The sequence below is a fragment of the Gorilla gorilla genome, chromosome 3 (assembly GCF_029281585.2).
Source record: "Gorilla gorilla gorilla isolate KB3781 chromosome 3, NHGRI_mGorGor1-v2.1_pri, whole genome shotgun sequence".
In the NCBI taxonomy this organism is placed as follows: Eukaryota; Metazoa; Chordata; class Mammalia; order Primates; family Hominidae; genus Gorilla; species Gorilla gorilla.
This window is the reverse complement of record NC_073227.2, coordinates 119,612,264-119,756,442: the sequence shown is the minus strand read 5'-3', so window position 1 is coordinate 119,756,442 and position 144,179 is coordinate 119,612,264. Positions and strand designations below refer to the sequence as shown.

At 37.6% G+C, this 144,179-nt stretch overlaps 3 protein-coding genes across 8 annotated transcripts; all 3 read left to right on the top strand.

Moving 5' to 3' along the window:
• The first annotated feature begins 8,598 nt into the window (after nt 1-8,598).
• On the top strand, nt 8,599-31,696 carry ADH7 (alcohol dehydrogenase 7 (class IV), mu or sigma polypeptide). The gene is made up of 9 exons (XM_004040176.4): nt 8,599-8,781; nt 14,368-14,469; nt 15,371-15,509; nt 15,827-15,914; nt 16,013-16,229; nt 23,144-23,404; nt 24,815-24,950; nt 28,319-28,457; nt 30,762-31,696. Exons 1-9 carry the CDS (start codon nt 8,728-8,730, stop codon nt 30,784-30,786), a joined length of 1,161 nt encoding a protein of 386 aa, XP_004040224.4. The 5' UTR covers nt 8,599-8,727; the 3' UTR covers nt 30,787-31,696.
• A 28,633-nt stretch (nt 31,697-60,329) lies between these two features.
• Nucleotides 60,330-106,890, top strand: LOC101136823 (alcohol dehydrogenase 1C). Of its 4 annotated transcripts, none has more exons than XM_031010303.3 (9): nt 60,331-60,540; nt 95,525-95,626; nt 96,237-96,375; nt 98,126-98,213; nt 98,311-98,530; nt 100,342-100,602; nt 102,704-102,839; nt 103,696-103,834; nt 106,607-106,890. In XM_031010303.3, the coding sequence occupies exons 3-9, from the start codon at nt 96,237-96,239 to the stop codon at nt 106,629-106,631; spliced, it is 1,008 nt and encodes a 335-aa protein (XP_030866163.1). In that variant the 5' UTR covers nt 60,331-60,540; nt 95,525-95,626; the 3' UTR covers nt 106,632-106,890. The 4 variants fall into 4 exon arrangements, with proteins under 4 accessions (XP_030866164.1, XP_030866163.1, XP_030866162.1 ...); XM_004040174.5 differs by lacking the exon at nt 60,331-60,540 and adding an exon at nt 90,285-90,714; XM_031010304.3 differs by lacking the exon at nt 95,525-95,626 and having other exon boundaries at nt 60,330-60,540.
• Nucleotides 106,891-115,479: 8,589 nt separating this feature from the next.
• ADH1B (alcohol dehydrogenase 1B (class I), beta polypeptide) lies at nt 115,480-136,950 on the top strand. 3 transcript variants are annotated; one of them, XM_055385612.2, is made up of 10 exons: nt 115,480-116,157; nt 121,854-122,050; nt 124,484-124,585; nt 125,183-125,321; nt 127,065-127,152; nt 127,250-127,469; nt 129,282-129,542; nt 131,833-131,968; nt 132,554-132,692; nt 135,587-136,950. In XM_055385612.2, exons 2-10 carry the CDS (start codon nt 122,033-122,035, stop codon nt 135,609-135,611), a joined length of 1,128 nt encoding a protein of 375 aa, XP_055241587.1. In that variant the 5' UTR covers nt 115,480-116,157; nt 121,854-122,032; the 3' UTR covers nt 135,612-136,950. The 3 variants fall into 3 exon arrangements, with proteins under 3 accessions (XP_055241587.1, XP_030866161.1, XP_063561516.1); XM_063705446.1 differs by lacking the exon at nt 115,480-116,157 and adding an exon at nt 122,955-123,043 and having other exon boundaries at nt 121,968-122,050; XM_031010301.3 differs by lacking the exon at nt 115,480-116,157 and having other exon boundaries at nt 121,439-122,050.
• The last annotated feature ends 7,229 nt before the right edge of the window (nt 136,951-144,179 follow it).

The window sequence follows — 144,179 nt, the reverse complement described above, 5'->3', positions numbered from 1 at the left end:
CTTCAACAATGTCCGGGGCTCTTTCCTCCAGAGGTGTATTTAGCTGAGGAACCTCAGATTTCATATCAGACAGGCACCTGCTCCTTAAGGTTCAATTGGGCTCTTCCTTTGCTTTTATAACTTAGAATAAATGCACATTTTACAATCACACATTTCCATTTTTTCCAGGCAAATTATAGAAGAAGTGAGAGAGCACACCTATGTTATCTGAGAGAAAACTGGCAAAGACAAGCCAACCCTTTGAGGATGCTATGCTTTACCTCGGTAATGACACAAAAAGTGATGAAGGATGCAGTGCCAGTCTTGGAAGGACAGAAAGTACAGGGGCATATTTCACAAAGCATAGTCTTTGGAATGAACTAGGGTGATCTAATACATGGTTTTGAGCTGTGTTTCTTAAACTATCTGTGGTGAAGACCCATTCTATTCCTTCTCCTTCTAGATTACTAGAAAACTAATGAGAAGCAAAATACTAACCCATATTTTTTTATTATATTTAACAGATATAAACTTAATTTGTCAAGTTTCTATAGAAGTTTCTAAACACTCTTAGTTTTGAGGTCCGTCTTCTCATGGACTGAGGAGGGTTGATGCTAATAATAATAATAATAATAATAATAATAATCAGAGGGTTGATGTTAGGCTAGGATCACGCTTTGGGTGGCACTGCTAGTATGGAAGAATAGTGGTCCCAGATAGGCTTCACACTGGGTCACTTGGGAAGATGTCCCCAAACTTGTGTTTATTGAAAGGGGAATCATGTGGATGTTGTTCTGGTATTGTGTTTTTTTTAACAGCTTCTCAATTCTTTCTAATGTGCAGTGAAGTTGAAAAACATTCCTCCAGAATAACAGGCCTTGTTATTTAAGCTTCATTTCTGTCAATTACTGACAAACAGCCAGATCTACATAAAGAGTAATAACCCTGAAGGTACAGACAGCTTAGACATTCTAGCCCTGACCAGCTTAATTACATAAATAAAATTCTAGCTTTTATGTTTTAGAGATAGCCCTGGCATTCATTAAAAAAAATAACTCTTAAGGAATTTCTTTAAGACAAAATGACATTCTTTGCTCTGATATCAGCATTAGTTGACCATTTGATCTAATTTTGTTTCTTGTGTGAATTTACCAGAAGGGGATACATTTTACAGTATGGTACACATGAACCTGTGTGTAAAACCAGACTTCATTTTACTACCTGTGGGAATATGGGCCAGTTATCTAAAATCTCTGAGTCCAGTTTCTTTTTTAAAAAACTTTTAAGTTCGGGGGTACATGTGCAGGTTACATAGGTAAACACGTGTCATGGGGTGTTGTTGTGCAGATTATTTCATCACTGAGTTATTAAGCCTAGTACCCATTAGTTATTTTTCCTGATACCCTCCCTCCTCCCACCCTGTACCCTCTTATAAGCCCCAATGTGTGTTCTTCCCCTCTACATGTCCACGTGTTCTCATCATTTAGCTCCTACTTATAAATGAGAACATGTGGCATTTGGTTTTCTGTTCCTGCATTAGTTTGCTAAGGATAACGGCCTCCAGATCTATCCATGTCAGAGCAAAGAATATAATCTCATTCATTATAATGGCTGCCTACTTTTCCGTGGTGAATATGTACCACATTTTCTTTATCCAGTCTACCATTGATGGGCATTTAGGTTGATTCCATGTCTGTGCTATTGTGAATGGTGCTACAATAAACATACATGTGCATGTGTCTTTATAATAGAACAATTTATATTCCTTTGGGTATATACTCAGTAATGGGATTGCTGGGTTGAATGGCAGTTCTGTCTTTAGGTCTTTGAGGAATCACTACACTGTTTTCTACAATGGCTGAACTAATTTACACTCCCACCAACAGTGTATAAGCATTCCTTTTTCTCCAGAACCTCGCCAGCATCTGTTATTTTTTGACTTTTTAAAATGGCTAGTCTGACTAGTGTGAGATGGTATCTCATTGTGGTTTTGATTTTCATTTCTCTAATGATCAGTGATGTTGAGCTTTTTTTCATATGATTGTTGGCCGCATGTATGTCTTCTTTTAACAAATGTCTGTTCATATTCTTTGCCCACCTTTTAATGTTTTTTCCTTGTAACTTTAAGTTTCTTATAATGCTGTATATTAGATTTTTTGTCAGATGCATAGTTTGCAAAACTTTTCTCCCATTCTATAGGTTGTCTGTGTACTCTGTTAGTAGTTTCTTTTGCTGTGCAGAAGCTCTTGAGTTTAATTAGATACCATTTGTCAATTTTTGCTTTTGTTGCAATTGCTTTTTGCGTCTTCCTCATGAAATCTTTGCCGGTGCCTATGTCCTGAATGATATGGCCTAGATTGTCTTCCAGAGCTTTTATAGTCTTGGGTTTTACATTTAAGTCTTTAATCCACCTTGAGTTAATTTTTGTACTTGGCTTAAGGAAGGGGCCTAGTTTTAATTTTCTGCATATGGCTAGCCTGTTATTCCAGAACCATTTATTGAATAGGGAATTCTTTCCCTATTGCTTGTTTTTGTCAGGTTTGTTGAAGATCAGATAATTGTAGGTGTGTAGTCTTATTTCTGGGTTCTCTGTTCTGTTCCAGTGGTCCATGTGTCTGTTTTTGTACCAATATCATGCTTTTTTGGTTACTGTGGCCCTGTAGTATAGTTTGAAATTGAGTAGCAGGATGCCTCTAGCTTTGTTCTTTTTGCTTAGAGTTGCCTTGGTTATTTGGGCTCTTTTTTGGTTCAATATGAATTTTAAAATAGTTTTCTCTAGTTCTGTGAAGAACGTCGTTGGTAGTTTAATGGGAATAACATTGAATGTATAAATTGCTTTGGGCACTATGGCAATTTTAATGATATGGATTTTTCCTATCCATGAACACGGAATATTTTTCCATTCATTTATGTCGTCTATGATTTCTTTGAGCAGCGGTTTTTAGTTCTTCTTAGAGAGATCTTTCATCTCCCTTGTTAGCTGTATTCCTAGGTATTTTTTTCTTTTTGTGGCAATTGTGAATGAGAGCTCATTTGTGACTTCGCTCTCATCTCATCTTGACTGCTGTTGGTGTACAGTTGCTAGCAATTTTTGTGCATTAATTTTGTATCTTAAGCCTTTACTGAAGTTGCTTATCAGCTTACAAAGTTTTTGGACTAAAGTGATGGGGTTTCCTAGATATAGGATCATTTCATCTGCAAGCAGGGAGAGTCCAGTTTATGAAATGCCTTCCTCAAACTACATTTTATTACCTGTGGGACCAAGAGGAAGTTATCTAAAATCTCTGAGCCCTTGTTTCTTAAATGCATTCCTCAAAGGATCATTGTGAGTTTTCAATAAAATAACCCACAAAAATTGATTATATATTAGTGTCTGGCAGGTAGTCGGATTACTCAAATATTAACCCTCACTCATTCCCAGGGCTGACATCTATCCGATATGCCTGGAAATGGCAAGTCAGCTGGCATCTATTAAATTAAGCTGTGGATGCACTGATTGATCAGTGCCATGTATTTTAGGTTGATAAATATTTTGAATATTTTGAATATTACATCTACTAATCGTGTTTCTTATGCAGAATCTGTTCAAAGTTATAGTGCCAGGCAGTATATATTAACAAATTGGTACCTTCTTTATCAATTTTTCATGTACATGATTAATGTGAATCAGATTCCAGAATCTAATCAACCTCAGAATCTAATCAAAATCAGGCTCTCAAACTTGCATAGCTGAGAGTTTTTTAGACCCAAGATAACCTCATCATGCTATAGGAATCCCAGGGAGATGGGATTCAATATCATCCTGGATCTGCCCTTAACCACCTTAAAAACAATCTAAAACTCATGGGGCACCTGGGTGGAGAACAAAAGCAGAAATACCTGGTTCACTGTAAGAGTAGTATTCCTTTTGTTCTCGGAAGGTCCAGACAGCAGTGAAGCTTTCACCAGTTCAATAAGATGAAAGAGAACAGTTAAGAAGTTAATGAGAGTTGTGGTTTTTATCACATTTATAATATTGTATTAGGTTGTTGCAAAAGTAATTGCAGTTTTTATATTAAAAGTAATGGATTACTTTTGCACCAACCTATTAGCAAATTGTTGTTTTTGCCTCCTCTTCCTCTCTTTCACCTTCCTCGCCCATCCTTGCAAATACTCCTACATTTCAAGGTTCATGTGATATAATTGTATTTGGAGACTTAGACCTCCAAGGACTTTCCAGTTCACCTCCTGGGACATGTTGATCCATGTTTGGGTCCATTCTGGCTTCTGATCTCTAGCAGCCAGAATGGATCTAGCAGCTCACTGGGGTGAATGAAGGAAGTCACAATGACCTCTGTTGGCTGCAGCCTAGATGAGTGCTCTTCACTATCCCTTGCATTTCCAATTATCAGTCCTTATGTTTCATGTCTTAGGTAATACTGAAGTTAGTCTAACCTCTCCCACAGTGCAGGAGTTTGGTCTGTATTGTTACTTGCAGATGGTTGTGACCTTTTCATGATAAGCAGCTCAAAACCTTCATAAGTTAACCTATTTAAGCTTGGAATTCTCTTCTCCATATAGATAACAAGTTAGTCTCAAGAGTTTCTCTCATGTTTCTACTTCCAGGCTTTAGAAAATACAAGGGGGTAAAACCATGAGGAACCTCTTTTCTCCAAATAAAGGCTTGCAAATGTGAAACAGGTTAAAGCAAAACTTCAAGAGTTGAGGTGCGGTGGGGAGTCACTGAGGTTTCTTCCAGGCTTGCCCCTGACCACACTGCTGCAGCGTAAGGTGAGGTACTAAGTATGTGCAAAGCTCTGTAATGAAGAATTGGTCCAAGGCCACTTCTGCTGCTACCATACCATTCCAGGAGCCTGCTCTATATTTTAGTGACATGAGTCCTGAGGGGACCTTCAGAAACAGATGCAAAGAGAGAAACTTTAACTTGACTTAATGAGATACTGAACACCTCCCAGAGCCATGTCTGTCTTCTTCGCAAGGTTGTGCCTCCCGTCTTCCAGTTTTTAGGCACGCTCCCTTTCTGATTGCTGTGTTTTGATGCCGGTCCTTCCCTGCCAGAAACAGCCTTTAGGCTCAGTCTCTGTAAAGAACTGCTAGGCCTTAGTGCCTTGGGGTCATTTTCAACAAATCCTTAGTTGCATACATCACAAAACTGATTCTCCTGTGCTTTTTTTTTTTTTTTTTGAGATAATGAGTAGGAAAAAGAAAAAAAACTTGGGTTTATTTTTTTCACAATCCTTGACCTCCTTGAAATGAAATTCCCATCAGCCAGCACACCGATTTCATGAGCTGAGTGAAATGGAGAGTTTATGTGAAGCAGATGTGAAGCCCTCATCTTGTGAAAAATCTGCTTTGGATTCTTTTCTTGAGTAGGGTGTGCATGCAGAAGCAAATTTTCTGAAACTACTAGGCACAATCTCCCATGGCAGTTCTGAAAGCTGGCACAGTGTGCCTGAAAAAGGATTAGCAAAAGCGTGACAAATCTGGGCAGAGCTGCAGAGGCCCGATCTCTGCCCTACTCCTGGCACAGCCTCATTCCCAGTTGGCTTGGCAGAGCTGATGGTATGAAAGGATGAGTTTCAGCTTGCATCTAGCCATAGGATTTACCACCTGAGTTTGCGGTGTTGGAGAAAGAGAATTTCAGAGACAATGGCAAGAATGAAACCCCACCCTCAAGGTTTGTAGTTTACTAAAGTGGAGTGTAAATGAGCAGCATTCACCCTAATACAGGGTGTCTAGTTATATCCCACTCAGTAAGTACAATTGCATAACTATTTATGCTATTAAGAATGATTTAGCAATAAACAGATCCTTTCTTCCCTTCTTAACCTTAGGGAAATACCTATTTAATTTTCAGTTACTGAGTGTTTGACAGTTTAATAAGACTTCCGCACTTGTGCTTTACAGCAAGTCCTGAAGTGGGTATTATTTTCTCCCTTTGTGAAGGTTGGAGCATTTAGTTTTCTTGCCATAAGTGCCTACCAGTCCCTATGGAGCAGATACCTAGCTGTTCTGACTGTAGTGACTCTTTCACTTCTCTGCTGTCATTATGAGACTGGAGTGAGAACACTTCTGGACAGGGTCCATAACAGAAAGTTGTTACCGAAGGGCGAAGGAGCAAGGCTGTAGGAGAGTAGTGCTGATAACATGACCCTGTAAGCCTCCCACACTTACAGACTCCCACACTCACAGGTGCTGCAGAGTATGGACAGGGTAACCGACTAGTCTCCATTTGCCTGGGACTCTCCTGGTTTGGGAACTGAAAATCTTGCATCCTAGGAACCCCCTCAATTCTGTGCACACCAATGGCTGGCCAACCCCTGTGTGGATCATGTTTTGCCTCTTAGGTTTCATCTAAATTTCTGGTAGCACTTCCAGGTTCAAAAGACTTAGTCCTCAAACTCTTAGGAAATTCTGGCGGCTTCCAGGACCTCACAGTCGATTGCTGCAAGACAGCTTTACTGAGTCAGGACTCTGGGACATTTGGTCTCATGTGGTTCCATATTTAAATATTTGAGCAACCAATCCATAATAATAATAATAATAATCCAAGCAGCCAACTGGAGTCAAGTTAATAATAATGACATCTGCTACTGATTATGAATCAGGCAGTATACTTCAGTGCTTTCTGACCCTCACTACCAGTCCTCAGGACACCCATGCAATGTGGTTATCATTAGTCTTATTTTATGAATATGGAAGCTGAAGTCGTACATATTCAAGCAAGGCTCCAGGCCCTGAACCAAGTAACTCTAATTCCAAAGCCCATATTCCTATAGTACACTTTTCAAAGTTCCTCTAAGTTCCCCTGTATCTTGACCTGAGGAAATTACAGTTGCATGGGTGCTTTGAGGTAATCATTAAAGGCTTTTGTAAACTTTGGGAGTAGGACCAGGCTCACAGTAACTAGGAGATTGAGTACCCTGAGGGTTCTGGCCCCAGAATTTCATGGAAATATGGTGTTTAGAAGAAAGAAGTCATCTGTTAAATTCTCTAAACCTAAAATTAAGACTTAGCTGCTATATATCCAAACTGACCCATTTTTTTTATTACCTTCCAAGATTCAGCTTTGGCACTTTATCATCCAATCAAGTTTCATGGAGACTGGATTAGGACCATAAGACTTATTCAGATATTAAGCCTCACATGATACATTATTTTTTGTAAAAAAATTTTTAGATTAATATGATACAAAGTTTTGCCAAGCCCTTAAGAGGGAGTTTATCAATTCAGCGCTTTTGCGTTTATGCTGTCACCACCCATGTTTGAACTCATTTTCTTTTGTTCATAAGTAAACAAGTTTTTGTTTGAAAGTCGAGACTAAGAATACCTGTCCTTGTCCACACCTGTTTAACTTTGTCTTACAGTGCCAGCAAACATACTGGAGTTCTTCAGCACTACTGCTAAAGCAATGGTGCTTACTCACAAGCCAAATCAACTGGCAATGGTTTTTCCTGGTGGATTTGATTCGGTTAATGAGTTATAGTAACAAATTCTAATTACAAATTCTGAATTTGACATAATATACATTAAATTGGATGTACATTTACTGTACTATATTGAAAGAGAGATGTGTGAAAAAATGTATACTTATTTTTGAAAAGAAAATTTTGTTTGTATCTGAAAAATAAACTCTTAGCAAATTTCATCTCTGGGTTGTTAAGAGTCCAGGTTCTGGATTTCATAGCTTGAACAGCTTTGTCTGAAGACTTAGAAAACCTGCTTCACTGGATCACTTAACAAAAGTAAAATATCCTTTGTGTAAAGTTTTCTTGGAGGTGATGGTGTACCAGTATGCTGACCATCTGGTGTACCAGTATGCTGACCATCTACTGTCAAAAATAACATCTATACTGGACATTCTCCTATCAAATAATAGATCCAGAAGCTTCTGGAGCCATTGCAACTTATATTAAGAAATAATGGTCTGTAATGGTTAAACAGCTACTCAAGAAGACCTAGGTACTTGCCCAAGTAGATGAAAACCCTGTGGCATTCGAGAGCCAGTATGCAGGCTGGATTTCAATTTCTCTTGAGCCCCTGCACTGTGTTACATTGGTGCCGTAAACAAACTGTACAACCATATGAGGCAACTCTGTGGTTAATGGGATTTGGAGTCAGATGATAATTTCTCTATGTGCAGACACAGAAAGTTTTACTTAACTTTCTACACCTAAAATACTTAGAAACCATAGTCATCCATATTGATATTTTATATCATCTCAACTTCTCTTGCCCAAACTTGACCTACTGTTGCAATTATTTTACATTTCCTTGGCTCTGTTTTCATTTATATTTAATTCCAGAAACCACATCAAGTCTTTGCAGAATGAAGTAGAGCATAAAGAAGTAGAGATGTACACACGCATCTCTAAAATCAGCCGTGCCTAGGCAAAGCAGCTTGCACTTAAACACCCAATACATTTTTCATGATTGTGATGAAGTGAAGTAACCTAACCCGTTTTTATATCCTTCAAAATAAGGTGGATAGGAATGCTTTCAGCCCTTTTCAATAGCTTTGATTATCTTGTTTTTGTTAGATCCCTCCTCTTGGTTTGATCATAGTAGTTACTGTATTTCTTTTTATAAGTTGGTCTGCAAAGGGTAGGGCTTGCAGACCATTGGAAAGTTGTGACGGCTGTGAGTCATATTGCTGAAGGTGGAACTCTGAAGCCAGACTATCTATGTGAAGGCACAAGCTGCTGTTATATACAACAGAGTGAACCGAGCATCAGTCAGAAAAGGTCTATGTTTGCAGAAATACAGATCCAAGACAAAGACAGGATGGGCACTGCTGGAAAAGTAAGTGGAACATTTCTGTCCCCTCCTCATCATGACCTAATGATGTGAGGCTGATACTTAGAACTTTGAATCCATTAAAGTAATTAAACACTTGGAGATATTCCTTGAGGAATGATGCTTGGTGAGCAGGCATACAGTGAGGGAAACACTGGATATGGTGTTTCAGAGAATGTCAGTGGAAGCAGGGGTAAGTTGGAAATAGCATATCCAATGTCAGCAAGACATTGGTGGAAAATAGAGAAATTGATTTATATTGGCATTATTCATAATTTGATTTCAGGATAGCTGGGCAATTGCTCCAGGAAGCCAAATGTTTCCACAAGGACACTTCAATCGTCTCAGTAGCATGTGCTGCACTCGCTGCAGTAGTTCAATGGGAGACCAGGGTCTCATGCCCAGATGTTGGAAGAAACGTTCCTGCCATTAAGAATGGAAAATGCTAATTCTGGGATGCAAAATGGCCAAGAAAGTGTCGTGAATTTTAGGTTTCTTACAAATGTAATTTTTATAAAAATATATATTTAAAAATTCTTTAAAATCAAGACTATATTATTGGTAAAGTATGTTTATTGTTCTAAAAACAACAGAGTTAGCAGAGTTGGTATTAACTTTAGAAACAGCTTTGCTTTGTTTTTTTTATTTGAAAATAGGTCAGTATATTTCCTTACTTTAAATGGGTACATAATTGCTTAAAGGACTAAATTTTTTTGTTTGTTTTGTTTTAACTTGAACAATTTTGCATTTAGCTTGCTTAAGGTTTTGGAAAAATAAAGATGACATGAGAAGTCTGGGTAATGTGACAAGTCAGGAGACTCTATGATGTTAGAATTTGAAATAAGTTTTACTAGAATTGGATAGAACTGGAATAAAACCATCCTAATTTGGGTCAGAAATCCAGCAAAACTAGATTACTTGGGAAGTTAATTTTGCACTACAGAAGCTAGCAACTCTACCCATGGATATTAATGAATCTTAGAACTGAAAGGAATCTTAAAAATTTGCAACTTTAAACACCCAACAGATGCTTCAGGTCTGGTTACACTATTTCTAGGAAGTCGATATTCATCCACTGTAAGAACATTTCTGATGATGGAGAAAGTAGCCTCAAGGCAGCACTTTCCAATTAATAATACAGTATATAATATATAAAGAGTATAAAAGCTATATGATTTTGATATATGGTCATGCAATAGTGTGGTTTGCCTAAGGATTATATATTTCCCAACTTTCTGTAGTGTTCCAGTGTAGCTCTTGAAAGGAGTTTCCCTTTACATTGGGATTGATTTTTTCTCTTTATAATAAATGTTTTCTTTTTCATTAAAAAAGTAAAAGATAACTGTATTAGTTTCCTAGGGCTTCCATAACAAAATATCACAGACTGGGTGGCTTAAACAGCAGAAATTTGTTTTCTTGTACATCTGAAGGCTGCAATTCTGAGATTAAGGTGTTATCAGGGTTGGTTTCTTCTGAGGCCTGTGTCCTTGGCTTGTGGATGACCCTCTTCTCACTGTCTTCACATGATCTTCCCTTTTCCTAATCTCCCCTTCTAATAAAGACACCAGCCATATTGGATCAGGTTCCACCCTGATTACCACATTTTAAATTAATTACTTCTTGAAAGACCCCATCTCCAAATACAGTCACCTTCTGAGGTACGGGGGCTTAGGACTTCAACATATGAATTTGGAGGGAGACACAATTCATCCCATACCAATGATTATTCTAGAAAATTTGGAAGGTCAGAAAATATGAAGGAAAAAACTCAATCATAATATCACATCCCCAAACTACCATTTTTGTGTGTGTGTTTCCTTCTACTTTTCCATCCATAGTTTATGTAGCTGTACTCATACAATATACAAATATTTTATCCTATTTTTCCATCTTAAACATTTTTCAATTTATAACAATTTATAAACATTTTTAAATGTCTAATTTCTGCATTTACCACAATTTATTTCATCATTCCTCTATTATTGTTTATGTATTTTCCTTTATAAATAGTGCTGTGATGACATCTGCTATATAGAGAGGTTTTTCTAAAATTAATATTTCTTCGACGTAGCCTTTAAAAATGGAATTACATGGGTAAACATGCCACAACATCCTTAAATATCTTGATGTACCATGCAAATTACTTTCTAAAGGGTTGACATAGGTAAGATGGCCCATTTTACCATTTATCTGACAATACTGTGTATTCTCATTAAGTTCTCATTAAGTAAAAAGTCATTATCAGAGCATGGTGGCTTGTGCCTGTAGTCCCAGCTAACTGGGGAGGCTGAGATGGGAAGATCACTTGAGCCCAGGAGCTAGAGTACAATCTGGGCAACAGAGTGTGATATTGTCTTAAAAAAATTTTTTTTTAAATTCATTACAGACTTGATAGGCAGAGAATTGTATCTCATTTTTATTTTTTTTAAAAGGCGTTTTTATGAGTGAGAACAAACATGTCACAATCTATTCATTAATCTGTTGCAGTTTTTTCCATAGGTCCTTTGCCTGCTATGTATCTCCCAGGATGTAAGTGTGGTATGTGGAAGTGGGAAGGAGTGTTAGGAGTGAAGTTGTTAACACTTCCTCTGTAAATTCGAGTAAGCATTGTATTTATCAAATGTGGTAACTTTTATCTATTTTGCTTTAATATTTTCCCTCAGTACTGTTTGATGTCAATGTGGAAAATTTACTATTTCTCAACACACAAAATTTTAATTCTTAGAAGCTGTTTCCTTTATGACTTTTTTTAACTTTTATTTTAGGTTCAGGGGTACATGTGCAGGTTTGCTACATAGGCAAATTGTGTATCATGGGGTTTGGTGTACAAATTATTTTGTCACCCAGATAATAAGCATGGTACCTAATTGGTGGTTTTTTCATCCTTACCCTCCCTCCACCTTCCACCCTCAAATGGGCCCTGGTGTCCATTGTTCTTTTCTTTGTGTCCATAGGTACTCAATATTTAGCTTCCACTTATAAGTGAGAACATGTAGTATTTAATTTTCTGTTTCTGCATTTGTTTGCTCAGGATAATGGCCTCCAGCTCCTTCCATGTCCCTGCAAAGAATATGATCTTATTTTTTTATGGCTGCATAGTATTCTGTGGCAAATATGTACCACATTTTCCTTATCTAGTCTAGCATTAATGGGTGCTTAGGTTGATTCCATGTCTTTGCTATTGTGAATAGTGCTTCCGTGAACATACGCATGCATGTGTCTTTATGGTAGGATGATTTATATTCCTTTGGGTATATACCCAATAATGGGATTGCTGGGTCAAATGTTAATCCTGTTTTAAGTTCTTTGAGAAATGGCCAGACTGCTTTCCACAGTGGCTGAACTAATTAACCTTCCCACCAGCAGTGCACAAGTATTCCCTTTTCGTTCCAACCTCACCAGTTTGTTTTTTGACTTTTTAGCAATAGTCATTCTGACTGGTATGAGATAGTACCTCATTGTGGTTTTGATTTGCATTTCTCTAATGATTAGTGATGTTGAGTATTTTTTCATATGCTTGTTGGCCATAGGTATGTTTTGTTTTGAAAAATGTCTGTTCATATCCTTTGCCCAGTTTTTTATGGCGTTGTTTGCTTTTTGCTTATTATTTTGTTTAAGTTCCTTATAGATGCCGGATATTAGACCTTTGTTAGATGCATAGTTTGCAAATATTTTCTCCACTTCTGTAGGTTGTCTGTGTACTCTGTTGATAGTTTCTCTTGCTGTGCAGAAGCCCTTTAGTTAAATTAGGCCCCTTTTGTCAATTTTTGTTTTTGTTGCCATTGCTTTTGGCATCTTTGTCATTAAGTCTTTACCAGGTCCTATGTTCAGAACGGTATTCCCTAGGTTATCTTCCAGGGTTTTTAGAGTTTTGGGTTTTAGATTTAAGTCACATCTTAAGTTAATTTTTATGTATGATATAAGGAAGGGGTCTAGCTTCAATCTTCTGCATATGGCTAGCCAGTTACTCAGCACCATTTATTAAGTAGAGCATTCTTTCCCCATGGCTTGTCCTTTGTTATTTTTTCTATCACTCTTAAGCATAAAAGTTACTCCATGCTCAGTATGATCAATATTTACATCTTCACTGATTGACAAAATAGTTTGACTTTAAAAATAAATCTTGGGCCAGGCACAGTGGCTCACACCTGTAATCCCAGCTCTCTGGGAGGCCAAGGAGGGCAGATAACAAGGTCAGGAGATCGAGACTATGCTGGCCAACATGGTGAAACCCTGTCTCTACTAAAATACAAAAGCACATTAGCTGGGCGTGGTGGCACACACCTGTAGTCTCAGCTACTCGGGTGGCTGAGGCAGGGGACTCGCTGAACCTGGGAGGCAGAGGTTGCAGTGAGCCCAGATTGCGCCACTACACTCCAGCCTAGCGACAGAGCAAGATTGCGTCAAAAAAAAAAAAATAATAAAAAAATAAAAATCTTAACAATGAATCCAGCTTGAATTTGTTTGGGAATATGGTGTGAGATTTCTAACTTCAACATTGGGCCATATTACACTGTAACCCATAACATTTTCATTAGTAAGGCAGAGGGTAAATATTAAATTGAGCTACTGATGGCTTTCAGCCGCCCATCTGTTACCAGTGTATCATTTTTCACATTTAACCTTTTTACAAAAGAGCCACTTAAGAATCCATAAGAGCTCTCTAGGACTGTTGTGTTAGTTGACAAGTTGAAGGTAACTTATTTTGCATCTGAACAAATTAATTAAAATATTTTATAGGAGTCCTAGACAGATTTGGAGGTAGGAAGGTGGAAACAATTTCTCTATGTGTGTCTGTCTCTGTCTCTCTCTCTCTCTGTCATAATTCAATAATCTTAGCAAAACCATTTAATTGAATAACTACAGCAAAACCAGTTGAACAACTGGATGCCAGTCACTGGTATCTCCACACCTAGTGTCCACTACTATAAGATGACAAGCTTTAACCTGCCTATCAAGCCCTACCAGGTGCAAGAACTGGGCTAGGTGCAAAAGGGATGCAGAGATGCAGACACAAATTCAATCATCCAGGAACTCACAGTCATAATCTGTATGCTTCATGATGTTCATGGTTCCCTTCATCCTTACCATGCTAATAATCTAATTTCTTCACCATTGCTATATGATTATATGCAGCTATTAAATACTGGTTTAAATTCTTACAGACAAGTCAGCAGCATTTTCTGTTTTATAAATTTGTCTCTTGTGAATAAGCGATACACAAAGGACAATTTTGTTAATCTATTAGATTTGAAATTGTAACAAAATAACCTATTTTTGGGTGGGGGTATTATGTGAACAGCAAACAAAAATCAATAAGTTGGGAAAAGTACCTCAGGTCTAGTCCAGCTCTGCATGTCATGTGCTAGGTGACCATGGATCCATCATTTAGTTACTCTGGGCTGCATTTCTCATACCTTAAGCAAAGGCACGCAAGATGATTTATAAGGCTTATAATACTAGTGTTTGATGAAAATCATTCTGGAAAACTTAGAATATTATATATGCTCTTCTGTTCATATTTATACTAGTCAGGGAGTCTGTAGTTAAAGGCATAATTGGGACCCATTATAACACTTGCCTATTTCTTAGGTTATTAAATGCAAAGCAGCTGTGCTTTGGGAGCAGAAGCAACCCTTCTCCATTGAGGAAATAGAAGTTGCCCCACCAAAGACTAAAGAAGTTCGCATTAAGGTAAGCGTGAGCCCTAGAGAACTTAAGCCAAAAGCGTTATCAAACTTATATTGAATATAGCACTGTTGTGAGGCTGGATTCTTAAATAAGGAGATGCTTCCCATGTTTGGAGTATTAATTCCTTTACTGGCCCTTGTATATTGTTAAGGATCTGGTTGTACTCGATGTGAAATTAATGAGTTCATTATCCTTTTAAAAAACAACAGTGCTAACATGCTTTATTATACCTTTGATTTGTTGAATTTTTATTCATATAGTGTCTAATTAAAAATGGTTAATAATCATAGCTAAAGACTTCTTTTAAAATCTTCTGGGAGTCAGATTGTTTTGAGGTTACTTTTTGCAAAGAATGAGGAACTCACTTGTGCCTGGAGAAATGACAACTTCGTGGAACGTTTTCCTCCCTTTCTTTGGACAGAGCTTAACCTTGGCTTTGGACACCAGTTGTTGAGTAGGCATTGCTACCAATCTTTCTTTGACCCTCTTACTGTTACCTGAGCGCAACAGTAGCAGGAAGATTTTGCTCTTTGCTTACCTTCTTGCATGCCATTTCCTCTGTTCTTTGTTAAGAGAGCCCAATAAGGGCCTAGCTATAAAAATCTACTTTGGGGCCATCACATGGTAACATCTGTATTCTGGTTCCCTCACAAGAGCACCAATTTACTACTGACAGGCACCAAGATTCAACCTAGGGTATAAGGGAGCAATATTATAAGTTCCATCAGAGAGGGATCTTGTCTGATGGTTGATTTTTGGCTCAGAATAGTCTAAGAATAAATGTTGTTATATTAGGCAAATATATTGATTAAACAATTATAATTTCTTCAAGAAGTTAAATATTCTCCCAACAGTGAAATGATCAGTTTGTTGATTGGTGCAATGTTTTTGTCTTTGAACACAGATTTTGGCCACAGGAATCTGTCGCACAGATGACCATGTGATAAAAGGAACAATGGTGTCCAAGTTTCCAGTGATTGTGGGACATGAGGCAACTGGGATTGTAGAGAGCATTGGAGAAGGAGTGACTACAGTGAAACCAGGTATACACAGGTGTCAAACCACAAGTTTGAAATAATTAGGCTTTGATTAGCCTATCAAAGGAAATAGCACACACTAGGAATTATTAGAGGGATCCTTAACACAATTCAGGGAATTAAAAGGATACAAGAATGGATTTTACTGAGTAATGTTTAATTTGGCAAAACCTCAACCTTTAGAAGGCAAACCTTACGGTGTTTATAAACCTTAGAATATCTTTTTAAAAGTTTTACCTATAGTATGGGCTCAATTCACATTTGTTAATTTCATATTTTACCATTAATGAACAGCATCTTATATCATGATTTTTTTCCTGTAGGTGACAAAGTCATCCCTCTCTTTCTGCCACAATGTAGAGAATGCAATGCTTGTCGCAACCCAGATGGCAACCTTTGCATTAGGAGCGAGTAGGTTTCAGTCATTTTTACTTTAATGTTATTTACATTTTTCCTATGCTAATTTTTGAATTGAATTAATTAACACGTGTATTTGATGTATCAAATAGTATTACTGGTCGTGGAGTACTGGCTGATGGCACCACCAGATTTACATGCAAGGGCAAACCAGTCCACCACTTCATGAACACCAGTACATTTACTGAGTACACAGTGGTGGATGAATCTTCTGTTGCTAAGATTGATGATGCAGCTCCTCCTGAGAAAGTCTGTTTAATTGGCTGTGGGTTTTCCACTGGATATGGGGCTGCTGTTAAAACTGGCAAGGTAAGAAACAGGGTAGGCTAGTTTATTTGTTCTTCTTTCCTTTTCTTAAATGATTTCCTTGGAATCTTGAAGGGTTTTGGAAAAAAAAACAAAACATTTAAAAGAATGTATTGCATATTCAGGCTGCCAAGCAACACGATGCCAAATCAACTAAAAGAAAAATAAAAAATTCAGATTAGAAATTTTATTTCTTTTTTTTACACTTGAGAATATTTATTGACTATATTTGCAAACTGCATCATTTCTCCATCTTTAAAATATACCCCTTCCCCATATGTTAAGTTTGTTAAGATAGAACGATCTCAGTATTTTAGTTACAGCAGAGGCTTTTTGTCAGAGCTTTTACTCCTAGTTTCTTGTCAGCTAAGTAAGATTTATTGTATAACTACAAAATAGAGTAGTAAGTACATTACCAACTTCTCAGAAAAAAGTACAATTTTGTCAGATCACCTGTTATAGATAATATAAAGAGCAATAAAGTCATTAGTCATTTTGATTACCACCTATAATGCATATCAGAAATAAAATACAGTAGTGTTTGTTGCCTATTATCAGTAATGCTGTTACTGTTCACCAAAACTGATTTCTCAGTATACATTTTTCCATCAACTGTGATGTTAGATAGGATCCCTGGAATTTTGAATTAATCACATGAAATTTCACAAGTAAATTGGAGTTCAAGGAATTAAGAATCTTTGACTTCTTATTATTTTGAGATACATCCCATCAATACCTAGTTTTTTGAGAGTTTTTAGCATGAAGGTCGTTGTTGAATTTTGTCAAAGGCCTTTTCTGCATCTATTGAGATAATCATGTGGTTTTTGTCTTTGGTTCTGTTTATATGCGGATTACATTTATTGATTTGCGTATATTGAACCAGCCTTGCATCCCAGGGATGAAGCCCATTTGATCATGGTGGATAAGCTTTTTGATGTGCTGTCGGATTTGGTTTGCCAGTATTTTATTGAGGATTTTTGCATCAATGTTCATCAAAGATATTGGTCTAAAATTCTCTTTTTTGGTTATGTCTCTGCCTGGCTTTGGTATCAGGATGATGCTGGCCTCATAAAATGAGTTAGGGAGGATTCCCTCTTTTTCTATTGATTGGAATAGTTTCAGAAGGAATGGTACCAGTTCCTCCTTGTACCTCTCATAGAATTCGGCTGTGAATCCATCTGGTCCTGGACTCTTTTTGGTCGGTAAGCTATTGATTATTGCCACATTTCAGCTCCTGTTATTGGTCTATTCAGAGATTCAACTTCTTCCTGGTTTAGTCTTGGGAGAGTGTATGTGTCGAGGAATTTATCCATTTCTTCTAGATTTTCTAGTTTATTTGCATAAAGGTGTTTGTAGTATTCTCTGATGGTAGTTTGTATTTCTGTGGGATCGGTGGTGATATCCCCTTTATCATTTTTTATTGCATCTATTTGATTCTCCTCTCTTTTTTTCTTTCTTAGTCTTGCTAGCAGTCTATCAATTTTGTTGATCCTTTCAAAAAACCAGCTCCAGGATTCATTAATTTTTTGAAGGGTTTTTTGTGTCTCTATTTCCTTCAGTTCTGCTCTGATTTTAGTTATTTCTTGACTTCTGCTAGCTTTTGAATATATTTGCTCTTGCTTTTCTAGTTCTTTTAGTTGTGATGTTAGGGTGTCAATTTTAGATCTTTCCTGCTTTCTCTTGTGGGCATTTAGTGCTATAAATTTCCCTCTACACACTGCTTTGAATGTGTCCCAGAGATGCTGGTATGTTGTGTCTTTGTTCTCATTGGTTTCAAAGAACATCTTTATTTCTGCCTTCATTTCGTTACGTACCCAGTAGTCATTCAGGAGCAGGTTGTTCAGTTTCCATGTAGTTGAGCAGTTTTGAGTGAGTTTCTTAATCCTGAGTTCTAGTTTGATTGCATTGTGGTCTGAGAGATAGTTTGTTATAATTTCTGTTCTTTTACATTTGTTGAGGAGAGCTTTACTTCCAACTATGTGGTCAATTTTGTAATAGGTGTGGTGTGGTGCTGAAAAAATGTATATTCTGTTGATTTGGGGTGGAGAGTTCTGTAGATGTCTATTAGGTCCACTTGGTGCAGAGCTGAGTTCAATTCCTGGATATCCTTGTTAACTTTCTGTCTCGTTGATCTGTCTAATGTTGACAGTGGGGTGTTAAAGTATCCCATTATTATTGTGTGAGAGTCTAAGTCTCTTTGTAGGTCACTCAGGACTTGCTTTATGAATCTGGGTGCTCCTGTATTGGGTGCATATGTATTTAGGCTAGTTAGATCTTCTTGTTGAATTGATCCCTTTACCATTATGTAATGGCCTTCTTTGTCTCTTTTAATCTTTGTTGGTTTAAAGTCTGTTTTATCAGAGACTAGGATTGCAAACCCTGCCTTTTTTTGTTTTCCATTTGCTTGGTAGATCTTCCTCCATCCTTTTATTTTGAGCCCATGTGTGTCTCTGCACGTGAGATGGGTTTCCTGAATACAGCACACTGATGGGTCTCGACTCTTTATCCAATTTGCCAGTCTGTGTCTTTTATTGGAGCATTTAATCCATTTACATTTAAGGTTAATATTGTTATGTGTGAATTTGATCCTGTCATGATGATGTTAGCTGGTTATTTTGGTCATTAGTTGATGCAGTTTCTTCCTAGTTTTGACGGTCTTTACATTTTGGCATGACTTTGCAGCAGCTGGTACCAGTTTTTCCTTTCCATGTTTAGTTCTTCCTTCAGGAGCTCTTTTAGGGCAGGCCTGGTGCTATCTATGAAAAATCCACAGCCAATGTCATACTGAATGGGCAAAAACTGGAAGCATTCCCTTTGAAAACTGGTACAAGACAGGGATGCCCTCTCTCACCACTCCTATTCAACATAGTGTTGGGAGTTCTGGCCAGGGAAATTAGGCAGGAGAAGGAAATAAAGGGTATTCAATTAGGAAAAGAGGAAGTCAAATTGTCCCTGTTTGCAGATGACATGATTGTATATCTAGAAAACCCCGTTGTCTCAGCCCAAAATCTCCTTAAGCTGATAAGCAACTTCAGCAAATCTCAGGATACAAAATCAATGTACAAAAATCACAAGCATTCTTACACACCAATAACAGACAGAGAGCCAAATCATGAGTGAGCTCCCATTCACAATTGCTTCAAAGAGAATGAAATACCTAGGAATCCAACTTACAAGGGATGTGAAGGACCTCTTCAAGGAGAACTACAAACCACTGCTCAAGGAAATAAAAGAGGATACAAAGAAATGGAAGAATATTCCATGCTCATGGGTAGGAAGAATCAATATCGTGAAAATGGCCATACTGCCCAAAGTAATTTATAGATTCAATGCCATCCTCATCAAGCTACCAATGACTTTCTTCACAGAATTGGAAAAAACTACTTTCAAGTTCATATGGAACCAAAAAAGAGCCCGCATCACCAAGTCAATCCTAAGCAAAAAGAACAAAACTGGAGGCATCACGCTACCTGACTTCAAACTATACTACAAGGCTACAGTAACCAAAACGGCATGGTACTGGTACTAAAACAGAGATATAGATCAATGGAACAGATCAGAGCCCTCAGAAATAACCCCACATATCTACAACTATCTGATCTTTGACAAACCTGAGAAAAACAAGAAATGGGGAAAGGATTCCCTATTTAATAAATGGTGCTGGGAAAACTGGCTAGCCATATGTAGAAAGTTGAAACTGGATCCCTTCCCTACACCTTATACAAAAATTAATTCAAGATGGATTAAAGACTTAAACATTAGACCTAAAACCATAAAAACTCTAGAAGAAAACCTAGGCATTACCATTCAGGACATAGGCATGGGCAAGGACTTCATGTCTGAAACACCAAAAGCAATGGCAACAAAAGCCAAAATTGACAAATGGGATCTAATTAAACTCAAGAGCTTCTGCACAGCAAAAGAAACTACCATCAGAGTGAACAGACAACCTACAAAATGGGAGAAAATTTTTGCAACCTACTCATCTGACAAAGGGCTAATATCCAGAATCTACAATGAACTCCAACAAATTTACAAGAAAAAAACAAACAACCCCATCAAAAAGTGGGCGAAGGACATGAACAGACACTTCTAAAAAGAAGACATTTATGCAGCCAAAAAACACGTGAAAAAATGCTCATCATCACTGGCCATCAGAGAAATGCAAATCAAAACCACAATAAGATACCATCTCACACCAGTTAGAATGGTGATCATCAAAAAGTCAGGAAACAACAGATGCTGGAGAGGATTTGGAGAAATAGGAACACTTTTACACTGTTGGTGGGACTGTAAACTAGTTCAACCATTGTGGAAGTCAGTGTGGTGATTCCTCAGGGATCTAGAATTAGAAATACCATTTGACCCAGCCATCCCATTACTGGATATATAAACAAAAAATTATAAATCATGCTGCTATAAAGACACATGCACTCGTATGTGTATTGTGGCACTATTCACAGTAGCAAAGACTTGGAACCAATCCAAATGTCCCACAATGATAGACTGGATTAAGAAAATGTGGCACATATACACCACGGAATACTATGCAGTCATAAAAAATGATGAGTTCATGTCCTTTGTAGGGACATGGATGAAGCTGGAAACCATCATTCTCAGCAAACTATCACAAGGACAAAAAACCAAACACCACATGTTCTCACTCATAGATAGGAATTGAACAATGAGAACACATGGACACAGGAAGGGGAACATCACACCACTCTGGGGACTGTTGTGGGGTGGGGGGAGGGGGGAGGGATAGCATTAGGAGATATACCTAATGCTAAATGACGAGTTAATGGGTGCAGCACAGCAGCATGGCACATGTATACATATGTAACTAACCTGCACATTGTGCACATGTACCCTAAAACAAAGTATAATAATAATAATAATAAATAAATAAAATAGATCTATTTTATTAGAAAAAAATAAAATAAAATAGGTCTATTTTATTAGAAAAAAAAGAATCTTTGACCTAATACATTATTAAAAGAAAAACCTTTATCAAGAAATACAATTGAAAATGAAATTTCTAGATTTAATTTTTGTTTCTTCCACATCTCCTTCAGATTCAAATTTCTAAAATTTATATTTGTATCTAAATTTATTCACAAATGACTCAGAGTTACGATTTTTTATTTCTTCTATTAAAAAATGGGATATATGTGCAGAACGTGCAGGTTTGTTACACAGGTATACGTGTGCCATGGTTGTTTGCTGCATCTATTGACTCATCCTCTAAGTTCCCTCCCCTCACCCCCCACCTCCTAACAGGCCCTGATGTGTGTTGTTCCCCTCTCTGTGTCCATGTGTTCTCATTGTTCAACTCCCACTTATGAGTGAGAACATGTGGTGTTTGGTTTTCTGTTCTCGCGTTAGTTTGCTGAGAACGATGGCTTCCAGCTTCTTCCACGTCCCTGCAAAGGACATGATCTCATTTCTTTTTATGGCTGCATAATATTCCATGGTGTATATGTACTACATTTCCTTTATCCAATATATCATTGAAGGCCATTTGGGTTAGTTCCAAGTCTTTGCTATTGTAAATAGTGCTGCAATAAACATACCTGTGCATGTGTCTTTACAGTGGAATGATTTATATTCCTTTGGGTGTATACCCAGTAATGGGATGGCTGGGTCAAATGATATTTCTGGTTCTAGATCCTTGAGGAATTGCCATACTGTCTTCCACAATGGTTGAACTAATTTATATTCTCACCAACAGTGTAAAAGTGTTCTTATTTCTCCATAGCCTCACCAGCATCGATTGTTTCCTGACTTTTTAATAATCACCATTCTGACTAGCATGAGATGGTATCTCATGGTGGTTTTGATTTGCATTTCTCTAATGATCAGTGATATTGAGCTTTTTTCATATGTTTATTTGCCACATAAATGTCTTCTTTTGAGAAGTGTCTGTTCATATCCTGTGACCACTTTTGGATGGGGTTCTTCATTTTTTTTCTTGTATATTTGTTTAAGCTCCTTGTAAATTCTGCATATTAGACCTTTGTCAGATGGGTAGATCACAAAAATCTCCTCCCATTCTGTAAGTTGCCTGTTCACTCTGATGATAGTTTCTTTTGCTGTGCAGAAGCTCTTTAGTTTAATTAGATCCCATTTGTCAAGTTTGGCTTTTGTTGCAATTGTTTTTGGTGTTTTTGTCATGAAGTCTTTGCCCATGTCTATGTTCTGAATGGTATTGCCTAGGTTTTCTTCTAGGGTTTTTATGGTTTGGGGTTTTACATTTAAGTGTTTAATCCATCTTGAGTTAATTTTTGTGTAAGATGTAAGGAAGGGGTCCAGTTTGAGTTTTCTGCATATGGCTAGCCAGTTTTCCTAGCATCATTTATTAAATAGGGAATCCTTTCCCCATTGTTTGTTTTTGTCAGATTTGTTGAAGAGCAAATGTTCTCTGTTGAAGAGCTGTTTTTGTTACTGTAGCCTTGTAGTATAGTTTGAAGGCAGGTAGCGTGATGCCTCCAGCTTTGTTCTTTTGGCTTAGGATTGTCTTGGCTATATGGGCTCTTTTTTGGTTCTAGATGAAATTTAAAGTAGTTTTTTTCTAATTCTGTGAAGAAAGTAAATGGTAGCTTGATAGGGATAACACTGAATCTATAAATTACTTTGGGCAGTATGGCCATTTTCACGATATTGATTCTTCCTATCCATGAGCATGGAATTTTTCCATTTGTTTGTGTCCTCTCTTATTTCCTTGAGCAGTGGTTTGTAATTCTCCTTGAAGAGGTCCTTCACATCCCTTGTAAGTTGTATTCCTAGATATTTTATTCTCTTTGAAGCAATTGTGAATGGGAGTTCACTCATGATTTGTGTTTTTAACTGGAGGCCCTTTTCAGGTTTCACTTTTTGACCCTAACACCTAACATGTTCAAGAACATTCCTCTCCACAGGTCAAACCTGGTTCCACTTGCGTCGTCTTTGGCCTGGGAGGAGTTGGCCTGTCAGTCATCATGGGCTGTAAGTCAGCTGGTGCATCTAGGATCATTGGGATTGACCTCAACAAAGACAAATTTGAGAAGGCCATGGCTGTAGGTGCCACTGAGTGTATCAGTCCCAAGGACTCTACCAAACCCATCAGTGAGGTGCTGTCAGAAATGACAGGCAACAACGTGGGATACACCTTTGAAGTTATTGGGCATCTTGAAACCATGGTAAGACCCAAAATTTGAGAAGCCACAAAATACCCAAGTTATTAGATATGTACAAGGTAAATTTAATTTTCTATAACTTTATTAATAGTCAATAATTGAAATATCTCTGCAATAGTCAGTTTTATTCAGGCAAAAACTGATAATCACATAGCAATTTTGCCTAAAATGTCAAACACTTAAGAGCAGGTTCACTGGACCAAAGTTAAATACCATATCATACCACTCTCAGCTGACTAGATGGCAAGGTAGTCAACCCTCTAGATAATTGTTTTAAGTATGATCTTCCTTGTATATGTAGATTTCTTGGCGAAAGCAATTCTGTCTCTTGGATGTCAGCAAAGTAAGCATCAGAAGGTGACTGAGGAGAGGTGAAAAGGGATTATTCCAAATGTTGTGGTCTCTTCCCCCAAATCTGTGATCCATCGACCTTCTCACTCTTTACATCTGAGCTTTGTTTGCCCTCATCTGAATTCCCTTAGAATATGAACCTTCAATTTTCTAACCATGCCTCCTGTATGGTAGCCCGCAGCACCAGACCTTCAGTTAGACCTGTAAAACAGATCCGAGATTCCTGGAACTAGAAAGCTCCAGCCTGGCATAGCGTAAGGAGACTTGGAAAAATGGAATAAAGCCACTTTTGCTCAAGATTGAGTGGCAGATTAACTCACCTTAATGCTTTTGGTAATTTAAGAATAAATAGTTCTTAATTTATCATTGCTGTCATATTTCTTTCCTAGTGAATCACTTAGATTTATTTCATATCAACAAATAGCATTCTAGGTCATAAGTTTATGAAGCCATATGTGATACTGGATATATTATTAGAGCCTATTGATTTCCAGTTGCTACTTGATGAAGGCTGGTCTCTAAAAACAATGCCATCTGTTGCTCCAATCTAGCAAGTATTAAATTATTGCTTAATAACTGGATGGGTCAATGACCAGAAAATGTGAGGTTAGTCTCAGAAATGCTCCCAAGAAAAGGGACTCTCTTGCCCCACATTTTAGTATTTTATTTAATTTTAAGACTAAACTTAAAAAAAAAACTACGCTAAATGATTTGGTATACTTAATTCAATTTAGTTTGGTTCAAATGGCTTTCTAAGGCTTATCTGAAGTGGTGATATTGGTATGAAAATATCACAAGAATTTCCCTTGTATTTTAGTCCATGGTACACTAAAAATGCCACAAACACTGACCACATTGATTGCTGTTTCTGCCTTAAAGGGCAAATGTGTATAGAAATTTAATTAAGGACTAAAGTTGCACAGAAATTTTTTTAAAGCAAGTAAAAAACAAGGTGGCTTAATTTAATTTCATGACTTTGTCATAGTACATAGGTCATTTCAGAGCTTATGTCACACTGTAAGAGACACAGGAAGCAAACGATCTCCTCCGTTTTAAACTCAGATTGATGCCCTGGCATCCTGCCACATGAACTATGGGACCAGCGTGGTAGTAGGAGTTCCTCCATCAGCCAAGATGCTCACCTATGACCCGATGTTGCTCTTCACTGGACGCACATGGAAGGGATGTGTCTTTGGAGGTCAGGAAAGCAAAGCCTCTGGATGGGGAGTGATGGCTTTCACTCTGGTGCTTGGCAAGTGGGAGAAGTCTGTTTCCTCAGGCCTTTCTTCCAAGAATGAGTTTGAAGTGATCTAAAATGGAACTGTGATCATAATAACACAAAAGATAATTCTCCACTCCTCACCTTGATGTAGGACTAATATTGGTGGACGCATTTTTAATATTAGCATCTGCAACTCAAGTTCCCCAAAGGCCTGAATGAGAGACACCAGTAGTGTTTCTATAGGGATGAATTATGTAACAGGAAGTTCCGATTTAATCCATTATTAATATACACAAGAATGTGTATTAAAGTGAATTTATTCGATTCATAATAGCACCAACAAAAATCCTGGACCCAAAGCCAAAACCAACAACAACAAAAAAAGGGATTGTCACATTTTATGGGAACAGTTCAGATTCACACTGGAAGGACTTAGATTATCACTCAACAATTAATATTGTTTTAGGAGAGATGGAGCCAGGGCCACTCTGCTCAAGGTAGGTGACACAGTGAGTCCTTTTATTTCCCTCCTTCACAAAGTCTCGTTTTCTAGTGACTTCATACAGAGTTGTACTGGGTGCTTTGAAGGTACTCCCAATATTAGAGTCTGCTTTATACAATATAAGAGAATAGTAACTATTCAAGTACTTGTTAAGAGTATAAAAAGGAGAAAATGATTGTTCTTCACTTAGAGAAGTACATAATGTAGCGAAGGACACAAAAACAAATATAAAAGAAAGAATATAAAAATAAGTGCAGCTATAGATATTATAAAACAAATTATGAGGAGTTTTTAGCATTTATTCTATGTTAAAAGTTTTACATTAATGTGTTTGAAGTTTATTTTATTTCTCAGTAACTCTCTGAGGAAGCTACTTAATGAATAATAAAACTGAGACTTGGAACTATTAAGTTTTTTGCCCCTATAGCTCTCAAGTTGAGAACTGAGATTTAAAGCTGGTCCATGGGAGAACAAAGTTTTTCCTCTTTCTGCAACATTACTTGGGGCATAAAAAAGCAAGAGGCTAGTTGGTATGGATGAGGTTTTATAGAGAAGGCTTTTTAGGGAAAATGAAACTTGAAGAACAAAACAATAAGAGATATAAGAAGTTGAACCTCCTTGCTTTGACTATTTGTGGGAAGTGGGAAGATTATAGATTATTCAGGAATATTAGAGGTAAAATTCAGTTATTCAGCAAATATTTGTTAAGTGTATACTGAGTACAGGTACCATTGTGTACATAGTGTACCATTCCAGGAGCTAGGAACGGAGAAGAGACAAAACATACCAAGTCCCTGATCTCAGGAAGTGTGAGAATCCTCTCACTTTGGTATAGAGACTGACAATAAATAAATGAATGCAGAATATACTATATGGTTACAAGTGCAAAGGATAATAATAAAGGATGGGTAACGGGCAGTGCCAGAAGACTGGGGTGGATGTGGAGGTGAATGCTATTTTATAAAGTTCAGGGAAGGCCTCCTTGATAAGGTAACATTGGAGCAAAAACATAAATAAGATATTCAGAAATCTTGGGAAAGAATATTCCAGGAAGGAGACGTAGTAAATACAAAAGGGTGTTGGCAAGAACCATAAGAACGGGGAAAAGGTCAGTATGGCTACAACAGAGTGAGGACAGAAGAACAGTCACAGCTGGGGTCAGAGGACCTTAAATTATATGGGGCCTTTGGGCCATTGCAAGGTTTTAGGAGTTTATTCTGAGAGAGAAATAAAACCATAGATGCTTCTGAGGGAGGTGTCACCTGGTCTGACTTCCATTTTAACACTCTCCTTCTGGCTGCTCTATGGGGAATACTCTAAATGGGGCAAAGGGCACAAGCAGGGAGACCATGGAAGAAGTTATTATAATGCTGGAAGGAAAGGATGCTGGCTTGGAGTGATGGGGCTGGTGAGAAGTAGTCAGCTCTTGGATACGTTTTGAAGATAGAGTCAACAAAATTTGCCGAAATAGTTATTGTATGGCAAAAAGAGTAGCATCCAAGATTTTGGGGCCTAAGCAACAGGAATCATGTCACCATCATCATTTATTGAGAAGGAAGACTATAGAAGGAATAGATTGGGGGCTAGGGTGGAAGTGGTAGAAACCAGGAATGGTTTGGGGCAGGTTACACTTGTGCAGGTACCTGTGAGATATCTGAATAAAGATGTCTATAAAATGTAGGCAATTGGGTATGAGTCTGTAGTACAGGTAGAGGTTTAGGATGGGTATAGAAACCTAAGTATTTTAAGAGGAGTATATCGAAAGCCACAAGACCAGAGGAGGTCACCCTAGAAGTAAATGTAGATAAAGAGGAGAAATGGACCAAGGACCAAGCCCTAGGAATCCTTGGAGTTAGAGGTCTGGGAGATGTAGAGGACCCAGCAAAGATCTGTGGAAGAAGTAACTAGTGAGCAAGGAAAGTGACAATGATGATGACGATGTAGTATCTAGAAGCTAAGGGAACAGAGTGTTTCAGAAAAGGGGAGCCACCAACAGTATCAATTATACCTAACAGTTCATATAAGAGGAGGACTGAGAAATGACCCCTGTCTGGGTCAAAATGGAGCTCAAAGATGACCTTGATGATAGCCATTGCAGGACAGTGCTGGGGGCAAGAGCGTAATCAGAGTGGGCTCAGAGAGGATGAGAGGAAAGGAACAGGATCCAGAAACAGTGAACTGAAGACAATTCTTTCTGTAAAGTAAAGAAGTTTCTCTGCAATAGAAGCAAAGATATGGGGTGACTGGAAGGAGATGTGGGTATCAGAAGAGTTTTTTTAACCTTTGTTTCTTTTTAATTTAATTTAATTTAATTTTTATTTTACTTTAAGTTCTGGGATACATGTGCAGAACGTGCAGGTTCGTTACATTGGAATACAAGTGCCATGGTGGTTTGCTGCACCCATCAACCCATCATCTAGGTTTTAAGCCCCGCATGCATTAGGTATTTGTCTTAATGCTCTCCCTCCCCTTGCCTGCCACCCACCGACAGGCCCTGGTATGTGTCATTCCCCTCCCTGTGTCCATGTGTTCTCATTGTTCAACTCCCACTTATGAGTGAGAGAACGTGCGGTGTTTGGTTTTTTGTTCCTGTGTTAGTTTGCTGAGAATGATGGTTTCCAGCTTCATCCATGTCCCTGCAAAGGACATGAACTCATTCTTTTTTATGGCTGCATAACTTTTGTTTCTTATGCTGGGACAAATACAGCTTATTTGTACACTGCTGGGAATGATCTAACACAGGGAAAGTCATAGTGCAGGAAAGAGAAGGAATGAATATAACATAATAAAAGATAAGGATTATTTAGTAATGTCTAAAGAGAAAATGTGTGCTTATTTACAGGTTTGAAAAGCAGAGATGATGTCCCAAAACTAGTGACTGAGTTCCTGGCAAAGAAATTTGACCTGGACCAGTTGATAACTCATGTTTTACCATTTAAAAAAATCAGTGAAGGATTTGAGCTGCTCAATTCAGGACAAAGGTAACTGTTTCTTATGATGATCTTGTCTCTTCTCCACAGGCTACTTTTAAAATTTAGTACTTATAAATGTGCCTGTTTTCTTCATATTTTATTTCTAATTATTTAATCTAGCCAGATTGATACAGCTAATTACTTCTCTTTACCCACTGCATTAGTGTATTTTCATACTGCTATAAAAAAAAAAATCTGCCCGAGACTGGGTCATTTATAAGGCAAACAGATTCAATTGACTCACAGTTCAGCGTGGCTGGGGGCTTCAGGAAACTTATAATCATGGTGGAAGGCAAAGAGGAAGCAAGGCACCTTTTTCACAGGCTGCAGGACGGAGAAGTGTCGAGCAAAGCGGGAAGAGCTCCTTACAAAACCATCAGATCTTGTGAAAACTCACTCACTATCATGAGAACAGCATGAGGGAAACTGCCCCATGATTCAATTACCTCCACCTGGTCTCTCCCTTGACATGTAGGGATTATAGGGATTATAATTCAAGATGAGATTTGGGCGGGGACACAAAGTCTAACCATATCACCAACTTAGTATGCCATTGTACTATATTAATCAATTTTTTAAAATCTTTTGGATTTTGTTTACCTAGTTGATTGCATTGTGGCTATTTTTATTTCATCATAAAGCTGCTAGTTATTTCAAGTAGGCCACAAAATTTCCTTATTTTACAGTTTTCAAAGTGCTTTCTCAGATGTGCATTATTCAGATCCCTGTAAGCCAGGTATTATTTTTACCATTTTTATATGAAGACCGAGGTTGTGAAAGCAAATAAATAACTGGTCAAACCTCCTGGGGTAGTGCCAGTATATAAACTAATTGCAAAACTTGTGCTCTTTTGACCATATAACAAACTTCTCTGACAGAGCTTGGCAAGCTTTTGGTAAACATGGGTGTGATGATTACTACTCTTGTTGCTTCTGAGGGTTGGGGAAGGATAGAGGTCAAGTATGAATTCATGCAAATTTTATCTACAACATCTACCTCATGGAGGTCTCAAAGAGCAATCAAAAAGCCTGTCTACAAGATGAAATGACTTTCACTCATTGGGCCTATAAATAATTATTGAGCTTCCACTATGTGCCAAGGACTTGGATTTCATTAGTAAAAGGAACTGTATATTGAGATCCAAATTTTTACTAATTTTTTTTTTTACCTGAGAGCTTTTTCAATGTTGTGTCTTGTCTCCACATTTGGTCTAGCCTACAGGATCATCATATTATGAACACACATTTTTTAAGCAAGTAAACAATGGGATTTTGTAAGAAAAACTGTCAGAACCACTCAGTACTACTTTACTCAGATAAGCAAAACTAACAGCTTAGTATGGCCTGCTTGGAAAATAATTACTATTTGTTTTCCAAAGAAACATAAATTCTGCTTTCAGGAATTTTGCTTCAAATATCACTTTAAAGCAGGGACATCCAAACTAACATTTGTAAACCTAAACTCTTCAATTTCCATCTACTTCCTGCACAGCTCTATTTGAATGTCCCACTTGGAAATATTTTTTCGCCAGTAATTTTTATCTCAGTCATTATATTATGCATTCCTCTTTTATAGATGAGAAGCCATAGCATCATGTCTGACTTCTTTTTCACTCTTGCCTACCACATACAAACCAATTCTAAGCCTTGATGATGCAACCCTTGGTTTCTCCTTCAGAATCCCTCATCTCATTGCCCATGCTCATTGCTTTAATTCAGTCTAATCATTTCTGACATGGACATGGTAGTGAGATAATAGGTTTTCCACCTTCTGTATTAAAATACATTCCAGTTAGTCTTTCACTAAGCTGCCAAGCTCAAGTTTTGCCAAAATGTCAATGTCTTAGCATGGTTTTGAAAGCCTTTATTATTGAACTAAAACCTATTTTGTTTCAACAGTTAAGAATTTGGCATTCATTCTATCACCCTCTGCAGCAGGCTTTTGGGATAAAGTGAGGGAAGTAGGTCTCATCTACTTGCAGGATCTCTTGGGCATCCAGAAATCTAAACATACTGGATTACCTTTCCTGTTCACATGTTCCTAGGCTTGTTCATGCTTTCTCCTCAGCCTGGAAACCACTTCCCTCTTGTTGGCATACTGAAATTATACTGATGCTTTCAGAATTAGCTCAGACACCCTTATCACAGTTGCGTAACAAAGAAAACTAATTGTTAAGGACTTTGAGCCCAGAGGATTTCCAATAACAGAATTTACTTGAAGTTTCTATGACAGATAGAAAGGACAATTGTTTAAACTATTCTTTCTTGAAAGATATGAAAACAAGTCATTAAAAACTCTCATTTTACATTTCAGCATTCGAACGGTCCTGACGTTTTGAGATCCAAAGTGGCAGGAGGTCTGTGTTGTCATGGTGAACTGGAGTTTCTCTTTTGAGAGTTCCCTCATCTAAAATCATGTATCTGTCTCACAAATACAAGCATAAGTAAAAGATTTGTTGAAGACATAGAACCCTTATAAAGAATTATTAACCTTTATAAACATTTAAAGTCTTGTGAGCACCTGGGAATTAGTATAATAACAATGTTAATATTTTTGATTTACATTTTGTAAGGCTATAATTGTATCTTTTAAGAAAACATACACTTGGATTTCTATGTTGAAATGGAGATTTTTAAGAGTTTTAACCAGCTGCTGCAGATATATATCTCAAAACAGATATAGCGTATAAAGATATAGTAAATGCATCTCCTAGAGTAATATTCACTTAACACATTGAAACTATTATTTTTTAGATTTGAATATAAATGTATTTTTTAAACACTTGTTATGAGTTAACTTGGATTACATTTTGAAATTAGTTCATTCCATGATGCATATTACTGGATTAGATTAAGAAAGACAGAAAAGATTAAGGGACGGGCACATTTTTCAACAATTAAGAATCATCATTACATAACTTGGTGAAACTGAAAAAGTGTATCATATGGGTACACAAGGCTATTTGCCAGCATATATTAATATTTTAGAAAATATTCCTTTTGTAATACTGAATATAAACATAGAGCTAGAATCATATTATCATATTTATCATAATGTTCAGTTTGATACAGTAGAATTGCAAGTCCCTAAGTCCCTATTCACTGTGCTTAGTAGTGACTCCATTTAATAAAAAGTGTTTTTAGTTTTTAACAACTACACTGATGTATCTATATATATCTAAAACATGTTAAAAATTCTTAAGAAAATTAAAAATTATATAAAATGTTTTGTGGTGATATATTTTTAAACAGGCATTTTTATGTTGTTATTGAGCTTTTATTTGTTATAAACAAAGTGTTGAAGCGCCTGAAAACATAAAAATACTTTATAAGACATATAAGAAGTTGGGTGGTCATAGCAGAAATTGAGGCTTCCAATGTTAGGGCATAATATAGATTGGACACTTCTACCATGGTAAATTGCAAAATGTCCAGGTATTTATGAACCACTTTTACATGATGAATATTTCCCAGTGAAAAGTGGCATGAACTCGAGGAGTAAAATTTCCTTTTTCTTTTACCAGTTTGTCAATCTAGGCTTAATCTAGGTTTAAAAAAAATAGCTGAAAAGTGTAAATAATTATTTTGAAGTATCTTCATCATCAGCTGAGTTTAGCTATGGCAATTCTCAAAACACTATGAATATTTACAGCTTATAAGAATTATATTTTATGTATACATATATATCTATATTTATGTCAATAAATAGATACATAGATAGATGATAGATAGATAGATAGATAGATAGATAGATAGATAGATAGATAGATGATAGATAGATGATAGATATAGATAAGTATAGAAAATCTCTATCCAAGAATCATTTGGAGACATTTCCTCTGTCCATTAACAATATCTGTAGCTAGGATCTCAGAATCTATTAAGGAAGGAAAACTGCCCCCCAAAAAAGCATTTTTAACAAGAAAAATATGTAGAATGGATTAATTCCTTTATGTCTCCTGCCTCAAATTTTGAAAAACATGTAAATAAGGATACTAAAAGTAATATGCAAATATAGGTACATCAAAAGAAATAAATCCAAGAAGGAATAAACACATTTATATTCTCAGATCACAGCTTTTTAAATGAAATCCACTTTATGCTTAGATAAAATTATATTTTGACAAATATGCTGCATATGTGACAATTTTATTTATTTAATATTTATTATGATATTTTGTGGAATCATTCCTCATGTCTGCGCTTGTCATGGCCAAATAATGAACAGAAAGACCTTCTACTATCTTTCTCAGGGTAACTTGCACATGAATAGCATTTTGAGTCATCAGAAAACACTGGTTCTAAGAAGAGATCAGGAAATCTGATTATTTTTGCATATTCCTTATTTCTGGTCAATGAAACCACAAAGCATTGTCAAACTGAGTTCTTGAATATAAATCAAAATATAAGTAAGCAATAAATAGCTAGAGGAATGCTAAAAGAAATATCCAGCTTCTTCTTTAAAGAATAGTCTAGACTTCTAATCATTTAACTGATATGTGGAGAACATTCATTGGGCAATTTTTTTTTTAATTTCAACCAGTATTAAGCACTGAGCTAGGTGTTTGGTATATAGTAATGAATAAAACAGAATAATGAATGCCCTTTGGAGCATATGGTCTAGTAGTGATGGCAGCTCCTCTCTGCTAGGAACTGAACACTCTTCGGGACACCCTGGCTGCAGAAAGGAGTGACCCACTGCAGGTCTCCTCTGAGCTCTTCTATCACTCAATAAAGCTCTTCTTCACCTTGCTCACTCTTCAGTTGTCTGCATACCTCATTCTTCCAGTTCGCAGGACAAGAACTTGGGGCCCACCAAATAGCTGGGCTAAAAGAGCTGTAACACCAACAGGGCTGAAACACGCCCCCTGCTCACCATGTTGTGTGTGACAAGGAGAGAAAAGAGATGGAGAGAAGAGCTGCGACCCTTTGGGGAGCCCAGACCTAGGAGCTCCCTAAGCCAGGGCTGTAACACCCTCTTTGGAACTCTATGGTTCCTGATGTCTCCAAGCTTCCAGGCACCACTGCATTCTTGGTGTCAGCTGTGGAAGCTGCTTATGGTATGCCTGGTCCAGCCACAGACTTGCAGGAAGCGGGTGCTCATGCCAGCACCTGGAGCTGCCCACCCTGCTGCAGCCAGCATGCCTGGCAGTGTGCCGTGGCCAGGCCCCATACTTCCTCACACACCCCTCATCACTCCATGATGGGTTCACCCTTGGCAGGTGTGGGACCCAGACCAGTAGCATGAGCTGAGCATAGCCTGCCAGGCCGAGTGGGCAGAATGAGCCCAGCAGGCCAGAGCAAAACATGAGCAAAGGCACCACTGGCCACAGAGGTTTCTGGCTGGCAAAGTGACACCCCAAGGATCCTGTAACAGTAGGAGATTTAATAAGTAAATAAACATATAAGTATATTACTTCAATTTTTGATAAATGATAAATAAGGCAATGATCAAGGTGCTGTGTTAGAGAGAAAAAAGAGGGGAAACAGGAAGGTATTTCCAGCTTTCCATAAGGTACTTGAAGGCCTCTCTAAGGAAGTAAATTTAAGCTTACACGGAAGGATAAGCTAGAGCCAGTTCTGTGAAGAGAAGAGAAAATTATCTCAGGCAAAGGAAAAACATGGCCAAAGGCCATTAATTTGGGAAAAGCATACCCATTTATTGTTGGGAACTATAAAAGGGCCAGTGTAGCTGGTATTTGCTGCAAAACATTAATGATATTGTTTAGGTTCACGAAGCTGAAAAAGATGCTAAAACCTTGTGGACATTTTTATACATTTACCTCAATAATCAGCTTCCTTATGTATATTTCCCAAAGATAATGTGATTTGATTAGTGCCAAAATTGATATGAAATTATTTTAATTTAGAGGAAGAAAAGGACTATATAGAAATAGCATTCCCAAGAGTACCCTCTTGCCCACGACTTCAACTCCAGTCTCTGCAAAGATTTCTTTCACCAGCAATTTCTTTTTTGTTTCTCATTTCTATTTACATCTAAAATTATTTTCATTTTTATGTAATAAGTAACTAACCAAGGCCTCATAAACTAGTTTGTAGTATTCATCTTCTTCATGCATAGGTATTTGTCCATTTTTTTATTCCTTACTCCCTCACAGAGTTAGATTCCCTTCATTAAGGAAAATCTTGATTACCTAGGCCACCAGCTTTAGGTTCCAGTAGTTCTTTCCACCATGTATCTGACTTTGTCTGTTACCCTATAGGGTACAGAAAAGTGACGGATGCCTTCACTGAAAGTCCATTCCGTTTTACATGTAAAGTGTCAGAAGATAAGAATTATGTTCTAAGTTCTTTCTCAAAACAGTACCTAGTATTAATAGAACGTTTTGTGCCCAATGGACACCATGCAAACATTCTTAGCTGATTTAACAATTGAATTGAGAAGATTATGTATTTCTGGCTGTGTCACGTGTCCAGCTCATTAAATGCATCTTCTTGTTAGCCAAAGAATTGAGTGAAATAATAAAGCATGTTTTTGGCAACAGCTCTTTCAGGTAGTCAAATTTTTAATTTTAAATTTGGATTTATTTTTCTGTTTGGTAAACGAATGAGACTTGCACTTCAGATTCAAGTCAACATTTTAATTAACGTTTACTAGCATTAGGACAAATACCTAATGCATGTGGGGCTTAAAACCTAGACGACGGGTTGATAGGTGCAGCTAACCACCATGGCACATGTATACCTATGTAACAAACCTGTACGTACTGCACATGTATCCCAGAACTTAAAGTAAAATTTAAAAAAATAATAAGGCTTACTTGAATTTGCAATGGTATATTTGAAAAAAAAATGGATATGTAGTTTTAATTTCACTAGCATTTTACAAATTTCAATGCAATTTTTGGCAAAGAACCACATAGTTACATAACTACCTGGCATGCATCATTTTAGTACTATTTATTCAGAAAGGCCTTTTATAAAACAAACTTTCCTGCCAAAAAAAGGAAGTACAAATATTGTACTCTGATTGTGTATTACAACTTGTCAAAAGTGTGATGTGGTGACCTAATTCAGGAGGCCTGGGTTTCATTACAACTCTACCTCCAATTAAAACTCACAGTAGCCGTTTTCTGAAGTCTGATATAGCATTCTCAAAGGTTCTAACTAGAATGAGGTTTCTTTTTTATTATTAATAACTTTTCTGTACCTACTATGGTTTTGAGAGGGTTTCTGAAATTGTCATAAAATTGGTTATTGGTTTTCCTTTACCTTCCAAAAGAAGACTGAGGAGTGTCTCCCTAACGAAGAAAAGGTGCTAAAGCACTTGCAATTTGCTGCTTCAAACTAGGGGACTTATCTAGTGCATTTGTTCTAGAAAATGAGAATCATAGACATAGTCTCTCCTGGAAGCCACTGAAAGTTCTAGGAAGCACTTGGCTACATATGAAAGAAACACTCAAAAGAGATAGCTTAATCGAAGATGAAATCCCTCAGAAGAAACAAGAGAGGACTCGGTTCTAGGACCTCAGTCCCAGCACCATCAGGAAGCCTTATTTTATCCCTATCTGCTTAGAGGATGCTTGGTATGGCAGAATTCTAATCCTACTTTGGGGTGTTGTCCCTTTGAAACTTAAAAATATTGAAACAATCAATTCTCTCTTCCTCTTCCCTGCTAGCTTGTTGCCCTAGTTCATTCCTTTATCTCTTGCCCATATTCCTGCAATAACCACCGAATGCATGTCCCTGCCTATTGTAGAATGGCCTTGGAATTAATTTGAATGGCTTATTCAAATCCCCCAATCCCACCCATGGGAATGCTAAATTGAGCACTCTCTTCCTCTGTGCTTTAAATACAAAAAGGATTTTTGAGAGCAAAGGAGAAAGCAGCATCACACTCATTCTCCACTGATATGGTTAGGCTTTGTGTCCCCACCCAAATCTCATCTTGAATTATAATTCCCATAATCCCCATAATCCCTATATGTCAAGGGACAGACCAGGTGGAGGTAATTGAATCATGGGGACAGTTTCCCCATGCTGTTCTCGTGATAGTGAGTGAGTTCTCATGAGATCTGATGGTTTTATAAAGGGCTCTTCCTTCTTTGCTCTTCTCCTTCCTGCTGCCTTGTGAAGAAGGTGCCTTGTTTCCACTCTGCCTTCTGCCATGATTGTAAGTTTCCAAAGCCGTGCTGAACTGTGAGTCAGTTGAATCTCTTTCCTTTATAAATTACCCATCCTTGGGCAGTTCTTTATAGCAGTGTGAGAATGAACTAATACATCCACATTCTCTCACTTCAAGCCTTAGAGCAGGATACCTCATGGTCCCAGCATGGACAGGATGTGTAGAAAGTAGAGGAGATGCTCTGTTCATTGTGACCAGCTCTGCTTGAGCCCCAGCAGATTCTTGTTCATGTAGGAGAGAGGGGAATAGACCACCACCTGAAAAGGATGGAGGTAATGCCAAACACCTAGGCGTAGGTTTTATCTCTGCCCTCCTTCTTTCCATCAGAGCAGGAACTCTTTCTTATTCCTCCGTTTTCTTTAAGAAGAAGGATACTTATCTTTCATTGGCTTGTTTCTCTCTTAAAATCAAGGCAGAGGATTCAGGTCTAATTACCATGGATTTACCTCCATTATCATTCATTGGAGACAAGCTCGGTTCTAAGCTTAGTTCTACTTTGGGAATTACGATATTCTTCTAGTGAGATTTACTGAGTTTCAAAATGTTTACTCAGTACTCACCAAAAACATGGTCTTCGTGACTTAATTTTTCATTTTTCTTTAGAAAATCACCAACACTTAAACAGAAATTTTGCTATCTTCTTGTCTTTCTTCAGGATAATTACAAAGAGAACTTCAAGAAATTTCACATACCTTGCCTCTTGTCTTATTCCCTTCAGATATAGCTTTCTCACTGTCCCCAGACTGTAATATCCAAAAGGCAAATCTGACCATGCCACTTCTGCTTAATAAATATTCAGGGGCTTTACTTTGCCTCCAAGATTATTAATAGGCATCAAGGGCCCCTTGAGATGGGTTCCCATTGCTCCCTGCACTACCCAACATTCTCAGACAACATTAAAATGCTGCGCACACCATGCAGGGTTTTATTTTCTTTCTTGCTTTCTGTCTTGCTACTCCTCCTCCTTGAATATTCTCTCATCCTTCCCCTTTGTCTTGGCAAACTCCTGCTCATTTTTTAGAGTTTAGTTTTATCTTCACTCCTCCAGAATATCTCCTCTGATCTCAACGTGTCTGTTGTCTCTTCATAACCTGGTATAAGTCTCTTTTCGTGTATCATGTTATCATTTAATTTTCTGTTTATGTGTTTGTTCTTTCACAGGTCTATTCATCTACCTCTAGCCGCTGGCAGAGAAGCTAACAAGAATAGAGATCCACCAGTGTTTCTTTTCTTTTCTTTCTTTTTTTTTTTTTTTTTGAGGTTCTCAATACTCGATTTTTAAAAAATAATTTTTCTCTTTCTTTTTCTTTTTCCTTTTTTTAATTTCAATAGATTTGTGGGAAACAGGTGGTGTTTGGTTACATGAATAAGTTCTTTAGTGGTGAGTTCTGAGATCTTGGAGCACCCATCACTTGAGCGGTGTACACTGTACCACCCTTCTCCCTCCCTTTCCCCTGAGTCCCCAAAGTTCACTGTACCATTGTTATGCTTTTGCGTCCTCATTTGCGTTCCCACTTATGAATGAGAACATACAGTGTTCGGTTTTCCATTCCTGAGTTACTTCACTTAGAATAATGGTCTCTAATTCCATCCAGTTTGGGCCTTTCAGGATTGGTTTCCTCTGCAGTACTTATGAGGGCAGGTGGCAGCATTTAGCTATCAGTGAATTCATGCTGACGCTAGGAAGAGAAACAGAAGTAACCACTCCTATCTTGGGACATTATTCCAACTGCCTTGATTGCTTCTCTTTTCCAGCAGAACTGAGAAAAATAAGGCCACAGTTGAGAATTTTGTGCTTGATGGAGACATCAAACCCAGAAATGCTGGACTGGCTGAGCAACTTGAGTAAAGCCCATCCTCCCACTTTTGTCATGCAGGCCCTGGGAACTGCTTTAGGAATGAGAAAAATGGACATAAAATGGTCTAATCAGTATGTAAATTATTATCTTGCTTACAGTTTCATAGACTAAGGGAATTATTGGGGGAGATTGCTTGTATCTTCAATGTGACTTCAAGTCTATCTTTTTATACTTTATTTGCATTTATTAGTGTTTAATCCCACAGAATGATCCCATTCTCCTATTTTAAGTGTTCTAATTCCCGCACACAATTCCTCTACCTATAGGTTCTGAATTTATAATTGTAGGTTGAAAGAATGGTTTTGTTCATTCAACCCTAAGCATTCAGTGGTTGCTACATTCTTCATGTTACATTTTCTCAGTTCCTTATGTCGGTTAACTTCTAACTGATTAGGCTGAGAACTAGAATTTCCATCACAGTAGTACTCATGCTGAGTAGTCACTGCTTATTGATTTGTCTGGTGGAAAACCTGAAGGTAGGACCTGTATCAGTCAGGGTCTTAGCAGGGAACCCCTGTTTAATCAAGTTAGGGCTTAATGGGAGATAATTTTCTTTCCAGAGGTACAGGCAGGGTTAATCACTCCAATAAGGGATGTTGAAGTATCCAGGGTTTTGCTACAGTGGGAAGCTATTATTGCCCCTAGGCCTGAAGGTCGATGACAAGGAAGTTATTAGAATCTGGCAAGTGATGGAGTGGAGCTATAGCCAAAGGGCTGCCTGAGAGGAGCAGTGGCCAAATGTGATTGAGAATTGCTGGTGAAATGATTCACCAACCACAGGAAGAGGCTGACCATCATAGACCACATTTCAATGACTTATGTTTCATTAATGAGTCATCATCAATTTCTCTTTCATTTTGATAGCCCCCTCTTAGGGTTCAGGTTTTGAGGTAACTCTTCTACTAGACAACATTTTAAAGTAGTAACTATTTTTCTTATTGCTATTAACCAAGCCACACATTAATGCCGAGCTTCTGTTAAGTAAAAAATAACTAGGGATACCAGACTGAGTTTTTCAGCCCAGTCAGAAGAAAAGCAATTTGACATACTGTTACCCTTTGCAGTCTTAGCAAGAGAAAGACAATGTGCTTGTTTATTGTCTAAATTAGCACTTTGCCCCTGATACTTCTCAAAGCTGAAAGACCCTCTAAGATCAAGAACTGATGAAGTAAGTCTTCAGATTTGATAAACTGGTGTTCTATAGGGAAATTAAAGCCAATGTGAAATTTGCAGTTGACTTTTGTGATGACTACCTTCCCCTTTTAAATTCTGAGTGTATTATGCATTTAAATATAAATTTGTCTTTTCAGGGCTATAGAAAAATGTGCTGCTCAAAAGGAGATTTCCATCTCGAAAAGGCAAATTACTGGGAAAAATGAATCTGTTTTCTCTACCAAGGTAACCTACTAATTTATGAAACACACTGGGGACTTTAAGCAGGATATTTGGCACCACACCTTCTAATCACACCCACTCTTTGTTGAGTAGCTGGATTCTGTTTTCCCATTTAACACATGGTTTCTTTCCCTAAAAATGAGAATGAAAAATCTTGTTCTTTGAGAAACAAAGTTGGAACTTTGTGTATTTTTTATGGCATTATTTTGAGTATGAGTTTTGAGGTAACTATTTTCAGATTCCAGGAAGCCATGAGGCCATATCTAGTTTCAGAGTTGCATTGCTGTTACAGGCTCAACATTAGGTAACATATTTTGTTTTCAGTCTGTTTCAGCTCCAGTATTGACTGGTTTCTCTCTCTTGAACTTTGCATCCACAATTCAGTTTAGGGAGAGTCAAGAACATAAGTGTTTTCATCATTAACCATTAACTTTTAAAGCACCATTAATCCCGTGTATGATTAGCTCAGCTTTCAGAAACAGAATTCAGAAATATGGTAAAAATCACCAGGACAAACTTTTAACAGTTTTCACAAGTATTCCCAAAGTGATGATCAAAGCCTACAGTAACAGATCTTTTAAAAGAAGGGGCTTCCTTATGGGCTGGGCCCCCCCAACAGGGGTAGTTGATTAAGAAAATCTTACCACTTTCTTACAACTTTATAGAAAATAAGTCATGTTAAAGCACAGGGGTAGTGAAAGGAGTGTTTAAGAAGTGGTCTCAACTGAGGTTTTGGGGTACCAGTGGAGCCCCTTTGCCTTGGTTCCAGCAGAAGAGTGATGCAGGCGAAGCATGTGGTTATGAGTGCCCCAGGTCCTTTTGGGCTTTAGCTGCTTACCACATGGTGAAAAGGAATGGTGATAGAAATCCAAAGTGAACTTTTTAATATTATTATTATGGCTTTATATATAGTCAAAAGAGCTCACCTTCTTCTCCTAGCTCAGACATGGGTTTGGCTAAGGAAGGAGAAATGGGGTTGGGGAGGTTGGGAGCAGGGCATGCAATGCTCTTCTGAAAAAATAGGAACATAAAGGAGATATGCCCGCAACTCTCCATCAGGTTGAAGGATTCTTTCTATTAGCCTTTCAGCATTTGGATCCTTATGATTTTGGTGCTTCTCTGTAGCATTGGAGACATAGAAGGAGACTGCCTCCTGCTGGGGTCAGTATATTCTGCATCCCATGAACGGAAGTGAGAACAGCCTTGGGAGCTAATGCCAAAGGTGGGAGAATCTGATGCCCTCAGTCTCCAGTGAACTAAAGTAAGAGTCTTACTACTTTCAGTGCTTGGGAACTGCTGCAATACATGGGCTGCTCCAACTTATTTCCTTAAACCTCCACTCACCAGATTTTCAGATGCTGCACAGGTGGAATGGTGGGCAAGTTCTAAATGTCACATGACTGTCTTGTTTAGTTATATGTTGGGTGTAGCCCATGGAGTACTCAGGCCCTAAAGAAACCCTTTTGGATGAATAAACATCCCAGAGTCCTTATGCTAGTTCTACCTGTGAGGTGTTTGCTACAGTCTGAAAGTTTATGTAACCCCAGCACTCATATGTTAAAATTCTAAAACCCCCAATCCCCTTGATAGTATTTGGAGGCAGAGCCTTTGGAAGGTAATTAGGTCATGGGGGAAAAGGCCTTATGAATGGGGTTAGTGCTCTTATAAAAGAAGCCAGAGGCCAGGTATGAAGGCTCATGCCTGTAATCCCAGCACTTTCACAGGCTGAAAGGTAGGATCGCTTGAGCCCAGGAGTTCAAGACCAGCCTGGGCAACATAGTGAGACCCTGTCTCTACAAATAATTTTAAAATTAGCCCAACATGGTGGTGTGTGCCTGTAATCCTAGCTACTCAGGAGGCTGAAATGGGAGGATCACATGAGCCCAAGAAGTCAAGGCTGCAGTGAGTAGGAAGGTACCTGCCTTCAAACCAGGAAGAGGGCCCTCACTAGACACCCAAACTGCCAGCACCTTGATCTTGGACTTGCCAGCCTCCAGGGCTGTGAGAAATAAATTCCTGTGATTTGTAAGCCACCCAGTCTATGGTATTTTGTTACAGCAGCCCAAATGGACTGAGGTAGTATTCCTAGTCCCATCTCACATCTTAGACTACAAGTCCTAGAGAATACATGCTGAGAGGAAAAAGCTTTTAGGTGTTTCAGGGCATCTCCTATTACCCCCATTACCCTCTTCTCCCTAAAGTCATGGAGTGAGGGGGTTCAGAATTACCTGAAGCACAGAAATTTATACTAGGAGACCACATAACACCCTTTTGTTGGCTGTCAGGCCCATGAGGTAACCTAGTGCCCAGAGCCCCCTCACTTGAGATCTTGGAGGTTCCCTGTCAAAGGCCTAGAAAAACTAGAGTTGAAGGCTGCCACTGCAGCTCAATGCAATTCCCATTTCACCTTCCAGTAAGAGCTTTCAACACCTCCCTGATCCTCCTAAAATCCTTTCATCGGTGATGGCCCAGAGGATAGTCTCTGCCTGAAGTCTCACCAGCTCAGAGTAGAGTTTCCATTATGAGAAACTCTGATGCTTCCATGCACATGGAGTGGGTAGATGGGTAGGGCAGGGCAATGGACATGTTTGGATGTACCAAGAAGGAAAGAGGAAAGGTCAGAGTCATCTTCTTCCTTATAGGCAATGCTCAATTTCCTATTTATAAAATGGGTAAAATCCCCTGCCCCATCCCCTTGCTGGAGTAATAGTGCAAAGCAGGTGAATCAGGAAGGATAATCAGGTCCTCAGTGGCATCAGTGGATTCTTACACTCTCTGAACCCTTAAGGTTAGAGGCAAGCAATATTTTTCCTAAGAGTCTGCAGAGAAGTCATGAGGAGTTTAAGTTTCTGTTATTCTACTAACTGTTTAACCTTTGGAACAGTTACTTCAAATCACTCAGCTTCAGTTTTTGCCTGTATAAAATATAATAGTAAATATCTTCTAGCATTTCCATGATAAACTATGGAGATGGTGAGGTCTGCCCAATTGCAGATGAGAGAAATTCACCCTCAAGCTTTGTTGAGCAGCTCTCCCTGTGTGGTTGCCATCCCCTCCTACTGCAATCTGCTTTCCTTGTGCAGTGGACAAATAGAATACAGATGGCTCAAGACTCAGGTCATCCCAGTATAGCAGATCCAGAAGAAAGAAAACTTCCCTCTCCTAGAATCTTTTCTTAAAAATCCCAAAGAAGAGCTCAAACAAGCATGGCTGGGGCCATGTGTTCATCCCAGAACCAATATCTTTGAATGGAACAATGTGATGCTGTGATTGAACAGAGGTGGGTCTTGTGCTTATCTCCATGGCTGGGTTGTTGCAGTGGCAGGTTCATTGGAAAAACATGGAGTAAGGGAAGGATAATTCCCAAATGAAGAGGATTTATTATAAAAAGAAGGAAGAATCGAATGCTCTGGATTCAGTAACAACAGACATCCATGACAAATTGAGAATGTGTTAAGTCATGGAATACAAGGAAGTGTGAACAACCAAACCAAGAACAGCATAGGAAGGCACTTAGGCCTCAGCAATGCCAGAACAAAACTTGGCTTCAGCACAGGGTTCCTCTTTACTGTTATATCTACTTCTTTGTGTAAGTTTGCTTCTTTTTACTTCACTATACACTGGCTTTCTCCACATGTCATGAAACATAGTGGGTATTAGTACCACTCCCACCAACGATTCATGTCCTCCATTCCCACCAATGACTCATGTTCTTTTCATAGAAGGGTTGATATGGAAGCAGGGTGTTTAGGCAACTCTGAGACACAGAAGGCCTTCACTTTGTGATCCCCCATGTTCATCTTCTGCCCCTTTTCTTCATCTCTGGAGTCATCCATCTCCTGTGTATTAGCCAACATTGGTAGATGGCTATATATCTCATTATCCGACCAATACAATTTTTTTAATTTTTATTTTTTGGCGGTATATAGTAGGTATATATATTTATGGGGTATGTGAAAATTTTTGATATAGGCATGCAATGTGGGCCTTGCCATCTTGCCCACATTGGTCTCAAACTCCTGGACTCAAGCAGTCCTCCTGCCTTTGCCTCCCAAAGTGCTAAGATAAAAGGCATGAGCCACCACACCCAGCCTCACATTTTCTTTATCCATTCGTTTGTTGATGGACACTTGGGTTGCTTCCAAATCTTGGCCACTGTGAAGAGTACCACAACAAACATGGGAATGCACATATCTCTTTGATATCCTGATTTCTTTTATTTTGGGTGTATACACAGCAGTGAGACTGCTGGATCATATGGCAACTCTATTTTTAGTTTGTTTAGGAACCAACAAACTGTTCTGCTTAGGAGTTGTACTAATTTACATCCCCACTAACAGTTTACAAGGGTTCCCTTTTCTCCACATCCTTGCTAGAATTTGTTATTTCCTGCCTTTGAATAAAGCCATTTTAACTGGAGTGAGAGGGCATCTCCTTGAGGTTTTGATTTGCATTTATCTCATGATGAATGATGTTAAGCACCTTTTCATATAGCTGATTGCCATCTGTATGTCTTCTCTTGAGATATGTCTACTCAGACCTTTTGCCCATGTTTTAATTGGATTATTAAATATTTTCCTATAGAATTGTTTGAGCTCCTCATTTATTCTGGTTATTAATCTCTTGTCAGATGGGTAGATTGCAAATATTTTCTCTCATTCTGTGGATTGACTCTTCATTTTGTTGATTGTTTCTTTTGCTGTGCAGAAGCTTTTTACCTTTTGTTCCCATTTGTCTGTTTTTGCTTTGGTTGCCTGTGCTTGTGGGGTATTACTCAAGAAATCTTTGCCCACTCCAATGTCTTGGAGACTTTCCTGAAAGTTTTCATTTAGTAATTTCATAATTTGAGGTGTTAGATTTAAGTATTTAATACATTTTGATTTTATTTTTGTGTATAGTCAGAGATAGGGGTCAAGCTTTATTCTTCTGCATATGGATATCCATTTTTCCCAGAACTATTTATTGAAGAAACTCTCCTTTCCCCAATGTATGATATTGGTGGCTTCATCAAAAATTAGTTCACTCTAGATGTATGAATTTGTTTCTGAGTTCTCTATGCTGTTCCATTGGTCTTTTTGTCTGTTTTTATGGCAGTACCATGCTGTTTTGCTTATTATAGCTCTGTGCTATAATTTAAAGTCAGGTAATGTGATTCCTTCACTTCTTTAGCTTAGGATAGCTTTGGCTATTGTGGGGCTTCTGTGGTTCAATATAAATTTCAGGATTGTTTTTTCCATTTCTGTGAAGAATGTCTGGTATTTTGATAGGGATTGCACTGAATCTGTAGATTGCTTTGGGTAGTATGAACATTTTAACAATATTGATTCTTCCAATCCATGAACATGAAATGTCTTTTCATTTTTGTAGCATCTTCAATTTCTTGCATCAGTGTTTTATACTTTTCATTGTAGCGATCTTTCACTTCTTTGGTTAATTCCCTGGTATTTTATTTTATTTTATTTTATTTTATTTTATTTGTTGCTTTTGTAAATAAGATTACTTTCTTGATTTCTGTTTCAGATTGTTTGCTGTTGGTGTATAGAAATGCTACTGATTTTGTATGTTTATTTTGTATCCTGAAACTTTACTGAATTTGTTTATCAGTTCTAATAGTTTCTTTGTTGGAGCCTTTAGGCTTTTCCAAATATAAGATCATATTATGGGCAAACAAGGATAAATTTGAATTCTTCCTTTCAATTTGATGCCCTTTCTTTCTTTCTTTTGTCTGATTACTCTAGCTAGGATTTCAGTACTATGTTGAATAATGGTAGTAAAAATGGGCGTCTTTATCATGTTCCTGACCTTAGAGGAAAGGCTTTCAGCTTTTCCCCATTCAGTAGGATACTAGCTATGGGTCTGTCGTATATAGCTTTTATTATGTTGAGGTACATTCCTTCTATGCCCAGTTTTTTCAGGATTTTCAACATCTCATGATGCAATATTGAATTTTATCAATGCTTTTTCAGCTTCCATGGAAATGATCATATGATTTTTGTCCTTCATTCTGTTGATATGATGTATCACGTTGATTGATTTGCATATGTTGAACCATCCTTGAAGCTATGGGACAAATCTCACTTGATCATGATGAATGACCTTGTTAATGTGTTTCTGAATTCTGTTTGCTAGTATTTTGGTGATAATTTTTGCATCAGTATTCATCAGAGATATTGGCCTGTAGTTTTCTTTTTTCAATGTGTCTTTGTCTGTTTTCGGTATAAAGTATTACTGGCCTTGTAGAATGAGTTTGGAGATATTCCTCCTCTATATTTAGAACAGTTTGAGTAGGATGGGTATTAGTTCTTCAAAAGTTTGATGGAATTCACCAGTGAAACCATAAGATCCTGGGCTTTTCTTTGCTGGGAAATCTTTTATTATGGCTTTGATCTCATTACTTCTTATTGGTCTGTTCAGGTTTTATATTTTTTCATAGTTCAATCTTGGTAAGTTGTATGTGTCTAGGAATTTATTCATTTCTTCTGGATTTTCCAGTTTTCGGCGTACACCTACTCATAGTAGCCACTAATGATCCTTTGAATTTCTGAAGTATCAGTTATAATGTCTCCTTTTTCATTTCTGATTTTATTTATCTGGATCTTCCCTGTTTTTTTCTTAGTGACTTGGATAAACATTTGTCAAATTTGTTTATCTTTTCAAAAGACCAACTTTAAGTTCTCTTATATTATTCTTTTCAATAAACTTTCTACTCCTATCACTTTCTCTGCCTCCTCTTTAAGGTCACTAACTCTAAGGTTTGTCCCTCTGAGGCTTTTTTCTAGATCTTGCAAGCATGCTTTTTCAGTTTTTTTCTTTTTTCTTTTTGTCTTCTCTGTGTATTTTCAAATAGTCTGTCTTCAGTCTCACTAATTCTTTCTTCTGCTTGATCAATTCTGCTATTAAGAGACTAAGATGCATTCTTCAGCATGTCAATTACATTTTTCAAATCAAGAATTTCTGCTTGATTCTAATTATTTCAATCTCTTTGTTAAATTTATCCGTTAAATTTCTGAATTCCTTCTCTGTGTTACCTTGAATTTCTTTGAATTTCCTCAAAACAGCTATTTTGAATTCTCTTCCTGAAAGATCACATAACTCTATTTCTCCAGGATTGGTTTCTAGTGTCTTAAGTAGTTCATTTGGTGGCACCATGTTTTCCCGGATGGCCTTCATGCTTGTGAATGTTCATAAGTGTCTGTGCATTAAAGAGTTAGCTATTTATTGTAGTCTTGAGTCTGAGCTTGTTTGCACTGTCCTTCTTGAGAATGCTTTCCAGATATGAAAGGGACTTGAGTGTTGTGATCTAAGCCACATCTGCTTTAGGGATCTCCAAGTTCAGTTATGCTGTGGTTCTTGCAGACTCACAGAGGGGGTTTTTGTTCTTGCAGACTCACCTTGGTGGTCTTGGATAAAATCGAGAATAATTCTCTGGATTACCAGGCAGAGACTTATGTTCTCTTCCTTTATTTTCTTCCAAACAAGTGGAATTTTTTTCTTTGTGCTGAGTCATCTGAATCTGAGGATAGGGTGACACAAGCACCCCTGTGGCCACAACCACTGTAACCACTACCTAGCTACTAACTATGTTCATTCAAGGCCGTAAAGCTCTAAGCCAGCAAGAATACTTCAGCCTGTGACATCAAGGCTTGCTGAAACTTAAGTTTAGTCAACTGGGATGGACAGTTCCTCTCTGGCTAGAGCTGGTCTAAATGCTCCCTCAGTGGGTGGGAATTAGCTGAGTTCAGCCCAATTTTGCTTTCTGCTATGACAGGGCAGCACTGAGTTCACTTCAAAGTCCCACTATCACTGCACTCTCCCTCCCCCAAGTGCACAGATTGTCTGCACCACAAAGCTGCTACCGGGGTATGATGGAGGGGTAGCATCAGTGACCCATGACTATCTTTTCTACCCTTTTCAGTGCCTCTTTCAGCTGTATGAAGCTAAAGCCTGGTACTGTGATTGCTCTCCTGATTTTTGGTTCTTACGAAGGTGCTTTTGCGTAAATAGTTGTTAAATTTGGTGCTCTTGGTGGGGGCAGGGGTGGTGATCAGTGGAGGCTTTTATTTGGCCATCTTGCTCTGCTCCTCCAACAAGTACAATTTTAAGAATGAATGGCTTCGTTATTGATAACTATGGTAAGACAGGGGACACAAGCCATCGGAGACCCAGAAAAATTAGGACATATAGTCACCCTCTGTTTAGTTTTCCGCTCCTTCACTCTCCTCCTTTGTTAAGAGTTGCTCTTAGAAAGGGAATATCAGTCACTGCATGAATCAGAGTTCTTTGCCTTCCAGAGAAATTTTTAATGTTAACTCACATGGAAAAATAAATAATTTACTTTCCCTTGTAAAGGAAGTAGTTTCTATCTTTGTTTAATGAAAATATTGTTTCAGTCCTGCAAGATAAAAAAGTTCCAGAGATCTATTTCACAATAATTTAAGTATGTTTAGTACTACTGAACATTACACTTAAAATGCTAGGGTGGTAAATTTTATGATAGGTGTTTGTTGCCACCATAAGAAAATAGATTCAAATTGAACTTTTGGACTTTTGGAATAGAAACTGGATAGAAACCATATGAATAGTTTCTATCGTTTTTTCTGTAACATATCAAACCATTTTGCCTTTTAAGTTTACAATGTTTTTAAAAGATAACTTTATGATTCATTGCCTTTAATCAAAGACTTTCCATAAGGGTTTTTTTTTTTGTTTTTTGTTTTTTTTTTGGTTTTTGAACACAGGAAGGTAAAGCCAGCCTGGTGCCTGTTAGAAGAGTAATAACGAAAAATTACCCTGATCAATCTCATAAGGTATATGTAGGCCTTTTAAAATCTTCTTTGGTTCTAGATGCTTGATGAATCACCACACTGTCTTCCACAATAATTGGACTAATTTACACTCCCACCAACATTATAAAAGCTTTCCTATTTCTCCACAGCCTCGCCAGCATCTATTGTTTTCTGACTTTTTAATAATCGCCACTCTGACTGACATGAGATGGTATCCCATTGTGGTTTTGATTTGCATTTCTCTAATGACCAGTGATGATGAGCTTTTCTTCATATGTTTGTTGGCTGCATAAATGTCTTCTTTTGAGAAGTGCCTGTTCATATCCTTCACCCACTTTTTGATGGGGTTGTTTGATTTTTTCTTGTAAATTTGTTTAAGTTCCTTGTAGACTCTGGATATTAGCCCTTTGTCAGATGGATAGATTGCAAAAATTTTCTCCCATTCTGTAGATTGCCTGTTCACTCTGATGGTAGTTTCTTTTGCTGTGCAGAAGCTCTTTAGTTTAATTAGATCCCATTTGTCAATTTTGGCTTTTGTTGCCATTGCTTTTGGCAAAGTATTATAAATCATTCTACTATAAAGACACATGAACACGTACGTTTATTGCAGCACTATTTACAGTAGCAGGCTTGGAACCAAACCAAATGCCCATCAATGATAGACTGGATAAAGAAGATGTGGCACATATACATCAGGGAATACTATGCAGCCATAAAAAAAGAATGAGTTCATGTCCTTTGCAGGGACATGGATGAAACTGGAAGCTATCATTCTCAGCAAACTAACACAGGAACAGAAAATAAAATATTGCATGTTCTCACTCATAAGTGGGAGCTGAACAATGAGAACACATGGACACAGGGAGGGGAATATCACACACCAAGGCCTGTCAGGGGTGTGGGGACAAGGGGAAGGAGAGCATTAGGACAAATACCTAATGCATGTAGGGCTTAAAACCTAGATGACGGGTTGATAGATGGAGCAAACCACCATGGTACATGTATACCTGTGTAAGAAACCTGCACGTTCTGTATATGCATCCTAGAAGTTAAAGTAAAATTTTTTTAAAAAGTAAAAAATAAGAAAAAAGCTTCTTTGAATCATAACTGGCATACAATATACTGCACAGATATAAAGTATACAATTTGATAACTGTTTATATATATTCACAATCAAGGTAATGAACATGTCCATTATGCCACAAAGATCTTTGTGCCACACTGTGATTCCTATTCCTGCCCCTCCCTGTCTTCCCCATCCCAACACAACTACTGATCTTATTGCTGCCACTGTCAATTTTCCTTCTGCCTGAAGGATTTTCTTTAGTATTTTTTGTACTGTGAATCTGACGGTGATTAATTCTTTCAGCCTTTACATGCTGAAAATAGTCTTTATTTCACCTTCATTTTGGAAAGATATTCACTGGGTATAGAATTTTAGATTGAAAGTTATTTTCTTTCAATGCTTTAAAAAGGTTGCTCTACTCTGTTCTCTCTTGTGCTATTTCCAGTAATAAATCTATTGTCTTGCTTACTTGTGTCTGCTAAGCATCACCAATATTTTAAAAATTTTTCTCATTAACATTGGTTATGACTATGATGTGCCTTGACATAGTTTTCTCCTTATTGTTTGTACCTGGGGCTTATTGAGCTTCCTGAAGTTGTAAGTTTATGATTTTCATGAAATATGAAAAATATTAACCATTATCTTCTAAAAATGTTTTCCTTTTCTTCCTAGGGCTACAATTACACATATATTAGGCCTCCTGAAGTTGTCTCACCTCGCACTGATGCTTTTTTCAGTTTTTTCCCTGTATTTAATTCTGAATGGCTTTTATCTTTTTTTCTGTAACATACAATTTGCTGTTAATCTCATCCACTGTATTTTTTATTCCAGATGTCTAAAAGTTCAACTTGAATCTATTATTGTCACAAAAAACGCCTGTCATAAAATTTACCATCTTAACAATTTTTAAGTATAATGTTTAGTAATGTTAAACATACTTAAATTATTGTGAAATAGATCTCTGAAACTTTTTTATCTTGCAGAACTGAAACAGTACTTCCATTAATCAATAACTCCTCTTTGTCTCCTCCTCCTACCCCACCAGAAACCACCATTCTACTTTTCATTTCTATGAATTTGACTACTTTAGATACCTCTTATAAGGGGAATCATACAGTATTTGTTCTTTTGTGATTATTTCGCTTAATATTATATTCCCAAGGTTCATCCATGTTGTAGCACGTGGTTAATTTTCATTTCATTTTATAGCTGTATAATATTCAACTCTATCACATTTTCTTTAACCATTCATCTGTCAGACATTTAGGTTGCTTTCACCTCTTGGCTAGTGTGAATAGTACAGCTATGAATATGGGTATGCAAATATCTCTTCAAGACCTTAATTTTAAATCTTTTTAATATATACCCAGAAGTGGAATTGCTGAATGATATAGTAATTTAATTGTTAAATTTTGGAGGAACCACCATATTGTTATACATACTGCCATAGTGGTTGCACTATTTAAAAACCCAACCAACAGTGCATGGTGTCCCAATTTAGCCATATCTTTGCCAATACTTGTTTTTTTTTTAATATAGTGGCCATCCTAATGGGTGTGAGGTGATGCTTCATTGTGGTTTTGGTTTGCATTTCTCTGATGATTAGTGAAGTTGAGAATTTTTTCATATCCTTGATGGCCATTTGTATAACATCTCTGGATAAATGTCTATTCGATTTCTTTGTTCATTTTTAAATTGGGTTATTTGTTTTTTTGATAATGAGTTGTAGTTCTTTATACATTCTAGATATACCGCTTACCAGATATATTATTTGCAAATATTTTCTTCCATTCTGTAGATTGCCCTTTCACTCTGTTGACAGTGTACTTCGATAAACAAAAGTTTTTAAGTTTGATGTCGTCCCATTTGTCTATTTTAGCTTTTGCTGCATGTGCTTTTGCTGTCATATTCAATAAGTAATTGCCAACTCTAATGTCATGAAGATTTTCTCCTACGTTTCCTTCTAGGAGTTTTATAGTTTTGAGTATTATATTTAAGTCTTTAACCCATTTTAAGTTAATTTTTGTATGTAGTGTAAGATAAGGGTCCAACTTCATTCTTTTGCCTGTGGATATCCGGTTTTCCCAATACCATTCATTGAAGAGACTCTTCTTTACCCATTGAGTGGTCTTAACACTCTTGTCAAAGATCATTTGGCCATATTTGTAAGGGTTTATTTCTGAGCTCTATATTTCATTGGTCTATATGTATGGCTTTAATGCCAATACCACACTGTTTTAATTATTATAGCTTTATGATATATTTTAAAATAGAGATGTGTGAGTTCTCCAACTTTGTTCTTTTTCAAAATTGTTTTGGCTATTCAGTTAGGACCTTTGTTATATTTGTATGTTTCTATGTAACATGTTCAGTCATTCCTCTAGCTTTTGGAACATATAGAATGATTATGGCTTAAATGTGTCCCCTCCAAAATTCACATGTTGTGAATGTGGTAGTAATAAGAGATAAAACCTGTAAGAGGTGCTTAGGTCATGAGGGTGCCTCTCTCATGTATGGAATTAACACCCTTACAAAAGACACTGCACACAGCATTTGCTTGCCCTTCCACCTTTTTCCATGTGAGTACACAGTCTTCCTCCCCTCCAAGGGATGTAGCCTTCACCAGACAACCAAACCTGCTGGTGCTTTGGTCTTGATAATTTTCTGTTCTTTATAAATTACCCATTATCAGATATTAGAACAGCACAGACAGGCTAAGACAGCAATTGGTACCAAGATGTGGGGTTGTTGCTATAAAAAAAATCTAAAAATGAGGCCAGGCATGGTGGCTTATGTCTATAATCCCAGAACTTTGGGATGCCGAGGTGGGCAGATCATGAGGTCAGGAGATCGAGACCATCCTGGCTAACACAGTGAAACCCCATCTCTATTAAAAATACAAAAAATTAGCTGGGAGTGGTGGCAGGTGACTGTAGTCCCAGCTACTCAGAAGGCTGAGGCAGGAGAATGGCGTGAACCCAGGAGGTGGAGCTTGCAGTGAGCCGAGATCACGCCACTGTACTCCAGCCTGGGCGACAGAGCAAGACTCTGCCTCAAAAAAAAAAAAAAATACTAAAAATGTGGAAGCAGCTTTGGAACTGGGTAATGGGCAAAGGCTGGAAGAGTTTGGAGGAGTAGGCCAGAAAAATCATATACTGCTGTGGCTGCAGCATTAAGGGTAATTCCGGTGAGAGCCCAGAAGAGGAGAGCTGTAGAGAGAGCCTTGGTATTCTTAAGAGATTACTTCAGTGGACAGGAAGAGAATATTGGTAGAAATATGGACAGAGTAGACAACTCTGATGAGATTTTAGACAGAAATAAGTAATATCTTACTGGAAACTGGAGGAAAGACCATCCTTGTTACTGAATTACATTCCTGTCCGATGACTTTATGGAAGACAGAACTTAAGAGCAATAAACTAGGATGTTTGGCAAAAGAAATCTCTAAGCAGAAAAGCTTTCAGGATGCTATGTGGCTTCTTTTAACTGCTTATAGTAAAATGTAAAAGGAAAAATAGTTTTAAGATAGAACTTATAATTAAAAAGGAAAGCAGAATGTGAAGATTTGGAAAATTTTTAGCCTGGCTATGTAAACAAAGAAAGAAAACCAAGGGTGCAGCCAAGTGACCCTTTTATAAGGAAATATGTATGGATAGTGTAAAGCCAGGTGCTACTCATCAAAAGAAGGGAAGAATGACCTCAAAGGCATTTTGGAGATCTTTGAGGCTCTTCCTCTCATCATAGACTCAGACTGCCAGGAATTTGAGGCCAGAACAATTTTGAGAGAGGTCCCAGGACTCTCATAAAGCCTTGGGATTCATGATTCAGGGCCACTCTATGTCTCTGCTCCCTTCATTCCAGGACAGCACTCCTCAGCCACCCCAGCTGTGGTTCAAGTGAGCCTAAGTGCAGTTCAGGCTGCTACTCCAAAAGGCAAAACCCACAAACCTTGACAATGTCCACATGGTGCTAACTCTGCAGGGATGCAGAGTGTGCAAGCTCTATGCAGGCTGTTAAAAATGCCATCAGAATTTTAATAAAAATTGCATTGAATCTGTAGGTCACTTTGTGTAATATGAAAATTTTAACAATATTAATTCTTCCAATCCATGAACATGGGATATCTTTCCATTTATTTGTCTTTCTCAATATGTTTCATGAGTTTTTTTGTAGTTTTCAGTGTACAGATCTTTCACTTCATTATTAAATTTATTTCTTAAGTATTTTATTCCTTTTGATGCTATTTTAATAGAATTGTTTCCTCAATTTCTTTTTGAATCAGTCATTGTTCTTGTATTGAAATATGACTTTTTTAATGTTGATGTTATATTCTATAACTTCACTGAATTCATTTAACAGTTTTCTGGTGGTGTCTTTAGGGTTTTCTATATATAGGATAATGTAATTTGAAATCACAGACAATGTTACTTTCTTTCCAATTCAGATGCTTTCTATTTCTTTCTCTTGTCTAATTGTTCTGGCTAGAATTTTCAGTACTAGTTGAATAGAAGTGGTGAAAGTGGGCACCCTTGAAATCCAAACTGTTCCAAATAACATTTGAAGTAATACATTAATTAGATTCTATTTGCTTTTTAAAATTACTTCCCCTACTGCCTCCACACACTATACATCCAGCCAAAATATGCCCCATACATTGTCCCTTCTATGAAGGTATTTCTCCAGTTGGAATTATTTTTCCCTCATATGCCCACTTGTCAAAATATATAAAGCCCAGTTTAAATTACTTTATTCATGGAGATTTCTCAGTCACTCTGGTCTGACCTATGTGATAAGTCTTTTTTAAGGTTGTAATAAAACATGTATCTAACTTTTCACTACATTAACTTTTAGAGTTTAAATTCCTTAAAAGCAGTAAGTGTCTCTAGTTCATCTTGGCATTTTTATTTCTTGCTTCAACTGAGTAATAAGAGTTGACTAAACAGAGTTAGCTAAGGAAAAGAAAGTACCCTCCTTTGTTTTGCTCTTTCCCACCCCAATCAGAATTTTTCACAAGCTTTGTTGAAACACACCTAACAACAATTCTCACCTACATTTTCTATATAGATCACTATCTCCCATAGAGACACTGCTCTCTGCTGAAGCCCAACAAGACTTGGCTTTTTCACTAGCTTTATTTATTTCAACCTTCTGGCACAACCGTATAATATTTTTTTATTTCCTTGTGGGAACATATGTGATTAATAGTTTTTATATTCTCTTATTCTTAAGCAAAGTATCCCAAGGTCTGGGCACCTGTTCTGACAAATATCAAACATCTACAGTAAGATAAGTGAACATATGATAAGCACACATTTATTTAAAATTCTCTCTTTGTTTAGAAAATCACACATATTTGCCTTTTATTTGTCCACACAAATTCACAAGAAATTTTTTCTTTGAATCCAAGTCAAGGCAGAAAAATATTGTGATTCTATGTCACTACAGACCCACATTATTTGCCCTCAGGAAGTAATACAAAGAATCAGACACTCTTCTCCTCCCTCATTTCTGGGAAGATCATCAGGTTGTCCCAGTGGAGGCTCATCTATAAGTACAAGTAAAACCCTTCTGCAGCCCTCTATTTAGTGAGTGGGCAATTCTAGCCTGAGCCTCAACTTTTCAGGTAATTGAAGATTTTAACCATCAAGGAGCAGCTGAACGCAGTGCAGCACTACCTGAGTAATAATTGGCTTCTAAACCAGTTTAAAGAACAATGACAATGCCATAGGTACTTGAAGAATATTATTTACAAGCTAAGTAAATAAAAACTCAGTTGAATCAGTTTTGCCACCACGCATGTATATCTTGGACTGTCTTTTTCCACAAAACTGTCATAGGTTTTCTACTTCCTTAAGTTAAAGATCTAGGCTATAATTTTTCTTATTAAATAACTTAAGCTTTTTCCTGTTAGTACAGATGAGAGCATATTATAAACTTCAGTATATGACTTTCCAAAAAGTCCACAATTTCATTTTTAATTTATTCTGTAAAGCAATAGCTAATGAAAGTTTGTGTTTTTTTACTGGTTGGTTGGTTAATTTCTTTGTTTAAATCTGTATAATTAAATTTTAATCTAGTTTTCAGACTATATAACTTTACAATTTCTGCTCTTTGGAGTTAATAAGACTTTGTTTCCTAGGCCATCATGTATTTTGTAAGTCTTGTATAAACTTTCAAAAAAAGATATTCTTTGTATGTAGAATGTACAGCAATATAATTTTACCTCATTTAATATTATTATTCTAAATACTCTTCACATGTCAAGTATATTAGTGGTCCACAACCTTTTTGGCACTCGGGGCTGGTTTTGTGGAAGACAATTTTTCTATGAACTGGGGTTGGAGGATAGTTTCGGGATAATTCATGCACATTGCATTTATTGTGCACTTTTTTTCTATTATTATTACATTGTAATATATAATGAAATAATTCTACAATTCACCGTAATGTAGAATGAGTGGGAGCCCTAAGCTTGATTTCCTGCAACTAGACAGTCCCATCTAGGGGTGATGGGAGACAGTGACAGATAATCAGGTATTCAACTGTCATAAGGAGTGCACATCCTGGATCTCTTGCATGTGCAGTCCACAATAGAGTTCTCACTCCTATGAGAATCTAATGCTCTGCTGATCTGTCAGAAAGCAGAACTCAAGCAGTAAAGCAAGCGCTAGGGAGCGGCTGTAAAAACTGATAACATTTTGTTAGCTCGCCCATCACTCACCTCCTGCTGTGTGGTCTGGTTCCTTAATAGTCCATGGACTGTTACTGATTGGTGGCCCGTGGGTAGGGGCCCCTGAAGTATACGACTGATTATGAATGAATAATGTGCACATGAATTACCTGGGGATCTTGTTAGAATGTAGATTGTGCTTCAGTAGGCACAGTGGGCCATGAGGTTCAACATCTCTAATAAACACCCCAGTGATGCCCATGTTGCTGGTCTGTGGACCTCACTTTGAGTAGCAAGGGTTTAAGCCACTGTTAGTTAGTATTCTGTAACTTGGAACCCAGGTATCACTATGGATGGTGCCCCAACCTTTATGCATTCCTCTCCCTTAGATTAGATTGGCACTTCCAAGTTCCTTGAAGTGATTGCTTCTCATTTTCTCTATGATTCTAACTTTTAAGATATTATATTATCTAATGCTAAGGTATTCCTTGACTATGCAATTTTCCTTCTAGCCATAAAAAATTATCCTCTCCGTCAGGTCTCAGGTTTCTTTGATGTTTATTAAGCCATCCTGATTTTTTGTGTTTAAATTTGCCCAATATATATGCTTAAAGACTAATGGGTACTCAAAAATATTAATTAAATGAAAAACTACTACCATCTATTTTTTATATCTTTGATTTTTATTATTTTGGTTCAAGAAGTATCTTTTTGTTTTGTTATCCTGTTCTAGGGTCTCTTGATAAGTATCTAGAGGTTGTCCAGATTGCTGATTTGACGTCAAGAGTGTCAATTCTGGTCTTTACTATTTCCATTTTGAGTTTTTATTTGTTGGCTTGTTTGCTTGCTTGTTTTTACTATTATATTCCTAGTTTATTGTGTAAGTTGTTCATTCACTGGGATTCCACTTGGAGCTCAGCCTTTACTTTAGCCGTAATGGGTCAAAGCATCCATTTCATGGAGGCTATTCTATTCATACACCTGGAGAAGACCAATGAACCAATTGCTTTCTAAAATTATGATTTGTTTCTTATAAAAAGTTATGTTCTTTTATGTTTTCGGGTGTTGTCTTCCCCCCCTTATATTGCAGTATTGTTTTATAGGCCCCATTTTAGTTTCTTCTTGTTTCCTTTTTCTTATATAAAATTGTTTCTGATACTGCATTTGTCAAAAGATAGGGTGAGTGGAACAGCCTTAAGCTTCCATTCTGTCTACTTGGGAGCTTGTTTGGTAGCTAAAGCTAAATTCTATTTTCATGCACAGCACCTAGCCATGCAATATGCAGTTCTTAATTAAGCAACATAACACATGGGACTAGACCTCCTCATTAACTGTTCCCACAGGCTAACTATCCACACTTGCAATACATTTCCTTTGTTCACACTAAGCATACCAGGATGCCCTGTGCTTTCTCCAGACCGCTTTTATACAATATGTTGCATTCATAAAGAAGCCTGGATAGAGAAAGAGCAGTAGTAATGGTGCAGGATGTGTCTAGGAGAAGTAGGATAATTCCAATGGGCAAAGACAATTCTACATGGTCTGTTCAGGAATGGCAACATTTCCTGATGGTCAGTAGAGCTCTTTAATCTGAAAAAGGCATAGAGAGGAGAGATAACAAAGTATTTTCATATTTCCTTTGGCATATGGTTCAACAAAAGCTAGAGTATGTGGTATGCCTCAAAAACTATGCTTCTCAATACAGATGAAAAATCTATTCTGACTATGGCCTTTGAATTTATATTGTGGATACTAGCTTTTGTAGTAATTGTTGGCTTCATTGGGTGGAGGCACAGGAGGCATGATTATTCATCTATCATGTTAACCCAGTAATTTAATCCAAATACGCAATAACCTAGAGAATTAAGGAACCTGTGATCAGACCCCCATATTACCAAGGGATATAAGAAAATACAGAATTCCCATTCTAGATATTTCACCAACTACATGTGACCTGAAAAAATTGCATAATCTCAGAGGGCCCTTAATTTTATCATGTGTGAAATAATTTAGACTAAATAATACCATCTAGCTGTAATTTTTTGTTTAAAAAATCCTCAAAGTACAATGAAAATGTTTTTATTTTTCCTACAGAGATTTAAAGTCCAAAAAGTCTTATAAAGCACAGGTTCTCATTTTCAAAAGACATAATGCTTAGAATTCATTATATTCTTTACAGAATATCATGTAATATTGATGTTACATTTAGAGTAACTAATTATGTAATTCTGAGATTATAGAATAAACATATGGAAGCAGATGTTTAAGTTTATGATAGAGAAAAAAATTATATTATTTTACTTCTGCTTCCTACTATTTTCTTGTTCTACATATTCTTTTTAATTATCTTTTTAGTTCTAGAAGACTTTTACAAATTGGCCTTACAATTAACTTTACTGAACTTTTCAGATTCTTGAGAATATTATTTGACATGAGGTGTCCAAACAGATATTAAACTTAGCTTGTATAACTTTGTTAACAAGCTATTAAATTGCTATTAAACTTCCTTGTTTAATTATTCTAATCATAACAATTCAGAAGAAAACAGGTAACTCTGACCCCATGGCTTATGCACTTGGCTTGGTCCTTTGGGTCTTTCCAATTACTGTGTGGTGTTCGAAGTAGATTTTAATCCCATAAGATTAAGAATAAACATTTCTTTCTTTATTTTCCTTTTAAGGGCAGAAGTTTTGAAATAAAGTTGAAATGTGTGGTGTCATTCTACCTGGAACATGTCCACACAGAACGAAAAGCATTTTTTTTCCTTTTCTTTTGGCCGCAGTGCAAACATGGTGCACATGCACAGGAAGCGTGACTGCGTGTTTTTACTAATGCATAACACATGTCTGGGAGTGCTTGACTCCTAAAAAACCATGAGTTTTTCACTCACTTTGCACGTGGTACCCTGAAGTTATAAGAGTGCTACAAATTATTCAGTAAACATGTAACAAAGTTCAGAAAGCCTGATGGTAGAAATGGGTGTCCAGAAAGAGAGTAAACAGATGTTTTCATTCAACAACCATGACCTTCAGCTTTGGCAATAAAAGTAAATATAAATGACATTGGAATTTTCCACCCAGATCCAAGGCTAGCCTTCTGGTTTAAACTTCTTTATATCTCTACGACATTATCTCCTTCTAAGACCTTCTTCTCAATTGACCCGAAACATTCATATGATTGGTGGCCAGAGAAATATCGATCAAGATTATTGCTATTTACTCCCCGATGTTTAAAATAGGACTTTGAAGCAAGACAATAAGCTTAAAAGCCAAGCTTTTTAGGGTAGAGAATTTTCTAAATTCCTTTTCTTTTTTTTCTTAAAGGCTGAAGAAGACTCAGATTTCTGACACAATGGTAACACCTATCCCTTCTGCCTGTGACTGCCAGGGCTTGCTGTATGATGATTAGAAGAGAATGTGACACAGAGGAAGGGGAAAAAGTCCATCCCTCTGGTAGTAGGGGGTTGTGCAATGGGAGGGAAAAAGGGAGAAGGAGAAGTAGAAAATATTCAGATCTAAATGTCTTGATTTCTTCTGCTTGACTTTAGCCAGGAATGAGTGTTAGGAAAGAGGGGATGCTCTAGAAGAGGAAGCTATGGAGTCTTATTTGGGTCTATGTAAATAGCCCAACCACAGGCCCTTCTACCCAATCTAGGGCAGACCCATACCAGAGTTTAACGTGGCAACAAAGTGTGGTTAGACAGAAGTTAGGCATGGAGTTTAGCTTTTCAAGGCAGCTTTCCATCACTACAAGGCCAAGGCAGAAAGTAAATATCTCATTTCCTTTTTGCAGGGTAGAGCAAGCAGGGCAAAGGGGAATGACTGAGCAATCAGGTGACTTGAGAGCCAAATAACATTCCCACTCACAGGGTCTGAATTGGTGAAATGTATCAAGATCTTCAGCTTGAGATGGACCATCAGAGCAGGAGGCCAGATGAGAGACACGGGGTTTGTTGTGATAACTAGAGCTAAAGTGAGCTAAGTGATCAGTAGAGCAACACTGGGCTCTGGCCAACCAAAATAAACCAGACCATGAGCTCCACCAGATAAGGCCCTCTGCTACAAGTACAGTAGGTGAGCAGCACCCAGGCAGAGAGAGGCATTGTCAGGAAGACTGAAGGAAAGAGGAGCATCACAAGTGATGAGGAGCTGATCTTCACCTAGGCAAGCAGGTGGGAAAGTCTTCCTTCCCCCAGATGCCCTGGGAGAGAATTGGGGAACAGGAAGACTCTGGGAAACTGAGCATTTCTTTTTATCAAAAGATAAAGAGCACAAGGATTATTTACATCATTGTAATAACCTACATTTTTTAGGCATAATTTTAGAAACATATCTTGGCTGCATATATGTGAGATTGCTTACATTTTTAAACATTACAATTGCTTATTAAATAAACGAAGGACCCAAATAAGAAAGAAGAGAAAAAATAAGCAAGATGCTGAAAATGACTTATCTCCTTCAACAGTAGAGTTCTCCAGCAAGAGAAATACTAAAACCTAAGCTGTTGCTTTAGCACTAAGATTAAGGTTCCTTCCCAAGTGTTAGTCCCAGTAAGAAGAGTATGAGAAAAAATAGTGAAGTGCATGCAATTTGTTGTTAATTCTTTCATGATTCAACATTCTACTAAGCTACCTGATTTACCCTGGTTTTGTTGTTGTTATTGTTGTTGTTAGCCATTACAAATACTTTGCTCTCAGGGAAGACTCAGATATTAATTATAAATCTCAGGGTGAGTTTATTAATGCTAAATGATGAACAGTGTTATATTGAAAGATATTTCAAAAACAACCAAATCTAGTTTCCATAGCAACTATTTTGTATATGGAAGAGACACAGAAATTAAAGAAAAAAGACCTACCACTTACTGTGTGACCTTGACCTCTTTGATAATGTTTCTTCATTTGTGAAATAATGAAAAACTAATCATTACTCTACCAACTCTGTTCCTTTTTATGAAGATTGAAACCACATTAGTGAAAGTGCTTTGTGGTCTTTGAAGAATATAGTTATAATTGTTATGTCAAAGACCAAAAGAGATATTCAGGGCTCAAGGCAGGCCTTCAGGGTTTCCCTGAGATAGCATTGTGGGCATTGTTTCATGATCTTTTACTATATGAGAAGTAGAGAAAGGAAGAGAGTTCTAAATGTTCATATACTGTGGTCATAAAATGCTTAAATTACTCCCTCCTAATCCACTTCTAAGATAAATATTGGTGAGGAGCCAGGATAGGCACTTTTTTTGTTGTTTACAATCGTGGGGAAGGAGTTGAGTTGAAATCAAAGCCTTTAGTAATTTAATATAATGGTGTATAGGATCTGAGTGCCCTACTGCCTCCTACCAATAAAAAGTTTGACTTCTAGAGTCAAGAACTTCTGTTTTTGCTAGTCTCCCCAAAATTGTCACTCTGTGAATATACACATTTTCTGTTCACAGTAGTAGGGATGTTGATTTTTTGCTTATCATGCTAGTTAGTCCCTTGAAAAACTGAGTGGTATTTATATGATTGATAAGCTTATATACCACATAAAACCCATGCTCCAGCTTGAACAGTTATGGATGGGTAATGATATGTCTTGGTTTGCTGAAAATATAATTACAAAGTAATTATTAATGACTTACCTTTCAGTCTCAAAAATGTTCCAGTTCCAACAATTAATTATATGATCATTTTACTTCTACCTATATGCGAACCAGAATTGGGACACATGGGCACCCTCGATAAAACCCAGATTTAATCAACTGCAAAAATCTTCCTCAGAAAAAGAAAAATTCAAAGTTTCAAGAACTAGAACTTCATGTTAATTTTTAACGAATAGCTCTGACGTTGGTGACCTATTTCAGAAATATTGTAGCAATTTAAAAGAGTAATACAGAATAACAACTTTTGCTACTTTGTGGATCATACAAGCTAGTATAAGATTAGAAAGAGAAAAGATCAGTGTAATTGATTTGATAGAATCATAAAAATTACTCAGCAGAATTAGGGTGAATGAAGTCTATCTTCGATAACTAGATAATATTTAAATAGTAATCATTTCAGACATTTTGAGTGTCATTTTGTAAAACTGGGTCCATCTTGATGAAGGTTCCAAGTCATTTGAAAAGAATATATATCATTTCATCATTGAATATAATCTTCAGTTAATGTCAATTAGCTCAAGTTGGTTGGTAATGTTGTATTATTCAGGTCTAGTGTATCCTCATTAATTTTCTTTCTACTTCTTCTATCAAGTACTGACAGAAGATATGAGAGTGTTGAATTCACTCTCATGGTATGAGACATGAGAGTGTTGAATTCATTCTCACGGTGTTGAATTCATTTGATAGAATTCAGTACTTCTATCAAGTACTGATATGAGAGTGTTTAATGAACTCTATCACCCTGCAGTGATATAGAACAATAGAAATTATTCCACCTATCTAGCTGTAATTTTGTATCCATTAATCAACCTCTCCCTATATCCCATTTTCCCCAACCCTTACCAGCCTCTAGTGAGCATTCTACTCTCCATTTTTATGAGATCAACTTATTTAGCTTCCAAAAATGAGTGAGAATATGCGATATTTATCTTTTTGTATCTGGCTTATTTCACTTCATATAATATTCTTCAAACTCCTCCATGATGCCACAAATGACAGGACTCTTTTTTTAGCTTAGAGTCTATTTTATCTGATGTAAGTTTAGCTACTGATCACTTTTGGTTTTCCTTTGCATGGAATATCTTTTTCCACCCCTTAACTTTAAATCTATGTGTGTTTTTAAAGGTGAAGTGAGTTTTTTATAGGAAGCATATAGTTGGGTGTTGTTTTTTTAATCCATTCATTTCAAAAAATCCATCCTTTTTTTAATCCAAATGGTTTTTTAAGCCATTTTATATCTTTTAATTGGGGAATTTAACCCATTTATATTCAAGGTTACTATTGATAGCTGAGGTCTTACTCCTCTCAATTTGTTAATTGCTTTCTTATTGTTTTGTGAATCCTTTCTTTCTTCCTCTAGTATTGTATATCCTTTTGGTTGGATGTATTTCTGTAGTGGTAAGTTAGATGCCTTTCTTCTGCTCATTAGTGTATCCATTCTACCAGTGAGTTTTATATTCTCATCTGTGTTCTTATCCTTTCACTTCCAGATATGGGATTCCCTGAAGTATTTCTTGTAAGATCTGTCTAGTGGTGATACATTTCCTGTTTTTGCTTGTCCAGGAAATACTTTATTTAGCCTTCATTTTTAAAGAATAGCTTTTCTGGGGGTAGTATTCTTGGCCAGCAAAGGTTTTTTCAGCACCTTGAATATGTTGTCCCATCCTCTCCTGGTGTGCAAGTTTTCTGCTGAGAAACTGTTGTTAGTCTAATGGAGATTTACTTATATGTGACTTAAGGCTTTTCTCTATTTTTAAAATTCTTTCTTTGTCTTTGCCTTTTGACAGTAAAATTCCAATAGGCCTTGGAGAGGAGCTTTTTGGATTAAGTATATTTGGAGACTTTGAGAGCTAGATATCCTAGATAACGTGGATCTAGATATCCATTTCTCTCTGAAGACATGGGAAGTTTTCAGCTGTTATTTTCTTAAATATGGTCACTATGCCTCTTCTCATTTCTTCTACTTCTGCAACTCTCAGATTCATATATTTCATTAAAGCCACTTAATGGTGTCCCATAAATCCTATAGGCTTTGTGAAAGAAAAATAAACCTTGGGACCCTAAAATCCCTAAGCCAGAAGGAAAAGTCAATCTGGGAACTGCAAGGGCAAACATACCTTTCATTCTACTCCTAAATAAGATAGCTACATTTTTTTTTTAAAGCTACAAACCTCCCTCACAATTTGCTCATAAGGAAATTCCTTGCGAACAAAGGACAGATAGAACTCAAAGTCATCCCTCTGCTCATGTGGGACAAATGCCTATCTGATTGCTTCCTTTGCCTTATTGTTTCACTAAGCCAGACTAAGGCATAAGTGACTATTCATGTAAATTGTGTATTTAGTAAAAGACTAATCAGAAACTCAAAATAACGCATCTATTTGTCTTTTATCTACTTATGACCTGGAAGCCGCCTCCCTGCTTCAAGTTGTCCTGCCTTTCCCGACGGAACCAATGTACATCTTACATATACTGATTGATGTCTCATGTCTCCCTAAAATGTATAAAACCAAGCTGTGCCCTGACAACCTTGGGCAATGTCATCAGGCCCTCCTGAGGCTGTGTCATAGGCATGTCCTTAACCTTAGCAAAATAAACTTTCTAAATTGATTAAGACTTGTCTCAGATGCTCTTGGTTTACAACTTCTTCATTCTTTCTTATTTATTTACTTATTTTTTCTGACTGTAATATTTCTAAAGACTTGGCTTCAAGTTCAGAAATTCTCTCTTCTGCTCAACCTAGTCTGTTGTTGAAGCTGTGATTGTATTTTTCATTTTATTCCTGAAATTATTTAGCCCAACTTTTTGGGTTTTAGGGGCTTTTTTTGTTTGTTTGTTTTTGAGATGGAGTCTCACTCTATTGCCCAGGCTGAAGTGTGGTGGTACGATCTTGGCTCACTGCAACCTCTGCCTCCTAGATTCAAGTGATTCTCCTACCTCAGCCTCCTGAGTCACTAGGATTACAGGCATGCACCACCACACCTGGCTACTTTTTGTATTTTTAGTACAGATGGTGTTTCTCCATGTTGGCCAGGCTGGTCTTGAACTCCAGACCTCAAGTGATCTGCCCACTTCAGCCTCCCAAAGTGCTGGGATAAAATTAACTTTTTAACTACAGTGCTGGTTTGCTTGTGGGCTTGTTTATAATTTGTCCCAATGAACATTGTATATTAGAATATAATAATGTAAAATATAAAGAAAACTAAATATTTTAATTCCCAATATTCACATGTAATTGTAATATAACTTAGTTACTGTCATTCTTGTTTCCATTAAAAAGAAAGCCTTGGGCAATATTTTCAAAATAAAATAAACTATTAATAGCTGTCTCTAAAACCTTGATAAGCTTTTTAAGGACTCTGTACAAGATGCACATTAGAAACAGATATAGAAATGTTACTTTCTTACTTCACTATTAAAAGGGTGAAATCAGCGGGTGCAGTAGCTCACTCTTGTAATCCCAGCACTTTGAAAGGCCAAGGAGCGGGGGTGGATCACCTGAAATCAGGAGTTTGAGACCATCCTGACCAATATGATGAAACCCCATCTCTACTAAAAATACAAAAATTAGCAGGACGTGGTGGCATGTGCCTGGAATCCCAGCTACTCGGGAGGCTGAGACAGGAGAATTGCTTGAACCCGGGAGGCGGAGGTTGCAGTGAGCCGAGATTGTGCCATTGCACTCCAGCCTGGGCAACAAGAGCGAAACTCTGTCAAAAAAAAAAAAAAAAAAGTGAAATCAAGGTGCTAAAAGGCAGCATCCCCTCTAGTGGCTCTGGGAGAGAGCCTGATGATCTAAAACAGGTGGCAATTCAAAGAAGCTGAATAGTTGGAAACAAACCTAAAAACATATGTGAATTATTTGACAGATTGTTCTCTTTAACTGATGATCATGTTATTGTAGAGTTTAAAGTATTCTGGTTTATATATTTAAAAGATTAAAATAATCAGACTTTCTGGGTTAACTTGAATAGTCATAAATTTTTGTCATTCCCTCCAAGTGGTTTGTTGTCTTGGCTTCTATCTCATATTGCATTTATAGGTTCTCTTTGGGAATCTTTGCCCCCATCCTGTTCCCAGAATTCTGGAAGGTAGGCAAATATTGTCTCTTCTGTGGTAAATTCCAAACATAAAGGGCTTAAATATTGTGACATTGTGGATTCTCCAAGTAAACCTCCCAGATACCCTATAATGTATCTAGCAGTGGATAAACACCATTTATGTGCTCAGAAATTCTAAAGCAGTCTTAGATGACCACCTGTATTAGTCAGCTCTCACACTACTAATAAAGACATACCTGAGACTGGGTAATTTATAAAGAAAAAGAGGTTTAACGGACTCACAGTTCCACCTGTCTGGGAGGCCTCACAATCATGGTGGAAGGCAAGTAGGAGAAAGGCACGTCTCACATGGCAGCAGGCAAGAGGGAAATGAGAGCCAAGTGAAAGGGGAAACCCCTTATAAAACCATCAGATCTCATGAGACTTATTCACTACCAGGAGAACAGCATGGAGAAAACTGCTCCCATAATTCAGTTATCTCCTACCCATGATTCGGTTATCCCCTACCTTATCCCTTCCACAACATATGAAAATTATGAAAGCTAAAATTCAAGATGAGATGGTAGGGACACAGCCAAACCATATCACCATCTAACAATATGAAAATTTTATATATGTGAATACAATTTATATATAAATGTATAGTCTTTGTACACATATATACATATGCATACATATATATGCATTCAGAGAAAAAAGAAGATGTATTTTCATGAAACAAAACAGCAGGTTATTTCATGTAAAATGCAGAAAACAAAGATGAGCTATTCACAATGATAGGAATTGTAGCATAAATTAAAAACTCAATAGAAATGATGGAAGAAAAATTCAGGAAATTTCCCAGAAAGTAGAGCAAAACACAAGAGATATAAAAAAGAGAAGGGGAAAAACAAGAAAATGAAGAATACCAAATCAAGACATTCAATATCTGAGTAGTAGAAGTTTCAAAATGAATGAATAGATAAAGCAGGGTGGGAGAGGCAGGGAGGGAAGATCATTAATATGACAACTTAAGTAAATATTTTAGAACTGAAGAAAGACAGTTTTCTTAAATCACTGAATGCCAATGAAATGGACAAAAATAGACCCACTCAAAACAGATCATTATAAAATTTCATATTACTAAGGATAAATGAAATATTTTACAAGCTTCCAAAGGCAATAGGAGGACAAAGAGGAAAAGGGATAAAGGAAGAAGGATAGGGCTGAAGTGATGTGGCCACAAGCCAAGGAATGCCAGCAGCCATAGGATCTGAAAGAGGCAAGGGACAGGTTATCTCCCAGAGCCTCCAGAAGGAGTGCTGCCCTGCCAACATCTTGATGTCAGCCCTTGATACTGATTTCAGACTTCTGGCCTCCAGAACTGTGAGAGAATAAACTTCCATGGTATTAAGCCACATACTTTGTAACAATTTGTTAGAGCAGTCACAGGAAACCAACAGAGCAGGTGTGCCCCAGATGTATAGCACACAGGATGTATTAGCACAAGTCAACATTGAAATACAAGAAGGTGGCTGGGTGCGGTGGCTCATTCTTATAATCCCAGCACTTTGGGAGACCGAGATGGGCGGATCACGTGGTCAAGAGATTGAGACCATCCTGGCCAACATGGTGAAACCACATCTCTACTAAAAATACAACTGGGCCTGGTGGCGTGCACCTGTAATCCCAGCTACTTGGGAGGCTGAGGCAGGAGAATCACTTGAACCCGGGAGGCAGAGGTTGTAGTGAGCCAAGATTGTGCCACTGCACTCCAGCCTGGCAACAGAGTAAGACTCTGTCTCAAAAAAAAAAAAAAAATGCAGGATTAGAAATACAAGAAGGTTATAGAACACCAAGCAGATTTAACAGAAGACTACCTCAAGGCATTTAATAATCAAACTCCCAAAGGTCAAGGATAAAGAAAGAATCCAAAAGCAGCACGAGAAAAGAAACAAATAGCGTACAATGGTGCTCAAATATGTTTGGCAGCAGACTTTTCAGTCGAAACAGGAGAGAGTGGTATGACACATTTAAAGTGCTGAAGGAAAAAAACTTCTACCCTAGAATAATATATCCAACAAAAATACTCTTTAAACATGAACGAGAAATAAAAACCTTCCCAGACAACAAAAGCTGGGGGATTTCATCAGCACCAGACCTGTCTTACAAGAAATAATAAAGGAAGTTTTGAAATCTGAAAGAAAAGTGTGTTAATGAGCAAGAAGAAATCATCTGAAGGTACAGAACTCACTGATAATAGTAAGCACACAGAAAAACACAGAATAACATAACACTGTAATTGTGGGGTGTAAACTCTTGACATAAGTAGAAAGACTAGATGATAAACCTATCAAAAATAATAACTTCAACAAATTTTCAAGTCATAGTACGAGAAAGACATAAAAAGAAACAATGAAAAGTTAAAAAGTTGGGGGGCAAAATTAAGTGCAGACTTTCTATTAGTATTTTGCATGTTTATTTGTTTATGCATCAGTGTTACATTGTCATCAGTTTAAAATAATGGGTTATAAGGCTGGGTGTGGTGGATCACGCCTGTAATTCCAGCACTTTGGGAGGCTGAGAAAGGTGGATTGTGAGGTCAGGAGTTCAAGACCAGCCTGGCCAAGATGCTGAAACCCCGTCTCTACTAAAAATACAAAAATTAGCCAGACATGGTGGCACACACCAGTAATCCCAGCTATTCAGGAGGCTGAGGCAGGAGAATCACTTGAACACAGGTGGCAGAAGTTTCAGTGAGCCAAGATCACACCACTGCACTCCAGTCTGAGTGACAGAGCAAGAATCTGCCTCAAAAAAAAAAAAAGGGTTATAAGATAATATTTGCAAGTCTCATGGTAACTTTGAATTAAAAAACACACAGTGGTACATTAAAAATAAAAAGCAAAAAATTAAAGCATACCACTAGAAAAAAAACACCTTAACTAAAAGGAAGACGTAAAAGAAGGAAAGAAAGACCAGAAAACAAATAACAAAATGGTGAAGGAACCCCTTACTTATCAATAATAACATTGAATGTGAGTGGACCAAACTCTCCAATGAAAAGACATAGAGTGGCTGAATGGATGAAAAAAACAAGACCCAATGACCTATTGCCTACAAAAAACACACTTTACCTAGAAATATACACAAAGACTGAAAATAATGAGATGGAAAAAGATATCCCATACAGTGGAAACCAAAAAAGAGCATCAGTAGCTATACTTATTAGACAAAATAGATTTCAAGACAAAAACTGTAAGAAGAGACAGAAAAGGTCACCATATATTGACAAAGGGGTCAATTCAGCAAGAGGGTATAACAATGGTAAATATATATGCACCCAACACTGGAGCAACCAGATATATAAAGCAAATATATGGAACCAAAGAGATAGACCCCAATACATTAGTAGCTGGAGACTCTAACACCCCACTTTCAGCATTGGACAAAACTCCCAAACAGAAAACCAACAAAGCAACATCAGACTTATACTGCACTGTAGAACAAATGGACCTAATAGATATTTACATAACATTTTATCCAATGGCTGCAGAATACACATTTTTCTCTTTAGCACATGGATCACTCTCAAGGGTAGACCATATGTTAGGTCACAAAACAAGTCAAAACATTCAAAAAATTAAAGTAATATTAAGCATCTTCTCTGCAACAATGAAATAAAACTAGAAATCAATAGCAAGAGGAATTTTTAAAACTATACAAATATATGGAAATTAATATGCTCCTGAATGACCAGTATGTCAATAAAGAAATTAAGGAGGAAATTGAAAAATTTCTTGAAACAAATGATAATAGAAACACAACATACCAAAATCTATGGAATACAGTGAAAGCAGTAGAAGAAAAACTTCAAATAAATCATCTAATGATGCATCTTAAAGAACTATACAAACAAGAGCAAAACAAACTCAAAATTAGTAGAAGAAAATAAATAATAAAGATCAGAGCATAAAATAATTTTAAATGAAGAAAACAATACATAAGATAAATGAAATAAAAAGTTGATTTTTTTGAAAAGGTAAACAAAATTGACAAATCTTTAGACTAAGAAAAAGCAAAAGAAGACTCAAATAAATAAAATCAGAGATGAATAAAAAGACATTACTGCTGAGACCAGCTTGGTCATGGAGACCTTAACCCAGCAGCACTAGAGGAATTAAGGACACACACACAAATACGGCATCTGGAGTGGGAAATCAGAGGAATCACAGTCTTCAGACCTGAGAGCCCCAAACAGAGTTTGACCCACATATTTACTGACAGCAAGCCAGTGATAAGCATTATTTCTATAGATTATAGATTAACTAAAAGTATTCCTTATGGGAAATAAAGGGATGAGCCAAAACAAAGGGATGCACTCTGGCTAGTTATCTGCAGCAGGAACATGTCCTTAAGGCACAGATTGCTCATGCTTTGTTTGTGGTTTAGGAATGCCTTAAGTGGTTTTCCACCCTGGGTGGGCCAGGTGTTCCTTGCCCTCATTCTGGTAAACCCACAACCTTCAGCTTGGGCATCATGGCCATCATGAACATGTCACAGTGCTACAGAGATTTTTTTTATGGACAGTTCTGGGGCTGGTTTATGGCCAGATTTGGGGGCCTGTTCCCAACATGTCCCCGTTTTCTGTTTTGCAAAGCAATAAAAGCAAAGGCAGCTTTGTCATGGTGAGCTACTTCTTCCAGGAGTTGGGATCCACATCTGCAGACTATATAAAGACAAACAACACAGATTAAAAGCACAATAATCATTGAAATCACAGAGCTTCCAAGTGTTTTTATCCATTTTAATGAGTTACTAGCTGCTAATCTGTCTGTAGCTCATTCAGGCACTCCAGTTCCTGGCATTAAGGTCAGGTGTGCCTGGGATGCTTTAAGTATTTGTTCTTTTAATCTTGCAATATCCAAAGACAAGTTCCTTATGTTTAGGTCCCACAGTGGGCCATATCATTTGAGGTTGAGGTGCCACTATACCATCATGTTTCCAGAAAAATAGGAACTCTTGCCATATTTCTTACTAATTCTACCATCCAACTGTTTTGTTTAGACCAGGTGAACATAGTGTGGCTGTGACACACAGACTGAGAGGTGTAATTCAAACTAAACATCCCCTTAGGGGACCAATCAATAATAATTCCATAGAAATCATTACGCAGCACCTCTGCCTGTTCTGCAATGCAATCTTCCCAATCTTCCCAAACAGGTACGTTCATTAATTCTGGCCAGGTCCAATTCTGTTTACAAATAAGTTTTTGAGGGCAGTATGCCTCAATTATAGGAGCAGATTTATTACGGTAAATACTGAGATCAGAAAGCATGTGTAACTGTGTCATAGGGTGATTACATCCAGGCCATTATTGCCAGCCAAGATTGATAAATATGCCTAATAAGTATAATTGTTCTCTGTGTCAGCCCTTGTTGAAGGAATACTCATGGCAATGGTGATCACTGCTATCATAGCTATCATTAAATTACTCATTGTGACTGGTTGTCCCATTTTCCATGGTTTTCTTCTGCCATCTGTGACAGCTTCTTGATCTGTCTCCAGGTAGATGGCTGTGTTCCACGGGTGTTGCTTGTGACAGTTGGGGTCCTCCTCAGCATCAGTCTCAATGTGGCTGCAACCAAGGGGTCCTTGGGGTCCTCCCAGAATCTCTTCCTCAGCATCTGGCTCATGATAAGGCTTCAGATGTACTGATGGTATCCAAATCAGCTGCTGGTTCTGGCCTGGAGAAACACAAGCATAACCTCTACCTCAAGTTATCATTTTACCTATTTCCCAACTTTTTGTTATTGGATCTCTCCACCAAACCAGTTGTTCCGCTTCTGTCTTTGCAGCTGGTTTCTGTAGATGCTGTTCAGCTGCTGATAGCATCTGGCCTTTAGGCAGGCTCAAAAAATTTAAAGTCAATCATGCTAGATTCAGTTAAATATGGGGTGTCCCATAGTCCCTGTTTCTCCCCTTTTGCTTTTACAACTGCTGTTTCAGGGAGAGATTCATTCTTTCTACTCTGGCTTGTCCTTGAGAATTATATGGGATGCCAGTAATGTGTTTAATATTCCATATAGAGAAAAATGTAGCTAGATCTTGGCTAGTATAGCCTGGGGAATTATCTGTTTTAATAGAAGCTGGAATGCCCATCTCCACAAAACACTGCAAAAGGTGGCACTTAACACAGGCAGAAGACTTTCCTGATTGGTATGTAGCCCAAAGTGAGAAAGGGTGTCCACACATACATGTACATAAGCTAGTCTCTCAAATAAGGGAACATGTGTGACATCCATCTGCCAAAGAGAATTGGGTTCCAATTCTCGAGGATTAACTCCTCCTGTAAAAGATGAGGAATGCGCTATTTGGCAAGTTGGACATCACTGGATAATAGCTTTAGCTTCTTTCCAGGTAATGCTGTATCTGAGTTTGAGACCAGAGGCATTAACATGTGTTAAATTGTGAAAGTGTCTGGCATTAGATATTGCAGTAGCAACTAGGTGATCAGCCATTTGATTCACTGCAGTCAAAGGTCCTGGAAGAGGTGTGTGAGGCCTAATGTGAGTGACATAAAAAGGGTGCATTCTACTCCTGACTCCTGTTTGCAACTGGGTAAATAAAGTCATCAGTTGTTCATCTGTATGAAATCATAACTCAGCATTTTCAATTAATTGTGTGGAATGAACCACATATGAAGAATCAGAAATCACATTAATAGGCATATCAAAAGCAGTCAATACCTCGATTACAGCTACAAGCTCTGCTTTTGAGCTGAAGTAGAGGGCATCTGGAAATTTTTACCTTTTGAGCCAGAATAAGAAGCTTTACCATTACTAGACCCACCAGTAAAAACATTCTCAGCACCTTCAATTGGTTTGAATTTAGTTATTTTAGGGAGAATCCAATTAGTTAATTTCAAAAATTGAAACAGTTTCATTTTAGGAAAATGATTATTGAGAATACCCACAAAGTCAGCTAAATGGGTTTGCCAAGTAAGACTATTTATAAAGGCTTGCTGTATTTGTGCCTTCGTGAGAGGGACAATATTTTTTCCAGGATCATATCCATGTAATTTAACAATCTGAGTTCACCCATTTCCTATCATAGTAGCAATTTGATCCAAATAAGGAGTCAAAGTCCCTGAATTAGTATGTGGAAGAAAAAGACACTGTACAAGATCTTGCTCTTGAACAATAACACCAGTAGGTGAATGCTGAGTTGAAAAAATTTGCAAATCTAGAGTCTTCTCTGGATCTATTCTGTTGATTTGAGCTTTATGGACTTGCTTTTTGATTACTTGCAGCTCTGCCTCAGCTTCTTTTGTTAACTGCTGAGGGCTAGTGAGACTAGGATCTCCTCTAAGGATAGAAAATAGATTACTCAGGGCATAGGTAGGAATGCCTAGGGCAGGTCATATCCAATTAATTTCTCCTAGTAATTTTTGAAAGTCATTTAATGTTTTCAATTGATCCCTACATATGGTTACTTTCTGTGGCACAATGGTAGTATCATTTACTAAGGTCCCCAAGAAAGAAGTAAGGAGTAGTAGTCTGAATTTTGTCAGGAGCTATAATTAAACCAGCATGAGAAATTAAGTTTTGCAAGAGATCATAACATTGGATTAATATTTCTCAAGTGATGGCAGCACAAAGTATATCATCCATATAATGAATAATGTAACACTGTGAAAATTTTTTACGAGTAGGTTCAATTGCTTGCCCTACATAAGTCTGGCAAATTGTTGGACTGTTTAACATGCCTTGTGGCAACACTTTCCAGTGAAAATGCTTAGCAGGCTGCAGGTTGTTTACTGCAGGAATTGTAAATGCAAACCATTCACAGTCTTGCTCAGCTAAGGGGATAGTAAAGAGTCTTTTAAATCTATGACTATTAAAGGCCAATTTTTCAGAATCATAGCAGAAGAAGGCAGTCCTGGCTGCAATGTCCCCATAGGTTGTATAACTGAATTAATGGCTCTTAAGTCAGTTAACATTTTCCATTTACCTGATTTTTTCTTAATTACAAAAACTGGAGATTTCCAAGGGGAAAATGTTGGAGATATGTGTCCTTTTTCTACTTGTTCAGTAACTAAGTCCTCTAAAACCTCCAGTTTCTCTTTATTCAGCGACCATTGTTGTATCAGATAATTGGCTTATCTGTTAACCCTTTTAAAGGTATAGGTTCTGGAGGCTTAACAATGGCTGCCATCAAAAATGATATCCTAAATCTTGGCAAGAAGTTTGTCTTCCCACTTGAAGGGCTTCCTTCAAACCTTGCAAATTTTTTCCTAGTCCCATACCAGGGACATACCCCATTGCATGCTTCATATGTTGAATTTGAGGGCTATATAATTGTTCTGGAATTAGAACTTGTGCTCCCCATTTTTGTAATAAATCCTTTCCCCATAGATTTATAGGTACAGAAGTCATAATTGGTTGAATAGTCCCAGGTTTTCCATCGGGCCCTTCACAATGCAAAATATAACTACTTTGATATACTTCAGGGACTTTACCAACTCCAACTATGTTAAATTGAGGGGGTTGAATTGGCCACATGGACAGCCAGTGCTGTAGAGAAATGATAGAAATGTCTGCTCCTGTATCTACCAAACCTTTACATTTCTTTCCCTGAATAGTCATTTTACAGGTAGGATGTTTATCCGTAATTTGATTCACCCAAAGCTGCTTTGCCTTGTTTATTTGTGCTTCCAAATCCTCCTGTTCATTTAATTTCGCTTTTCCCCATTTCCACATATGACACAATCAGGAGCTGTGCTATACACTCTCCTGGCTCTGCTTTCCAGGGAACAGAAGTAGATATAAAAATTTCAATTTCCCTATTGTAATCTGAATCAATGACTCTGATATGTACTTGCACTCCTTTTAAATTTAAACTAGATCTACCTAGAAGTAATCCTATCATCCCCATTGGCAAGGGTCCACAGACCCCTGTTGGAACTTTTTGTGGGGGTCACAGGCAGAAGGCTCACAGCTTTTGTGCAGCATAAATCTACTGCGGCACTACCGGCTGTGGCAGGGGACAGGAATTGTACAGGGGTGAGGGAAGGGCCTGAGCTGGAAATGCTCTGGTTTGGAACGGGGCCCAGGACTGGCCCCTCATGGCGTTTCCCAAATTTAAAAGGAAAAGGCTCAAATGTAGCTATAATATTTCCCTGTTGATCTGGGGGGCGTATGCTAACAGGGAACTGCCAAGCCTGTATATCACCCTCTCGTATAGCTTACTGGATTCCTGCCAGAATAGAACTGAGAGCAGTCACTTGAGGTACTGCTCAGTCACTGGGGCAAATACTTTTCACCCAGTGTCCTCCAGAAAAGAAAGATCTGGAGGGTCAGGCCACTCTGTTTCTTCAAAATAATGAGGGGGTGCAGAAGGGTAGGGATGAACCTCTTCCTCCTTTGCCACTTTAGCTTTAGCTGGCAAACAAACCTGCTCTGTCACCTCTTCTGTTACTTTGTTATACTTTCCTTCCTCCTCATCATCATTGTGAAAAGGTTCCAAGTTGGAAAGAACCAGAGCCCACACTTGTCCCATTGTTACCCTGATGCTTCCAAGCTCCCCTTCTTACTCACCATGGGGACTGCTTAAGAGTACTCAGGTGTCCTCCAGTTTAGTTCCACATTCTCCAACCATTGCTCCAGTGACCATTCGACCTAGGTTCGAGCCCCCACATTGGGCACCACTTGCCAAGACCAGCTCGGTCATGGAGCTAACCCAGTGGTGCTAGGGGAATTAAAGACACACACACAGAAATATAGAGGTGTGGAGTGGGAAATCAGGGGACTCACAGCCTTCAGACCCGAGAGCCCTGAACAGAGTTTGACCAACATATTTATTGACAGAAAGCCAGTGATAAGCATTATTTCTATAGATTATAGATTAACTAAAAGTATTCCTTACAGGAAACAAAGGGATGGGCTGAAACAAAGGGATGGGCTCTGGCTAGTTATCTGCAGCAGAAACATGTCCTTAAGGCACAGATCACTCATGCTATTGTTTGTGGTTTAGGAATACCTTTAAGCAGTTTTCTGCCCTGGGTGGGCCAGGTGTTCCTTGCTCTTATTCTAGTAAACCCACAACCTTCAGCGTGGGTGTCATGGCCATCATGAACATGTCACAGTGCTGCAAAGATTTTGTTTATGGCCAGTTTGGGGACCAGTTTATGGCCAGATTTGGGGGCTTGTTCCCAACACATTACAACTGATACAACAGAAATTCAAATGATCATTATTAGGTACCATATGTTGATATACTGGAAAATATAGAAGAAATGAATAAATTTCTAGGAACATAAAACATGCCAAAATTGAACCATGAGGAAATCCAAAACCTGAACAGGTCAATAAAAAGTAATGAGATTGAAGACATAATAAAAGATCTCCCAGTAAAGAAGAGCCTGGGACCCAACGGCTTCACTGCTAAACTCTACCAAACATTTAAAGAACTAATACTAATCCTACTCAAACTGTTCCAAAAAACAGAGGAGGAGGAAATACTTCCAAACTGATTCAATGAGGCTAGTATTACTCTAATACCAAAACAAGACAAAGGCATATTAAAATAAATAAATAAAAACTAAAGCTAACATCTCTGATGAATATTGATGCAAAAATTGTCAACAAAATACTAGCAAGTGAAATTCAACAATATATTATAAAGATCATTCATCATGACCAAGTGGGATTTACTCCAGGAATGCAAGAATGGTTCAACATATGCAAATCAGTCAATGTGATACTTCATATCAACAGAATGAAGGACAAAAACCATATATTTCAATGGATGATGAAAACTCTTTTGATAAAGATCAACATGTTTCAGGATTAAGAAAAAATACCTCAGAAAACTGGGTATAAAAGGAGCATACCTCAACATAATAAAAGCCATATATGACAGACCCACAGCTAGTGTCATACTTTATGGGGAAAAACTGAAAGATTTTCCTCTTAAATCTGGAACACGACAAGGATGCCCACTTTCACCACTGTTATCCAACATAATACTGGAATTCTTAGCAAGAGCAATCAGGCAAGAGAAAGAAATAAGGAGAATCCAAATTGAAAAAGAAGTCAAATTTTCTTGTTGGCAGATGATATGATCTTATATTTGGGAAAACCAAAAGACTCCCCCAAAAAATGACTCAAACTGATAAACAAATTCAGTAAACTTTTAGGACACAAAATCAATGTACAAAAATCAGTAGCATTTCTAAATATCAACAGTGAATAATCTGAAAAGGAAATCAAAAAAGTAATTCCATTTATAGCCACCACAAATAAAATTAAATACCTAGGTATCAACCAGAGAAGTGAAAAATCTTCACAATGAAAACTATAAAATATTGATTAAAAAAATTGAAGAGGACACAAAAAATGGAAAGATATTCCATGTTCACGGATTGGAAGAATCAACATTATTAAAATGTCCATGCTACACAAAGCAATCTACAGAGTCAATGCAATCCCTGTCAAAATACCAATGACATTCTTCACAGAAATAGAAAAAGAATCCTAAAATTTATATGGAATCACAAAATATTCAGAATAGCCAAAACTGTCCTGAGAAAAAGGAATAAAGCTGTAGGAATCACATGATCTGATTTCAAAATATACTACAAAGCTATAGTAACAAAAACAGCATGATACTACCATAAAAACAGACACATAGACCAATAAAACAGCATGGAGAACCCAGAAAAAAATCTTCATACCTACAGTAAACTCGTTTTCAACAAAGGCGCCAAGAACATACATTGAGGAAAAAAAGTCTTTTCAATAAATGGTGCTGGGAGAATTGAATATTCATATGCAGAAGAATGAAACTTGACCCCTATCTCTCACCATATACAAAAGTCAAATCAAAATGGATTAAAGGCTTAAAATCTAAGACCCCAAAGTATGAAACTACTACAAGAAAACATTGGGGAAGCTCTCCAGGACGTTGGTTTGGGCAAAAATTTCTTGAATAATACCCTATAAGCACAGGCAACCAAAACAAAAATGAACAAATGGGGTCACATCATGTTAAAAAAAAAACTTCAGCATAGCAAAGGAAACAATGAACAAAGTGAAGAGACAACTCACAGAATGGGAGAAAATATTTGAAGAAAAACCCATTTGACAAATAATTAATAACCAGAATATATAAAGAGCTCAAACAACTCTATAGGAAAAAAATCTAATAATTCAATTTTAAAATGGGCTAAAGTTTTGAATAGATATTTCTCACAAAAAGACAAACAAATGGCAAACATGCATATGATGACGATCATTGATCATCAGAGAAAGGCAAATCAAAGCTACAATGAGCTATCATCCTATCCCCATTAAAAAGGCTTTTTTTTTTTCTGAGATGGAGTCTTGCTCCATCACCAGGCCAGAATGCAGTGGCACGATCTCTGCTCACTGAAACTTCCGCCTCTTGGGTTCAAGTGATTCCTCTACCTCAGCCTCTGAAGTAGCTGGGACTACAGGCATGCACCACCATGCCCAGCTAACTTTTTGTATTTTAGTAGAGACGGGGTTTCACCATGTTGGCCAGGATGGTCTCAATCTCCTGACCTCATGGTCCACCTGCCTTGGCTTCCCAAAATTCTAGGGTTACAGGCGTGAGCCACTGCACCCAGCCTAAAATGTCTTTTATGCAAAAGTCAGGCAATAACAAATGCTGGCCAGGATGTAGAGAAAAAGGAAACCTCATACACTGTTGGTAGGAATGGAAGCCAGTACAACCACTATGGAGAACATTTTGGAGGTTCCTCAAAAAAATTAAAAATATAGCTACCATGTTATCCTGCAATCCCACTGCTGGGTATATACCCCAAGGAAGGAAATCAGTGTATTAAGGAGATATCTGCACTCCCATGTTTATTGCAGCACTGTTCACAAGAGCGAAAATTTGGAAGCAACCCAAGTATCTATCAACAGATGAATGGATGAAGAAAATGTGCTTCGTATACACAATGGAGTACCATTCATCCACGAAAAAGAATGAGATCCTGTCACTTGCAACAACGTGGATGGAACTAGAAGTCATTATGTTAAATAAATAAACCAGGCAGAGAAAGACAAACATCACATGTTCTCACTTACTTTTGGGATCTGAAAATCAAAACAATTGAACTTACGGAGAGAGAGAATAGAAGGATGGTTACCAGAGGCCAGCAAGGGTAGTGAGAGGGATGGAGAAAGGTGAGGATGGTTAACGGGTACAAAAAAATAGTTAGAATAAATAAGACCTAATATTTGACAGCATAACAGGGGGACTATAATCAATAATAATTATGCACTTTAAAATAACTAAAAGAGTATAATTAGATTGTAACACAGAGAATAAATACTTACGGGGATGGATACCTACTTTTCCATGATATGATTTTTATGCATTGCATACCTACACAAAAATATCTCATGTACCCCATAAGTATATACATCTACTGGGTAGCCATGAAAATTAAAAATTAAGATTATTTTAGTGTTCAAAAAAAGAGTTGCTTATATTCCAAAATTCACAAAATACAAAATGAATAAAAATTGTAGAACAAAGTTCATAGCATTGTGCAAATAAGTATATATGGCTGGGGATAACATTTTCAGTGACTATATTGTATAAGAATTCTAAAGATACTACATTTCACACACCTTGGAAGTGCTCTGGAAAACTTCTACTTGAAAGCCAATGCAGGGTGTGTAGAAAATTGCAGAGCAGAGCTATATAAAGTCTATAAGAGAAGAGAGCAACTGGGGCCCATTAGTCAGCTCCACTGGCTTCCCCTTGGTTGACTCTTCTGGATCTTTTCCTCTCTTTTCACATCCCTTAAACTAACTCACTCCACTGCTTTCTATATTAGCAAATTATAATCATTAAAAAGACATCAACTCAGATATGGAAAAAAACAAAAAAAGAAAGAATAAGAAAAAAGATAGAAAGTAAATGTATGTAAACACATGTTTACTTGAGGGTCTGCTTCTGGAACCACTGCTGGGGCCAAGAACTATATCAATGTGTCCAGTTAGGAAAGGGAAAGAAAATTCTTTCAAACAAAGGTGATTTAATACAGAAAGTTGGTTATTGATGTGTTGGAAGGTGAAAAAATTACAAAGGGCAAACTGAGGTCACCCAAAACGTTAAGAACATTAAGCTCCTGAGGGAGGACAAAAAAAAAAAGTGGTACAGTTACCAGAACTAAAACCTCAGAGGAAAGGGTATAGCCCAGTGGCTGCTCAGAAGGCAAAGCTCATACTTACACTGCCAAGAGAGTGTGGCCCAGCTGTGGCTGGTTCCTGTGAGAATAAGGCAAGGCTGGTGCCAAGAGGGCCTAAAACAGCTGACCCAACCATGTGACATGGAGTGACACTAGTGGGAATTGGAAAGCAAGTCCCTTCTCCCCTCCACTGCTTTCAAATCTCTCTAGTACCTCTCATTGGCAGAACCATTAGAAAAGCCAGATGTCAAGGTAGACTAGGAAATCAAATTTGGAGAATCACAGCACTGGCAGCATAGAACAAATTATAAAAGGATAAACTGTGAGACAATAGGTAAATAAACAACATTGCATTTTTGTTTACTTCAACTCCAACCTACACTCATACTTGCTTCCCTCCAATGGCCACATATATGACATCTCCCTTTTAGAAAACGAAACTCCTCCCTCTGATCCTTCCCAGCACTGTTTCAAGAGGTTCTCCTTTCTCCAGCATCTTCAGACACCCCTGATCTTTCCTGACTGAGATACAATTCTAAGAGGTTTTCCCCAGAGTTCAATTTCCTAACTAAGGAATAATAATGATGATGATAAAAACAGCTAACAATTAGGTGGCACTTAATATATGCCAGGCACTGTTCTAAGTGCTTTATGTTTACTAACTCATTTAATCCTCAGATCAATCCTATGATGTAGGTACTAATCTGATTCCTTTTCACAGGTAAGGAAACCATAGCCCAGAACCAGGGCCCCAGATCTTTCCAGACTGCCATGATCTTGTGAAACAATAGGTAAATAAATAAATTGTGTGAGACAATAGGGTAAATAATCTTTCCAGACTGCCATGGGTCTTGCACAGACAACTAACTGCTGTGAAAGAAACTCCCACTTAATCTAATTTTCCCTCCAGCTGCTCTACTGTTTCCTTCCCTTGGATGACAAACTTCCTAAAGAATAACTTGCTCCCCTTTCTGACCCTTTCTGATTCCTCAGCCTGTGGCTGCAGTTCTACCCTCCTTCCACAGTCATGAAGGACCTCTGGGAGACAATTCCAAGGCTTCCTTCAGCTTCTTTCCTCTTGACTTCCTGCTGCAGAGTTATCTTCTTTTCATGACTCTGCCTTATGTAATTTTCAGATTGCTGTCCATCTCTTCACTTTTTACTGTCAATTTTCTTGAAGACTGCTCTTCCCTCTAAAATTTATCTCTCAAAAAATTAATTCATACTGAGAGTTAGAAATTATCACCTCTCACATTATTGGTCTCAAATCCATGTATTGAGTAATTTTATATTGCACACAACATCCCCATGCTTCCCATGACCCAGCTGGAACTTTCACTCAGCATATTTCAAAGTTACCTAAAATTTAACATGTTCAAATTAACCTCCTTTGTTAGTCAATAAAGCTACTTTCCTCCCACTCCTTCAGGCAGGAATGTTTGGAATTGTTTTGGAGTTATCATAAGTTCTTTGATTTTTTCTTTAAAATTTATTTCTTCATTCCTTCCTTGCTATTTCTACTAAGTCCTGGAACTAGAGCAGTGAGCAGATGAAAGTACAGACTTTGGAGGCAGACAGTCTGAGTTCTAACTCTGATTCAGCCACACCCTGGCTGGGGGCCCTGGTTCTGGGCTATGGTTTTCTTACCTGAAAAAAGGAATCATATTACTACCTAAATCATAGGATTGATCTGAGGATTAAATGAGTTAGTAAACATAAGGCACTTAGAACACTGCCTGGCATATATTAAGTGGCACTTAATTGTTAGCTGTTGTTATTGTGTCTGGAATTGGTGGGTTCTTGGTCTCGCTGACTTCAAGAATGAAGCCACGGACCCTCGTGGTGAGTGTTACAGCTCTTAAAGATGGTGTGTCCAGAGTTTGCTCCTTCTGATGTTCGGACATGTTCAGAGTTTCTTCCTTCTGGTGGGTTCATGGTCTCGCTGGCTTCAGGAGTGAAGCTGTAGACTTTCACGGTGAGTGCTACAGCTCTTAAGGCAGCAGGTCTGGAGTTGTTTGTTCCTCCAATCCGGAGTTGTTTGTTCCTCCAATCCGGAGTTGTTCATTCCTTCCAGTGGGTTTGTAGTCTTGCTGGCCTCAGGAGTGAAGCTGCAGACCCTTCACGGTGAGTGGTACAGCTCATAAAGGCAGTGCAGACCCAAAGAATGAGCAGCAGCAAGATTTATTGCAAACAGCAAAAGAACAAATCTTCCACAGTGTGGAAGGGGACCCAAGTGGGTTGCGGCTGCTGGTGGGCAGCCTGATTTTATTCCCTTATCTGGTCCCACCCACATCCTGCTGATTGGTCCATTTTACAGAGAGCTAATTGGTCCATTTTGACAGGGTGCTGATTGGTGTGTTTATAATCCCTGAGCTAGACACAGAGTGCTGGTGTATTTACAATCCTCTAGCTAGACGTAAAAGTTCTCCAAGTCCCCACTAGATTAACTAGACACAGAGCACTGATTGGTGCATTTACAAACCTTGAGCTAGACACAGGGTGCTGATTGGTGTGTTTACAAACCTTGAGCTACACACAGAGTGCTGATTGGTACGTTTACAAACTTTGAGCAGACACAGAGTGCTGATTGGTGTATTTACAATCCTTTAGCTAGATGTAAAAGTTCTCCAAGTCCCCACTAGATTAGCTAGACACAGAGCACTGATTGGTGCATTTACAAACCTTGAGCTAGACACAGGCTGCTGATTGGTGTGTTTACAAACCTTGAACTAGACACAGAGTGCTGATTGGTGCATTTACAATCCTTTAGCTAGACATAAAATTCTCCAAGTCCCCACCAGATTAGCTAGATACAGAGTGCTGATTGGTGCATCCACGAACCCCGAGCTAGACACAAGAGTGCTGGTTGGTGAATATACAATCCTCTGCCTAGACATAAATGTTCTCCAAGTCCCCACCTGACTCAGGAGCCCAGCTGGCTTCACCTAGTGGGTCCCATGCCAGGGCCATGGGCAGAGCTGCCAGCCAGTCCCGCGCTGTGCACCTGCACTCCTCAGCCCTTGGGCGGCCAATGGGACCAGGCACAGAGCAGGGGTAGGTGCCCGTCAGGGAGGCTCGGGCCGTGCCCGTCAGGGAGGCTCGGGCCATGCCCAAGCCCACTGCGGGGGCGGCTTGGGCATGGTGGGCTGTAGGTCCCGAGCCCTGCCCCATGGGGAGGTGGCTGAGGCCCAGCAAGAATTCAATCGTGGCGCAGGCAGGCCAGCAGTGCTGGGGGACCTGGCACCCCCTCTGCAGCTGCTGGCCTGGGTGCTAAGCCCCTCACTGCCTGGGGCCAGTGGTGCCGGCCAGCTGCTCCAAGTGCTCTGAGTGCAGGGCCTACCGAGCCCATGCCCACCCAGAACTCACACTGGCCCATGAGTGCCGCAGCCCTGGTTCCTGCCTGCGTCTCTCCCTCCAAACCTCCCTACAAGCAGAGGGAGCCAGCTCCGGCCTTGGCCAGCCCAGAGGGGGGCTCCCATAGTGCTGCGGCAGGCTGAAGGGCTCCTCAAGTGTGTCCAGAGTGGACGCCGAGGCCGAAGAGGCACCCAGAGCAAGCGAGGGCTGCTAGCATGTTATCACCTCTCATTATTACCTTCATTATTATTCCTTAGTTAGGAACTTGAACTCTGGGGAAAGCTTCTTAGAATTGTATCTCAGGAATTTGCTTAACCTCTTTTATCCTCAGTTTCTTTACAAAGTGTGACTTATGATACTATTTTCCTAAAGAGAATTAAGTTAAAAGATATCAGTAAAGCACTTAATAAAGTAATCACTCAATACATTTTGGCCATTGTTAGTAATATAATGTGATTATCAATGAAAATAATATGATTCTATGGGAAATCACTGTAGATTCTTCATCCTTAAAAAACTATTTTCAATATATAGACGGTTTATTAGTCTCTTCTCACACTATAAAGAAATATCTGAGACTGTGTAATTTATAAAGGAAAGAGGTTTAATTGACTCATACTTCTGCATTGCTGGGGAGGCCTCGGAAACTTACAGTCATGGTGGAAAGCAAAGAAGGAGACACCTTCTTAAAAGGGTGGCAGGACAGAGTGAGTGCAGCAGGGGAAATGCCAGATGCTTATAAAACCATCAGATCTCATGAGACTCATTCATCATGAGAACAGCATGGGGGAACCACCGCCATGATCCAATTACCTCCACCTGGTCCCACCCTTGACACATGGGGATCATGGGGATTACAATTCAAGGCGAGATTTGGGTGGAATCACAGAGTCAAACCAAATCAGATGGTACCCATCATTTGTATATATTCTTTTATTGTTGAAATTGTGGAATTCATGCCATTCTTTATTATTTTAAATTATTATATAATATTTTTTCTCCATCATGTTAAAATGATTATTGGCATAGCATTTTCTTATACCAGTCTATAATATTTCACTAAACCATTTGCTGAGCATTAAGTTTTTTTAGTTTGGTACTCAGAGGAAGCTGCCAGGAATATGTGTACAACTTTGTCTTTTGGCTTTTCTCAGATTATTTCCCAAAAACTTTCACAGGGAGAGATATGAACAAGCATTTCCAACATTCTGTATATATGTGTTTTATGAGAGAATTAGGACCAAGTTGGAAAAATATTTTCTAATCCAAGGGTAGAGGAGACAACTTTAACTCTCTCACCAACTTTGGTTTCAATGTCAAAGTGAAATGAATACTTGATTTGTGGTGTTGGATTTGGGTAGATTAAACATACGGCCCTAGAAGCTTAGACTTTTTGCTCCTTAGCCTGCTTCAACCTCACAATATTTGAAAGATGTTAGACTATGGAACTGTGAGAACAATCTTGTATTTTCCTTATCCAAATATATTTAAATAAATATTAACCACATTGTTTTGCCAAGTCATTTGGCCAATAAAATGAGGAATTTGAAGAGTATTGCTTCTGAGCTCCTTGCCAGTTACAGTGTTTTTCCTCAAGCCTTGTGCAGTGTGGAGCTATCATTCAGGGTAGATAGCCGAAAGTCTTACTCAAACTCTTTTCAGCCCCACTCCTTTTTTTTAGTGGAAAGAATATGGGCATCAGACAGATGTGACTTGGCATTCTGCCTCTGCCATTTACTAGCTTTGTGACACCTTTGAAAATGATGTGGCTTTCTACACCTGCATAACCTCAACCCTCTGGTTTTCACTGATTGCTTCATGGCCAGACATCAGACCCAGGTTGGATCCCTGACTCAACTGTGTGATTGAGAGACTCTAGCTAAAAGATAGAAGAGTCAGGGCCAGAGTGTATTCAGAAAGAGAAAAAGAAAAAGAGAGAAGCAATGAGGAGAGACAGCCCCTGATGTCCAGTTGCTCAAGATATACCACCCACTTCTTGTCCTTTGATGTTTCTGTGACTGTCTGTTATATTATACTATAAAACTCATTAACACTAGCCTGACTGCAGTTCTGTTCTTGAAGCCAACATCTCTGACTTAAAAAGCACATTTAGAGATCTACAACTTTTGAGCTTCTTTTACCTCATCTATAAAATGAGACTAATAATAATACCTTCCTTGTACAATTGCACTAAGGATTCTGTGTAACAATGTGTGGAAAACTCTGAGTTCTGAAAACATAGTAGATGCTCAATAAATTATGGCCATTAACTTCCTGCAAATTTATGCCTCATAAATAAACCACCAATATATTAGGAATTCAAATTATTTCTGATACCCTACCATGTCTGTCCATCACTCTGTAAACAGGCCAATCCAATGAGTCTTTCAAATTGGTTGCAACAGGTGAACTCCTTGATGTTATCCAGACTAAGTAGCTAGACTTCCTTCCTTTACACTGCTCTCCACAAAGTGGGTGAGCAGAGTGATGGCGATTTTCTAGAAGTGATGCCTACTCAATCACCATAAGACCACAATGAGGAAATGAAAAACCTTTCTCACCTGTCTGATAGGTGGAGTAGTGCACCCCTAGCAGGACTCTCTACACCTGCATAATTGGTGTAGTTAGAAACAGACAATAATGTTGTTCCTGTGGCAATTCTAGAAAAATATAGTTTATGTATATATGTTGACAGACTACATCCAATTGAATAGTTAATGCATTGTAGTCCTCAAGTCTTGGTAGAAGACTTGAGATTTATTTTTTTAAATCAAACTCGTATTCACTTATATTCATGGCATTAAACAAAGAACAATGGAGTGCCCAAGTGAGTTTTTTGGTCTGTTTGCCAAAGTGATCACTTTTGTTTCTAAACATCTTCTCTCTACAAAGCCTTCTTCCTCTAAGTTCTTTGATCAGAATGCCCTGTACCTGACACAGTACTACCCAGATAGGCTGACATGCCTACTGTGTGCCTTTTTCCTCGCTAGATTGAGAGCTTCCATTTATGGATAATAATTGTAGCTAATATTTGTTGAAGATTCTCCTATCTGCCATAGATGCTTTACATGGATTATTTCATTAACTCACTAAACAATCTTTTAAAGAGGTGCTACTGTGTCCAGAATTAGTTCCTTCTGGTGGGTTCTTGGTCTCGCTGACTTCAAGAATGAAGCCGTGGACCCTCGCGACGAGTGTTACAGTTCTTAAAGATGGTGTGTCTGGAGTTTGTTCCTTCAGATATTCAGATGTGTCTGGAGTTTCTTCCTTCTGGTGGGTTTGTGGTCTCGCTGACTTCAGGAGTGAAGCTGCAGACCTTCGCAATGAGTGTTAGAGCTCTTAAAGGTGGCACGTCCAGAGTTGTTTGTTCCTTTCTGTGGGTTCGTGGTCTCACTGACTTCAGGAGTGAAGCCGCAGACCTTCACAGTGAGTGTTACAGCTCTTAAAGGTGGCGCGTCTGGAGTTATTTTTCCTCCTGGTGGGTTCGTGGTCTTGCTGGCTTCAGGAGTGAAGCTGCAGACCTTCACAGTGAGTGTTACAGCTCATAAAGGTAGTGTGGACCCAAAGAGTGAGCAGCAGCAAGATTTATTGTGAAGAGCAAAAGAAGAAAGCTTCCATGGCATGGAAGGGGACCAGAGCGGGTTGCTGCTGCTGTCTTGGGTGGCCAGCTTTTATTCCCTTATATGGCCCTGCCCACATCCTGATGATTGGTCCATTTTACAGAGCGCTGATTAGTCCATTTTACAGAGTGCTTATTGGTCCATTTTTACAGAGAGCTGATTGGTGCATTTACAAACCTTTAGCTAGACACAGAGCACTGATTGGTGCATTTTTACAGAGTGCTGATTGGTGTGTTTACAAACCTTTAGCTAGACACAGAGCGCAGATTGGTGCGTTTTTACAGAGTGCTGATTGGTGCATTTACAAACCTTTAGCTAGACACAGAGCACTGATTGGTGTGTTTACAATCCTTTAGCTAGACAGAAAAGTTCTCCAAGTCCCCACCTGACCCAGAAGCCCAGCTGGCTTCACCTCTCAATCCCCCATCTAAACATGACACCCCAACTGCTGTTGGGAATTGGGCGATGACTGCTCTAGCTAATTCCTGCTGGATAGGAGCGAAGAAGGGGCCCTGCAGTTGTAGTGTCCTCCAGAGGGGAACTCTTTAGGCCAGTGAAAGGGCCAGTGGGTTGGTCCAGGGGCCCTCAGTAGAAGTTGTTAGTTGAGCTCATTTGGGGTTCCATTTGTAAGACCATCTGTAGCTTGATGGCCTCGATTCTAGAGGAAACAAATTTGACAAGGAGGTTAAAAATACAGGGCCTGAAGGTGAGTAATAGCAAATGGCAGCCACGGGACCTAGAAAGGGGAGAAGCCATGTTGCCCAACTCCAGAGGCTGGTATAAGAGTTTGAAAGGCATTGTCTGATTTCAGAAGCCTTTTCCTGTAAATGCTGGGAGGCATCTCGTACTATCCCTGATTGGTTAGTGTAAAAACAACACTCTTCCCCTAAGAAGGTGCAGAGTCCTCCTTTCTCAGCAGTGATGAGGTCTAGGCCTCAGAGGTTTTGGAGTGTCACTGCTGTCAAAGAGTCTATTTGGGATTGTAGAGTAAGGATAGATTTCACTGTCTGAGAGATCCGTTGAGAGTGTGTGGTAGTAGGATAATACATGTTACACTGTTAACTTTTAGCAAACTTTACTTTTGTTGAAAAACTTGTAAGTTTGGGATTTCAATTATTCTTTGCTATTAATAAGACCTCGTTCAGTCCATATTAACTTAGAGTTGGTATAGATGGCTCCTTCCTGATACTGTAAGTACTTTAAGGTTTGGCTGAGCGCAAAACAACTCGCACGTTTGAACAGACCAATTATTAGGCAATTTTCCTAACTCTGCTTCTACAAGAGTTTCCTTATTACCTACTGAATACCCATTGTGTCTTTTTCCCTTAATCACCCCGGAGGAATCATCTATTGTCCTGTTCTGAGTTCCTCCTAGATCTGGTAGGAACTTTGTATGGTAATTAATTAAGATTTAGATCCCCTGTTAGGAAACTTGTTGGTTTAAAGATTTTTGATAGGAAGGCTACAGGTTGTCAGTGGCCTCAGTGCTGTCGGGCTACGCCCTTGTTTACACTGACAACAAGGTGGTATTGGAGTGTTATAGGGTTACAGAGAAGACCTTCAATTATCAATTATAGGTTTTAAATTTACCCTGGCTTTTAAAGGAGTAGAGTACACTATTTTTTCTTTACTACTTCTATCTCTCTCTTTGACTTCTTCTTTGTCTCTCTCTTTCTGACTCCCTTTTTTGTCTGTCTCTCCCTCTCTGTCTTTGACTTTGTCTCTTACTTTCTTTCTCTCTGACTCCCTCTTTGTCTCTCTTCCTCTCTCTGTCTCTCTCTTTCTGACTCCCTTTTTGTCTCTGTCTCTTCCTCTCTCTCTCTTTCTGTCTATTGAGAGGTGAAGCCAGCTGGACTTCTGGGTCAGGTAGGGACTTGGAGAACTTTTCTGTCTAGCTAAAGGATTGTAAACACACCAATCAGTGCTCTGTGTCTAGCTAAAAGTTTGTAAACACACCAATCAGCACTCTGTAAAAATGCACTAATCAGTGCTCTGTTTCTAGCTAAAGGTTTGTAAACACACCAATCAGCACTCTGTAAAAATGCACCAATCAGTGCTCTGTGTCTAGCTAAAGGTTTGTAAATGCACCAATCAGCACTCTGTAAAAACGGACCAATCAGCACTCTGTAAAATGGACCAATCAGCGCTCTGTAAAATGGACCAATCAGCAGGACATGGGGTGGGGGGGGGGCCAAATAAGGGAATAAAAGCTGGCCACCCAAGACAGCAGCAGCAACCCACTCAGGTCCCCTTCCATGCCATGGAAGCTTCCTTCTTTTGCTCTTCGCAATAAATCTTGCTGCTACCCACTCTTTGGGTCCATGCTACCTTTATGAGCTGTAACACTCAGGGCAAAGGTCTGCAGCTTCACTCCTGAAGCCAGCAAGACCATGAACCCACCAGGAGGAACAAACAACTCTGGACGTGCCATGTTTAAGAGCTGTAACACTCACTGTGAAGGTCTGCAGCTTCACTCCTGAAGTCAGTGAGACCATAAAGCCACTGGGAGGAATGAACAACTCTGGACATGTCACCTTTAAGAGCTCTGACACTCACTGCGAAGGTCTGCAGCTTCTGGACACAATACTATTCATTCTCACCTTAAAGACGAGGAAACTAAGGCAAAGAACAGTCAACTAATAAGGCCAAGTATACAGAGCTGCTAAGGAATAGTCTGTCTGATCCCAAAGGCTGTGTCATAACTGCTTCCCTATACTGCCTCTCAGCAGAGGTAAGAGTCAAGTTTTATTCGTCACTGCCACTCCATCAGCCCCAGCTTAGTGCCTGACACAGGGAGATGCTCAATCAATGCTGATTGTTATTGAGTGGACTAGAAATGCAAGGCACAGTGAGCCCCTTTGCTGTGACTGATGGGGTGTCTGATTTTCTGCTATAAAGAGAAGGAGAGTGCTGTATCAAACACACTCCTCTGGCTCCTAGCTCTCTCTGTTCCACTTTGTTTATCCCATTTCCCTACTCCTCCTCCTTCGTAACTGCACCATGTGGATTCAAAATTGCAGCTTAGTGCAAACAAAGGGAAAACAGAATTCTGAATGGCCCCAGAGGGAAAACTGAACTCTGAATGACCCCTGTGGGTTTGAGAGAAGAGAAGCAGGAACTTGAGAGAAGAGGAAGACAGAAAGTAATTAAAATGTATTGTTTTAACTTAATATTTAACCGAATGATAGCAAAATCTTATCTGAAATTGGAAAAGTCAAGGTTTTGAGTGCTGGTTCGGTGCCCATTTCTTTATGATTTGATAATCTGAGAAGAATACGATGGGTGTGGCTTAAAAACCTAGATCACGTGTGTAGTTGGAATTGGGTGTTATATGAGCAAACAAAATAAATACCTGTGCAACATACCTGCTTTATGCACTCAAGCAGAGAAGAAATCCACAAGTACTCACCAGCCTCCTGGTCTGCAGAGAAGACAGAATCAATATGAGCACAGCAGGAAAAGTAAGCAAAAAATATATTACTGTTGATAATATATTCTCTTCAATATAACAAATAAAGGAATACAGTATTAATAATGAATAATTTAAAATTTAAAATTCATATCTAAATTAGATGATGAATAATTTAAAATTCATATCTAAATTAGAAATGAAAGACTGGAATATGATATGCAATATATGCTATAATATGTAATGTATACTGAACTACAGTGGAAATAAGCTATTCCTAAATACCTTCAAAAAGAATATATAGAATCTGTATCTATTGTCTTTATTTCCTACATTAAATAAATTTGCAGTAAAGTGATAGTTTATTCCAAGCTAATCATGACTGATTTGTAAACCTAAAGTTAGAAAAGTCTTTAATCAGAAGCTATCTTTATATTAAGAAAGCATAATTTAAATGTGTTATTATTTGTATTCATATTTTTTGTGAACACAAGAAGTTAAGTCTGACAAAACTTTTATGAGAGGGATTTGAGAAGATTTTGAAATATACTTTTAACCTTACTATAAAATATCTTACAAAATACTCATTGATCTCACAGCATTAGAATCATCAAGGTTAACCAAGACATCACATTCAAATTCCGTTTAAAGGGGGCCCATTATGACACAATTCAGGCAATTTCCACAGAAATCTTATGGAACAGTATCTCCCCTATATAAAAGTCAATATGATCTTACAGAAAAATAATAATGAAATTTGAATCACTTATTAGCACTCAGAACACAAATATTTGTTTTTTCTTCTATAAATTTATACTTATTTTTCAATGTGTTTACAGGTGCACAGAAATGCATGTGGTCATTCAATATAATCAATTGATATTATTAATTGCCTAATTTAAAAAAACCTGCGCAACTATTTCCAGCCATTTGTTGTGCTAGGAGTGTATCACACAATAAAACACCTCACTATGATAATTCAGTTTAAAGGTTCTGAGGCTTACCTTTATGCTGTGCGACAAAACAGGCTCATGTCAATAAGACTGGTTGGAAATCACATGAGTGGCCCATTGGTACTGTTCTTACACCACTTCACTTTACTTTACTTTCATTCATTATTGATTAATATTTACATTCCTCATAGAAAATAATTAGAAAAAAGAAAATTTAAATTTACCATTTACTAAACTCGACTTAAAAGAAATAATGAGTTCATAGAGCAAAAGTATAAACCAATCATTAATGAAAATAATAACTGATGAAATAGATAATTAATCCTCCCCTCTTGAGTGCAACATCAATAACTTAGCTTTTTGACAGCATTTCATTTATGTTTACCCGTCCTGCATTTTATTTTCCTCAATCCTAAATTGTGACAATACTAATGTTTATTTCATAAAGTAGTTGTGAGAATTCAGTAAATTAATAGTGAAAAGCACTTAGAATAGTACCTGGTAAATAAAAATAAGTCAATAAATATTAGCCACTGTTATTATTGTTGCTTTTTAACTTTGATATTTACTACCACGGAGTACTGAAAATGTGAGGCTACATTAATTTTTTCATTCGTTTGTTTGTTTGGAGATGGAGTATCTTTCTATTGCCCAGGTTGGAGTGCAATGGTGATCTCGGCTCACTGCAACCTCTGCCTCCCGGGTTCAAGTGATTCTCGTGCCTCAGCCTCACAAGTAGCTGAGTTTACAGGTGCACACCACCATGCTTGGCTAATTTTAGCATTTTTAGTAGAGACAGGGTTCCACCATGTTGTTCAGGCTGGTCTCCAACTCTTGACTTCAGGTGATCCGCCCACCTCGGCCTCCCAAAGTGCTGGGATTAAAGGGGTGGGCAACTGCACCCGGCCTGATCTTTATTCTCTAGACAGCCAGCTTTGAGACTTCAGGAAAATTATTCAATCACTGAGTCAGTTGATCCTCAATTATTTCAGATGTAGTAAGACCAATAATTCAATAGTACTGTCCTGGTAGCATCCATTTTAGGTTTAAAAGTAATTCATATTGTTTACAACAGCACAATTTGCAATTGCAAAAATATGGAAACTTCCTAAATGCCCATCAACCAACGAGTGGATAAAGAGAACGTGGTATATGTACACCATGAGATACTACTCAGCCATAAAATGGAACAAAATAATGGCCTTTGTAGCCACTTGGATGAAGCTGAAGGCCATTATTTTAAGTGAAGTAACTCAGGAATGGAAAACCAAATACCATATGGTCTCACTTATAAGTGGGAGCTAAGCTATGAGGATACAAAGGCATAAGAATGATATAGTGGACTTTGGTTAGGGATAAAAGACTACACGTTGGATACAGTGTACACTGCTCGGGTGACACATGCAGCAAATCTCAAAAACCACCACTAAAGAACTTATCCATGTAATCAAAAACCACCTGCACCCCAAAAACTATTGAAATTAAAAATAAATAAATTTTAAAAATAAAAATAATGCATGTAACTCACTCAGCACAAGCCACAGTGCACCTGTCACATCATAGGCAACTGACAATCAGAAACTCCTACTATTAGAACTTTATTTCCAAGTATTCTGATATTTATTTTGGCATGGACCATATTGAAAATCCTGCAAAGTTGAAGGATTTGACAAATGAATAATGAAAATTAATTGGCAGAAGATGAAATTTCAATTGAATTTTTATTATATTTGCAATTATGTTGATTCTGTAAAGAAAGAGCTCAGTGAATTGTACATGCTTTACCACAATAAAGATGGGTTTTACGGTACACTGCCAAGCACTGGAAATATGTGATCAGCTTTTATTTTTAAGGACATCTGTGGATAAGCTTGCTAGCTAGAAACTCAAACACACAGTTTCTCCAGTTTTTAAATACATGTGTGTGGTCTGAATGCACACACACACACACACAAACACACATACACAACACCAACTCTAACCTCTGTAATTTTGGGCTCAAATCTAAGCTGGAAGGAGTCTCTGCACATAAATTAGATGAACAAAACAGGCTGCCAAAGCTAAGTTTCAAATGGGTGTTTGAGACAAGTAACACACAGAAGTGGAGAGAGAAAATTAAAAGAGGACAATAGGCAAATAGAGAAAGAGACATCATCCTAAGCAGGAAGGTAAATGTATAACTGTTTTTATGGAGTCAGATCCTTTTGGCCTAAGCAGAAAATTGAGCAAGAAAGCAGTGTATTTTGGACAGACACTCACTCTGTCAGCAAAGTAAAGGTGACTTAGAACATGTACCAGCCAGTAGTTGTGGGTAAACAGTTGTCTTCAGGACAGTGTTAGAAAATATCAGGATTAAACGTCTTTGGAGAAAAAAAATCAAAAGAATAAATGGTGCTGGGAAAACTGGCTAGCCATATGTAGAAAGCTGAAACTGGATCCCTTCCTTACACCTTATACAAAAATCAATTCAAGATGGATTAAAGACTTAAACGTTAGACCTCAAACCATAAAAACCCTAGAAGAAAACCTAGGCATTACCATTCAGGACATAGGCATGGGCAAGGACTTCATGTCTAAAACACCAAAAGCAATGGCAACAAAAGCCAAAATTGACAAATGGGATCTAATTAAATGAAAGAGCTTCTGCACAGCAAAAGAAACTACCATCAGAGTGAACAGGCAACCTACAAAATGGGAGAAAATTTTCGCAACCTACTCATCTGACAAAGGGCTAATATCCAGAATCTACAATGAAGTCAAACAAATTTACAAGAAAAAAACAACCCCATCAAAAAGTGGGCGAAGGACATGAACAGACACTTCTCAAAAGAAGACATTTATGCAGCCAAAAAACACATGAAAAAATGCTCATCATCACTGGCCATCAGAGAAATGCAAATCAAAATCACAATGAGATACCATCTCACACCAGTTAGAATGGCAATCATTGAAAAGTCAGGAAACAACAGGTGCTGGAGAGGATGTGGAGAAATAGGAACACTTTTACACTGTTGGTGGGACTGTAAACTAGTTCAACCATTGTGGAAGTCAGTGTGGCGATTCCTCAGGGATCTAGAACTGGAAATACCATTTGACCCAGCCATCCCATTACTGGGTATATACCCAAAGGACTATAAATCATGCTGCTATAAAGACACATGCACACGTATGTTTATTGCGGCATTATTCACAATAGCAAAGACTTGGAACCAACCCAAATGTCCAACAATGATAGACTGGATTAAGAAAATGTGGCACATATACACCATGGAATACTATGCAGCCATAAAAAATGATGAGTTCATGTCCTTTGTAGGGACATGGATGAAATTGGAAATCATCATTCTCAGTAAACTATTGCAAGAACAAAAAACCAAACACCGCATATTCTCACTCATAGGTGGGAATTGAACAATGAGATCACATGGACACAGGAAGGGGAATATCACACTCTGGGGACTGCTGTGGGGTGGGGGGAGGGGGGAGGGATAGCACTGGGAGATATACCTAATGCTAGATGACGAGTTAGTGGGTGCAGCGCACCAGCATGGCACATGTATACATATGTAACTAACCTGCACAATGTGCACATGTACCCTAAAACTTAAAGTATAATTAAAAAAACATTGAAAAATAAATAAAATAAAATAAAAAAGAATAACCTAAATGAATATATTCCATTTTATCTAAGTGCCTTATTGTACTTAACTCTGTTTATCTTTCCTTATGTTATTGCTTTTTAAAAACATACTCTTATTCTCTTTATAAACCAGAGGACTTCATTTCTATGCAACACTTGTTAGGTGCCAGACATGGGACTCAATGTTGCATGTACAAACATGAAAAGACACAATTTCTGACTGCAAGCTTGGGAAAACACTGGTACCATCTCTCTGTCTGATGTTCTAGGTAATCAAATGCAAAGCAGCTGTGCTATGGGAGTTAAAGAAACCCTTTTCCATTGAGGAGGTAGAGGTTGCACCTCCTAAGGCTCATGAAGTTCGCATTAAGGTGAAATACTTTTTCCATTTGTATTTAATTTTAAGTTTAAAGAATTCAGAAAATATTAAAAATAGAAACATCCAAAATCCGCTAGAGGTATTTTTTATATAATTATCCAGAAAATAAAATTACATTTGTTGTCAAGGAAAGTATAAATATAAATTGTTAAATTTTTTTAAAGTGGGCAAACAGTACATGAAGGATAACTCCAGTGAAATACAAAAGAATTTATAGGTTTGTACAGAAAAAAATGCAAAGGGATATATATCAAGAGTTCACAATCAATTTGCATTAGATATTTTCTTGATGTTAATTTGCAATTTCTACTTCTTTTTCTTTTAACTATGCATTCTTCTATATTATACAAGACAAAAATTTTAGGATCAATTATCTCACAGATTATTCTAAATTGTTAAATTCAAGGGAAAAAGACAGAGGAAGGTTTTAGACTGGATAACCTTGGAGATAAACTGAATCTTTCATATTTGGGAATAGTAGGGATTATCAGCAAAACCCTTGAGAATATTTTTGAATAACAATTTTAGAAAATTGGGTTTGTTAAGTCAATCTGACAGTCATAATCTTTTCTGAATCTAAACATCTTCTCTTTATTCTGTAGATGGTGGCTGCAGGAATCTGTCGTTCAGATGAGCATGTGGTTAGTGGCAACCTGGTGACCCCCCTTCCTGTGATTTTAGGCCATGAGGCAGCCGGCATCGTGGAAAGTGTTGGAGAAGGGGTGACTACAGTCAAACCAGGTACAGGATTCACACTCAGGGAACATGCCTTGATTCACCATCACAAGATTAGTCAGCCTGGATGAGGAAACCGAGGCAATGAAAGACGAAAGGACTTGCACAAGGTCACAGGGCAGCTGGGACTTCAGGGGTTTCCTCCTTCCCTCTCTGCTTGCCTGACTCAAGCATGTATGACTTCAGTCAGGTAGGCATGCATGTATTCTACCCTTCAACCATTATGTACTATCTACTAGATGCCAGGCACTAGGTTAGAGCCTGGAGATATATGAGGATCAAAAGAGACACAGTGCCTACCAGTGTGGAATTCATAATCTAGTAACTTCCACGTTAGTGTTAGCTGAACACTGTCTTCTGTAAGTGCCCAAAAAACTATAAATGGGAGGGGAGAAAAAAAAACATAAGTATGGACACTGTTCTGTGCTGAGTTCACAAAATGGAGGCTGCATGGTTACGGCTGAATAAACATGACCTTTCCTTAGGTGACCTATGCAGCTCCTTCACCGATTTCCTCTTCCAACATGGTCTCTCTTCCTGAGCATGGAATCAATGAAACTGACTAGGTGAAAGAAAATGAAAGAAACATAGCAGGAGCCATCCACCATCAACAATGTCTGCCTTATTACCTTTGGCCATGCTTAAATGTGACTGATTATGGATTACCAATTATTTTATCTTCAATATTTATTTTACCTAATCTTATTATGTATTAATATAAATATTACTATATTAATTAAGGATGAATAACTAGGACATTTCCATACCATCGTTTTCATATGAACTTTACCCATAAAATGTTATGCACCAATCATTTTTCTGGGTCTTGTGAAATAGATAGCATAGGCGATTAAAAATAAAATTTGTCTTTAAAGAATCACTTTAGCCAATGGATTCGACCTGTCCACTTACCAAGTACTAATTTAGACTGTGAAAAGAAAATAATAAAATAAACTATCCAATTTGAGTTTTAGCTCTTACTATTTCCTTTACTCAGAAAAAAATTAATATCAAAATGACTGCCTTATTTCTCACCCCTCCTCCTTCCACCATAACAGTAAAAATAGATAATTCACAAATTACCAGCTAAAAACACTTGAAAGTCAATTCTTATCCTAAAAGAAAGTGTCTAACTTGTTGTGGAAGGTAGAAATTTTCAGACGAATTTCTGTAATTCTTCTTTGTCCTATTTTTGTTAGTTTTCCTCAAAAAAGAACTAAGATCTTTTTGAAAACATTCATTTTATAATAAAGATAAACCTAGTCTCTTTGAAAAGCCAAGACCTATGTCAAAAATCTCATTTTTGTTGTAAATCAAATTCTTACAAAATACCAGATCTTCCCAACATCTACTGGGACTTAAATAGGCTACTTCCAACTAAAATTTATATATATACTTACAGCAAAAATATTTAGTTAAGATTTAATTAGATAAGGATACATAAATTATATCTGCAAAGCCTCCAGGATAAATTAGTGCACTGCGTAAAATTTTATTAACACAGTTGTTGGAATTTTTTTAATCCATCTTGTTTCCCACACTTGCATTTTCTCTTTAGGATTCTTCAGGCACTTATAAACCCAAACTAAAAAACAAGGCCTTGGCAGGCAATGACAAATGACATAGTTGTGACTAGACCCTATTTCTTAGAAACTTTTCAGACACATAATTCTAATCTATACATGTGAGCGTTAAGTTTTTGCTCTATTAATTCCTGCATAGAAATTTAAGAAGAATTTGTTTTATTCCTCTCCAGGTGATAAAGTCATCCCGCTCTTTACTCCTCAGTGTGGAAAATGCAGAATTTGTAAAAACCCAGAAAGCAACTACTGCTTGAAAAATGAGTAAGTTTCTGATGCTTTCTTTGCACAGACTTTGAGTTTGCACATTAGTTATGGTCCTGTCTCATGCCTTTGTGTGTCTTTGTATTGCACTACCCAGTCTAGGCAATCCTCGGGGGACCCTGCAGGATGGCACCAGGAGGTTCACCTGCAGCGGGAAGCCCATCCACCACTTCGTCGGCGTCAGCACCTTCTCCCAGTACACAGTGGTGGATGAGAATGCAGTAGCCAAAATTGATGCAGCCTCGCCCCTGGAGAAAGTCTGCCTCATTGGCTGTGGATTTTCGACTGGTTATGGGTCTGCAGTCAAAGTTGCCAAGGTAGAAATGACAATGGATGATAAAACCGGTTACACGCAGACTGTCAGGAACCAAAAGGGAAGCAATTTCTTGCAAGAATCAGAAATTATTTTTGTAGATTTGAAGTGTCGATTAAGAGTAGAAAAATGACCCAGAAAGAACTAAGAGCACAGGCTAGAAATTTCACCAATTTATTGCAGATAAAAACTTGTTGAGTTAAGAAAATGTAAAGATGTCATTTTCAATAATTTTTCTTCTGAATTTGCTGTTTATGGGATCATGAAATTTTAGATCTGTGAACTAATTCATGTTGTAATTCAATCAACAATTAGAGAGCACCTATACATACCTCAGGCACCATAGGTTCTGCTAAGCTCTGACAGCAAAAGTAAATGAAATGAAGCGTTTGCCCTTGAGGACCATCTAGTCTGTGGATCCTCTACTCCCAGAATTAGGATCAACAGTAGAGTCCAAAACCTTACCTGATGCACCTCCAAACCAAGGCTCACCCACTCTGTGGATTCTTAGACGGAAAGTAATAAAGACTCAGTGATGCATAATTCACTCATTATGGGATTTCACTGCTAAAACTAACTCCCCTGGCATGAACACACATATATATTCAGAAGTGGTAAATTTCAAGCAGAAATTCTTTAAAGGCTCCTCATCTGAGTAGACTGAAAATCTAGTAGTATGCTTTATTTTCTGAAACCTAGATCGAGAGATATAAAGATATTTGCCCAAAATCTCACTTCTGCTTAATACGAGCACTAAGACTAAAATATCTTTTACAAATCTCCTGCTGAATCTCAAATCACAATCCATAATTATTAGCACTTTTAAACCACAGTCACAAACAAGCCTTGTATTTTTCTAAGTAAGGTAGAAAGTGGTGTTGTCCCCCATAGTATTGAATAACACTTGGTGAATGAATGAGTGAAATAGACACCCTTAAGGGAATATAAGAATGAGATTATTTGGAACAGGAACAGCATGTTACCCAAAACGAAGGCTGACTATGGGAGACTAGGTATAGTAAATAACCGCTAGCCAATTTACACAATTTAGAGGACATCTTTTCCAAATTTTGGTGACTTTAGCACTTACTCCCTTGTTCAATTGCCTCATCTATTTTAATGGGTAGTCTAAGTGAGCCTACCCAAGAACAGAAGCTGAGGATACTCATAACAACAGATTTTATTTATTATTAAAATATAGACTAATGTTTCATTGCTGTGTTGTTCACAAGTGTATTTTTTAAAGGAGGGATATACTGGTCACGACTACTGAACAAAAATGAAGAAAGGAGTTAATTATTGAGAGTTAAAGTGGAATATTTTTCAGTCTCCTGGAGTAGCCTTTTCCACTTATTTTATTTTCCGAATATTGCCTTGGTGTATGTATGAGATACTGAAGCTGGCTATCAAGCGATTTCAGCAATTGAGAGTCCCTACAAGATTGTAATCACTGTCATCTGGATCTCAAAGATCATCCAGTCCCCTGGTTCCCAGCCTGACCCATTGGAGTCCCTTGAGGACTTAGTTCCACCTTCAGAGATTCTCTTTTAATTGGCATGGGCTATGACCTGGACTGTGGGATGTTTTTAAAGCTCCCCAGATGAATCTAATATGCAGCAGTTTCAGAACTACTCAACTAATTCAACCCCTTGAATTTAAACATGAAGCATTTCAAGCCAAAACAGGTTTCGATAACAGATTGGACAGAAGAGTCTGAGTAGTTCTTGATAACACACAAGACATGGCAGTTTATAAAGCTTAAGCAATTTCTAACAAACATTATTTAATTCATTTTTGCATTTTCTGAAAACATAGGTCACCCCAGGGTCTACCTGTGCTGTGTTTGGCCTGGGAGGGGTCGGCCTATCTGTTGTTATGGGCTGTAAAGCAGCTGGAGCAGCCAGAATCATTGCTGTGGACATCAACAAGGACAAATTTGCAAAGGCTAAAGAGTTGGGTGCCACTGAATGCATCAATCCTCAAGACTACAAGAAACCCATTCAGGAGGTGCTAAAGGAAATGACTGATGGAGGTGTGGATTTTTCGTTTGAAGTCATCGGTCGGCTTGACACCATGGTATGATCCATGACATGCCCTGAAATTTCTGCCTCTGCAACCTGGAGGATGCATTTAGGCAGTAGAATATACGTATTATGTATAAAGGATATTTTTAATGATGAATGGAAATTTCCCATCATCTTTTTGTTACCTGGCTTGTTTCATTTATTGTTATGAGAAGTCTTCCATTTGATCAGCTAAGCAAACCTGTCTCAAGTCATATTTCCTCGAGAAAAGAAAAAGGGCTTGTTTTTCTTAACACAGCCACTACAAATATGCTTTATTAATTTTTAGTTTAAAATGCAAACTTATATATAAATAATACAAATCATTTTCTCAAATTAAAAAGTTTTATTTTTCTTTTACATTCTTAACAAAAACATTTTAACAATTTTATGTATGCTCTTAATGAATTCCAAACTTTTTGACATAGTATTCTTCAGTCAAAATAAATGAGCAATTTTAGACAATCTATTATTTTATTAACAGAAAATATGCCCTAAGGAAAGTGACTGCTTTAATACATTGCTATATTTTATCACAGCAACTGGACAGTGCCTGACACAAAACTAGTACCCAGTACTACTTGGACTGAATGCTTTAAATAAAGTCAACAGATTTTACCACCCGCAAAAGTTAAGAGCTACATATCTCATGGCATTGTTTATGAAACGCATGAGACAATGCATGTAAAATACTTTGTGCAATACAACCCATCATGTGGTTAGCTTCCAATAAATGTCAGCTGCCCCCTTTTTTATTTTATTTTATTTATTTATTTATTTATTTATTTATTTATTTATTTATTTATTTATTTTTGAGACAGGGTCTCACTCTGTCACCAGGCTGGAATGCAGTGATATGATTATGGCTCACTGCAGCCTTAACCTCCTGGGCTTAAGTGAGTTTCCTACCTCAGCCTCCGAAAGTGCTGAGTACAGACATGAGCAACCATGCTGAGCCTCAGTTGGCATTATTGATATGAAATACTATTTCCAATCTTGCAGTGCTTATGTCATCTTTGAATTATTACATGATATTACTTTCAAACAGTTACAAATATCAAAGGCAACGGGAAACATATCTCTAGCTATATTTTACCTATCCAGAATTATCTAGACTCCTACTGAAAAAGTCTCCAGAAACAAAAAAGTTTCCATTGCTGAGGTTTTCTAGAAGGTCCAGCAGTGTGGGTAACAGGGAGCAGCACCCTGAGATCAAAGTTTCCAGCAGCCTTGACCTGGGACAAATACCACAGAGGAATAAAGTATCAAGAGAATCCAATTTTTTCCAGGGCTATAGCTTTTCTCCTTATGCTCTTTTTCTATATCTTCCTCCATTTTCTCATGTGGAACTGGAGTGTACATTATCTCAAGACACCAAATGTCTGACAGCCACATGTTCTGAGGATGTCAGTCTCCCAAAGATCAGAATCCAAAATCAAAGAACTAATCATTATATACCTAGAGGGATCCTAAACCATTTTCTAACTACAGAACATGTTCCAAAAGCTGACTGGAAAAGATTTTCTGAACTGTCTTTTGAGGTTCCCAAAAATTAGTGTAATTTAATGTAAAACCAATATACATTTGGGGAGGTAAAAACAATGTTTAAAACATGTCCACTTGAGAAATGGACATAGGAATCTGTTAAAAAGGGAGGCTATCAAGTGGACAAGAGACTAATTTTGGTGATATACTCATTTATCTTGTTCATCATCAAAATATCTGATTCAAAGTATTGGGTTCAAAATACCTATGTAATAAATCAATGAAAAAGGAACCAACTCACACATTGCCTAAGAATGATGTACACTTGTACAAGGAACAGGACTTTATATATGTTTGTAAAGATGTTTGCCTGTTTATTCCTTTATTAGGAAGAACTAAGGGCACACAAATTTATTCGTCCATGCTTTCATTCAAAAACCATTTTCTGGGCATTTCCTACATCCACAGCATTATCCTATGCAAAGAAAGGGGGAATGAAGGAGCAAAAGACATGATCTCTTCCCTCTACACACTCACAATCCAGCTAAGCCTATTACGTGATATTGTGCATTATGAGTATGAACTATGCCACTCCACGTTAAGGATACTAAATGTTTACTTTATTCCAGATGGCTTCCTTGTTATGTTGTCATGAGGCATGTGGCACAAGTGTCATTGTAGGGGTACCTCCTGATTCCCAGAACCTCTCAATAAACCCTATGCTGCTACTGACTGGACGCACGTGGAAAGGAGCTATTTTTGGAGGTATGTAGTTAGGCTTCAGAGCCAAATTCTCATTAACCTAAGAATTTCTCTCCTTTTATGAGTGACAAGGCAAGTTTTTGAAAAGCAATGAAATTAAAAATAAATTAAAATTTCTTTTCTATAGTCTCCAATAATGCAGAACTTTTCTTTTTTTTTTGGAGATGAAGTCTTGCTCTGTCACACAAGGTAGAGTGCAGTGGCGCAATCTTGACTCACTGCAACCTCCACCTCACAGGTTCAAGTGATTCTCCTATCTCAACCTCCAGAGTAGCTGGGATTACAGGCATGCACCACTGTGCCCAGCTAATTTTTTTGGGTAGAGATGAGGGTTCACTATGCTGGCCAAGGTGGTCTCGAACTCCTGACCTCAAATGATCTGCCTGCCTCGGCCTCCCAACGTGCTCGTGCTGGGATTACAGGCGTGAGCCATCATGCCCAGCCCCAAGATAGACTTTTCTGATGTCACTATTAACCAGGACTTTCATCTCCACCTCTTTTTGTACTTGTGACTGCGTAAGGCAAGGAAATTTCTAGTAGGCCATGGAAATATATAACAATAAATCATATCTACACAAAAATCTAGACAACTAATAAATTTGCTCCTTAACCTTGGGCATAACATCTGTACTATAATTTCTCTGTGAGAGAGAGAATAACTAAGGACCCTTGTTTATCTGTGACTTTTTTTGTCAAAGCACTGTAAAAGCATATTGAAGTACTCTATCTCTTATTATCCTCAGTTATAGCAGTCTGGAATGCAGCACTTTTTCTAAACTTTCATTTATTTGGAAAATCTTCTCTTCAATTCTCCTACTTACCCTGGTTGAATCTATCAATGATATTTTCTTCTTTTCAGGCTTTAAGAGTAAAGAATCTGTCCCCAAACTTGTGGCTGACTTTATGGCTAAGAAGTTTTCACTGGATGCATTAATAACAAATGTTTTACCTTTTGAAAAAATAAATGAAGGATTTGACCTGCTTCGCTCTGGAAAGAGGTAGATTTTAAGTTGTTTTTTTGTTTTGCTTTGTATTCTACAGTAGCGGGGCGGGGGGGTTGTCTAGCAGAGAATGAAAAGGTGGAAGGATGAGAAAAAATTACAGTGCCTTGGTTTTCCATTGCCAGTTCAATCTTTGCATGGGGCACATGTAAGGTAATACTGTGAGAAGCTAAAAACAGTTGCTTTGCATTTCCTATTCTGCTGAAGGCAAATTATGTTGATTATAGCATAACTGAATGATCAGAGTCATTCAGCCTTCTTTAAAAGAGAACACTCACTTTGGCCCCCATCTCCCTCCAAAACAAGTTTAAAAAACCAGAATTATAACATGGAATCACTGACACCTCTGCCTGTCATATAAGTAAGTGTGACATCTAATGACTGTATATTAAAATTATTTTCAGGACATCCTCAGCATATTCATTATGGGAGTAGGTGGAACTACATTGGGATTGATTTCTAAGTAGATATTACTAGATTTTCCTTTTTCTTTTCTTTTCTTTGCAGTTTAGAAAAAAAAATTTACTAAGAAAAGTTGTTGTAAAAGAGAAGGATACTAAACCCTATTTTAAATATTTGTCTTACATTTTCTCCAAGTCTTAGAAAAATAAGCCAATTCTATTTCCTACCTCTAACACTTACACTTACAATCACCTAATATAATGAACTTTGTCACTTGCATTTATATGAGACATAACTGGAAACAGGCAGTTATATCTAGTCTCTGCCTTCTAGCTCCAGAGTCTGAGATTTTTCTGCTATCCCACACTTATTTTCATGAGGTTTTCAACTTCAAATAGTGTTTCTTTGAAACTCACAAAACTATCATCTAGATACTTTATCCGACAAATATTCTTGAGGAAGGAAAGACACTAGCACCCACAGAGCACCAGCTGTTCTACTAAGTGTCTTACATGCATTTTCTCATGTGATTCCCAAACAACGCTCAGTGTCAGTCTCAATCTCATTATCTTAGAGAAGAGAAAACTAAGAAGCAGAGAAGGCATGACTTGGTCAAAATCATCAGGTGGTAGGAAGGAGAGCCAGAATTCGAAGGAAGATCTTGTTATTAGCAAATCTATTCACTTTCTATTAAACCACACCGCCCCTCAAGAGTGTATATATATATATATATATATATATATATATGGAAAACAGTATTCATCAAAGGTTAATTATCATTGTCATTATTATTATCATTGACATCATCATAGAATTGATAAGATGATGGCAAATAAAGATGACCAAAACCAGAGGACACTATTGAGCAACAAAAGAAGGCATGAAGCATGCCTAAATTCACTTTACAAGAATGTCATATAGTAATACGCATATGTAAATAAAATCTTATCAATAAGCAAAGAATAAAAATTGTGATATCAATATTGGTAAGAGTAAGGTGACTTGGACGCTTTCATATACTTTCATAGTAATTGATACATCCTTTTGGGAAAGCAATTTGGTAATTTGTATCAGAAACCTCCAAAAAAAACCTAGATGCTTTGTTCCAGCAATACCATTTCTAGAAATCTATTCTATAGAAATAATCAACTCAAACATACATATGTGTTTAAGCATGTTTATTTACTATCAGTAATATCAATATTTAGAAACATTCAAAAAGTCCAACATTAAGAATATGATTTAATAAATTCCAAGCAACTGTTAGAAATGAAAAAGACTTCATTGGCAAATTCTTAAAATGTAATTTTAAACTCATAAAATAAATCATATAAATTGTATTTATAAGATGATCCTAAATTTTCAAAAAGGACAATAGAAAGTGTATCTGTGTCTAGAAAAAGCTGATAGAATTCAAGAAAACATTGACCATGATTACTCCGAGGTTGTAAGAGTACAGATTTTTTTTAGCGGCTTCTTCTGTCCTGTATTCTCTAAATTATGTGCATATATTTTTCTTATCTGTGTATATATATACACACACCACACACACACTATATATAAAATTCTCAGTCGCAAATATCATCTTTTCTTAAAAGTGTTCATCAAAAGTTGGTTTATAGAAAGGGCATTAATTCTAGTGTAAATGTTACATTTCTAATCTTCACAAGAATGAAGTAGCTTAGAATTAATACAAATCAACTTTATTCTCTACTTCTAAGAATCATTAAACATCTCTGTATCAAAGGTCTATTAAACCTCCAGCATGGTCCTAACTTTATTAAATTATCAGTTCTTTCAGGCAAGGTATCTATCATTATATAATTTGTGCAAATTTGTATTTGGGTTTGAATCCCAACACCCTATACTAGATGTGCGACCAGAGCAAATTACAAATCTTTCTAAGTCTCAGTTTTTGTAATCTCTAAATGGAAATAATATGGAAACCAACTTCCTATCGTCATTGTTTAGGTTGAGATTTAAGTGAAAAAAATGCATGAAGCATGTGACAAATAGCAAAAACTTATTGCATGTTATTATCTATTGTTATTTTATATTCCTTATTATACCAGGAACGTGGGCACGCCAAAATGATTTTTTGAAGATGCTAATGTAGATCTGAAGTCTAAATGACAGGCATACTCAGGAGGTTTTGAGTGAGCTTAAGATTGAAGAAAACACAAGAGAAAACCAAAAAACATGAACTTCCCTTCACTTGACTTGACCCAAATGCATAGGGATGGGAATGGAGTGGCTGAGAACACAGACAGATTTTCACTAAGTCACCTCAAATGCTCCTTGGACTATCACATGGAAGCATGTGTGTTGTCTAAATGTTAACACAATGTCTCTTCTTTCCTATTGCAGTATCCGTACCGTCCTGACGTTTTGAAACAATACAGATGCCTTCCCTTGTAGCAGTTTTCAGCCTCCTCTACCCTACATGATCTGGAGCAACAGCTAGGAAATATCATAATTCTGCTCTTCAGAGATGTTAAAAATAAATTACACGTGGGAGCTTTCCAAAGAAATGGAAATTGATGGGAAATTATTTGTCAAGCAAATGTTTAAAATCCAAATGAGAACTAAATAAAGTGTTGAACATCAACTGGGGAATTGAAGCCAATAAACCTTCCTTCTTAACCATTCAACTTGTGTGCCATCTTTGCCATTGAGGAAAAATATTTCCTATGACTTCTTACATTTTTGATATCTTCATAATTTTCAGTCATTGAATCCAGTGGAGGGGACCCTTCACTTGTCCTGAGTATACACATGCTGGGCTATGGTGCTTGAAGTCTTCTAACTCTATCTCAATTTTCACTGTCTGCATTTTCCTTTTTTAAATAAAATGTACCAAATCCCTAGGGTAAAAACTACAGTATGGTAAAGAATAGACTCAAATTTATAAGTGAAGAAGATCCAGAAGTTCTAAATCCAGGATTTTAATTAGTAACTCAAATAAAATGCCACACATTTTCATACAATGAAGGGAAGTGTTTTTATTGCTTTTATGCTATTTGTTTACAGTGAAAATATAATTGATTTTTAAAAATAAAAGCGGGTTTTGTGCTTCATGTGACAAACTTAGGTTCAGACACTAAATGTGAAAACTGAACTATTCCCAGAATCATGTTCAAAAAATCTGTAATTTTTGCTCATGAAAGTGCTTCATTAGCTAAACAGTCTTAGTTTATGATTCCAATTGACTGAAAATGAAGTATAAAGTAATTTAAAGTATTATGGTGGCTTTATATGTAGATATTGGGTGGCAAATGCTGTGAACACAGAGTGTCGAATTGGTAACTAAAATGGCAAAAACACCTAAAGCAATGTGTTTTCCAAGTAGACACACACACACAAATGTATATTTGTGCAAAATTGTTTTTAATCTGGAACTTTCCTGTTAACTACCATGTCTTACATTGTCTATGATCCTAGAATTTGTTTAATATTTTGAATAGGTAAAGGCCTGTGGTGGCCATTTGTTAATGCTTTTCCACTCTCGGGGAAGATTTGCATTTTGAGCTTTATCTCTAAATGTGACATGCAAATATGATTCCTGGTAAAGGAGTTACAGCTGTTTCCAAAAATGCTACTTGTTGCAATACATACAATCTATTTCATATTGTGGAAGACCCTAGACATAAAGTAAAATAGTCTATCATTTACTGTGTGACCTTCAGTAAGTCACTCAATCTCTCTGAGCTTGTTCATCCTTTGTTTTGAAAAAAGTACTCAACCAGCCCCTTACAGCTTTACCGAGGCTAAATGTGATGATATTAATGAAAGAGTTTTGCCAACTGGGAAAGGCATCCTAAATGTAGAGAACATGTGATTGTTTGGTCAAAAATGCTGAAGGAGATACTCAGGGTCAAGACACTTTTCAGCATCTCCCTAAGATAACATCATGGGATACCACCTGTTGCTGGGTGCTCTGTGGCTTTTACACTGATGCTGATGGTGTGAGATCCAGAAAAACAAGAAGCAGTTCTACATGCCCACCCCACAACAGGGTCATCAAATCCTGCCAGTGACACAGAGGCTGACATCCAGCTCCCACCCTCTTTCCTCCCAGGCTGGGGGAGAAGGTAGAGTTGGGGGCATTAGGTGGGCACTGCCAGTGTTGTTATAGAGTGGCACAGTCCTCCATGGGGTGAGAGTGGCACGTGGGAGCCTTCTGCACCATGCATTGGCTCCTAGTTACATTGACAATGGTGGGTCTAAAAAGGCAAGTCAAAATCAAAACATAAACGTGGAACCCCAGAGTGGCTTGTGTCCTGGTGGACCCAAAGTGGTGCACATGATCTGGGTGACTTCCAGCAAATTTTGACTCTAGAATCAAGGACTTCTATATATGCTGATCACCCCCTCCATAATGTAACTCTGTGAATGTACATAGTTTGCACTCATTTTAGCCAGCAGCCAAAGGCTTTGTCAAAATAAAGAAACTTTTCAAACTTTAAAAAGAGAAAAGTTTATGTTGATGGTTTAATTAATAACTGTGTGAGGTGCACTGACTTAACACCTCCAGAAAGGGCATACAAACAAAACTCTGAATTAACTTTTTTCTACTTTATAAATCATACATGCTGCCCTGGGATTAGAAAGAAAGTCATCCCAAGAGAATTATTAGAAAATTGCTCATATGTTGAAGTATAGTGAGAGCAAATCTATATCTGATAAACACATGCTTAGACACCTGACTATTCATTTCTGTAACCAAATGTTTATTACACAAATAACCTCTAGTTAGGTGTTCCTTGAAACTGGTAAAGTAACTATTTTATTAAAGTACATTAAATTCTATTTGCCTATCAAATATCTAGCAACATTCAGGAAGTGGTCCATTGGATAAAAAGAGAAAGAAAAATTGGTGGGACAAAAGTAAAAGTGGAGCTGGTACCAAACACTGTTTTGATGAGATGGATGTTTACATATATTAACTTGGTTTGCTCATTTCTTTTACTTAGATCTCACGGTCCAGATCACCTGCACGGCACTATCACAATCACCATAGAACCCACAGGTTGCTTAACACCTTACCAATAAAACTAATAAACAAAGATAACCAGAGAGATAAAAATATCTGGTTTCCATTGTTTCCAGGCTTGCTCTTTGAGGTATTTGACACTTCAGCAAATAACTCCGTAGTTATCAGTGAAAGCAGGTCAGAGAGATCAACAGATAACTCTTATGGAAATATATTTAAAGACTACTACTCACTCAGAAACCAATAATGTACTGTGTTTTGGAAGATATCTAATTGCCTTAAGGAGATATAACTACAGTTTTTGAGTTTTTCGTTTGTTTCTTTGGTTTTTCTATTTTTATTTTTTAATTTATTATAGATTCAGGGGTACATGTGTAGGTTAGTTATGTAGGTAAACTCATGTCATAGGCAGTTGTACAGATTATTTTATCACCCAGGTACTAGGTCTAGTATCCGATAGTTCTTTTTTCTGTTCCTCTCCCTCCCATGCTTCACCCTCACAGAGGCTCCAGTGTCCATTGTTCCCCTCTTTGTGTCCATATGTTCTCATCATTTAGTTCCCATCTCATACCAGTCAGAATGGCTAGGTCTGACAAGGTTGCAAAGAAAAGGATATACTTATACACTGTTGGTAGGAGTTTAAATTAGTTCAACCATTGTGGAAAGCAATGTGGCAATTCCTCAAAGAGCTAAAAACGGAACTACCATTTGACCCAGCAATTTCATTACTGGGTATAAACCCAGAGAAATATAAATTGTTCTGCCATAAAGACACATGCATGCTTATGTTTATTGCAGCACTATTCCCAATAGCAAAGACATGGAATCAACATAAATGCCCATCAATGGCCAACTGGATAAAGAAAATGTGCTACATATACACCAGGAAATACTATGCAGCCATAAAAAAAGGAAGAGATCATGTCCTTTACAGGAACATGGATGGAGCTGGAGGCCATTATCCTCAGCAAACTAACAAACGAACAGAAAACCAAATACCACATGTATTCACTTATAAGTGGAAGTTAAATTATAGCTACAGTATTGAAACATTTTTAGGTTATTGTAAATTTAAATAATAAACATCACTTAGATGATACCATGTTTTAGGGTAGGTGGAAGAAAAGAGCTCAGACATAACTTCGAGACTAAATACTTATTTTGAACCTTACTTAAAACCTCAGGAAACTGGAAGAAAAACAAAAGCCAGAATAAATTATTTCATTAATGGAAGGAAATTCTAAGGCTTTTGATTTAATCTTTCCAAAATCTTCAAAATGTAATGAATAGCAGAAATAATTTGGAGCAGTCAAATACCATTTATTTTACATTTGGTATCTTCTCCTTCTTCAGGGACATTTAAAGACAGAGGACATTCAAAATGTGCTAGTTGACTTCTGAGAGTCAAAGAGGTTTGTGGTTCTCTGAGCTGTCTGCTCTCCATCTCTCACAATAGTTCTGAGCAAAAGGAAGAATGAGGCAGGGCAGGGATAAGTATTAGATCCAAAATGAATACCAAAAAGAGAAAATGGCAATTTTCTCTTTTAACCTGAAAGTTCCATTCTATTGATTGGTACCTAATGCAAATATTTATGCCTAAATTTAAAGAATAAGGAGGAGTTTGATGGAAGCAAAACTAGAGGAGGGCATCCAAGACCAAGGGTTCAGCAGGAAACAGCAGAGCATGTTAAGGAATTACAAGAACTTAAAATTAATGGCCTGTAAACTTCACAATGGGAAAGGTCTATGGCCAAGTAACAATGATTCCTGGATTCCTTACAAGAAGTTTAGATTTTACCCTCTAAGAACAAGAACTCTGTTAAAACTTTTTGGAGAAGATTGATGATATGATCAGATTGGCATATTAAACTCATTCTTTTGGCCTTGAGGAGGGTGTATTAGAGGTGAGGAGAAGAACGGAGAGAATGAGGAGGTTTTAGCTGTGAACAAGACAGAATGGATTCTGTTTCAAGTAGTGACAAAGGAAAAGCAGGGAACCAGATAAATGAGACATTCTTAGAATGTATCAGTGACATGTCATCAATATCAAGAGAGTGTGGGAAAAAAGGAAGAGGAAGACAGCTAATTCCAAAGCGTCAGCCTAACAACTTGATGTGGTTGTCCAAAGGTTGTCCAAATTTACCAACTTAGGATCTAAAGACAGTATCAGGTATTTGTGGGGAAGCTGGTTGTCTTAGTCCATTTTCTGCTGCTATAACAGAATACCTGAGACTGGGTGATTTATAATGAACAGAGAAATGTATTGGCTCACAGTTCTGAAGGCTGGGAAGTTCAATATCAAGGTGCCAACATCTGTTGAAGGCCTTCTTGCTAGATCATCACATGGTAGAAGGTGAGAGAGTGAGACAGAGCAAGAAAAAGCTAAATCTACCTTTTTGTAATGTAGTTAACCTCACCCATAATGGCAGAGCCTTATGCCCTACTTTGTATGTATGTGTGTATGTATGTATTATGAGACAGTGTCTCACTCTGTCACCCAGGCTGGAGTGCATGGCATGATCTTGGCTCACTGCAACCTTTGCCTCCCAGGTTCAACTGATTCTCCTACCTCAACCTCCTGAGTAGCTGTGATTACAGGATTCCATCACCACACCCGGCTAATTTTTGTATTTTTTGGTAGAGACAGAGTTTCACTATGTTGCCCAGGCTGGTCTCGAACTCCTGACTTCAAGTGATCTGCCCATCTCAGCCTCCCAAAGTCCTGGGATTACAGGCGTGAACCACTGGGCCTGGCTAGCCTACTACCTTCTTTAGGAATGGCACCTCTTAATACTATTACAATGGCAAGTAAATTTCAAATTGAGATTTGAAGGACACAAATATTCAAACCATCACAATGGTAAAGTTTGGGAAATGGACTTGATGAGTTTGAAGGCCCTCTAGGATTTTCAAATGCAGTTGTTTATGCAAAGTCTACCTCCCGTTCAGAATGGGAGGTGCATGCCTGTAATCCCAGCACTTTGGGAGGCCGAGGCAGGCGGATCACAAGGTCAAGAGATGAAGACCATCCAGGCCAACATGGTGAAACCACGCCTCTACTAAAAAAATACAAAAATTAGCTGGGAGTGGTGGCACTCGCCTATAGTCCCAGCTACTCGGAAAGCTGAGGCAGAAGAATCACTTGAACCCAGGAGGCAGAGGTTACAGGGAGCCAAGATTGCACCACTGCACTCTGGCCTGGTGACAAAGCGAGACTCCATCTCAAAAAAATAAAAATAAAAAAATAAGAAAAGAAAATAATGGGAGGTACAGTTGTTCTAGGGCCAACTCTTAGTCATTTTTGTGGGGCAAGAATCTCTGACCTCAATTAATAATGGAGTCCTTACAGTCTCTTTGCTACTTTTTCATAACTACAAAAATTGTTGGCTAAACCCTCCACTTAAAACTCCTTATGTGAATATCAGAAGCAGAAATAAAAGCAATTTTATCATTTAGCCAGTATATAGAACTTTTAAAATTATGTTATACTATGTTTCAATTCTTACATCATAATCTTTCATAAATTATGCTAAATCTTATCTCTATTCTATAATTTTTTTCTATTTGAAGCTGAATTTTTTATTTTTAAACACTTTTAGTAAGTTACATTATCTTGTCAGTTTCTCCCATGCCTTCCTACAAGTGAAAATCTTATCCCAAGTGACACTGCCATCTCTACTCACCAGTATTTTTAAATCATGAAAAAGGTTGTCCAAATTCTCTCTTCTTTCTGAAGGCTTTCCTGGAAGAGATCCGTTTCTAAACATCTCCCTTAATTACACATAAAAGTTTACCCTAAATTTTTTGAAAACGTACTTGAAAAAATAACCAGAGTTGAAAGTGATTAATTATATAAAACATTTATTCATGTGTATATTAGTTTTCTATTTCTGAGTAACAAATTACCACACAATTATTGGCTTGAATGAACACCATTTATTATCTCATGGTTTCTGCAAGTCAAAAATCTGGAAACAGCTGAACTAGTTGCTCCAATTGCAGTCTCAATGGTATAGGCTGGCCTGTGTTCCTTTTTGGAGCTTGAGGCCCTCTTTCTGGCTCACATTGCTGGTCCCAGAATTCAGTTCCTAGTGGCTGTGGGACTGAGGCTTCCAGTTTCTTGCTGGCTGTTGACCAGGGAACAATCTCAGCATGGTTGCCTCCGCACATCCTCTCATGCTCCCAAACTCCTGACTCCAAAACCCCTCAAGTCTAACACAACAGAGTCTCCTATAATGTCAGATGATCACACACATGACTATTCCATCAGCACTTGCTCTGTAACACAACCTAATTCAGGGAGTGGCTGTCCCATCATATTCAAAGGTTCCATCCACATGTAAGCATAAGGGATCATACAAGGCATGTACACCAGGGAGCTGGAATCTTGGGAGTCAGCTTAGAATTCCGTCTATCATCATGTTCAATAAGCTTGGGCTGCTATACCAAACATAACAGACTGGGCGGCTTAAACAACAAACATTTATTTCTCACAGTTATGGAGGCTGGGGAGTACAAGACCAAGGGGCCAACAGAACTGGTGCCTGGTGAAGGGCAACTTCCTGGCCTGTAGACAGCCACCTTCCCTCTGTATCCTCACATGACTGAATGAATTATCACCTTGTGTCTCTCTTATAATGGCACTAACCCCATTCAAGAGAGTGAAATCATCGCCTAAAAGCCCCACCTCCAAATACAATCACACTGGGGATTAGACTTCAACACATGAATTTTGGTGGAACACGATCCTTCAGTCCACGGTACACAACATGACAATAGAATTCATGAGGATGCTCTCAATGTCAAGTTCCTATAAATTATTAAAGAATGTGATTGACATTCTTTAAAAAGTTATTAAAGAAATTTGATTGGCATGCTTCTATTTAAGACTTTCAAGAATATTATGTAAAGGAATTTGTACTATAGGGCAGATAATTTACATAGTTAAGGGATTGTATTTATATATAAATATGTATTCCAGCATAGAAATTATTGGCTAGGTCTGTAATCAAGTATTCCACAGAAGTGACTTTATAAGTGCTGAAACAGGATGATAGACACAAGGCTGAAGAGGATGGGGAGAAAATGTGTATGGTTGTGAGAATATATTGCTTTGATTCTTTGACTTCTCATGATATATAAAAACAAAGTGGGAAGTTGATTTCAATAATTTCATAAAAGTATTTCAAATCAAATTCTGAGCATGGATAAAATTTTCAAATTTTGGTATAAACAAATAAACTATGAAAGAAAATAATAGACAAGAAAAAATATTTTCAACATGTATGATTGACAAAAAATGATATCTCTAGTATCCCAGTGCTTTTTTATTTAAAAATAGATAATAGGAAAATGGACAATGATGGAAATTCACAGAAGAGGAAATTAAAATGTCCAGCAAGCATATTAAATGGCACTGGGCCTTGGAAGTGGTCAAAAAATACAAAATGAAGCAAAATGAGATATTACTGCTTATCTATTAGTTTACACTGTTGGTAGAAATGTGCATTGTCTTAGGTTTCTGACAAGCAATTTGTGATATTTATTAAAATTTACAACATGCACGCCCCAAGCAATATCATACTTGGGAATCAACTCCATAAAAATAAAAGTATCTTTGTGTAAGAATATAGAGACAAGGCTACTTACTGCAGCCTTACTTGTAGAAGAAAAAAGAATTTTAAACTTACTGCTTGGCAAAATAAGGAATGATAACTCCCTATTTTGAATGGTAAGTGAATCTTTTAAAAACTAGGGAGTCGGATGTCCGGCACACCTGTAATTCCAGCATTTTAGGAGGCTGTGGCAGGGAGATCCCTTGAGCTCAGGAGTTAAAGACCAGCATGGGCAACGTGGCAAAGCCCTGTCTGTTGGGAACAGACCTCCAAAATCTGTCCATAAACTGGCCCCAAAACTGGCCATAAACAAAATCTCTGCAGCACTGTGACATGTTCATGATGGCCATGATGCCCATGCTGGAAGGCTGTGGGTTTACTGGAATGAGGGCAAGGAACACCTGGCCCACCCACGGCAGAAAACTGCTTAAAGGCTTTCTTAAACCACAAACAATAGCATGAGCAATCTGTGCCTTAAGGACATGCTCCTGCTGCAGATAACTAGCCAAACCTATCTCTTTATTTCGGCCCATCCCCTTGTTTCCCATAAGGAATACTTTTAGTTCATCTATAATCTATTGAAACAATGCTTATCACTGGCTTGCTGTTAATAAATACGTGGGTAAATCTCTGTTTGAGGCTGTCAGCTCTGGAGGCTGTGAGACCCCTGATTTCCCACTCCACACCTCTATATTTCTGTGTGTGTGTCTTTAATTCCTCTAACGCTCAGGCCCGCTCAGTTAGGGTCTCCCTGACCAAGCTGGTCTTGGCACCTGTCTCTACAGAAAAACACAAAAATTAGCCAAGCATAGTGGTATGCAACTGTAGTCTCAGCTATTTGGGAGGCTGAGGTGAGATGATCACTGCAGGGTGGAAGGCAGAGGCAGAGCCATGATCGTGCCACTGCACTCCAGCTTGGGCAGCAGAGCAAGTCCTCATGTCAAAAAAAATTATATCTTAAAATCCGGAGGGATTAATATAATGCATCACTAAGTATAAAAAGCAAGGTACACAGTAATGTGTATTATATGATCCAATTTTTGTGAAAGACAAAACAAATTAAAATTTGTAAATATTATATATAGGTTTGTATGAGCATAGAGAAAGATATAGAAATGTACAGAACAGGCTGTTCATCTCAGAAACCAGGATCTGAAAAGAGTTGAGGAACTAAAGTTAACTTTTTAACCATAACTGTTTGGTTTTACTAGTTAGGATGAGATTTATAATTTTATTACGTTTTTAACTTATAAAGAAACTATAAAGAAAGACTCCAGCTGCCAACATGTACGTGTAATTGTAAAATAAAGGTATTGTAATTGTAATTTTTATTATTTAAAAAAAGTCTGACCAAATAATTGTCAAAATAATATAAACTGTCTCGGTCACCTCTAAAGCCTTAAGAAGATGTTATTCATTATGGAGTAACAGAGTCATAGAAATGTTTTCTTACTGGATCATTCAGGAATCTAAGATTATCAGTGGCAGACATTTAAGTCTGGATATAAGAAAATTCTTGCAGGCCTAAATAGAAAACTTTTAGAACTATTAAAGATGAGATTATTATAAGGTCCAATAGATTTTTGGCTATAGTCTTGCAAGATTAATGCAAACAAGCTTTTGGAGTTACCTGGGTAGTCCTGGGTTTTGCCTTTTCTCTCCCAAGTGGCTTATATTTGAATTTTCAATTGCCCTCTTGGGCCCCAGAGTGCTGGCAGCTGGACATGTGTCTTCTACATGGAAACTTCCAAAATCATCCTTTGAAAAATCTGACCAGCCCAAGAGAAAATACCTGCTCTTACTGACATTATATTCCCCAGCAATTCCCACCAGATAGTTCTGTAGCAAATCTCACATGACACAGATGCCATCCTTGTATTCAGAGCTTCCCAATAGCTCATTAGTGCCCCATCCTGCAACAGAAGACAACCGAGATCATCAGAAATGTGGAGTGATTCTAGCTTTGTAATAGGAAAGACAGAAACAAAGCAAAGAAAAAAGAAGTTGGAAGAAATAATCCACGAAATAAAAAAATTCAAAATTTTTTAAAAGCTGTTATTAATATTTGTAAAAAGATATTACATACATGAAAAAAGAATATGTTACCATAAAAAACTCCTGAGAATTAAAACTCATCACAGCACAGTAGAAATCCAATAGAAAGAAAAGATCTCAATAAATTCACCCCTTGGTGTAACTTTTTCTCCAGAAGATTACTAATGAAGTGCCCCAAAACTGATAAATTAATTCAAAGAAAGATGTGGTATCTGAGAAGCTGATGCTCTCACCCTGAGAAGAAGGAAGGGATTCCCCAGGATGAGGGTGAGGAGGCTCCAGGATGGCAGGTGTGGCCAGATGCAAAGCACCTCCTGCCCACATGGGAGTAAGTCAAAGACTCCAGGGAGATACACAGCTGGGAATAAAATTTTCAGGGACTATGTCATCATCTCATATCTCAAGCAATTTAAATGGAAATAAAATTGACATATTCTGGGAAAATATGCTAAAAAGTTCAAAAGTGGTTTTAAGGCTGACAAAGACATACAAAATACATACTTTGTATGTATTATACCTTTTTGTATAAAATGGTAATAACAGTAGAATCTGCCTAATAGTGTTAATGTGAGGTTTACATGATCTGTTAGTTGTAAAGCATTTAGAACAGTAAGTGGCACATACTGAGAGTGACAAGGATATTAGCTATTTTATTGATATTTAGGTTATTAAACTCAAGTTAGGCTTCCTGGGATCCTGGCTCCACCACTAGGTGTGTTACATTGGGAAATTTATACAATCTCTCTAAACCTCAGTGTCTTCATCTGTAAAATGTGCATGGCAATGGTATCTACCTGATAAGTTAACGCTAAACATTGCTATAAGTAAGGCAATGTGTGCACAGAGATTAGCAAAGTCAGCACTCCATGGATGTTACATACTGATACTAATCAGTTGTAATTTTTACAAAAAAATATATTTTTAATTTTCAAAAGGAAAAAAATTCTCCACCATTAAAGAACTCTTTAGCTTTTAGATATTTTTATATTGTGACAACCATACCATTTGTATTAATTTGTATTGTTTTAATAGACACTTGGTATTCCCACATCATCTCAGTAAGTATACTTTTAAGCATATGCCAAGCACATCATCAGAATAACTTAAAATACATCAATAACTCATTTAAAATACATCAGTAAATCATTCATGGAACATTCAGATCGTTTGCAGTTTGGCTCTCACAGAGAAGGCTGGATGGAACATCTTTGTTTTTGGATTGGGCTTCTTAGATTATTTCCCAACTGCCTTCACAGGAGGAATGTAAACAAACATTTTGTTCTCTCACACATGCTCTTCATGGAAGAATTCCAGGCTCCACAGCCACAGCCAGTCCAGCAAACATTTCAGTTCCCTCAACATCTTTGGCTTCAGTACCAAAATCAAAATGAAATGCTAATTGAGTAAGAATTCATGGTTTTGAATGTGGGTATTTTCAAAAATTCCTCTAGGAACTTAAAATTTACTCTATTTATTGTAATATTCTATAGATTATTTATATAACTATTCCATTCTCAAGTTCTATTTGTTGCTACTAAAGTCCCTCTCCCACTGTTCATTTTGCATCTCATCCCCAAAAATGCTTTAAAGTCTGTTATTTATGCACATACTTGAAATGTTACAATTTTTTCTAGCAATCTTTACAATAATATTAATCTTACCATTTTGCCAAATGATTTAACCCCAAAAATGAAGAATTTGTACTGAAGGTACTTTCTGCCAGTTACAATATTATTTATTAGATCCAGGTAAATTATTGGCCCATGGGGAAAAGGAGACAGTTGGATCTCTTACAGAGATGCTAGTCTGTCCTTCTCGAGGCTTTGGAGTCACATCTCTGCACTACTCATCATTACATGCATAATTATATTAGAGATGCCAGTCCTTGCCTTCCACTAACCTTCCAAGAGAGCTTGTGGTAATTTGTTACATCAGCAATAGAAAATTAACACACCCCTCTTGCAAACATGGCCATCTACAGGCTGTGGGTAGACACATCTCCCTCTTTGACCATAACCTGGAAAAGCTCTCCAATTTTAAGAAGCCATAAGATTAGATTAGGTTCACCTGGATAATCCAAGCTAGTCTTCCCATCTTAAGACCTTTAACGGAATCACACCTACAAAATCCGTTTTTTCCCATGTAAAGCAACATATTCCTAGATTCCAGGGATTAGGAGTGGGCCTCTTTGAGGGCCATTATTCTGCCTAGCACACAGGGGATCGCTGACCCAAACTGAAGCAAGCATATCATCTCTCTGGATAAGCTGAATTTGTAATATAGTAATTGGTGGAAATGTAATATAGAATCGGGCTGGCTTACAGAGACACACACAGAGAGAGAAACAGAGGAAAGTGATGCCCTGTGACCCCTAGAGATTGACAGGGTTACCTTTGGACATTCCAGATGTTGCTACAGGCCTGCCATGGCCCTCTGATACTAGAACACTGACACTCAATCATGTGACAACTGCTCTTCCCCTCCATTTAAACTTTTAGAAGGTGGGGCAAAGAGTAAGCACAGAGTAGTTGCCAGATGGTATTAAGAAAGATCTCTTGACTCTATGAAGTTTGTCCCAAAGTTCTTTTGGCAGTTCATGGAGCCATGTGTTCACAAAGTGATGCAAGCTCATAAGTGGATATCACATTTCCAAATTCATTAGGGCCTTGAAAACAAGGTGGTAGTGGCTATAATTCCCTGAAATGCTATGTCTACAGGTGTGAGAGAGGATTAAACAGAAAAATGTATAAAAGGGGGTACTAGGGGAGAAAAATGTTTTCAAGATTCTTTGTCCATATGCTGACTGCATCTATACCTCTCAACTGCAACTCATCTTTCTTAATAAATCTTAATAAAATATCTTTCTTTCAAGGCTTCCTCATTCTCAAATTAGATGTCATTCATTTAATTTAGTCAACAAATATCTGAGCACTCACCCTGTGCCACTCATTGAGTTAAGAGCTGAGAATTCACAATGAAAAGACGGAGTAGGGTCTTCCTCTTTTGATTCCACGTGAACTTTCTCCTGGCACTCACCACTTTCCTGCTTCACAGGAGGGTTCTCTGTCTTCTCTACCTGACCACAGCCAATCCCACTGCTAATCTGTAATCCCTTAAAGAGGAGACACCGGATCTTCTGGATTATGGGACTGCTCATAGAACAGTGCGTGTCCTAACATAAAGGAGCACAAGAATTCAACAATCTTTCATTAAACACCTATTGTACACATGAAACTAGGTACAGTTGAAGATTTAAATGAAATTCAAGAACATCTCTGACCAGAAATTTCCAGTAGAACTTAGGAGACTGATCTCTACACTAAATATAAAGGCCACAAAAGAGAATAGGCCCTAAAACCACAGGAGGGATGCTAGTATGACAGGGATGGAAAGAAGTGAAGCACGACTGTGAGATGGCGTTAACATATCTCCACAAGGGCAACCTTGTCCTAGATCTCAAAGTTTGGGTAGGATTTGAATGGGCCAGAGGGACAGAAAAGAAGAGAAAAAGCATGATGAGCAAGAGCTTGAATGAGGAATGGATTCCTCTTTGGAGGACCACAGAGATACATGCTTCTAAAGAGCATAGGCCCTGTATTGGAGAATGGTGAGGAATAGTTGGATGAGAAGGCTAAAGCCAGGTTATCTGGGGCTATCTTCTTTCCCTCATACCTTTCCAAACTAGAAGCAACTAAAATCATAGGACCTCCTTTGCTTTTCTATTGGGTGAATGTTTCTCAGTCTTGGTGTGAGTCTCAGTGCCTACATAATTAAAGCTTACTGAAATGTTCCCTTGGCAATTTTAGAGAAATATGTCCTCTATGCTAACATGTTCATATTGACAGACTGTATCTAATTAAATAGTTCCCTGTATAGTTTTATGACGCCTCCAAGTGTGGATAAAAGAAAAATCAAACTCCTATGCTTGGAAAGCCATAAGGATACTAGTTACATTGATCAAAGGGTAGTGGAAATGATCCAGTGAGGATTTTGCTCTATTTCTCACAATTATTTAAAATCTGCCACAAATGCCTGTTCCTCTACAATGCCTCCCCTGAGTCCTTCATTCTGAATAGCAACTCTGTTTCTGTTCCCAAAGCATTAACTGACACCTGTGATAGGGCACTTCCCAGCCAGGCTGACATGTAGACATGGTTTCCTGCGTGTCTTTTTCCTATAAACTGTGAGCTTCCTTTTATGAATAATAATTGTAGCTAACATTTCAGAAGGTGCTCCTATCTGCAAAACTCCATGATGAGTGCTTTACAAGGATTATTTCATTTATTCACGAACAGTCCTTTAAAATGATGCCATTATTCATCTTCATCTCACAGATAAGGAAACTAAGGCAAAAAAAATTCAGTGAAATAATAAGTCCAAGTACACAGAACAAGTAAGGAACTGGGTTGGCCTGGTCCCACAAGCCATGCCATCACTGCTGCCCCATACTGCCTCTTGGCACAGGCAGAGGTCATGTCTTATTCATCACTGCTACTCCACTGGACCCAGCTTAGTGCCTGACACAGGGAGGTGTTCAGTCCATACATACTAGTTTTGAGTGGAGCAGAATTGCCAGGCACAGTGATCCCCTTTGCTGTGACTAATTGGGTGTCTGATTCTCTGCTGTAAAGACAAAGAGGCTGCTCTCTCTATCCTACTTCGTTTTTCCTGTTTTCTTACTCCTCTTCCTTCCTCGCCACCCCATGTGCATTCAAAGTTGCAGCTTAGTGCAGACAAAGGGAATACAAGGCAGAACGACCTATGTGGGATTGAAAGAAGAGAAACAAGGAATTCCAGAGGCTGGGGGGCGGGGGGGAGCGAGGAAAAGAGAAAGTGATTACAATTCATCACTTTAACTTAATATTTAACCTAATCAAAACAAAATCTTATCTAGAATTTGGAAGTCAATATTTTGATTGCTGATTCAGTACCCTTTTATCTGTTTTGACAGTCTGGGAGTAATCCAGTGGGTGTGGCTTAAAGACATAGATCACGTGTGGAATTGGAATTGGATGTTACACAAGCAAACAAAATAAATATCTGTGCAATATATCTGCTTTATGCACTCAAGCAGAGAAGAAATCCACAAAGACTCACAGTCTGCTGGCGGGCAGAGAAGACAGAAACGACATGAGCACAGCAGGAAAAGTAAGCAAAAAATATATTACTGTTGGTAATATATTCTCATCAATATAACAAAGAAAGGAATACAGTATTCGATGAATAATTTAAAATTCATATCTAAATTAGAAATGATATGCTGAAATATGATATGCAATATACACCTCAATATGTAATGTATACTGAACTGCAGTGGAAATAAGCTATTCTTAAATACCTTTAACAGGAATGTATAGAACCTGTGTCTATTAGTCTTTATTTCCTACATTAAATAAATTTACAGTAAAATGATAGTTTATTCCAAGCTAATCATGACTGATTTGTAAATCTAAAGTTAGAAAAGTCTTTAATGGCAAGTTATCTTTATAATAAGAAACCATAATTCAAATGTGTTATTATTTTTATTCAAATTTTTTATGAACACAAGAAAGTTGTGTGACAGAAGTTTGATGAGAGGAATTTGACTCAGAAGACTGAAATATCCTTTAACCTTACTATAAAATATCTTACAAAATACTCATTGATTTCACAGCATTAGAATCATCAAGGTTAAGCAAGACATCAACATTCAAATTCTGATTAAAAGGGGTCCATTATGATACAATTCAGGGAATTTCCACAAAAATCCTATGGAACAGTATCTTCCCCATTTAAAAGTTAATATGGTTTTACAGAAAATCAATGATACAATTTGAATAATAATACAATTTGAATCACTTAGTATTAGGAATACAGATATTTGGTTTTTTCTTCTATAAATTTGTACTTATTTGCTCAATATGTTTACAGGTGCATGTGGTCATTCAATATAATCAATTGATATTTTTTAATTGTTTAATTACATAAACCTGTGCAACTATTTCCAGTCCTTTTTTTGTGTTAGGAGTGTACCACACTTTAAAATATCTCACTATGATAATTCAATTTAAAGGTTCTGAGGCTTCTCTCTGCATTGTGTGACAAACAGGCTCATATCAATAAGACTGGTTGATGGAGCTAGAGGACGTTATTCTAAGTAAAGTAAGTCATGAATGGAACACCAAATATCCAATGTTCTCACTTAAAAGTGGTAGCTAAACTATGAGGACACAAAGGATGAGAATGATATAATGGACTTTGGGGACCGAGGGAAAAGGGCAGTAGGAGGAATAAGACATAAAAGACTACATACTGGGTTCAGTCTACACTGCTTGTGTGAGGGGTGCACCAAAATATCAGAAATCACCACTAAAGAACTTATCCGTGTAACCAAAAACCACCTGCACCCCAAAAACTATTGAAATTAAAAATTAATCAATGAATAAATTTTAAGATAAAAATAATGCATGTAATTTACCCAGCACAGGTCACAATGTGCCTGTCACATCATAAGCACCTCATAATAAGAATCTTCCTACTATTAGTACCTTCTGTCTAAGTATTCTGATATTTATTTTGGCATTGACCATGTTGAACATCCCACAAAGTTGAAAATTTTGACAAATAAATAATGAAAATGAATTGGCAGAAAAATAAATCTCAATTGAATTTTTAAATTATATTTGCAATTATGTTGATTCTTTCTAGAAAGGGCTCTGCGAATTATACATGCTTTACCACAACGAAGATGGGTTTTACAGTACACTGCCAAGCACTAGAAATGTATGCTGAGCTTTATTTTTAAGACCATCTATGGATAAGCTCTGCTAAACAGAAATCCGAACACACTGTTTCTCCAGTTTTAAAATATACATGCGTGGGTCTGAGTGTATACACACACACACACGTGCACACACACACACACCACCAACTCTAATCTCTATAATATTTGGCTCAAATCTAAGCTGAAAGAAGTCTCTACACATAAATTAGATTACAAAACAGGCTGCCAAAGCTAAGTCTCAAATGAGTAGGAAACAAGTAGCACACAGAAGTAGTGGAGAGAGAAAATTAAAAGAGGACAATAAGCAAATAGGGAGAGAAAGAAATGTCATTGTGCGCAGGAAGGTAAATGTATAATTGTTCTTATAGAGTCAGATCCTTTTGGCCTAAGCAGAAAATTGAGCAATAAAGCAGTGTATTTTATGTAGACAGACACTGACTCTGTCAGCAAAATAAAGGTGACTTCTAACTTCATATATCAGCTAATAGTTGTGGGTAGACGAGCATTTTCAGGACGGCATTAGGAAATACCAGGAATAAACACCTTCAGAGAAAAAACAACAACAACATAAGAATGGCCTAAATAAATATATTCCATTTTTCTCAATGTCTTATTATACTTTGTTTATCTTTCCTTATGTTATTGCTTTTTAAAAGATACTTTTATTCTCTTTATAAACCAGAGTACTTCATTTCCATGGAGCACTTGTTAGGTACCAGACATGGGACGCAATATTACATGTACAAAGATGAAAAGACACAACTTATGACTTCAAGAGTGGGAAAACACTGTCACCATCTCTCTGTTTGATTTTCTAGGTAATCAAATGCAAAGCAGCTGTGCTGTGGGAGGTAAAGAAACCCTTTTCCATTGAGGATGTGGAGGTTGCACCTCCTAAGGCTTATGAAGTTCGCATTAAGGTGAAATATTTTTCCATTTATATTTCATTTTACATTTAAAAAACTCAGAGAACATTAAAAATGGAAACATCCAAAAATCCACTAAGAGGCATATCTTATATGATCACCCAGAAGATAAAATTACATTTGTTCTCAAGGAAAGGTATAAATATAAATTTTAAATTTTTAAAAAGTGATCAAAGAGTACATACAGTATAATTCCAGTAAAATACAAAAGAATTTATGTTTGTACAGAAAAAAATTCCAAAGGATATATATCGACTTCAAAATCAATTAATATTAGATATTTTCCATGTGTTACTTTGCTATTTCTACTTCTATTTTTTAAAGCGTGCATTCTTACATAAGACTTAAATATTTCAGAATCAATTATTCACAGATTATTCTAAATTGTTTAATTCAAGAAGGGAAGGTAGAGAAGGGTTTTAGACTGAATAACCTTGGGGATAAACTGAATCTTTCATATTTAGGAATAGTGGGGATTAGCAGCAAAACCCTCAAATACATTTTAGAAACACAATTTCAGGAATTTGGGTATGTTAAATTCATCTAGTTACAATCTTTTCTGAATCTGAACAGCTTCTCTTTATTCTGTAGATGGTGGCTGTAGGAATCTGTCGCACAGATGACCACGTGGTTAGTGGCAACCTGGTGACCCCCCTTCCTGTGATTTTAGGCCATGAGGCAGCCGGCATCGTGGAGAGTGTTGGAGAAGGGGTGACTACAGTCAAACCAGGTACAGGATTCACACTCAGGGAACACGTGTGGTTCACCATCCAGGATTTCCCAGCCTGGATAAGGAAACCAAGGCAATGAGAGACGAAAGGGCTTGCACAAGGTCACCGCGCAGCCAGGACTTCAGGAGTTTCCTCTTTGCCTCTCTGCCTGCCTGACTCAAGCATGTATGCATTCAGGCACTCATGTATTGTACCCTTCAACCATTATGTACTGAGTATCTACTAGACGCCAGGCACCAGGTTAGAGCCTGGAGATATGTGAGGATCAAAAGAGACACAGTGCCTACCAGTGTGGCATTCATAGTCCAGTAATTCTGTGTTAGTGTTGGCTGAACACTGTCTTCTGTCAGGGCCCAGATAGAAGTAGAAACGGGAGGAGGGAAAAAAAGTAAATGTGGAAACTGTTCTGTGCTGAGTTCACAAAATGGAGGCTACATGGCTACGGATGAATAAACATGACCTTTTCTTAGGTGACCTATGCAGCTCCTTCACCAATTTCCTCTTCCAACATGGTCTCTCTTCCTGAGCATGGAATCAGTGAAACAGGCTAGATGAAAGGAAATGAAAGAAACGTAGAAGGAACCATCCCGCCATCAACAATGTCTGCCTTGTTACCTTCAGCCATGCTTAAATGCAACTGGTTACAGATTACTAATTATTTCATCTTCAATATTTATTTTACCCTAAACTTATGTATTAATGTAAATACTTTTAGAAGTAAAGGGTTAATAACTAGGACATTGCCATACCATCATTTTCACATAAACTTTACCTATAAAATGTTAATGCACCAACCATTTTTCTCGATCATGTGGAATGTATAGCATAGGTGATTAAAAATAAAAATTATGTTTAATTTTAAAAAGTTGCTTTAGCCTGTAGATTCACCCTGCCCCCTTACCAAATACCAATTTAAACTGTGAACAGAAAATAAGAAAATAAACTATCCAAAGTATGTTTTAGCTCTATTTTCTTTAGTTAGAAATAAATTAACAACAAAATGACAGCCTTACTTTTTACCCCTACTCCCTCCACCATAACAGGAAAAGTAGATAATTCACAAATTATCAGCTAAAAATATTTGTTAAGTCCATTCTTATCCTAAAAGAAAGTGCCTAACTTGTTGTGAAGTGCTGAAGTTTTCAGAGAAATTTCTGGAATTCTTCTTTGTCCCATTTTTGTTTTTCTCAAAAAAAAAAACCTAGGATTTTTTTAAAGCATTCATTTCATAAAAAAAGATAAGCATAGTCACTTTGAAAAGTCAAGAATTCGTTTAAAATTCTCATATTTATTGTAAATCAATCTTTTACAAAATACCAGATCTTCCCAATATCTACAGGCACTATAATAGATCACTTTCAACTAAAATTTATATTTATATTTATAGTAAGAATATTTAAGATTTAATTAGTTAAAGTTTAAATAAAAAGATGTTTGCAAAGCCTCCAGGAGAAATCAGTACACTGTGTAAAAGTTAACTATTAGTACAGTGGAAATAATTTTTTTAATCTGTGTGGTCTCCCACATTTGCGTTTTCTCAGTAGGAATCCTCAGGCACTTATAAACTCAAACTGAAAACAATGCTGTGGCAGGCATTGAAAAATGACATAGTTATTATTGAACTCTATTCCTTAAAGACTTTTAAAGAAACATGCTTCTAATCAATACATGTGAGCTTTAAGTTTTTGCTCTATTAATTCCTGCATAGAAATTTAAGAAGAACTTGTTTTATTCCTCTCCAGGTGATAAAGTCATCCCGCTCTTTACTCCTCAGTGTGGAAAATGCAGAGTTTGTAAAAACCCGGAGAGCAACTACTGCTTGAAAAATGAGTAGGTTTCTGATGCTCTCTTTGCACAGACTTTGAGTTTGCACATTACTTATGCTCCTGTCTCATGTCTTTGTGTGTCTGTGTATTGCACTGCCCAGTCTAGGCAATCCTCGGGGGACCCTGCAGGATGGCACCAGGAGGTTCACCTGCAGGGGGAAGCCCATTCACCACTTCCTTGGCACCAGCACCTTCTCCCAGTACACGGTGGTGGATGAGAATGCAGTGGCCAAAATTGATGCAGCCTCGCCCCTGGAGAAAGTCTGCCTTATTGGCTGTGGATTCTCGACTGGTTATGGGTCTGCAGTTAACGTTGCCAAGGTGAGAATGACAATGGATGATAAAACTGCTTACATGCAGACTGTCAGAAACCAAAAGGGAAGCAATTTCTTGCAAGAATCAGGAATTATTTTTGTAGATTTAAAGTGTCGATTATGAGCAGAAAAATGGCCCAGAAAGAATTGAGTACACATGCTAGAAATTTCACCAATTTATTGCAGATAAAAAGTTGTTATGAATAAAGATGTCATTTACAATAATTTTTCTTCTGAATTTGCTGTTTATGGGATCATGAAATTTTAGACCTAAGAATTCATTTAGTAATTCATTCAACAATTAGAGAGCACCTATAAATGCCTCAGGCACCATAGGCTCTGCTAGGCTCTGACAGCAAAAGTAAATGAAATGAAGCGTTTGCCCTTGAGGAGCAGCTAGTCTGTGGATCCTCTACTCCCAGAAATAGGATCAACAGTAGAGTCCAAAACCTTACCTGATGCACCTCCAAATCAAGGCTCACCCACTCTGTGGATTCTTAGACGGAAAGTAATAAAGACTCAGTGATGCATAATTCACTCATTATGGGATTTCACTGCTAAAACTAACTCCCCTGGCATGAACACACATATATACTTCAGAAGTGGTAAATTTCAGGCAGAAATTCTTTAAAGGCTCCTCATCTGAGTAGGCTGAAAATCTAGTAGTATGCTTTATTTTATGAAACCGAGGTTCAGAGATATAAAGATATTTGCCCAAAGCCTCAGTGCTGAGACTAAAATATATTTTTAATATGAGAGCAGAGACTAAAATATCTTTTTCAAATCTCCTGCTGAATCTTAGCTCCCAATACATAATTATTAGTGTTTTTAAATCACAGTCACAAGTCTTGTGTTTTTCTAAGTAAGGTAGAAAATGGTGTTGTCCCCCATAGTATGGATAATATTTGGTGAATGAATGAGTGAATAGACACCCTTAAGGGAATATAAGGATGAGATTACTTGGGACAGGAAAGCGTGTTACCCACAATGAAGACTGACTATGGGAGACTAGGTTTAATAAATAGCCCCTAGCCAACCACAAAGAAAAAATTCAGAAGGCATCTTTTCCAAATTTCTGTGACTTTAGCACTTAGCCCCTTGTTCAGTTGCCTCATACATGTTAGCAGATGGTCAAAGTGATCCTACCCAAGAACAGAAGATGAGGATACTCATAACAATAGATTGTGTTTATTATTGAAATATAGACAAACATTTCATTGCTGTGTTGTTTGCTAGTGTATTTTTAAAGCAGGGATATACTGGTCACAACTACTGAACATAAATGAACCAAGGAGTTCATTACTGAGGGTTTAAGTGGAATATTTTTCAGTCTCCTGGAGTAGCCTTTTCCACTTATTTTGTTTTCCAAATATTGCCTTTGTGTATGTATGAGTTACTGAAGCTGGCTATCAAGGGATTTCAGCAATTGACAGTCCCTTCAAGATTGTAATCACTGCCATCTGGATCTCAAAGATCATCCAGTCCCCTGGTTCCCAGCCTGACCTTCCCATTGGAGTCACCTGGGGACTGAGTCCACCTGCAGAGATTCCTCATTTAATTGACATGGGCTGTGACCTGGACAGTGGAATATTTTGTAAAGCTCCCCAGGTGAATCTAACATGCATCAGTTTGAAAACCACTCAACTAGTTCATCCCCTTGAATTTAAAAATAAAGCAACTGAAGCCAAAAGAGGTTTTGATAAAAGGTTGGACAAAAGAGTCTGAGTAGCTCTTGATAAACACCTAGGCATGGCACTTTATATTAGGTGCTTTCTAACAATCATCACTTAATCTATTTTTGCATTTTCTGAAAACACAGGTCACCCCAGGCTCTACCTGTGCTGTGTTTGGCCTGGGAGGGGTCGGCCTATCTGCTGTTATGGGCTGTAAAGCAGCTGGAGCAGCCAGAATCATTGCGGTGGACATCAACAAGGACAAATTTGCAAAGGCCAAAGAGTTGGGTGCCACTGAATGCATCAACCCTCAAGACTACAAGAAACCCATCCAGGAGGTGCTAAAGGAAATGACTGATGGAGGTGTGGATTTTTCGTTTGAAGTCATCGGTCGGCTTGACACCATGGTATGTACCATGACATGCCCTGAGATTTCTGCCTCTGCAACCTGGAAGATGCATTTAGGCAGCAAAATGTATGTTTTCTGTATAAAGGATATTTTTAATGATGAATGGAAATTTCCCATCATCTGTTTGTTACGTGGCTTGTTTAATTTTTGTTATGAGAAATCTTCTCTTCCATCAACTACCCAAACCTTTCTCAAGTAATATTTCCTCTAGAGGAAAAGAAAAGGGTTTGTTTTTCTTAACTGAGCAATTATAGATTTACTTTATTAATTTTTAGTTAAAAAATATAAGTTCAAGTAAACATAAATAATACAAGTTCTGTTCTCAGATTGGAATGTTTTATTTTTCTCCCACACTCTTAACAAAAATGGTTTAACAATTTTGCATATGTTCTTAATAAATTTCAAATTTTTAACATGTTAGTATTTGGCCAAAGGAAATGAGCAATTTTAGGCCAATTGCTGTTTTATTAACAAAAATATGCCCTAAGGAAATTGACTGCTTTAAGACATCACTGTATTTTATCACAGAAACTGGACAGTGCCTGGCACATAGCTAGTACCCAATATTAGTTGGACTGAATACTTTGAAAAGTCAACAGTCTCTACTAAAAATACAAAAATTAGCCAGGTATGGTGGTGTAGTACATACCTGTAATCCCAGCTACTCCGGAGGCTGAGGCAAGAGAATCACTTGAACCCAGGAGGCGGAGGTTGCAGTGAGCCAAGATCGCGCCATTGCACTCCAGCCTGGGTGACATAGTGAAACTCTGTCTCAAAAAAAAACAAAAAAGAACGAAAAAAGAAAAAAAAGAAAAGTCAACAGACTTTACCAACCCCCAGAATTTAAAAGCTACGTATCTCATAGCATTGCTTATAGATTACATGAGACAACGCATGTGATATACTTAGCACAGTGCCGCCTGTCATATGGTAAGCTCCCAATAAATGTCAGCTGTCTTTTTTTTTTTTTTTTTTTTGAGACAGGGTCTTACTCTGTCACCAAGGCTGAAGTGAAGTGGCATAATTATAACTCGCTGCAGCCTCAACCTCCTGGGCTCAAGTGATTCTCCTACCTCAGCCTCCAAAAATGCTGAGAGTATAGGCACAAGCCACCACACTCAGCCTCAGTTGGCATTATTGATATGAAATACTATTTCCAATCTTGCAGTGCTTGCATCATCTTTGGCTTATTACACGGTATTTCTTCCAAACAGTTACAAATATCAATTGCAATGGGAAACACATCTCTAGCTGTATTTCACCTACCCAGAATTCTCTAGAATCCTACTGAAAATGTCTCCAGAAACCAACAAGTTTCCATTGCTGAGGTTTTCTAGAAGGTCCAGCAGTGTGGGTAACAGGGAGTGGCACCCTAAAATCAAAGCTCTCGGCAGCCTTGACCTAGGACAGATGCCACAGAGGAATAAAATGTCAAGAGAATTCAACTTTTTCCAGGACTACAGCTTTTCTCTTTATGCTCCTTTTCTATATTTTCATCCATTTTCTCATGTGGAACTGGAGTGTACCTTATCTTAAGATACCAAGTGTCTGACAGCCACATGTTCTGAGGATGTCTGGTCTCCCAAAGGTCAGAATCCAAAATCAAAGAACTAATCATTATATACCTACGGGGATCTTTAACCATTTTCTAACTACAGAACATGTTCCAAGAACTGACTGGAAAACATTTTCTGAACTGTTTCTTGAGGTTCCCAAATGATCAGTGTATTTTAATGTAAAACCAATATGTATTTGGGGAGGTAAAAAAACAATGTTTAAAACATGTCCATTTGAGAAATGGACAGTAGAATAGGAATCCACTTAAGAGGGAGACCGTCAAGTGGACAAGAGACAAATTTCGGTGATATAATTGTTTATCTTGTTCACCATCAAAATATCTGGTTGAAAGTACTGGGTTCAAAATACCTATGTAATAAATCAATGAAAAATGAAGTAACCAACTCACAGATTGCCTAAGAATTATGTGATGATGAAATTGTATGCTTTATATATGTTTGTAATGATGTCTGCCGCTTTATTCCTTTATTAGGAAGAATTAAGCACACTCCAATTTATTCATCCATTCTTTCATTAAAAAACCATTTTCTGGGCATTTCCTGAATCCACAGCACTATCCCATGCAAAAAAGGCAAATGAAGAATCAAAAGACATGATCTCTTCCCTCTACACACTCACAATCCAGTTAAGCCTATTACATGATATTGTGCATTATGAGTAGAAACTATGCAACTCCACGTTAAGGATGCTAAATATTCACTTTATTCCAGATGGCTTCCCTGTTATGTTGTCATGAGGCATGTGGCACAAGCGTCATCGTAGGGGTACCTCCTGCTTCCCAGAGCCTCTCAATAAACCCTATGCTGCTACTGACTGGACGCACCTGGAAGGGGGCTGTTTATGGTGGTATGTAGTTGGGCTCAAGTGCCAAATTCTCATTAATCTCAATATATCTCCCCTTTTACAATTAACAAGGCAAGATTTTGAAAACAAATCAAAAATAAATTTAAATTCCTTTTCTATCTACAGTCTCCAAATCAACTAGATATGGAACTAATGCAGACAGAAGGTCCCAATATAGACTTTTCTGTTGTCACCATAACCCAGGACCTTTAATCTCCATCTGTTTTTGTACTTGTGACTGTGTAAGGCATGGAAATTTTTAGTAGAACATGCAAATCTACAACAATATTTCATATCTACACCCAAATTTAGACAGCTGATAAATTTGCTCCTCTACCTTGGGCATAAACTTCTGTACTTTTATTTCTATGGGAGAGACAAAATAACTAAGAACCTTCGTTTATCTGTGATTTTTTTTAAGTCAAGACACTGTAAAAGCATATTGAAGTACTCTATCTCTTCTTATCCTCAGTTATAGCAGTCTGGAATGGAGCACCTTTTCTAAACTTTGATTTATTTGGAAAATCTTCTCTTCAATTCTCCTACTTACCCTAGCTGAATCCAACAATGATACTGTCTTCTTTTCAGGCTTTAAGAGTAAAGAAGGTATCCCAAAACTTGTGGCTGATTTTATGGCTAAGAAGTTTTCACTGGATGCGTTAATAACCCATGTTTTACCTTTTGAAAAAATAAATGAAGGATTTGACCTGCTTCACTCTGGGAAAAGGTAGATTTTAAGTTAGTTTTCTGTTTTGCTTTTTTTTCTACCATAGGGGATTGTCTAGCAGAGAATGAAAAAGGTGGAAAGATGAGAAAATATAGAGTCCCTTGGTTTTCCATTACCAGTTCAGTCTTTGCATGGAGCGTATGTAGGATCATACTGTGAGAAGTTGAAAACAGTTGCTTTGCATTTCCTATTCTGCTGGAGTCAAATTATGTTGATTACTGCAAATCTGAATGATCAGAGCCACTCAGCCTTCCTGAAAAGAGAACACTCACATTTGCCCAAAAAAAAAACCCCACAAAAACAAAAGTCTATTTAAACAACCATAATTATAACATGGTGTCTTTGAAGCCTCTTCCTTCTACCTATATAAAGCTGACACTAAGTGTCTGCATATTTAAATAATTTTCAGGACATCCTCAACATTTTCATTACAGGAGTAGGTGGAACTACATTGGGATTGTTTTCTAGGTAGATATTACTAGTTTTTCTCTTTTTCTTTTTCTATTATTTTGTTGTTTAAGAAAAAATTTTTTACCACTGAAAGTTATCATAAAAGAGTAGTAAATACTATTTTAAATGTTTGTCTTACATTTTCTCTGAAGCTTAGAAAAATAAGCCAATTCTATTTCCTACCTCTAACATTTAACACTTACAACCAGCTATTAAAATGAATTTTGTCACCTGCATTTACATGAGGCACAACTGGAAACAGGCAGTTATATCTAACCTTTGCCTTCTAGCTCCAGAGTCTTAGATTCTTCTGCTATCCCACACTTACTTTCATGAGGTTTTCAACTTTAAAGAGTGTTTCTTTGGCACTCACAAAATCATTATACTAGGTACTTTAACCGACAACATTCTTGAGGAAGGAAAGAAACTAGCACCCACAGAGCACCAGCTGTTCTATTAAGTGTCTTACCTGCATTATCTCCTGTGATTCCCAAACAATGCTCAGTGTCAGTCTCAATCTCACTATCTTAGAGAACAGAAACTGAGACTCGGAGAAGACATGACTGCCAAAATCATCAAGTGGTAGGAAGGGGAGGCAGAATTCAAAAGTAGATCTTGTTTTTAGCAAATCTATTCACTTTCTATTAAACCACACCACCCCTCAAGAGTGCATGTACATATGGAAAACAGTAGTCATCAAAGGTTAGTTATCAGTCATTATTATTACCATTGACATCATCATTGGGATCATTATCATCATAGGATTGAAAAGATGATGGCAAATATAGAGATGAACAAAACCAGAGGACAGTGTTGAGCAACATAAGAAGTCATGAAGCATGCCTAAATTCATTTTATGAGAATGTCATATAGTAATATGCATATGTAAATATAATTAATCCCATCAATAAGCAAAAATTAAAAATTATAATATTCAATATTGGTAAGAATAAGGTGAGTTGGGCACTTTCATGTACTTTCAGTAGTAATTGATACATACTTTTGGAAAAGCAATTTGGTAATATATATCAGAAACCTTTAAAAAAAACTGAATCCTTTGCCCCAGCAATTCCATTTCTAGAAATCTATTCTACAGAAATAATCAACCAGTCAAACATGCATATATGTTTACTTGTTAGAACTTTAGAAACATTCTAAAGTTCAACACAAGGAAAGTAATTTCATAAATTCCAGTCATCTATTAGAAATAAATGAAACCATCAAAAAGAAATGACTTCATTTCTCATGATGTAATTTTAGGCTCATTTAATGAAGAATATAAATTGTATATGTTGTATATGCAATGTCTCAAATTTTCTTTTTTTTATTTATTTTATTATTATTATACTTTAAGTTTTAGGGTACATGTGCACAATGTGCAGGTTAGTTACATATGTATACATGTGCCATGCTGGTGTGCTGCACCCATTAACTTGTCATCAAAAACAGTAAAACATGCACAGATTTCTAGAAAAAAGTTCATAGAAATTCAAGAAAACATTGAGAATGATTATTTCTAGGTTGTGCGATTATGGATTACTTTTACTTTCTTCTTCCTGCTGTCTTGTATTCTCTGAATTATGTGCATATATTTTTCTCATATATGCATATGCATATACATATATATTTTTAAAATTATTAAAGAGTCACAAAGACCATCATTTTCTAAAAATATTTATTCATGAGAAGTTGGTTTATAGAAAGGCATTAGTTCTAGTGTAAATGTTCCATTTGTAATCTTCACAAGAATGAACTATCTTAGAATTAATACAAATCAACTTTATTCTCTACTTCTACAAATCCTTAAACATCTGTATCAAAGGTCTTTTAAACTTCCAGCATGGTCTTAACTTTGTTAAATTATCAATTCTTTCAGGCAAGTTATCCATCATCTTATAATTTTTGCAAATTTGTATTTGGGTTTGAATCCCAACACTCCATACTAGATGTGCTACCAGAGCAAGTTACAAATCTTTCTAAGTCTCAGTTTTTATAATCTCTAAAATGGACATAATATGGGAACCTACCTCCTAGTGTTGATGTTTAGGTTGAAGTTTAAGAAAATGCACGAAGAATGTGACAAATAGTAAGAACTTACTGCAAGTTATTATCCATTGTTGTTTTATATTCCTTATTATACCAGGAACGTGGGCACGCAAAAATGATTTTTTGAAGATGCTAATGTAGAATTAATGTAGAATTGAAATGACAGGCATACTCAGAATGTTGTGAGTGAGATTAAGATTGGAGAAAAAAAAAGAAAGAAAAGAAAACCAAAAAAGATGAACTTCCTTTTACTTGAACCAAATGTATGGGGATGGAAATAGGGTAGCTGGGATCACAGACAGATTTTCACTAAGACACCTCAGACGCTCCTTGGACTCTCACAACAAGCATGTGGGTTGTCTAAATGTTAACACAATGTCTCTTCTTTCCTATTGCAGTATCCGTACCGTCCTGACGTTTTGAGGCAATAGAGATGCCTTCCCCTGTAGCAGTCTTCAGCCTCCTCTACCCTACAAGATCTGGAGCAACAGCTGGGAAATATCATTAATTCTGCTCTTCAGAGATGTTATCAATAAATTACACATGGGGGCTTTCCAAAGAAATGGAAATTGATGGGAAATTATTTTTCAGAAAAATTTAAAATTCAAGTGAGAAGTAAATAAAGTGTTGAACATCAGCTGGGGAATTGAAGCCAACAAACCTTCCTTCTTAACCATTCTACTGTGTCACCTTTGCCATTGAGGAAAAATATTCCTGTGACTTCTTGAATTTTTGGTATCTTCATAATCTTTAGTCATTGAATCCCAGTGGAGGGGACCCTTTTACTTGCCCTGAACATACACATGCTGGGCCATTGTGCTTGAAGTCTTCTAACTCTGTCTCAGTTTTCACTGTTGACATTTTCCTTTTTCTAATAAAATGTACCAAATCCCTAGGGTAAAAGCTAGGGTAAGGTAAAGGATAGACTCACATTTACAAGTAGTGAAGGTCCAAGAGTTCTAAATACAGGAAATTTCTTAGGAACTCAAATAAAATGCCCCACATTTTACTACAGTAAAGGGCAGTGTTTTTATGACTTTTATACTATTTCTTTATGGTCGATATACAATTGATTTTTTAAAATAATAGCAGATTTCTTGCTTCATATGACAAAGCCTCAATTACTAATTGTAAAAACTGAACTATTCCCAGAATCATGTTCAAAAAATCTGTAATTTTTGCTGATGAAAGTGCTTCATTGACTAAACAGTATTAGTTTGTGGCTATAAATGATTATTTAGATGATGACTGAAAATGTGTATAAAGTAATTAAAAGTAATATGGTGGCTTTAAGTGTAGAGATGGGATGGCAAATGCTGTGAATGCAGAATGTAAAATTGGTAACTAAGAAATGGCACAAACACCTTAAGCAATATATTCTCCTAGTAGATATATATATATACACATACATATATACACATATACAAATGTATATTTTTGCAAACTTGTTTTCAATCTAGAACTTTTCTATTAACTACCACGTCTTAAAATCAAGTCTATAATCCTAGCATTAGTTTAATATTTTGAATATGTAAAGACCTGTGTTAATGCTTTGTTAATGCTTTTCCCACTCTCATTTGTTAATGCTTTCCCACTCTCAGGGGAAGGATTTGCATTTTGAGCTTTATCTCTAAATGTGACATGCAAAGATTATTCCTGGTAAAGGAGATAGCTGTCTCCAAAAATGCTATTGTTGCAATATCTACATTCTATTTCATATTATGAAAGACCTTAGACATAAAGTAAAATAGTTTATCATTTACTGTGTGATCTTCAGTAAGTCTCTCAGGCTCTCTGAGCTTGTTCATCCTTTGTTTTGAAAAAATTACTCAACCAACCCATTACAGCTTAACCAAGATTAAATGGGATGATGTTAATGAAAGAGCTTCGCCAATTAAGAAGGGCCATGTAAGTGTGGGTAACCTGATTGTTTTGTCAAAAATGCTAAAGCAGGGTGGGGGGTGGCGCGGTGGCTTATCCCTGTAATCCCAGCACTTTGGGAGGTCAAGATGGGTGGATGACCTGAGGTCAGGAGTTCGAGACCAGCCTGGTCAACATGGTGAAACCCCATCTCTACTAAAAATACAAAAATTAGCCAGGCATGGTGGCAGGTGGCTGTAATCCCAGCTACTCAGGAGGCTGAGGCAAGAGAATCGCTGGAGCCCGGGAGGCGGAGGTTGCAGTGAGCAGAAATCTTGCCACTGCAAACCAGCCTAGGTGACAAGAGCAAAACTCTGTCAAAAGAAAAGAAAAGAAAAGAAAATGCTGAAGGAGTTACTCAGGGTCAAGAAAGTTTTCAGAATGTACCTAAGATAACATCATCATGGGACACTACCTGTTGCTGGGTGCTCTGCAGCTTTTACACTGATGCTGATTGTGTGAAATCCAGAAAAAGAAAATGGAGTTCTACATGCCCATCTCACAGCAGGGTCATCAAATCCTGCTAGTGACACAGAAGCTGACATCCAGCTCCCACCCGCCTTCCTCCCAGGTTCGGGGAGCAGGTAGAGTGGGAGCCATTAGGTGGGCTCTGCCAGTGTTGTCATAGAGTGGCAAGTCCTCCATGGGATGGGAGTGGCATGTGGGAGCCCTTCTGCATCATGCACTATGAAAAAAAAAAATTTACTATGGGGAAAGTGGTTCATATAGTTAAGTGATTGTGTGTGTGTGTGTATATATATATGTGTGTGTATATATATATATATGTATGTATGTATGTATTCCAGTGTAGAAAGTATTGGCTAGGTCTGTAATCAAGTATTCCACAGAAGTGCCTTCATAGGTGCTGAAACAGGATTATGAGAGTGACAGACACAGGACTGAAGACAGGGAGAAAATGTGCATGGCTGTGAGAATATATTGCTTTGATTCTTTGACTTCTCATGATATATGAAAACAAATAAAGCAGGGGGGTGACTTCAATAATGTCACGAACATATTTAAAATGAAATTCTGAGCATGGAGAAAAATTTCAAATTCTGGTATAAACAAATAATCTAAAAATATAGATAAGGAAAAAATGTTTTCTTTTTTTGGTCATATTGATTTTGGTCATATATGATTGACCAAAAAAAAAGATATTTCTAAAATCCTGGTGCTTTTTCATTTAAAAATAGACAACCAAAGAGGAAAATGAACAATGATGGAAATTCATGGAAGAGGAAACTAAAATGGCAAAATAGCATATTAAATGGCACTGAGCCTTGGTAGTGATCAAAAAAAAATAAAGCAAAATGAGATATTACTGCTTACCTATTAGCTTATGCTGTTGGTAGAAATAAATGTGCATTGTCATAGGTTTCTGACAAACAATTTGTGATTTTTATTAAAATTTTAAACATGCATATCCCAAGCAATACCACACTTGGGAATCGACTCCGTAATTATATTTATCTGTGTATAAGAATATAGAAACAAGACTATTAGCAGCAGCCTTACTTGTAGAAGAAACAAAAATTTTTAAACTCTCTGATTGATTGACAGAATAAGGAATGATAACTCCCTATTTTGAATGGGAATCTTTTTTTTTTTTTTTTTTTTTTTGAGACGGAGTCTCGCTGTCTCCTAGGCTGGAGAGCAGTGGCGCGATTTCGGCTCACTGCAGGCTCCACCCCCCGGGGTTCACGCCATTCTCCTGCCTCAGCCTCCCGAGTAGCTGGGACTACAGGCGCCCGCCACCTCGCCCAGCTAATTTTTTGTATTTTTAGTAGAGACGGGGTTTCACCATATTAGCCAGGATGGTCTCGATCTCCTGACCTCGCGATCCGCTCGCCTTGGCCTCCCAAAGTGCTGGGATTACAAGCGTGAGCCACCGCGCCCGGCCTTGAATGGGAATCTTATTAAAAAAATAAAAAATAGGGGACTGGGCATTGTGGCTCATACGTGTAACCCCAGTGCTTTGGGAGGCCGAGGCAGGTGGATCACTTGAGCTCAGGAGTTCCAGACTAGCCTGGACAACATGGCAAAAACCTGTCTTTACAAAAAAAACACAAAAATTAGCCAGGCATAGTGGCATGCAACTGTATTCCTAGCTACTTGGGAGGCTGAGGTGGGAGGATCGCTGGAGCCCAGGAGGCACAGGTTGCAGTGAGCCATGATGGCACCATCGCACTCCAGCTTGGGCAACAAAGCAAGTCCTCATTTCAAAAAAAAATTTTATCTAGAGTGTGATATTCCCCTTCCTGTGTCCATGTGATCTCATTGTTCAATTCCCACCTACCCTAAAACTTAAAGTATAATTAAAAAAAAAAAAAATTTTATCTAAAAATCTGGAGAAATTAATATGAGGCATCAGAAAGTATAAAAAGCAAGGTACAGAATAATGTGTATTATGTGATCCAATTTTTGTGAAAGAAGAAACAAAACAAATTAAAATTCCTATTTATTAGTATATAGGTTCATATGAGCATGCAGAAAGACATAGAAATGTATAAAACAGGCTGTTCCCCTCAGAAACCTGGATCTGAAAAGAGTTGAAGAACTAAAGTTAACTTTTGAACCATAACTGTTTTGAACTAATATTATGTAATTTCTTTACATACTATTTTTGAAAGTCTTGAATAGAGGCAGTACAATCAACTTTAACAATTTCTTCAAGAATGTCAATCGCATTCTTTAATCATTTGTAGGAGCTTGACATCAGTATTGTCAGTTACGATGAGATTTATGACTTTATTACTTTTTTACCTTATGAAGAAACAGTAATGAAAGATTCTAGCTGCCAACATGTATATGTAATTGTGAACTAATTTAAAGGTACTGTAATTGAGATTTTAATCACTTAAAAAAAAACTTCTGACCAAATAAAGGTCAAAATAATATAAACTATCACAGCCACCTCTAAAACCTTGGGATGATATTACTCATAGAGTCATATAAATGTTTTTCTTACTGGATCATTCAGGAACCTAAGATTATCAATGGCAGACATATAAGTCTGGATATAAGAAAATTCTCGTAGGCCTTAATAGAAAACGTAAGCTATTAAACGTGAAATTATTATAAGGACAAATAGATTTTTGGCTATAGACTTGCAAGATTAATGCGAACAAGCTTTTGGAGTTACCTGGTTACCAGGGTAGTCCTGGATTTGGCCTTTTTTCTCCCAAGAGGCTTATAATTGGATTTTTTTTTTGAGACGGAGTCTCGCTCTGGCCCAGGCTGTAGTGCAGTGGCGCGATATCTCGTCTCACTGCAAGCTCCACCTCCTGGGTTCACGCCATTCTCCTGCCTCAGCCTCCCGAGCAGCTGGGACTACCGGCGCCCACCACCATGCCCGGCTAATTTTTTGTGTGTGTATTTTTAGTAGAGACGGAGTTTCACCGTGTTAACCAGAATGGTCTCGATTTCCTGACCTCATGATCCGCCCGCCTCGGCCTCCCAAAGTGCTGGGATTACAGGCGTGAGCCACCGTGCCTGGCCCAATTCTCAAGAGATTTTTTTTATGATATCCTAGTCTTCTTTCATGCATATAATATCTTTTCTCTTTGTAAATAATAACAGCTTTTAAAAACATTTTTTATTTTTTCACTTCATGGATTATTTCTTCTAACTTCTTTTTTCTTTGCTTTGTTTCTATCTTTCCTATTACAAAGCTAGAATCACTCCACATTTCTGATGATCTTGGTTGTCTTCTGTTGCAGGATGGGGCACTAACGAGCTATCGGGAAGCTCTGAATACAAGGATGGCATCTGTGTCATGTGAAATTTGCTATAGAACTCTCTGGTGGGATTAATTGCTGGGGAATATAATGTCAGTAAGGGTGGGTATTTTCTCTTGGGCTGGTCAGATTTTTCAAAGGATGATTTTGGAAGTTTCCGTGCAGAAAACACATGCCCAGCTGCCAGCACTCTGGGGCTCAAGAGGCCAATTGAGAATTGAAAAGCATCACAGCAGAGTAGAAATCCAATAGAAACATAAAAGATCTCAATAAATTTATGCCGTGGTGTACCTTTTCTCCAGAAGATAACTAATGAAGTGCCCCCAAACTGATAATTAATTCAAAGAAAGATGTGATCTCTGACAAGCTGATGCTCTCACCCTGGGGAGAGGGAAGGGACTCCCCAGGACGAGGGTGAGAAGGCTCCAGGATGGCAGGTGTGGCCAGATGCAAAGCACCTCCCGCCCACATGGGAGTAAGTCAAATACTCCAGAGAGATACACAGCTGGGAATAAAATTTCCAGAGACTATATCAACAATCATGCTGTGTCTCAAGCAATTTAAACGGAAATAAAGTTGATGTGTTCTCAAAAATATGCTAAAAAACTCAAAACTGGCTTTAAGGCTGACATAGACATATAAAATACGTGTCTATGAAAATAATAGTAGAACCTACCTCATAGAGTTATTCTGAGGTTTACATGAGTACATAATTTGAACCAACCATTTGGAACAGCAACTGGCACATGCTGAGAGTGGCAAGGATATTAGCTATTATTCTTTAGGTTATTAAACTCTAGAGTTAGGCTTCCTGGAATCCTGGCCCCACCACTAGCTGTGTTACATTGGGAAATTGATGCAATCTCTCTAAACCTCAATGTCTTCATCTGTACAATGTGCATGGCAATGGCATTTACCTCATAAGTTAATGCTAAACATTGCACTAAATGAGGCAATGTATGCTCAAAAATGAGCATAGTCAGCACTCCATAAATGTTAGCTATAAATAGTAATAATTTGTTTTTTACAAAAATTTATATTTTAACTTCAAAAAGGAAAACAATCTCCACCATTAAAGAACTCTTTAATTTTTAGATACTTTTATATTGCGACAACCATACCTTTTGTATTACTCTGTATTGTTTTAATAAACACTTGGTATTTCTACATCATCTCAGTAATTACACGTTTAAGCATCTGCCAAGAACATTTTCAGGATAATTTAAAATACATCAATACATCATCAAAACACTTTTGGAACATTCAGATGGTTTGTAGTTTGGTTCTCACAGAGAAGAGTGGATGGCACATCCTTGTTTTTGGATTGGGCGTCTTAGGTTATTTCCCAACTCCCTTCACAGGAGGAATGTAAGCAAACATTTTGATCTCTCACACATGCTCTTCTTGGCAGGATTCCAGGCTCCACAGCCGCTGCAAGACCAGCAAGTATTTCCGCTCCCTCGACATCTTGGGCTTCAGTACCAAAATCAAAATGAAATGCTAATTGAGTAGGAACTGATGGCTTTGAACGTGGCATTTTCAAAAATTTCTCTAGGAACTTAAAATGTATTCTATTTATTGCAATGTGCTATAGAGTATGCATCTATTCCATTCTCAAGTTCTGTTTACTGCTACTAAATTCCCTCTCCCAATTTTCATTTTGCACCTCATCCCAAAACATGCTTTAAGGTTGTTATTTATGCACATACATGAAATGTTACAATTCTTTCTAGCAATCTTTACAATAATATTAATCTCATTATCTTACCAAGTTATTAACCCCCAAAATGAAGGATTTGAACTGAAGATAATTTCTGCAAGTTACAGTATTCTTTGTCAGGTCCATGTAAATTATGGACCTCTGTGGAAAAGAAGACAGTTGGATCTCTTGCAGGGATGCTGGTCTGTCCTTCTCCAGGCTTTGGAGTCACATCTTCGCACTGCTCATCATTACCTGTATAATTATATTAGAGATGCCAATCCTTGCCTTCCACTAACCTTCCAAGAGAGCTTGTGGTAATTTGTTACATCAGCAATAGAAAATTAACACACCTCTGTTGCAAACATGGCCATCTAAGATCTGCGGTAGGCACATCTCCATCTTTGATCTCAGCCTGGAAAAGCTCATCAATTTTAAGAAGGCATAAGATTAGATTAGGTTCACCTGGATAATCCAAGCTAATCTTCCCATCCCAAGACCTTTAACTGAATCATATCTACAAAATCCATTTTTGCCCTGTAAAGCAACATATTTCTAGATTCCGGGGATTGGGAGCGGACTTCTTTGAGGGCCATTATTCTGCCTACCAGGCAGAGGATCACTCCCCCAAAGTGAATCAAGTATATCATCTCCCTGGATAAGCTAAATTTAGAATATGGTACTTTGTGAAAATGTAATATAGAATCAGGTTGGCTTGCAGAGACACACATAGAGACGTAGAGGAAAGTGATGCCCTGTGATCCCCAGAGATTGACAGGGTTACCTGTGGACATTCCAGATGTTGCTCCAGGCCTGCTATGGCCCTCTGATACTAGAACACTGGCTTTCAATAATGTGACAACTGCTCTTCCCACCTGCCCATCTAAACGTTTAGAAGGTGGGACAAAAAGTAAGCACAGAGTGGTTGCCAGATGGTATTAAGAAAGATCTCCTGACTGTATGGAGTTTATCCCAAAGTGCTTTCGGTATTTCATGGAGCCATATGCTCAAAATGTGATGGAAGCTCATAAGTGGATACTACATTTCCAAATTCATTATGGCCTTGAAAACAAGGTGGTAGTGGCTATAATTCCCTTAAATGCTAGGTCTCCATATGCGAGAGATGATTAAACAGAAAAATGAATAAAAGGGTGTATGAAAGGGAAAAAAGTATTCAATATTATTTGTCCATACTGTTGATTGCATATATACCTTTCAATTCCATCTCATCTTTCTTGATAAATCCTTTTTGGGGGGTAACTGATAATTTTATTTTGGGATTGATAACAGGTTTTTTTAATTTTATTTATTTATTTTTTCTATTTCAATAGGTTTTGGGGGAACAGGTGGTGTTTGGTCACATGAATAAGTTCTTTGGTGGTGATTTCTGAGATTTTGGTGCACCCATAACTTGAGCAATGTACACTGTACATAATGACTAGTTTTTTATCCCTGACCTCCCTCCCACCCTTATCACTGAATCCTCAAAGTCTATTGTATCATTCTTTTGCCTTTGTGTCCTCATAGCTCATCTCTTACTTATGAGTGAGAAAATATGATATTTGGTTTTTCATTCCTGAGTTACTTCACTTAGAATAATGGTCTCCAATTCCACCCATCTTGCTGCCAGTG

Bases quoted from the DNA above. Each gene is read 5' to 3' on its own strand.
- ADH7 (XM_004040176.4), top strand. From the start codon at position 8,728: ATGTTTGCAGAAATACAGATCCAAGACAAAGACAGGATGGGCACTGCT. The intron at 14,470-15,370 runs GTAAGCGTGAGC...CTTTGAACACAG, and splicing joins CTAAAGAAGTTCGCATTAAG to ATTTTGGCCACAGGAATCTG. The intron at 28,458-30,761 runs GTAACTGTTTCT...TTTACATTTCAG, and splicing joins CTGCTCAATTCAGGACAAAG to CATTCGAACGGTCCTGACGT.
- ADH1B (XM_063705446.1), top strand. From the start codon at position 123,014: ATGGAGCTAGAGGACGTTATTCTAAGTAAA. The intron at 127,153-127,249 runs GTAGGTTTCTGA...TGCACTGCCCAG, and splicing joins AACTACTGCTTGAAAAATGA to TCTAGGCAATCCTCGGGGGA. The intron at 129,543-131,832 runs GTATGTACCATG...ACTTTATTCCAG, and splicing joins TCGGTCGGCTTGACACCATG to ATGGCTTCCCTGTTATGTTG.
- LOC101136823 (XM_004040174.5), top strand. The intron at 96,376-98,125 runs GTACAGGATTCA...ATTCCTCTCCAG, and splicing joins GGTGACTACAGTCAAACCAG to GTGATAAAGTCATCCCGCTC. The intron at 98,214-98,310 runs GTAAGTTTCTGA...TGCACTACCCAG, and splicing joins AACTACTGCTTGAAAAATGA to TCTAGGCAATCCTCGGGGGA.